This window comes from Schistocerca gregaria, chromosome 10 (genome assembly GCF_023897955.1).
Source record: "Schistocerca gregaria isolate iqSchGreg1 chromosome 10, iqSchGreg1.2, whole genome shotgun sequence".
Classification (NCBI taxonomy): Eukaryota; Metazoa; Arthropoda; class Insecta; order Orthoptera; family Acrididae; genus Schistocerca; species Schistocerca gregaria.
This window is the reverse complement of record NC_064929.1, coordinates 212907486-213029165: the sequence shown is the minus strand read 5'-3', so window position 1 is coordinate 213029165 and position 121680 is coordinate 212907486. Positions and strand designations below refer to the sequence as shown.

At 44.3% G+C, this 121680-nt stretch overlaps 1 protein-coding gene across 1 annotated transcript; it reads left to right on the top strand.

The window, feature by feature from the left end:
- Window positions 1–22519: 22519 nt before the first annotated feature.
- Window positions 22520–100784, top strand: LOC126293679 (juvenile hormone epoxide hydrolase 1-like). Its single transcript, XM_049986972.1, has 6 exons — window positions 22520–22578; window positions 58516–58730; window positions 63575–64119; window positions 79136–79338; window positions 92912–93146; window positions 100453–100784. Exons 2-6 carry the CDS (start codon window positions 58539–58541, stop codon window positions 100646–100648), a joined length of 1371 nt encoding a protein of 456 aa, XP_049842929.1. The 5' UTR covers window positions 22520–22578; window positions 58516–58538; the 3' UTR covers window positions 100649–100784.
- The last annotated feature ends 20896 nt before the right edge of the window (window positions 100785–121680 follow it).

Here is a 121680-nt window from a genome sequence, read left to right as displayed (position 1 = left end):
ATACAAAAATGGTTCAAATGGCTCTGAGCACAATGGGACTCAACTGATGAGGTCATAAGTCCCCTAGAACTTAGAACTACTTAAACCTAACTAACCTAAGGACATCACACACATCCATGCCCGAGGCAGGATTCGAACTTGCGACCGTAGCAGTCTCGCGGCTCCGGACTGAGCGCCTAGAACCGCTAGACCACCGCGGCTGGCCCCAAAGAATACCTGTAGTTCTGTAGAGTAAAGCTCAATCCAACGTCCAAAATATGAGTCCATGATTTTACTTCTCCTGTACGATTTTTGGTATGCACTACTATTTCACTCTGCATGTGATTCGTAATAAGAAGTCTGAGAGAATCCGTCCTTGTCTGTAACTGTGGTATAGGGTGACGCTGAATACATACAGTTTCACGTATTATACTACTGGAATCCTGCTTGCACACATCATTCGGTACTATGCCATGTGTTATCACTCCACTTCTATGTTACAGCGCAGGAGTAATAGAGTAAGGTGATGAAAGTCGTTGTACAGAGATATGCACATATACAGATTGCGGTGGTATAGAGATATGCACATATACAGATGGTGGTGGTATAGAGATATGCACATATACAGATGGTGGTGGTATAGAGATATGCACATATATAGATGGTGTGGTATAGAGATATGCACATATACAGATGGTGTGGTATAGAGATATGCACATGTACAGATGGTGTAGTATAGAGATATGCACGTATACAGATGGCAGTGGTATAGAGATATACACATATACAGATGGCAGTGGTATAGAGAGATGCTCTTATACAGATGGCGGTGGTATAGAGATATGCACATATACAGAAAGCATAGTACAGAGATATGCACATATACAGATGATGTGGCATAGAGAAGCACATATACAGATGGTGGTGGTATTGCATAACAAGGTGTAAAAGGGCAGTGTATTGGTGGGGCTGTCATAAGTACTCAGGTGATTCATGTGATTATGGCTCCTTGACTGAAATTAAAAGACTTTGAATGTGGAAAAGTAGTTGGAGCGGGAGCAGGTAACACCGGAAATCATTAGGGAATTTAGTATTCCGAGATCCACAATGTCAAGAATGTGCCGAGAATATCAAATTTCAGGCATTGTCTCTCACATGGACAATCCAGCGTCCAGCGGACTTCACTTAACGACACAGACTAGCGGCGTTCGCCTATAGTTGTCGGTGCTAATAGACAAGGAACATTGCGTGAAATGTGGGACGTGCAACGAACGTATCTGTTAGGATAGTGCGGCGAAATTTGGCAGTAATGGGCTACTACGGCAGCGACACGACATACAGCACCAATGACCATCTAGACGATTGGCAAACCATGGCCTACTCAACCGAGTCCCGATTTCAGTTGGTAAGAGCTGGTGGTAGGGTTCGAGTGTGGCGCAGACCACCACCAAGCGCTGGATCCTGGTTGTCGACAAGGCCCTATGCAGTCTGGTGGTGGCTCCACAATGGTGTGGGCTGTGTTTACATGGAACAGCTTGGGTCCTCTGGATGTTCGGCTAGTTCGATCCCATTAGCGTCCATTCGTGAACTTCATGTTCGCAAACAACGCAACTTTTATGGTTACAGTGCACCATGTCACCAAACCACAATTGGTTGGAAGAACATATGTGACAATTAGAACGAATGATTTGCCTACTCAGGTTGCATGAATCTCATCGAAGAGTTAAGGGACACAATTGAGAGTGCGCAAAATCCTGCACTATCAATACTTTCGCAATTATGGACTTCTACAGATGCAGAATGGCTCAATATTTCTGCAGGAGACTTTCAACGACTAGCTGAGTCCATGCCACGTTGGGTTGACTTGTCACCTCTCTGTAGCTTCCTGAATGCCATCATCATCTTATTCATATTCATTCATATCCACATCTCCGGCCTGTCTATCTTACTCTGTCACACGTCTCACCCCGTTTCCAAAAAATGATTCATTATAGCCCAAGCCTGTAACCCTATTCAAATGGTTCAAATGGCTTTGAGTACTATAGGACCTAACATCTGAGGTCATCAGTCGCCTAGAACTTAGAACTATTTAAACCCAACTAACCTAAGGACATCACACACATTCATGCCCGAGACAGGATTCGAACCTGCGACCGTAGCGGTTGCGTGGTCCCAGACTGTAGCGCCTACAACCGCTCGGCGACCCCGGCCGGCTAACCCCTTCCAAAGCATGTGCAGTATCATCATTAATTATGAATAAACTATAATACCACGCTTTGCTTCAGCGAAAAGGAATTCCTAACTTACTTTGTTGAAACGATGAACATGGATGTCTTTTCTACGAATTGATTACAACAGTGGACATATAAACGTTTTTGAGGAAGCGCATAGTTGTGAAGTTACTATTTTCGTAGTAAAGTCAAAATATAACATCGAAAGATACATGCTGTATACCTGAGGTGTTTTCTGACCCCATTGCAAAAATTCCAAATTATTAAACTACGAAATACGACACAGCCATAAATATTTTGCCCAGTTATGATGAAAAGTCCATAAAACGAATGAAAATACTATGTACAACTTACAACCGTTTTTTGTGTTTAAAGAACCTTGGGTCTAAAAAGCAAGACAGGAGCGCCACATACAGTGAGTGGGAAAAAGTTCTGGGAAAGTACTACGATACGGGTCAATCTTTGGGTGCTAAAGAGTATTGTCAAATAATTCCGTTCGACTAGCCTTGCTTTTCTAGCATCTGAGATCGACTGTGAACAATCGATCTGCCCCAGTTACACTACTGGCCGTTAAAATTGCTACACCACGAAGATGACGTGCTACAGACGCGAAATTTAACCGACAGGAAGAAGATGCTGTGATATGCAAATTAGCTTTTCAGAGCACTCACACAAGGTTGGCGCCGGTGGGACACCTACAACGTGCTGACATGACGAAAGTTTCCAACCGATTTCTCATACACAAACAGCAGTTGACCGGCGTTGCCTGGTGACATGTTGTTGTGATGCATCGTGTAAGGAGGAGAAATGCGTATCATCACGTTTACGACTTTGATGAAGGTCGGATTGTAGCCTATCGCGATTCCGGTATATCGTATCGCGACATTGCTGCTCGCGTTGGTCGAGATCCAATGACTATTGGCAGAACATGGAATCGGTGGATTCAGGAGCGTAATACGGAACGCCGTGCTGGATCCCAACGGCCTCGTATCACTAGCAGTCGAGATGACAGGTATCTTATCCACATGGTTGTAACGGATCGTGCAGCCACGTCTCGATCCCTGAGTCAACAAATGGGGACGTTTGCAAGACCACAACCATCTGCACGAACAGTTCGACGACGTTTGCAGCAGCGTGGACTATCAGCTCGGAGATCATGGCTGCGATTACGCTTGACGCTGCATCACAGACAGGAGCGCCTGCTATGGTGTCCTCAACGACGAATCTGGGTGCACGAATGGCAAAACGTCATTTTATCTAATCAATCCAGGTTCTGGCGACATCGGGCTGAACGTACATTGGAAGCGTGTATTCGTCATCGCCATACTGGCCTACCACCCGATGTGATGGTATGGGGTGCCATTTGTTACACGTTTCGATCATCTCTTGTTCGCATTGACAGCACTTTTAACAGTGGACGTTATATTTCAAATGTGTTACGACCCGTGGCTCTACCCTTCATTCGATCCCTGCAGAACCCTACATTTCAGCAGGATAATGCACGACCGCATGTTGCAGGTCCTGTACGGGACTTTCAGGAGACAGAAAATGTTCGACTGCTGCTCTGGCTAGCACATTCTCCAGATCTGACACGAATTGAAAACGTCTGGTCAATGGTGGTCGAGCAACTGGCTCGTCACAGTACGCCAGTCACTACTCTTGATGAACTGTGGTATCGTGTTGAAACTCCATGGGCAGCTGTACCTGTACCCGTTTATCATCTGCATTTCTTCTTGGGGTTGCAATTTTAATGGCCAGTAGTGTATATAACGGCCGTCAATGTACACCAACGTTCTTCTTAATTTGATTTATAAGACACACTGTAATTACTACATACGGATTTTTAGATGCCACAGGGAATCTCTATACGAACCACTAGTATGAAAGTAACTGCGTCAGCTTATGGGTTGCGGTAGCGCCTGTGCAGTTGTGTGGGGCAGTTTCTGTGGCTAGAATGTTGGCACGCTGTCGGCAGCTAGAGGTCTGCATGTACAGGGTGCAACGGGCATAAGGGCCGATAATTCTATTGGCGACTCAGGACACTGTACTGAACAATATTACATCACTATTTACGTCGTTTGAAGACTAATTACTATGGCTATTGCGAGTCATATGTTTTTAGGCTGAGTAGTACCTCGAAGTACATGTGGCAAGAGCAGGTCATTAATGTTTATTTTCCCCTGGGCAGCATATCAGGTGCTGAAGTGTGGACGTGTGGATGCTAAACCGTTAGTCTCTCTGGTGCTGTTACATCTGTGGAGAAAACCTCAGGCAGTAATGTTTTTGACGTGTTTGTTGAAAGACTGTTCGATGTAGAGAAAAAAACAACCGACACACATCTGCACTTGTACATGATAAACCTGTATTTCCAAGATGGCGCTGAACTGTTTTTGGCCAGTACGAAATTAGTAACAATGATGCATTGCGATAGTTGATACATTTGACTACTGTTGTTGTTATTATTTTAGGAGCCGAATAAACGAAGGTTTCAAATATGGTTCAAATGGCTCTGAGCAATATGGGACTTAACATCTGAGGTCATCAGTCCCCTAGACTTGGAACTACTTAAACCTAACTAACCTAAGGAGGCAGTATACGAACCTGCGATCGTAGCAGCAGCGCGCTTCCGGATGAAGCGCCTAGAAGCGCTCGGCCACAGCGGCCGGCCAAAAAAGGTTTAAAAAAGCTTTTGTTTCTCAAATATAAAAATGGTTGCCCGACCTTGCAACTGCTTACAACAACAAGAGTTGTGGATTTGGGAATCTGCATTATAAAAGAGGGCTTGAGTTAACAAACTATCCGTAGACCTCAGCATACGGTGCATCTGTCTCCGTGTGGTCGTGGCAGAGATGTGTTCCTGACGTCGCACATTCAAATGGGCGACTATCTGATCCACCAGTGGACTAACATACAATAGACAGCTAGTTAATGACCATGTAAATATTGTGAACCAGACACTACAAAACTGCTGAACGTATACTGAAAATATTCCTTCTCTGCCTCTGTATCTCGGATCCATTTCATCACTGCCTCTTTCTCTCTTCTTTACCTCCTTAGCTGACTCTCTTGTCTCACTTTGCATTAATTGTTTTCTACCTTTCCTCGTCTGTGCCCTTTCCCGTCATTCACTCTCGATTCACATCATCGACATGCAACTTCCCCCTACCCAATCGGCTTAAAGGATCGCGTATGCTTAATGAAATTTTACAGTGAGTAAGGCTATCCTTATACAAGGAGAATAACACCGGTTATTTGGAGTAAAGTGTACAACAGACCGTCCCGAAGGAACAATCTATTCTAAATACTGATGATAATTTTGAGGTGGGTGGAATATACTGCAACCTCTCACGAACCACACAGGGGGGAAAAAGTATACCACGTAATGTTTATTACCAAAATTACTGATTATACAGACGAAACACTGATTAGCTAAAAAGTGGATAATTAAACGGTTGCCAACCCGCTAGGTCAATGAACTTCAGAATCTTAAGAAAGGTAATGGCAAATAAATTTAGGCAACAATCACACGCTTTTTGACAGCACAGCAGTTCACGAGAAAATAATCATAAAGCACCGAGTTTGCCGTTACTAATTCTGAAATAATAAATTTTGGAAGTAAAATTGAATGGATTTACTGCCGCGCGGGGTAGCCTCGCGGCCAACAAACATACGAAACCAGTAGAAGTCACTCGCTAAGCTAAATAGAGAATAAATGAAATCTGCACACTTAATTTGTGCTGTTTCTGTGATTATTAATGTTGCCAGTGATATTTTACGTTACTTTAAGTGAATGAAATTAATACTCAAAAGTGCAAATTAGTTAAGCATCTGCTATACAATACAAGAATGAACACTTACTGGGGCAGAAAATTTAGACTGGTCATTAGGAAACACACAAAACTGGCAGTAAATAGCTAATCAGTTTTCATACTGTAAGACGTCGTGGTCTCCTGACCTTCATTGCTTACATATTCCGCCCTCACAATCATATTCCACACATCAAGACGCTTCATTCGAACCGAAACTCGATATGATAAAGTCATAAACGAAGTATGAATTTATGTAAACGATATGCAAATAACTAGTAAATCGCAAGTGTGCACCGAGATTGAAATACTCAAGGCTCGTGTACACACACACATTCAAGACACAGCGGTCATTAAAGCTTTTAGTTCGGGAGAGGCAAATCGCTCGCCAGGAGGCCGATCCCTTCAGAGGACGAGTCAACCTATCTACGTTGGCCAGCGACCGCTCGTAGAGCAGACAGCATTTGCCCTAGTGAAAGGGAGAACGACCCTGTGTTCAGCTTAAAATCAAATTGCGCTACATTGTGTGGGAGCGCCCAGCCCATGTATTCTTTACAAACGTAGCATGCAGTGTCAGAGTTTTCACAGGGAGACAGCAAACGCCAAACGTCGATGTTACAGATTTCCGGATTGGTCGCTAAAACGAAACGTCATTCTCCCGTTTCAGAAGAGCAGTGCTGATTGGCAGACGATATTCCTGATGCCTTGAGCTGAAGGAGTAATGGAAGAGATGGAAAGATATACCCATTCACGTCTGGTGTGGAGAGGGGCCGTTCCGTTGTCGCTCTTGGAGCGAGAACACGGAACGAGAGCGTGTGCACTTGTACGTGTACTCAAAGAGCGAGGAACAAGTCTCTCCTCAGTACTTCACTGGGAGAGCACGTCTGTCGGGAGTGAATAGAAGTGCGACTCTATAGTGAGTCCTTGTGATTAAGCGTTGTTCACTGTGTAGGCCGCCACACTTATTGTGTGGTGTGAACGGACAGAGTTATAGTTAAACGCTTGCGAGCGAATTTTTGAGTGGCGTCGCGGTGGACTGGTTATCTGACCGGTGTACCACGCCAGTAGTTAGACTAGGGGCGAATAGGAGTCCTTGACTTCATCAAGGCGTAGGGAGAGTTTGATTGGCGAAGGTCAATCCAGATAGAACGAGAGTTATCTTATTTGTCAGCAGCGAGCGGTGCAGACAACAGTCATCACAGCTTACGGTATTGTGTGCTACAGCTATTGCGAGCCCCTTATTTCTTCCCCAACAGTACACTTCACTGCATTTCACACGCGAAAACTCGACCGTACGTAGCAACATTCTAACGGATAATTATTCAAGTTGAGTAGGCGCGGCTCTCAGCCATTCTGTCAAGTCAACAACCATCTTAAACTTTGTATAGAAATTTCATTAGCGAATCCTATACTTGTGAGGTAACTTCACATTCCGAAAATAATCAGGATATAACTTGTTCAGTTCATAACTGAAAGTGCCATTGTGATTTTTCAGAATTTTTGAAAAAAATAATAATTTTCGTTACTTTCATGTTTTTCTTACACTAACTAGCACTACTCCAGTACCCAAGTATTTTGTGTCATTTCCTTACAGCGGACGACTCCAAGAGAAATTTATTGCTGAAAGTTTTCCACGCATTTCTCTTTAGAACGTTAGGAGCCTCTGTCTGACTGCTGTAGTAGTGTGGGGGTGCAAATTGCATCTTGCAGGAGCTACGGGGGTAAAGGGCACATCTCAGATTAATCCGATACGCAGAATGACAGAATAGCAGCCACACGTTCACAATATTCCTACGACACTCGGTGACTGCATGGAAAGGAAAGGAACCCTGGCTGGTAATAATGTCTGAGGACCGGCAACACAGGTGTCCTACAGGTTTTAACTATAGCGTGTTATTATTAAAGTTAGTGATGCTTTGTGAAAGAAATGTCAGTGAGTAATGCCTACGTGAGTTTACAATTTTTCTCTTAACAGTCTTCCAGTGCTGTAGCTGCGCGGACGACAGCGCTGAGCTGGTGGCCATGCTGCCAGGTGGGAACCCAGAGTCGTCTCCAGAGCCAGGGGTAACACTGGACAGGCAGAAGCTGCAGTCGCAGCTTCCTTCCCCTCTCCAATCCTACCGCGCTATCCATACTCGCGGGGCTGCGAAGTAGGCGCGTCTAGACTGTACACCGCACTTCCGCACTCTTTCACCACTCAAGTTGCTCTGCCTCGCAACGCGACAGAGACTCTCCATACGCAAAGATAAACAACGGCATACCTACTGTCATTTCGTCGTTGCTATCGATACATTTAAAGAGAGGTCCCTTGGCTATTACCCAAAAATTCACAACATTTTCATTATATTTGCAATCAATTACATGCAGTCAGAAATAAATACACTATTACAACGAGTATGTATTAAGTATAGTTTCTGTAATAAAGATTACTGATTCAGAGTGAGAAGTACCGTACAAGTTATCAAAGATATTAAACGAAGAAATATTCTGAATGGTACAGAATGTGTTTTACCTGCATTTTCAGTGTAATAAACTCCCTTGATATTCTTTCATTAGACTTACATATCTAAATAAACAGATGTTAAAAAAGTGAAACGGCATAACACGCCTGAAGTAACCAATAGAGGAAAAGAACTTGTTTTAGATGACTTGGCAACGCTACACACACACAAATCACGTGGACATACTTTTATACAGAAGAACGTAAATAAATTTTAGTGGTGCAATAACTTTTGTGTTTGAAGTAAAAATATGAACGGCTGCAAACGAACGTGAAATTAGTCCAAAAACATCAGTGGCAAACATACAATAAACCAAACAGTGTGCATTCATCCTACACGTCCCCAAATTATCGGAACCAAAAGCGCCCCAAGTGAAATCACTCTTCAATATCTTTCGTTATCACATCTTCGAAGCAAAGCAAAACTGAAAACATGTTTCATTCCAGAGCACTGACGATGTTTTAAACCAATAAAACAAAACGCAAGTGGTGAACGAATTACGAATTTTACAAGGACGGCTTTGAATACCTTAAATGTTTCGCATATACTTCTCTAAGTATGTGCAGTCATACATAATTTCATAGTTTAGTTTATTGCGCAACCGAGACGATACCTCAGCAAAAGTGGCCCCCAAAAAATCTCACTGCCCACTGGTTCTGGTAGAGACATCACTCGTCTTTTCTAACTGGGTATTTGACAGCTTAAATGGTTAATTATGTCATTTTATGCTCGTAACAAACTTTTTCCCCTCTCGAGTTTCAGTACACTTTTATGAAACCGGTAAAGAAATTCAAATACACTCCTGGAAATGGAAAAAAGAACACATTGACACCGGTGTGTCAGACCCACCATACTTGCTCCGGACACTGCGAGAGGGCTGTACAAGCAATGATCACACGCACGGCACAGCGGACACACCAGGAACCGCGGTGTTGGCCGTCGAATGGCGCTAGCTGCGCAGCATTTGTGCACCGCCGCCGTCAGTGTCAGCCAGTTTGCCGTGGCATACGGAGCTCCATCGCAGTCTTTAACACTGGTAGTATGCCGCGACAGCGTGGACGTGAACCGTATGTGCAGTTGACGGACTTTGAGCGAGGGCGTATAGTGGGCATGCGGGAGGCCTGGTGGACGTACCGCCGAATTGCTCAACACGTGGGGCGTGAGGTCTCCACAGTACATCGATGTTGTCGCCAGTGGTCGGCGGAAGGTGCACGTGCCCGTCGACCTGGGACCGGACCGCAGCGACGCACGGATGCACGCCAAGACCGTAGGATCCTACGCAGTGCCTAGGGGACCGCACCGCCACTTCCCAGCAAATTAGGGACACTGTTGCTCCTGGGGTATCGGCGAGGACCATTCGCAACCGTCTCCATGAAGCTGGGCTAAGGTCCCGCACACCGTTAGGCCGTCTTCCGCTCACGCCCCAACATCGTGCAGCCCGCCTCCAGTGGTGTCGCGACAGGCGTGAATGGAGGGACGAATGGAGACGTGTCGTCTTCAGCGATGAGAGTCGCTTCTGCCTTGGTGCCAATGATGGTCGTATGCGTGTTTGGCGCCGTGCAGGTGAGCGCCACAATCAGGACTGCATACGACCGAGGCACACAGGGCCAACACCCGGCATCATGGTGTGGGGAGCGATCTCCTACACTGGCCGTACACCTCTGGTGATCGTCGAGGGGACACTGAGTAGTGCACGGTACGTCCAAACCGTCATCGAACCCATCGTTCTACCATTCCTAGACCAACAAGGGAACTTGCTGTTCCAACAGGACAATGCACGTCCGCATGTATCCCGTGCCACCCAACGTGCTCTAGAAGGTGTAAGTCAACTACCCTGGCCACCAAGATCTCCGGATCAGTCCCCCATTGAGCATGTTTGGGACTGGATGAAGCGTCGTCTCACACGGTCTGCACGTCCAGCACGAAAGCTGATCCAACTGAGGCGCCAGGTGGAAATGGCATAGCAAGCCGTTCCACAGAACTACATCCAACATCTCAACGATCGTCTCCATGGGAGAATAGCAGCCTCCATTGCTGCGAAAGGTGGATATACACTGTACTAGTGCCGACATTGTGCATGCTCTGTTGCCTGTGTCTATGTGCCTGTGGGTCTGTCAGTGTGATCATGTGATGTATCTGACCCCAGGAATGTGTCAATAAAGTTTCCCCTTCCTGGGACAATGAATTCACGGTGTTCTTATTTCAATTTCCAGGAGTGTAATTTGGAAGCCCACCAAGACGCTCCTTTCGAGTCACGTGACAGATGTGACGTCAGCAGCTGGCTCGCAGCTTCTACTCATAAAGCTAATGCATAGAGTTGTCATGTTTTGGAATTTACGTTTCGCAAATTGGATTACAAATGGTGTGTAGTACCTACGCACTGTACAAATACATCCATGAAAACTCTTGAAAACTTGTTTTTGAACGTTCCAAAGGAGAAGCGTGAAGAGTGGTTTGGTTGCACGCTACCGGTAAAATGCCACCACATCGATGTCCAAGTACCCTTCCTTAATTAAAAATGTCTTGCATTCTGAACGTAACATTAATTTACCTCTGACGTCCTATTTCCCACTGTTACAAAGGAGGATAGAGCGATTCTAAGAAATTAAGCGTTTAGTAAAAATTGTGGCTATGCCGCTTCATCTCACATCTTTTCGTAGCTTGGTCGGCAGAGTGGTGGACCGTAGAATAAAGTAAGATGATATCCACAGGTCGTGCGTTCGAATCCAGCCTGCCACAATATTTTAACTTATTTGTAGAACGAACCGGCAGCTCTTTTATATGAACACAATATCACAACTAGAAACAATATTATTGTGTTTTCCTTGGCATTTACATGCCGTTACATTTTCAAAAGCGTTCACACACATTACGTTCAAAGAGATGTTTTGTGCACCCATGCTCATAAATTAAGGATAATGCTGATACATGGTGAAACAACGCTCTGGTGAGCGGTCTGCGGGTTTAAATCGCCTCGAGGTACCACCATGCGGTGCATCTGACCTGCGGACTTGGCACAGTGGCGCTGGCAGCAGTCCACATACGCAGAGGGGTGTTGGTGCACGTCAGAGTACTGAGCAGCGAGTAACTGTGCAGACGTGTTCAGACGTGCTGATGGTGGTTATGTGTTGCAAATGGCGCAAACAACACATGTTGATGGCGTTACGAGGGGTAGAATACTAGGGCGACTGGAGGCTGGTCAAACACAGGAGGTCGCAGCACGGACCCTCCGTGTGCCACAAAGTGTGATCTCAAGATCATGGCAACGATTCCAGCAGCCAGGAAACGTGTCCAGGCTCTTCAGTACGGGACGTCTATAGTGTAGAACACCACAAAATGACCGATATCTCAGCATCAGTGCCAGCAGACGGCCACGGAGTACTGCAGGCAGCCTCGCTCGGGACCTTACCGCAGCCACTGGAACAGTTGTCTCCAGACACACAGTCTACAGACGACGGAACAGACACGGCATATTCCCCAGAGACCTGCAAGGTGCATTCCACTGACCCCTGGTCAAAGGAGAGGCTGTAAAGCCTGGTGTCAAGGACACAGTACATGCTCATTGGAACAGTGGTCCCAGGTTATGTTCACAGACGAGTCCAGGTATAGTCCGAACAGTGATTCTCGCCGGGTTTTCTTCTGTCGTGAATCAGGATCCAGATACCGAACCCTTGATGTCCTTGAAAGGGACCTGTATGGAGGTGGTAGTTTGCTGTCTTCGTCAGAGGAACTGTAACAGATCAGGTGTTTCTGGACGTCATTTTGAACCGGTATGTCCGCCTTTTCAGGGGTGCAATGGGTCTCACCTTCCTCCTGATGGGCGACGATGCACGGCCCCACCGAGCTGCCATCGTGGAGGAGTACCTTGAAACAGAAAATCTCAGGCGATTGGAATGGCCTGCATGTTCACCAGACCTAAACCCCATCGAGCACGTCTGGGATGCTCTCAGTCGACGTATCTCTGCACGTCTTCGAACCCCTACGACACTTCAGGAGCTCCGACAGACACTGGTGCAAGAATGGGAGGCTATACGCAAGCAGCTGCTCGACCACCTGGTCCAGAGTATGCGAATCCGTTGTGCGGCCTGTGAACGTGTGCATGCTGATCATATTCCATACTGATGTCGGGGTACATGCGCAGGAAACAGTGGCATTTTGTAGAACATGTGTTTCGGGACGGTTTTGTCAACTTATCAGCAATACCGTGGACTTGCAGATCTGTGTCGTGTGTGTTCCCTATGTGCCTATGCTATTAGAGCAAGTTTTGTGTAGTGCTACGGTGTGTGGCACCACATTCTACAATTATCCTTAATTTATGAGCATGAATGCAGTCATGTGATCACACATTTTTCTTTATTACAAACAAGGCTTTTTTCTATCTTCGTATTGACCAGCTATCATCCTCATTGTTTAAGCTTTTAAAATTTTGTCACCTTACAGAAGGTGAAATTAAGTCTGCCTTAGATGCTGACGTTAGTTTACGCTCACAAACATCACAATCCTTATTTTTGTGTTACCTGCATGTTTACATGTGTTTTATCTCTCTACATATAAAAACGCCATCGTCCTACAGCTCGTTGTACTGACGGAGTTTGGCGACATTTTTGGTTCCAGCAATGATTTCCAAAACAAGTGAATTGTTTGTACGCAAGGGCATTTGTCCATTTCTCAGACTAAGATTAATGCAACCCAATATGTAATACAGGCACCGTCGAAACAACTGCTATAATAAATTCTTCTTCTATATAAGACAAGTGTCTGGCGCATTTGTTAGAGCGGTTACTGCTGCTACAATGGCAGGTTCTCAAGATCTAAGTGAATTTGAACGTGGTGTTACAGTCGGCGCACGAGCGATCGGACGCAGCATCTCCTAGGTAGTGATGAAGTGGGGATTTTCCCGTACGACCATTCCATGGGTGTACCGTTAATAACAGGAATCCGACATCGCTGCGGCAGGAAAAAGATCCTGCAAGAACGAGACCAACGACGACTGAAGGGAATTGTTCAACGTGACGGAAGTGCAACCCTTACGTAGGTAGCTGCAGATTTCAGTGTGGGACCATCAACAAGTGTCAGCGTGTGAACCATTCAACGAAACATCACTGATATAGGCATTTTGAGCCGAAGACCCACTCTTGTACCCTTGATGACTGCACGACACAAAGCTTTACATTCGTTTTAGCATTATTCTGGTCTCTTGCTGGTTAACTAACTCTTGGGACCCAAAATATACAACAGGTGTTTTGTACATTACATTATCTTACCAAAAATGTCTGGAGGACTATTAGTGGATATCAGTATGGAGTGTGTCTGTGCACCGCTCGCCTGTCTGAACGCTTGAAAGCTGCTGAGGAGATTTCTGATCTCTGTCGAGGAATGGTAGCCAGCTGTTGCCTGTGAACGTGTGCATGCTGATCATATTCCATACTGATGTCGGGGTACATGCGCAGGAAACAGTGGCATTTTGTAGAACATGTGTTTCGGGACGGTTTTGTCAACTTATCAGCAATACCGTGGACTTGCAGATCTGTGTCGTGTGTGTTCCCTATGTGCCTATGCTATTAGAGCAAGTTTTGTGTAGTGCTACGGTGTGTGGCACCACATTCTACAATTATCCTTAATTTATGAGCATGAATGCAGTCATGTGATCACACATTTTTCTTTATTACAAACAAGGCTTTTTTCTATCTTCGTATTGACCAGCTATCATCCTCATTGTTTAAGCTTTTAAAATTTTGTCATCTTACAGAAGGTGAAATTAAGTCTGCCTTAGATGCTGACGTTAGTTTACGCTCACAAACATCACAATCCTTATTTTTGTGTTACCTGCATGTTTACATGTGTTTTATCTCTCTACATATAAAAACGCCATCGTCCTACAGCTCGTTGTACTGACGGAGTTTGGCGACATTTTTGGTTTCAGCAATGATTTCCAAAACAAGTGAATTGTTTGTACGCAAGGGCATTTGTCCATTTCTCAGACTAAGATTAATGCAACCCAATATGTAATATAGGCACCGTCGAAACAACTGCTATAATAAATTCTTGCTAACGCAGTTGTCGCATTTCGTGTAAGACTTTTAAAGATATATGACCCTTTCAAGATTGGAGCTTGTGTTATGTTCATCGGTAGTCGCATTCGCTACCTGTTGCGCCGTAGAGCGCTTCGTATTGGTGATCTCTCTGCTAAGTATCTTATGAAGCAGAAATCAGCACTAAGAATTCCAAGAATTAATTTATTGTGCTATGGGTCGTAGTTCAAGACTGATAGTCGTCTATCTAGGTATAATATAGAAGGGACGGATTTGCGAAAGTTCTACAGTTCCTTAGTTTTGAGCAAGTTTAATGATGTACGGAGCAGAGAAATGAATGTCCATCGTAGCGCATATCACCGCTCTAAATGGGTGGGCATAAAGCATTAATTTTCGCAAGGCTCCCACTATCACGGTTCAAAAAAATTCCTTTCTTGTGTTACCTAACACTTGTAAATGCGTTTTCCATCACTAAATAGCCAAACTCTTTGAAGCAAAAGTACGCAGAAGCCCCGTAACTCCTGCTGGCACTCCTGCAACACGCGCACTGCTTCGTCTTACTCCTAGTCTGTGACGTCATCGAAGGTTCGGCCAGTAACAGAGCGTTTTCGACCACGTCACCAAATACTGATATCTGATGATTTTTAAGGCTTTAATTACACAAGAATAATGCACTTTGTGGCAATATTGACTGTCAATGCGATCTGAATGTTATAATCACTCAAAACAACAACAAGCCGAAACAAATTCTTAACACACGAAAGTAGCCTTTTGGCAGCATTCACATCGCACGGCCGAACACGTTCGCATTTGGGAAAATGTTTAAATGTGCTGAAGAAAGTAGAATGAGGCAGCTGGTATCCCACTTTTCAATCAGAGTCTTTTAACAAGAACCTATCCTCATTCTTGAGCTCTGGTATGAGCATTTTTCCGCTGCTTGACCGTTGCGTAAAAACTCTGACGGTGACGTAGTAATTGTTTCAGTTTATTCCTATTCCTTAGGACTGTTTTATCAGCACACTCACAGTTGTTTACACGACTTTTATAGCTGTAATGTGACGGCTAGCGCAAAGTGCTCCAGTTATACAAATGATAATGAATAAGGTATTGTCAGTTTAGTAATGTATATCTGTGGTTTGCAACACAACTTGCACATAAGGTAACGTACGTGGCGCACTGAACTGTAGCAATAACAAAATAAAGACACCAATCGTGGTACTGTACTGTATGTTTTCTATGGGCCCGAAGAGACTTGAAACAGCGCATTACAGAACTGCTTAGCCATGATTTACTTGTATCCCACAGACATTTGCTGAAGAACAAGAAATGGTAAACAGCTGAAGACATAATGAATTGCAGAAAGACGTCATACGTCTGCACAACATCATGAAATTTAGTTCATTACGCTTCGAAATAAACCAATTTATGAATGCGTAAATTAAAAAATGGAGTAGACCTACCTAATTATCTAACGTACTAAATAAGCCACCATAGCTATTGCTGAACAGAAAACGACCACACAGGGGTCACAAAAAAAAAAAAACGAGATAAAAAGGCTTGTTTCCCGAGTAAGATGGTTCAAATGGCTCTGAGCATTCTGGGACTTAACAGCTGTGGTCATCACTCCCCTAGATCTTAGAACTACTTAAACCTAACTAACCTAAGGACATCACACACATCCATGCCCGAGGCAGGATTCGAACCTGCGACCGACGCAGTCACGCGGTTCCGGACTGAGCGCCTTAACCGCGAGACCACCACGGCCGGCTCCCGAGTAAGAGGATTAGCGTTTCCACGTCTGCCACTACAGTACAACCACAAAACACAGTCGTGTTTTGAAGAAGAAGTAAATGTCTTAAACAAATATTTGTGAATTGAAAAGTCGAGTGAAGTGGAACAATGAGCTAATCTTTAGACTGCAAAATTGTAGGTGTCAAAGAACGTGCCAGTCAAAAGAAGTCAGCAAGAGAAATTTATATTTCTCATGGATCAAATACTACGTCCCTTGCTTTCAATGAAGTGAGTTGCAAGCACGATTTCGAGAGTATTTCTGTTTGAAGACATTGTAGTTTACGCCGTTTCTTTCATGAGTTTTTTGCGTCTGTTTACATTCATTTTAGCGTTATTCGCGTCACTTGATAATAACTCTTGGGACACAAAACATACAGGAGCTATTTTGTACACTGAAGCCCCAAAGATGCTTGTAGAGGCATGCGTATTCAAATACAGAGATATGTAAACAGCAGAAAACGGCGCTACGGTCTGCAACGCCTATATAAGGCAAGTGTGTGACGCATTTGTTAGAGCGGTTACTGCTGCTACAATGGCAGGTTCTCAAGATCTAAGTGAATTTGAACGTGGTGTTACAGTCGGCGCACGAGCGATCGGACGCAGCATCTCCTAGGTAGTGATGAAGTGGGGATTTTCCCGTACGACCATTCCATGGGTGTACCGTTAATAACAGGAATCCGACATCGCTGCGGCAGGAAAAAGATCCTGCAAGAACGAGACCAACGACGACTGAAGGGAATCAACAAGTGTCAGCGTGTGAACCATTCAACGAAACATCACTGATATAGGCATTTTGAGCCGAAGACCCACTCTTGTACCCTTGATGACTGCACGACACAAAGCTTTACATTCGTTTTAGCATTATTCTGGTCTCTTGCTGGTTAACTAACTCTTGGGACCCAAAATATACAACAGGTGTTTTGTACATTACATTATCTTACCAAAAATGTCTGGAGGACTATTAGTGGATATCAGTATGGAGTGTGTCTGTGCACCGCTCGCCTGCCTGTCGAGGAATGGTAGCCAGCTGTTGCTCTAGAGCCGGAATTAAAAAAGGTAGTGACGCCGGTCTCTGGGGTGTGGAGCGAAGTCAAAGCTGTAACACATCCCAAAGGCGTTCAATTGGCATCAGGTGGGGATTCTGAGCACGACAGTCCACTTCCTCACAAATGCGGCTTTAGACTGAGGTGACAAAAATCATGGGGCAGCTCCTGATACCGTGCCGGAGTTACTTTTGTCTAGCGCAGTGCAACAGCTACACGAGGCATGGACCCAGCAAGTCGTCAGAAGCCTTCTGCAGAAATACCGAGCCGTGTTGCCAAAATTGCGAAAATGGTGCCGGTGCAGTTTTTTTTTGTGCAGGAACTGACCACCCGATTGTGTCCCATAAAAGTTCGATCTGGGAGGCCAAATGATTTTATCGAATTGTGCAGAATGTTTTTCAAACCAATCTGGAACAAATGATTGCTTCAATCGTTTGTTAGATGACCGGTTTCAGCACTGTGAAGGTGCCATCATCTCATATGTGAAGGTATAACATGACAGGTTTGAGGGAGGGCCTACATGACTTAACTATATACATTAACGATGTACATCTAGCGGTTCACAAGCGGCCAGAATCACAGCAGGTAAGTCTACGCGGAATAGGGCAGTGGTGATGCCGACCGGTCTTAGGCGAGCAGTGGTAGTCTCGTCTGGTGACTGCAGTTTTATGTTTTGTGGAAACAACGACCATGGGAGCAGTTTTTTATTATTTTTTTATTGGCTGCGACAATGATTGTAACAGATGGTCTGCCTCATATGCCACGATGTCCATATGGTTTTATAAATGTTAATCCACGTTTCAGGTATGTGGTTCTGTAATAGTTGTAACGTATATAGTTATGTAAACCCTCCCTCAAACCTATTACGTTATACCTTCACAGATCTGATGATGACACCTTCAGAGTGCTGAAACCGCTCATTTAATAAACAATTGAAGCCACTGTGGCTTTTCAATTATTTTAAAAACAGAGTGATCGCCCCACGACACACCATATGCTCACTGCAATATGGAACAATTGTGGCCAGGTGAGAAGGCGTATTAAAAAATAAAATAAAAAAAAAAACTTAACTTCTCCCATGAAGACCCAACGGTACCGACCGGCTGCCGTGTCATCCTCAGCCCCACAGGCGTCACTGGATGCGGATATGGAGGGGTATGTGGATAGCACACCGTTTCCTAGACCGGAGAGATGGCGTATTGCCACCCATGAAAATTCCATCGTTGTTTGGGAACATGAAGTCCACAGACAGCTGAAAATGACCTACAAGTAGCCGGGCACAGGCATTTCGAGTCAATGATCTTTTCATTTTGATCAGAGGACCGACTCCATCCCATGTAAACACAAGCCAGAGCATTATGCTGCCACGACGATCTTGCACAGTGTCTTGTTGACAACTTGGGTCTATGGCTTCGTGGGGGTGAGTGACAGCCTCTAATCGTAACGTCAGCTCTTACCAGCTGAAATGGCGACTCACCTGACAAACCAGTGTGGTCACGGGCCCAGGTGAGGCGCTGCAGGCGATGTCGTGTTGTTAGCAAAGGCACTCGCGTCGATTGTCTGCCGCCACAGCCCATTAACGCCAAGTTTCGCCTCACTGTCCTATCTGATACGTCCTACGTCCCACATTGATTTCTGCTGATATTTCATGCACTGTTACTTGTCTGTTAGCACTGACAACTCTGAGCGCGGTGGGGCAGTGGTTAGCACAGTGGACTCGCATTCGGGAGGGCGACAGTTCAAACCCGCGTCCAGCCATCCTAATTTAGGTATTCCCTAAATCGCTTCAGGTACATGTCGGAATCGTTCCTTTGAAAGGGCAAGGCCAAGTTCTCTCCTCATCCTTTGCTAACCCTATGGGACCAAATGTTCAAATGTGTGTGAAATCTTATGGGACTTAACTGCTAAGGTCATCAGTCCCCAAGCTTACACACTACTTAACCTAAATTATCCTAAGGACAAACACACACACACACACCCATGCCCGTGGGAGGACTCGAACCTACGCCGGGACCAGCCGCACAGTCCATGACTGCAGTGCCTCAGGCCGCTCGGCTAATCCCGCGAGGTCCGATGGGACCGATGACGTTGCTGTCTGGTCCCCTCCCCCAGGTGAAGCAATCAACCAACTTCATAAACCAGGGGACCAGTTTCAGTCAAACTTGGTACACGTACCATTTACCGTCTGTAAAATAACGCTCTGGGGTGAGGGCCGCCCACCTACTAAACGAGTGGCGATGAGAGTCAAATACCATTGTAGCCCACGACATGAGTATACCCTTATTTCTAGTCATAGAGTGTTCGAGAGTGAGAACAGTTAGACACTTTCAAAAGGCCGTAGGCTACTGCGTTGTCCGTGGCGAGAGGTAATGCCTGAAATTTCGTACTCTCTCGTACTTTTGAGGCTCTGCATCTCGGAATAATAAATTCCCCAAACCATTTCCGAAATGGATGTCCCATGCGTCTAGCTCCAACTACACCCATGCTCATAAATGAGGGATAATTGCAGAATGTGGTGCCACACACCGTGGCCCTACACAAAACTTGCTCTAATAGCATAGGCACATAGGGAACACACACAACACAGATCTGTAGGTCCACGGTATTGCTGATAAGCTGAGAAAACCGTCCCGAAACACATGTGCTACAAAACGCCACTGTTTCCTGCGCATGTACCCCGACATAAGTATGGGATATGATCACCATGCACACGTACACAGGCCGCACAACGGGTTGGCATACTCTGGACCAGGTGGTCGACCAGCTGCTGCGGTATAGCCTCCCACTCTTGCACCAGTGCCTGTAAGAACTCCTGAAGTGTCGTAGTTTCTAAAGATGTGCAGATACGTCGACCGAGATCATCCCAGACGTGCTCGATGGTGTTTAGGTCTGGAGAACAGGCAGGCCACTCCATTCGCCTGATATCTTCTGTTTCAAGGTACTCCTTCGCGATGGCAGTTCGGTGGGGCCGTGCGTTATCATCCATCAGGAGGAAGGTGGGACCCACTGCATCCCTGAAAAGGCAAAATGACGTCCCGATACACCTGACCTGTTACAGTTCCTCTGTCAAAGACATGCAGGGGGTGTACATGCACCAATCATAATCCCACCCCACACCATCAAACCACGACATCCATACAGGTCCCTTTCAAGGACATTAAGGGGTTGGTATCAGGTTCCTGGTTCACGCCAGATGAAAGCCCGGCGAGAATCACCGTTCAGACTATACCTGGACTCGTCCTTGAACATAACCTGGCACCACTGTTCCAATGACCATGTACTGTGTTCTTAAAACCAGGCTAAGGCTCTCCTGTGACAAGGGGTTAGTGGAATGCACCTTGCCGGTCTCTGGGCGAATAAACTGCGTCTGTTCAGTCGTCTGTAGACTGTGTGTCTGGAGAAAACTGTTCCAGTGGCTGCGGTAAGGTCCCGAGCAAGGCTACCTGCAGTAGCCATCTGCGGGCACTGATGGTGACATATCGGTCTTCTTGTGGTATTGTACACTGTGGACGTCCTGTACTGTACACGTCCTGGACACGTTTCCTGTCTGCTGGAATCGTTGCCATAATATTGAGATCACACTTTGTGGCACACGGAGGGTCCCGTGCTACGACCTGCTGTGTTTGACCAGCCTCCAGTCGCCCTAATATTCTACACCTCATAACGGCATCAATGTGTGTTCTTTGAGCCATTTTCAACACACAGTCACCATTAGCACGTCTGAAAATGTCTGCACACTTACTCACTGCTCCGTACTCTGACATGCACCAACACACCTTTGCGTATGTGGACTGCTGCCAGCGCCACCGTGCGACGACCGCAAGTCGAATGCACCGCATCGTCATACCCCGAGGGGATTTAAACCCGCAAACCGCCCACCATAGCGTTGTTTCACCATGTATGAGCATTATTCTTAATTTATGAGCAGGAGTGTATCAAATCTTGTTGAAACGATGTTAATAACCGTCTTGCGGCCATAACCACACCAGGCAGACTCTCACAAGGATCACCTGACTACGAATGAGAGCTCCGCCGGTGCACTGCCCTTTTACACCCTGTGTATGACATACTACAGTCATCTGTATATGTGCGTATCGCTGTCGAGTCACGTCAGTGAATGGCAGGATGCGTACCCGTACTGGTACAAACACTCGTCATCTCTGGACTGTTCCTTTACTCTAGTTAGCACGCAATGCTGTAACATGTGTTCCTATTCTGCTGCAGTTAGCCTTCCCTAACTGCAAAGAGGGGACCACAATCTAACCACGAGGAACTTGTCCATACCGTAACACAGATTCCTCCGTGGGCTGGTGTGTTCAGAGTCCTGATCTTAACCCAACGGAGTATATTTGAGATGAGTTGCAGGCCCCAGCATCCATCACTACCTTTCCAGGTCCAGCCCCTTCGGGAAATACGGTCTGACATTCCTCCACGGGCATTCAACCGCCTCACTGAAGACGTCTCCAGCAGACTTGAGGTCATCGTGCAGGCGAAGGATGGACAGAACCCATATTAAAATCAAACTACGTGGTTCCAGAGACCTTTTCTTAAGTGTCACACGTTTATGATGTGTACGTGCAGACTGAAGAGACTGAGTGGGCCTCCGTGTGAATAGCAATTTGGACTGAGCACGCAGGTGAGCTAGGGTGGTCTGTGCAGTTCTACTGAGCCAGTGCGCCAGGATCGCATACTGCTTAGCGCACCTGTCCACTGAGCGGAAGACCCGGGTTCGAGTCCCAGTCTAGGTACAAATTTTTAATTCATCGCTTCCTTCTGCATATATAGAACGCACGTGAATGTGGACTAACAGGTGTCTGTGAACCTTTGATTGGACAGCGTATTTTGTGACTTTTGAAGGCGAGTACTTCGACAGTCATTACAACGAGCTGTTACATAAAAATGTCTTTTCTTTCATTTTCTACGTACGAGAGCTGGTCCTCGGATCACGAAGTATTACAGAAGCTTGTTTCTGACCCATGTGTCTTCCGGAATAAAGCAGCTCCCTGCTATGTGTGTGTTTGACTGCATTGTAGGCAAAGGCAGGAGGAACGGCAAAGAGCGGTCGGCCACTTTATCTGTCCCGTGTCGTATCTCAGCGTGCGATAACGGGCGAGCACTTAAAGAGCCGCTGCTTAGCACAGCCACAGGCGCAGTGCAAGGTCGGAGGGCGACGCCGCTACGTCTGCTGCTGACGGGTAAGTGCGCTGCTCACCTCCTCCTGGGCAATCTAGTGACTAGCCTCTAGGATTGTTAGTGAACCTGCTTGTCAACCAGTTCAACACATACATACTTCGGCTACACCAACACAGACATCTGCATCTATTGGCTTTGTGCATACGTTCGTAGCGTTTTTTCCATAAGTTTAATGAACACAACACATATACATAACCGAGACTTTTGTCATCAACAATATATTCTCCTTCACTATTTACAACAGTCTGCCACAGCACTGATTGCGCGACTGTAGAAACCACGTAGTTTTGAAACGAAGTACATGTCGAGCCACGTTCGGAGGGCACTTTCATTCGGAAAGGAAGGTTTCTGCTGGCTGTTCGATAGAGAGCGTAATAGGTGAATAGCTGATGACGCAAGATCAGGAGAATAAGATAGGTATGGAATCACATACCAGCCTAATCCTAATTTTTGTCCGTCTAGCAGAGAGCGGGAGGGCGCTATCGTGGAGTAGCACCGCTTCGCGCAGTCTTTCTGCTCGCTGTTCCTGCACTGCTTCTCTAAGACGTCTTACTTGTCGACAATAATTGTCAGCAGCGATGGTTACATCTCGCGGAAGTGATTCGTAGCACGCCGCATCGTCGCTCTCCCACCGATGCATATCATTATCTTTTGTGGATACGCGCAGGTTTTTGTACGGGAAGTTGCTGCTTTATTTGGGCTCAACTAATCGTTTTTTTTCCTTACGTTGGTATGAAGATACCATTTCTCGTCACCAGTAACTTTACAGGATAGAAACGGCCGGCGCTGTTCACGAGTCAATTGATGACGAGCAAGCAGACATGCCGACATGACCACCGACAGATTTTTGTGATTTTGGCTCAGAGCATGCGGTACCCATACAACCGATTTTTGAATCTTCCCCATTGCATGCAAATGTCGCATGACGGTGGAATGATCACACCACATCACAACTGTCAGTTATCCAGTGCATTTACGTGTCGCATAGTGAATTACTGCGTTCACACGAATTTCTTCACTAGTAGCAAAACTATCTTCCTTAAAACGAGAAAATTATGTTCCTGCCTGGCTCTATACGATGGCGTTGTGCTCAGACGCGGCACAAATATTTCTGCCTGCTTGCGCTACTGTCACCCCTCTGTTGAACTCAGAACAATATCTGATACTAAAATGTAGACTTTTATGGCTGGAAATGTCATGTCCATTAGAATTATCCGGGCTGTTACGCCGTGGTCGGTTGATGAATTTTGTGTCATTTTCCAACGTTTCGTCCCCTTCTGCGGGAGACATCTTCAAGGCGGTCTGTAGCTCGATGGAAGGTCCAACAGTAGCGAGCCAGTGGATGTGTTGGACCTTCCATCGAGCTGCAGACCCCATTGAAGATGTCGCCCGCAGACGAGGACGAAACGTTGGGAATTGACACAAAATTCATCAACCGACCACGGCATAACAGCCTGGATAATTATAATGGACAGAAGAATATCTACATCTACACCCATACTCCGCAAGCCACCTGCTGGTGCGTGGTGGAGGGTACCTTGAGTGCCTCTACCGGTTCTCCCTTCTATTCCAGTCTCGTATTGATCGTGTAAAGAAAAATTGTCGGTATGCCTCTGTGTGGGCTCTAATCACTCTGTTTTTTCCTCATGGTCTCTTCGCGAGATATACGTAGGAGGGAGCAATACACTGCTTGACTCTTAGGTGAAAGTATGTTCTCGAAACTTTAACAAAAGCCCGTACCGAGCTACTGAGTGTCTCTCCTGCAGAGTCTTCCACGGGAGTTTATCTATCATCTCCGTAACGCTTTCGCGATTACTAAATGATCCTGTAACGAAGCGCGCTGCTCTACGTTGGATCTTCTCTATCTCTTCTATCAACCCTATCTGGTACGGATCCCACACTGCTGAGCAGTATTCATGCAGTGGGCGAACAAGCGTACTGTAACCTACTTCTTTTGTTTTCGGATTGCATTTCCTTAGGATTCTTCCAATGAATCTCAGTCTGGCATCAGCTTTACCGACTATCAACTTTACATGATCATTCCATTTTAAATCATTCCTAATGCGCACTCCCAGATATTTTATGGAATTAACTGCTTCCAGTTGCTGACCTGCTATATTGTAGCTAAATTATATAGGATCCTTCCTTCTGTGTATTCGCAGGACATTACACTTATCTACATTGAGATTCAATTGCCATTCCCTACACCACGCGTCAATTCGCTGCAGATCCTCCTGCATTTCAGTACAATTTTCCAATGTTACAACCTCTCGATGTACCACAGCATCATCCGCAAAACGCCTCAGTGAACTTACGACGTCATCCACAAGGTCATTTATGTATATTGTGAATAGCAATGGCCCTACGACACTCCCCTGAGGCACACCTGAAATCACTCTTACTTCGGAAGACTTCTTTCCATTGAGAATGACATGCTGCGTTCTGTTATGTAGGAACTCCTCAATCCAATCACACAATTGGTCTGATAGTCGATATGCTCTTACTTTGTTCATTAAATGACTGTGGAGAACTGTATCGAACGCCTTGCGGAAGTCAAGAAACACGGCATCTACCTGAGAACCCGTGTATATGGCCATCTGAGTCTCGTGGACGAATAGCGCGAGCTGGGTTTCACACGATCGTCTTTTTCAAAACTCATGCTGATTCCTACAGAGTAGGTTTCTAGTCTCCCTACGCTGGTAGGTGCCAACAAAAGTTGGGAAATTGGTGACGGAAATTTTGTGGAAAGATCTCGCTGCTACGACAGACGTCATTGTTTCACTGATCGCCATCTCATCTCATGTATCATATCCCCATTTACCGAAAATACCAAACGAGCTGCCTTTCTTTGAACTCTTTCGATGTTCTCCGTCAAGCCTACCTGATGAGGATCTCACGTCGCACAGCAAGGACGAACCACTGCATCCTCCAAGTCTTCTGCCAATAAAACGGAGTGTTAGTTTCGCCTTCGGCAGAACATTTTCTATGTAAATGTTCTAATTTAAGTTGCTTGTTGTTAAAAGATGCTAAAGTCGTGGACTGATCGTGAGATTAAAATTCAGGGTAGGGATTATAAATTAATAATACTCGTCTTCAGTTACAAATTTTTATGAATCGAAGTAGAGACAACAGCTGGTAGTGGACATTGAAATAGATAAATGGAAAAAGTTGGAAACTTGTGCCGGATCTGAGTTCTAACCTCGATTTAGCGCTTCTGAGGAGCAATTGCTTTAACCGCTTCGGCCATCCCGACACAGCCGCGGCACATAAACTTCAGTAGTCGCAGCAGTTCCTTGATTCCCGAAGCGATTAAGAAAACCGCTCATCAGAAGCGCTAAATCCGGTTTCGAATCCACGTCCGGCACAGGTTTTCAACTTTTTTCCATTGGTTTATTTCAATTTCCACTAGCAGCCGTTCTCTCTCTATCCTTCGATTCTTATATAGCTGTAGCATTAGACAACCACATTTGTAAAGACAAACTTTTGTTTTGTAATTACTGTCCAACGCGTTTCTGAGCTACAAATCCATTATCAAGCACCGTATGGATGTCACGAGCGTTACAGTCGAATAGTTTTTCGACTAACAGTAACTGGAACGGGATTTTACTTAACACCAGTTTGTTTAACCTTTAAATCTAAAGGGGGTGGAAGGGCTGACCCAATGAAATGAACATTTCAATTCCAGTTGGTTTATTAGCTACCCAAAACAATCACATAAAGTTTGACAGGCGTCACTCGGGCAAGATTATTTGAGAGACTTAAATTACATGAAATCATAAGCAAGTTACACTACTCGCCATTAAAATTGCCACACCAAGAAGAAATGCAGATGATAAACGGGTATTCATTGGATAAATATATTATACTAGAACTGACATGTGATTACATTTTCACGCAATACTGTTGCATAGATTCTGAGAAATCAGTACTCAGAACAACCACCTCTGGCCGTAATAACGGCCTTGATACAAATGGGCATAGAGTCAAACAGAACTTGGATGGCGTGTACAAGTACACCTGCCCATGCAGCTTCAACACGATACCACAGTTCATCAAGAGTAGTGACTGGCGTATTGTGACGAGCCAGTAGCTCGGCCAGCATTGACCAGACGTTTTCAATTGGTGAGAGATCAGGAGAATGTGCTGGCCAGGTCAGCAGTCAAACATTTTCTGTCTCCATAAGGGACCGCACATGACCTGCAACATAGGGTCGTGCATTATCCTGCTGAAATGTAGGGTTTCGCAGGGATGGAATGAAGTGTTGAGCCACGGGTCGTAACACATCTGAAATGTAACGTCCACTGTTCAAAGTGCCGTCAGTGCGAAGAAGAGGTGACCGAGACGTGTAACCAATGGCATACCATCACACCGGGTGATACGCCAGTATGGCAATGACAAATACGTGCTTCCAATGTGCGTTCACCGCGATGTCGCCAAACACAGATGCGACCATCATGATGCTGTAAACAGAACCTGGATTCATACGAAAAAATGACGTTTTGCCATCCGTGCACCCAGGTCCGTCGTTGTGTACACCATCGCAGGGGCTCCTGTCTGTGATGCAGCGTCAAGGGTAACCGCAGCCATGGTCTCCGAGCTGATAGTCAGTGCTGCTGCAAACGTCGTCGAACTGTTCGTGCAGATGATTGTCTTGCAAACGTCCCCATCTGTTAACTCAGGGATCGAGACGTGGCTGCACGATCCGTTACAGCCATGCGGATAAGATACCTGTCATCTCGACTGCTAGTGATACGAGGCCGTTGGGATACAGCACGGTGTTTCGTATTACCCTCCTGAACCCAACGATTCCATATTCTGTTAACGGTCATCGGGTCTCGACCAACGCGAGCAGCAATGTCGCGATACGATAAACTGCAATCGCGATAGGCTACAATCCGACCTTTATCACGGTCGGAAACGTGATGGTACGCATTTCTGCTCCTTACACGAGGCATCACAACAACGTTTCACCAGATAACGCCGGTTAACTGCTGTTTGTGTATGAGAAATTGTTTGGAAACGTTCTTCATGTCAGCAAGTTGTAGGTGTCGCTACCGGCGCCAACCTTGTGTGAATTCTCTGAAAAGCTCACCATTTGCATATCACAGCATCTTTTTCCTTCGCCTGTAGCACGTCATCATTAGCCAAACATTAAGAATCGCCACTCAGGCAAAATATGACCGTAACTTAAACAAAGCAACTCTAGTTAAGACACAACAGAAAATGTGCACTAACCGAAGCAAGACACAAGGGCGAAGTTTAATTACGAACGGTGGAACTGACTAAGAGAAGTAACACTTAACTTCCAACCAAGACGTGGCTCCGTTTGCAACCCCACGCCGAGTAGGCCACCAAAATGTGAACCAAGCAAACGCTACCGGAGAGGAACACACGAGCTCAGTCTAAGTCCACCGCTCGTAAGCCAAACTGGGAAGCTCTACGCTTCGATTGGCCGCTGTGTCAGCTCACTGAAACGCAGACCACACCCGCCATCAGGAGGCAGGAAACTTTTCTTACTTTTAATACCTTAGATAGACCAGTAAATTAACTCCATAAAGTCAAGGCTGAACAACAACTAATTCCATTCGCAAGTCCTTCAAGTGAGTCAGTTCTTGATAAACACTAAGAGTGGGAAATGAACTGGCTCACGACAACCGATACTGACTAGACCTTAAAGACACACATCTGCAAGTACATAGACGTTATGCGCAAGCAGAACACTCGCTTACTAAGAGGCCTCAAAAGAAATCAAGCAAATGTAACATCACACGTCTTGCAACGTCTTACTGTACGAAGAGCGATCACAATGACAGTTCACTAAGCGCTCTTAGTAAATAGCGTACTTGGTGTCTTGATACTGGGGCGATTTTGCGAAGATGTCAAACCATCTCTTCGCAAGACCCTAACAGCGTGTCCCTCCAAGGAAGCGGGCACTTCCACAGATCACGAGGTTGCCGGAGGATGCACAGCGCCGGCCAACTCCCGCTGACTCCAGTACAACCACGTGACAACCGCCGCCCGGCCTCAGACACGCAGTCTTCACTTCTGTCGCCAGCCAATCGCCGACTCGCGCGCCGCGGCGTAACGTTCTCGAAGCTGTGTCCTCTCCTCTACTCGCGGTCGGCACTCCCTTACATCTCGAGCCGGCCCAAAGACAAACCTCTGCACTAGGAAGTCGATTGTACTCACGTCAGAGATACTACTGGCGACAGTGCCCCCACGGCTCAGTAACAGGATGACGCAGTTATTAAATGTAACGAATTTCTTTTCCTTGTCTAATACATACACAGAAAGAAGGATCCTTTATTGTATGATTGCAGAACAACCACTGGTAGCAGTTACTTCTGTAAAATATCTGGGAGTATGCGTACGGAACGATTTGAAGTGGAATGATCATATAAAATTAATTGTTGGTAAGGCGGGTACCAGGTTGAGATTCATTGGGAGAGTCCTTAGAAAACGTAGTCCATCAGCAAAGGAGGTGGCTTACAAAACACTCGTTGGAGCTATACTTGAGTATTATTCATCAGTGTGGGATCCATACCAGGTCTGGTTGACACTGAAGATAGAGAGGATCCAAAGAAGAGCGGCGCGTTTCGTCACACGGTTATTTGGTAAGCGTGATAGCGTTACGGATATGTTTAGCAAACTCGAGTAGCAGACTCTACAAGAGAGGCGCTCTCCATCGCGGTGTAGCTTGCTGTCCAGGTTTCGAGAGGGTGCGTTTCTGGATGAGGTATCGAATATATTGCTTTCCCCTACTTATACCTCCCGAGCAGATCACGAATGTAAAATTAGAGAGATTCGATCGCGCGCGGAGGCTTTCCGGCAGTCGTTCTTCCCGCGAACCATACGCGACTGGAACAGGAAAGGCAGCTAATGACAGTGGCACGTATTGTGCCCACCGCCACACACCGCTGGGTGGGTTGCGGAGTATAAATGTAGTTGTAGATGTAGGGATGGAGATGAGTCTTCCATGATGTCAATACTGATTATAGGCTTCATACGGCTAAGTTTGATCAGCATGTAGTTCACATTATTTTGTATCTTTTTTCTCTTAAAAACATTTTCTTTCCTGTCACAAATATAATAAGGCCGACACTGCCTTGACGAAACCAATACTCTACTTTAAGAGATGTTCAGCTAGAATGACTATAAACTGCTCAACCTATGCAGTTTCATACTGTAGGCGGCAAGAAACCAAAAACGCAGGTAGGAGGAGGACGAGCTGAACAGACACAGGAGAGGAAGAAATGGAGAGAGAGCGATGGAGGAGTAGATGGGCACAGAAAAGAAAGGGCAGGAGACGGGCAGCGAAGTGGATGGTGTAGATGAACAGAGAAGGGGAGCAGTGGAGATGATGGTCAGGGACACGGAGAATGGATAGACAGACAAAAAAAAAAAAAAAAAAAAACAGGGGGATGTGTAGAGAGAGGCAGGCGGAGGATGTGGATAGACAGAGGAGAAAGAAGGAGATGGCCAGAGAGGGAGGCAAGAGGAGCAAATGACTCGTTTGTCACTTACATAATACTTTTCATGTTAGCTGCTCTACTTCGTGCTATACAAGAAATCCGGCAATTCCCAGGTAAGTTTCGGTTAATTTACGTCTATGGTCACAAACGTTTGTTAACAGATTACCGGTTTTGGCCTATAATGACCATCATAAGATCTGTTTTATAAAAACAAAGTCCTAATGTACTGCAGCCATAGGACTTTATTTTTATAAAACAGAGCTCATGATGGTCATTATAGACCGAAACCGGTAATCTGTTAACAAAAATTTGTGACCATAGACGTAAATTAAAGGAAACTTAATGTATATACGGGTCACTGTTTTATTCGCAACAATGTTGCAGCTTGTGATTTCCCAGGTACTTATTAGTTCCAATTTTCTACTACCCCGTTTACTTCTTCCTCCTCTCTCCGTCGATCTCTTCCTTTTCCCTGTGTGTGTTCATCTCCTCTTTTGCCCTCTTTGGCGGTCTCTTCCTTCCTTCTCTCTCTACCCACATCTTTCTCCCACCTGATTCTACGCATCCCCTCTGTTTCTTTTCATTTCCTCCTCTCTCTATCCATTCCCCCTTCCCTGTCCAACTCCACCGCTCCCCTTCTCTGTTCATCTACACCATCCCCCTCTCAGTCCATCACCTCCCCCTCTTCTGTCTGTTCACCTCTTCCTTTCCTACGTCTGTTCAGCTGGTCCTCCTCCTACCTGTTCCCAACTCCTCCTTCCCCCTGCATAATGATATAATTTTGCAGGTACACCCAGTGGTAAGTCTGTCTTCTGTCCGTGAAATGTGTTGTCATTACAGTTGCTAGTAAACAAGCAATAAATTAAAACGTCATGTATGACGCTACGATTTCTCACCCATCTCAGTGTTTACATCTTATTTCCTGAACTGTGTGCCTTACAATGAGATATATTTTTCTAGCTACGTTCGGGGCACATTTGGATACTGTCTGCGAAAAGTGTTGCGAATACAGTTAGTAGTAAAGAAGTAACAAATTAAAGCGTCCTATTTCAAGTTTTTGTGTTTCTGTATCAAAGCGAAAATATGATAAGCAACAAACTTTTTTCCTTTCATCATTTTGTTGGGGTCGTCAACGAGAAAAAGTGTCCTAAATGTTGCAGTCTCTAAGTGCTGTTATTCTCATATCTGAAGTATGAGAAACCCAATGACTTGAAAATGGTATAAAAGGTGGAAACCTGGGTCGTAATTAAACAAACAACAACACAGTCAAATGGCGGTGTGTTCATTTAAAAATTGAAGTATGGGTATTCGACCCGTCGCTCGCTACACTAATTTTTTAGCCCCATCCCCACCCGTTTGATAGGTGGGTGGTTGTTACCCCTATAATATTTCTGTCCAGACATTAAATACGATAGAGTCCGCAGCTGCGATGCAGTTGTTGCAACTGCTCGAAAGTAACGTGCTCCTAAAATAACGTAAACATCTCGAACTAATTTATGAGCATAACATGATGTCATAGGAGCAACGACGTACATGACATAATCTGTTACTAAAAATCATCCATAAAATACTTGAAAATGGCCTAAGGCCGAAATTATACAATCGCACTAGGAATAAAGAGAATGTCAGATGAAGGCTCCAAGAAATCATTCAATAAATAAATAAATAAATAAATAAATAAATAAATAAATAAATAAATAAATAAATAAATAAATAAATAAATATGAACCAAGTATGGTTGAAATCGGTCCAGTGATTTATGAGGAGACATGGAACATAGATACATTCATTTACACACACATATATCAATTTTAACAATATATACAGATAACAAGAATTTCACACTTTTCCACTTTTAAGTTGTAACAAACAACCTTTTAAGTACTTAAGTATGGAGCACACTCACACACCCTTACAAAAGGTATTCTGAATATGCCCAACACCATGGATGTACAATTACATGTAATCCATAAGTTTTTCAGATGTTGTTGTTGTTGTTGTCGTCGTCGTCTTCAGTCCAGAGACTGGTGCAATGTAGCTCTCCTCTTCTCCCCAATTCTATTCAGTACCTCCTCATTAGTTACGTGATCTACCCATCTAAACTTCGGCATTCTTGTGTAACACCACATTTCGACAACTTCTATTCTCTTCTTGTGTAAACTATTTATCGTACATGTTTGACTTCCATACATGGCTACACTCCCTACAAATACTTTCAGAAACGACTTCCTGACACTTAAATCTGTACTCGATGTTAACAAATTTCTTCTCTTCAGAAACGCTTTCCTTGCCATTGCCAGTCTGCATTTTGTATTCTCTCTACTTCGACCATCATCAGTTATTTTGCTCCCCAAATAGCAAAACTCATCTGCTGCTTTAAGTGTCTCATTTGCTAATCTAATTCTCTCATCATCACCTGAGTTAACTCGCCTACATTCCATCATCCTCGTTTCGTTTTTGTTGGTGTTCATCTTATATCCTCCTTTCAAGACACTGTCCATTCCGTTCATCTGCTCTTCCAGGTCCTTTGCAGTCTGATAGAATTATAACGTCGTCGGCAAACCTCAAAGTTTTTATTTCTTCTGCATGGACTTCAATTCCTATTCCAAACTTTTGATAAATGTGTACAAATAATAAAATAATTTTATCAGAAGCTTACACATCGATTTAGAAACACCAATACAAATAAAATTGCTCTCTAACATTGTTAGTTTATGAGATTTGAGGACAAAAGGGGACATAAATCTGACGTCCCTTGACGATACATAATCTTGATTTCTGTAAATAACTCTTCATGATTGACGTTTCCGATAAAAATTAGTAGCCCAATGTATGATATATTTCTTCTTGCCCGATAACGACGTTTGTTTGTCAGACGGAGACTCTATTCCAGTCAACAGGACCTGGAAGTCTTCTTCAGTTTGGGTGAGGTTGGCAGTGTCATTGCGAAACTTATCAATCTTAGGCAGGTAATACTGTAGCTTAAAAGGACGATCATTCCTGATTGACAGCACTGGAAGTGAGTTATCGGATGTTTTGGAGAAGAGGGATAAGAAAACTTTACACGTCTCTTGGGCATCATGCTGAACGGAACGGGCCCGAAGTACTTCACGGGAACCGTCGTAGCACTCACCTATTTGCTGTAGGTAAACTGCTGTGAAGCTGGACCAGGGTAGTTGTACGGGGTCATCTGTGTCTGTCCTGCGCCGAGCAGGTTGTTTGGTTCGGAAGGTGGGAATTAACGGCGCGGAGCGGCTCACCGCTTGTCTGCGGGTGATTGCTGCCGCCTCGTTCTTCGCCGTGACTCGGCGAGTTCTGCAGTGACGTCATCGGCAGGCCATCTGCTCTTCTCCGTAGGTGACTCACGCCGGTAGAGCGATAACTGGAATGTCGCGCAGGTCCGCTGATAAATGGAGAGGCAGATCAGCGCCACCCTAAGATTCATCTCGCTAACTTCGATTCGTCCTTATTTTTTAGGAGAGAACGTCTAAAGTAGTGGAAATCAGTACAAACAGAAAGTTCCAAGAAAGCTATAGTGCAGTGTCCGAAGTATATGAGGTGTGACATGAAGTAATGAGACTGATTTTCTTTGCAAGATGTGACAACCCTGCAGGCTTGCATAGGCACAGTATCTTTGACCTTGGTCTATAAGCTGCTTCTAGTCCAAGGGGCACATCGATGCAACTGGTCATTCGCGAGTTGTGCTGCAATAAGTTAACACGTGTTTGTGTCTCTTTTCACGGAATTGGAACCGCTTAATATTGCGCAACGGTATGCGATTTCTTTTTGCGTTAAATTGGGTGAAAACGCGACGACATCTTACGGTAAGGTTCAGAAGGCTGTGGGGAAGAGGTTATGTCAAGAGGTCAAGTTTTTTGTTGGCATAAAATATTTAGTGAAGGCAGAACGAATGTTGAAGGTGAAGACCGCAGTGGATGACCATCAACCTCACGGACGGATGTGAACTTGGCATAATTTTTCATAAAGCGTGGGTGCCTCCTGGACGAACTGTTAACCAATATCACTAAATCACTACAAAGAAGTTTTAGAAAGACTTCGTAAAAGAGTTCTTCGTGTCCGTGCCAAAATTGTTGATAACTGGATTCTGCATCACGATAATGCGCCATCCCATATGCTCTGTCAGTACAGCAATTTTTAGCCTCAAAACAAATTTCAGTACTACCACAGCGACCTTATTCACCAGATGTCGCTCTGTGCGACTTTTTTCTATTTCCAAGAGTCAAAACGGCGGTCAAGTGACAGCATTTTCAAACGACACAAGTCGGCTAAGACGCTTTGGCGAAGGTCTTGGAGGATATTACAGAAGATGATTCCAGAAATGATAGCATCACTGGCAGCGGATAGGCACTTGGTGTAGAGAGTGGCAACTGACCCTTAACATAGACAAATGTAATGTATTGCGAATACATAGAAAAAAAGGATCCTTTATTGTATGATTATATGATAGCGGAAGAAACACTGGTAGCAGTTACTTCTGTAAAATATCTGGGAGTATGCGTGCGGAACGATGTGAAATGGAATGATCATATAAAATTAATTGTTGGTAAGGCGTGTACCAGGTTCAGATTCATTGGGAGAGTCCTTAGAAAATATAGTCCATCAACAAAGGAGGTGGCTTACAAAACACTCGTTCGACCTATACTTGAGTATTGCTCATCAGTGTGGGATCCGTACCAGATCGGGTTGACGGAGGAGATAGAGAAGATCCAAAGAAGAGCGGCGCTTTTCGTCACAGGGTTATTTGGTAACCGTGATAGCGTTACGGAGATGTTTAGCAAACTCAAGTGGCAGACTCTGCAAGAGAGCCGCTTTGCATCGCAGTGTAGCTTGCTGTCCAGGTTTCGAGAGGGTGCGTTTCTGGATGAGGTATCGAATATATTGCTTCCCCCTACTTATACCTGCCGAGGAGATCACGAATGTAAAATTAGAGAGATTAGAGCGCGCACGGAGGCTTTCAGACAGTCGTTCTTCCCGCGAACCATACGGGACTGGAACAGAAAAGAGAGGTAATGACAGTGGCACGTAAAGTGTCCTCCGCCACACACCGTTGGGTGGCTTGCGGAGTATGAATGTAGATGTAGATGTAGAAGCGCTGGAAAAAGTGTGTGCAATTATAAGGGAACTGTGTCGGGGAGACCACACTAAACTTGACTAAAACAGTAAGCAACGTTTTTTTCACATCAGTCTCATTACTTTATTGCTGCACCTCATACATGTATCGAATGCATTACGATACTAGCAGATACATGTAAGACATAAACGATCATGACGAAGTCACGTAGTTTCTTTCATAGCACCAGTAACAAAATAAGGCATTTGCATTTCCTGGCTGTAAACTGGTACAAAGCTACTCATTGTTCCGTTGCGTTACTGCATTGTTAGTACTTTGTCCAAGCTCTGTTCTTGCTAACTATCTCCAAAACTCTCTTCGGTGGTGATTTTGTTAGAGTTTGGACAGTAAAGAGCCAAAGAAACTGGCATACCTGCCTAGTACCGTGTATGGCCTCCATGAGCACGCAGAAGTACCTCAATACGACTTGCCATGGACTCGACTAATGTCTGAAGCAGGTCTGGAGGAAACTGACTCCATGCATCCTGCGATGCTGACATAAATCCGTTAGAGTACGATGGGATGGAGATCTCTTCTCAATAGCATGTTGCAAGACATCCCAGATATGCTCAACAATGTTCATGTCTGAGGTGTTTGGTGGCCAGCGGAAGAGTTTAAACTCAGAAGAGTGTTCCTGGGCCCACTCTGTAGCAATTCTGGACGTGTGGGGTGTCGCATTGCCCTGCTGGAATTGCCCAAGTCCGTCGGAATGCACAATGAACGTGAGAGGATGCAGGTGATCAGACAGGATGCTTACGTACGTGTCGCCTGTCAGAATGGTATCTAGACGTATCAGGGACCCCATAACTTTCCAATTGCACACACTCCGCACCATTACAGAGCCTCCACCAGCTTGAATAGTCCCCTTCCGACGTGCAGGGTCCATGGATTCAGGATGTTGTCTCCATACCCGTACACATCCATCTGCTCGACACAATTTGAAGGGAGCCTCGTACGGCCAGGCAACATGTTTCCAGTCATCAACAGTCCAATCTCGGTGTTGACGGGCCCAGGCGACGCGTAAAGCTTTGTGTCGTGCAGTCATCAAGGGCACAAGAGTGAGCCCTTGGCTCCGAAAGCCCATATCGACGATGTTTCGTTGAATGTTTAGCACGCATATACTTGTTGATGGCCCAGCACAGAAATATGCACCAATTTGCTGAAGTGTTGCACTTCTGTCACGATGAAGGATTCTCTTTAGTCGTCGTTGGTCCCGTTCTTGAAGGATCTTTTTGTGGCCGCACCGGTGTCGGAGATTTGATGTTTCGCCGTGTTCCTGATATTCACTGTGTACTTGTGAAATAGTTGTACGGGAAAAAGCCCACTTCATCGCTTCCTCGGAAATGCTGTGTCCAATCGCTCGTGCGCCGACTGTAAAATCATTTTCAGACACTCTTAGATCTTGATAACCTGCCATTGTAGCATCAGTAGCCAATGTATCTGCGCCAGACACTTGTCTTGTACAGGCATTGTCGACCTCTGCGTCGTATGCTGCCTGTTTACATATCTCTGTATTTGAATACTTTGGCGCTTGAGTGTAGCCTGTTTGTGTCTGGGTTTTAGTGAGGGTTTCTACCGTCATTTCCTGGATGTAAGACGTTTGTCGTGTGACGACATTTCTCATATAAGTCAGACAGTTATTGCCAACTGTAAATCAGGAAGATGTTGAGACGAATGACAGTCTGTTGCTTTGCGCACATCTGACCCGTTCTATGGCTCAGTCAACTTTGTAATTTGCCCATGTGTTCCGTTTTGCTTATATCGTGCGTCCAATCTTACGAAATTATCAATCACTCTACCTGAACCAACTTCTTGGCAATTTGACGGTTACAGAATCCCATTTCCTTGGAAGCACTGATTTTTGATTTTTCGTCACGTGACAAGTGTTTTCCGCGTGACATTGTCACAATCGTGGTTTATGCACACAACACTGACTGCCACTAAAGGTGTCTGCAGTAAAGGCACAAACACTAACACCGCACGGAGCCCACTGCACTGCCTTCATACGGAGGCCCACCCTCTACCACTTGACATGATGTCTTGTTGCGTACTGTGCTACTGATACCATTTGACTGCTTCTGTTAGTGTACACTATGGCATAGACAACATGCACAACAATTCCAGCCAACAATGTTAATTTTGCGGTAACTATCTACATCTACATCTACATGACTACTCTGCAATTCACATTTAAGTGCTTGGCAGAGTGTTCATCGAACCACAATCATACTATCTCTCTACTATTCCACTCCCGAACAGCGAGGGGGAAAAACGAACACCTAAACCTTTCTGTTCGAGCTCTGATTTCTCTTATTTTATTTTGATGATCATTCCTACCTATGTAGGTTGGGCTCAACAAAATATTTTCGCATTCGGAAGAGAAAGTTGGTGACTGAAATTTCGTAAAAAGCTCTCGCCGCGACGAAAAACGTCTATGCTGTAATGACTTCCATCCCAACTCGTGTATATCTGCCACACTCTCTCCTCTATAACGCGATAATACAAAACGAGCTGCCCTTCTTTGCACCCTCTCGATGTCCTCCGTCAATCCCACCTGGTAAGGATCCCACACCGCGCAGCAATATTCTAACAGAGGACGAACGAGTGTAGTGTAAGCTGTCTCTTTAGTGGACTTGTTGCATCTTCTAAGTGTCCTGCCAATGAAACGCAACCTTTGGCTCGCCTTCCCGACAATATTATCTATGTGGTCCTTCCAACTGAAGTTGTTCGTAATTTTAACACCCAGGTACTTAGTTGAACTGACAGCCTTGAGAATTGTACTATCCATGCCTTTATACTCATTTCCACCACTGAACTTGCTCGCTGGTTGAGCTTCTTTGTGTGACAAAATACCGCCACGTTTGAATCGATAAACTGCGAGACTAATCATGTGCAAACAAAGGCTGAGCACAAATAAGGGATACATCATGCCTGTGCGTATTCGTCGCGCAGTATCTGTTTTGTCTACACAGTCATCGTGAAGGTGTAGGCGCATGCACTGCTTTATGAGTCTTCTTTGGGACCAAAGCACGGAAACACGATTGTGTGGGCTACAGGTTCGGATGGCACTGTGAAGAGAAGACTGCTAGCACACCGTGTCAGACAGCAGAAATACATTCGGGAGGACGACGGTTCAACCCCGCGTCCGGCCATCCTGATTTAGGTTTCCCGTGATTTCCCTAAATCGCTCGAGGCAAATGCCGGGATGGTTCCTTAGAAAGGGCACGGCCGACTTTCTTCCCCGTCCTTCCTTAATCTGATGAGACCGATGACGTCGCAGTCGGTCTCCTTCCCCAAACACCCAAACCAACTAGCAAAAATATGCCCCGGCATGTAAGTGAAAATCGGTATTACATTGAAAATTACAAAATAATGGAAAGATATCATCTTATATGACTTGTAAATGTGTTCCGAATGATACAGACCACAAGTAAGCGCAGAACTCTCGTCGAAAGTAATCCAAAACGCCTAAAAAGTCCGGCCCCAAACCAATGCGCCAACTACAACAGCGCCGAAAAGAAGAAATGGAAAAACGGCGCAAAGCGATGACGTAGCTGGACCTTAGGAGATGCTCAATCCACAACTTCCACAATGAGATTTTTACTCTGCGCTGATATGGAACTTCCTGGCAGATTGAAACTGTGTGCCGGACCGAGACTCGAACTCGGGACCTTTGCCTTTCGCGGGCAAGTGCTCCACCATCTGAGCTACCCAAGCACGACTCCGACCCGCCTTCACAGTTTTAATTCTGCTAGTACCTCGTCTCCTACTTCCAAACTTCACAGAAGCTCTTCTGCGAACCGAGCAGAAGTAGCATTCCTGAAAGAAAGAATAATCTACAAATTGTCACCTGCAAAACAGCAAAACGTAGCAGATGACAAGTTGCAGATTGTATAGCAGACTCACAGCTACCAACATAAACATTCCAAAGCTTCATGTAAGGTGTGTAAATCAATGCATACATCCTGACTTCTTCAAAATAAGCACATACAGTGCATCAGCCCAGTAATACCTCTCTCATCTGTGAACTGTAATCCATGCGTTGTATTTGACAAGTCACTTCATTCACAAATGTAAATATTTTGTACGAAATGTTGTCTCTAAACGTTAATATGTAATAATAGTTTTACAGAAAGGAAACGAAGTAACCGACTGAAGACAGCAGAAAAGTGATGAACCATATCTGGTTAAAACAAATCTCCAAAGGTATCTTACATACGGCGGAATTCAATTGAGGGCTTCTCTCAGCACCACCCTCAACACAGCTGATGTTGAGCTCAACGTGAACGTTTAACAAGTTACCGTTAGGGAAATGAACATCTGAAAACTATGCTCGTCTGTAGGGTGAAACTAAAACACTGTCTGTTCAAAAGTATCGGGACACTCATATGTGAATCACAACTGGCCACTAGATTGTTGGCAGAGGCGGGCCCACCAGTATAAAAGCAAGCTTTGATTTATTTACTTATTTGTTTTCACTTTTGGTCTCAAGGTCATAAAGCCCGGTCCTCACAGCTTTAATTCAGCCAGTATGTCGGCTCCTACCTTCCAAACTTTACAGAAGCTCTTCTGCGAGAGCTTCTATAAAGTTTGGAAGGTAGCGAGAGCTTCCTGATACTTAAATCTATACTCGATGTTAACAAATTTCTCTTCTTCAGAAAGTGGGGGTACAGTGGGGGAAATAAAGTACGAGGAATCAGATCATTCCCACATGCGTTTCGAGATTGGAAGGGTCGGAAATAGTCAGAACCTGTTTGTATGAAAACTGTGCCAAGAACTTAAGTTACGGAGTAGCCGTGAAGATGTAACTGCACAACCACCGTCCGCGGGCGGCAGAGATTGCATCAGAAGATGTGCCAGCCCCGGCCGCTGTAGCGTGTACAGGCGAGGTATCGGCGGGCGCGGCAGCGCCTTATCTCGAGCCCGCATCTCAGCTCGGCTGATCACTCATCGGCGTAAGTCGTACGTCCCGTGACTTGCAAATCTGGTGCAACACGGGCACAAGAAAAAACACTTACCACTATCAGTACGGAGAAAGTACCTGTTATCTACAGATTCGTCCTCGGTTCCCGGAAGTACTGAAATGTCTCTTTCTTGTCATTCTGGCAAGTTTCGTCGCATCGTTGCACTAACAGAAAGGATCGGCTGACTAAAAACACTTGGATAGGCATCCAGGAATCGTGAATACGAAACTTCCTGGCAGATCGAATCTATCTGCTGGACTGAGTCTGGAACTCGGGACTTACCTTTCGCAGGCGAGTGCTCTGCTGACTCCGCTACCCAAGCACGACCTAGGATCGCTCCCACAGCCTTACTTCCACCAGTATCTTGTCTCCTATCTTCCAAACCTCACTTGCAAGGTTATCACTTTCGGTAGAAAGGATGCTGCGGAGATATGGCTTAGCCTGGGCTATGTTTCCAGAATGGAATTTTCACTCTGCACCGGAGTTTGCGCTGATACGGAACTTCGCAAGGTAAGCAGGAGAGCATCTGTGAAGTTTGGAAAGTAGGAAACGAGGTACTGACGAAAGTAAGACGTGAGGCCAGGTCGTGAGTCGTGCTTGGGTAGCTGAGTCGGTAGACAAAAGACAAAGGCCCCGAGTTCGAGTCTCGGTTCGGCACACAGGTTTAATCTGCCAGGAAGTTTCATATCAGCATACACTCCGCTGCAGAGTGAAAATTTCGTTCCGGGAGGAACTAAGAAAGGTTAACAGTTGTAAAGGGAAGCCAAGAGTTGAAAACAGTAAGCAGGTTCCGAAGGTTTTTCGTTTGGAGTCGTTATGCCGAGACTGAAGGGGCTGCACAGCTTAGAGAACTGCAGCAAACCAGTCTTCGGAATGAACGATGCTGGGGGTTGTGCCCTATCTTCCAGCACTCTATGACTACAACTTTAATCAAGATAACGAGAGACCACATGTTGTCCGTACTGCCCTGAACTCCCTCGATGCAGAAAAAAAATGTTCAAATGCCTGTGAAATCTTATGGGACTTAACTGCTAAGGTCATCAGTCCCTAAGCTTACACACTACTTAATGTAAATTATCCTAAGGACAAACACACACACTCATGCCCGAGGAGTGAGGCGTAGCGCCTTTGCATCGCTCCTGTCACTTGTTAGGACGATATCATTATAGGCATGAGTCATCGACAGATGTCACCAGCTGACATGGACCTGAGTTACAGAGCTGCACGTAGTTGTACAAGTAGGTGGCACAGGTCAGCAGTTGACGGACTGTGCTAGCAGTCGTAGTCAAAACAATGTTGTAAACTTATGTTTGACTAATATTTAATGTATTATAACTGTTTTATATGTGTAGTAATTAGCAGTGTGAGTGTTGTATGAGTGAAGAAGAACAGAAGTAAATGAAAATTGTTTTGTTTATTCACGAAGTACCAGTTAAACTACACAGGGTATTTACCATAATTAAATGTGCAGTCAGTTTATGGTACTAATAAATCGTGAGTAGAACACAAATTAATCGGTAATTTCGGAAGGAGTAATTTTATATTTGATACTTTTCTAAATTTATTTATTTGGCAATTGCCATAGAAAGAAATGTTTTACTATGATTGGTCATTGAAGTAAAGCGCGGGTTAGCGCGGGATAATACTGCAACCTGATTTGCTGTTTGTGATATCAGCCAATCAGAAAAATGCAGGCTCGCGCCAATCTATGCGGGGAACAAAGACTTTGGTGTGATCTAAGTCAGTAGGGGCTGAGGGTTCGAACTAGTAACATTTCAATGAAAGCATCTCCGACGAAAGTACCGCGGAAAAATGCTAATTACGAGTTCGCGAAGTAGTACAAAGCGTATATGAGTGAACGGTATAGTGGAAGTCTTGTGGAATTTCGGACGGAATATCAAAATTATTGCTTTTGACTGCTAGTGTTGTGCGATCTAAGACTGGAACAGGTATTACGTGTAGAGCAGAGTGCATAACATTTGAGCGAGCATTTTCATAACTAAACGATCCGGTGAACTCTATTCACTTGGGTAACGGGTGTAAATACCATAAACTGGCCACGTGTGTGATTGTGGTGTGCGGGGGAGCTTTACATTGTGTAGACGCTTAGTACGGACTTGGCAGTATTAACTGTGATCTTTATCGTAAAAATACACCTGACAATTTACATTGCCAAGTTAAAACTTTTATTTCAGTACTAGCCACATCCCGTTTACCGGACAATTCTGTGCATGTTGCGACCTGCAATAGACAGTAGTGGTCTAATATTTTCTGCTACAGCTTTTAGCTAGACAAATGAACATTGGTGGACACTGGCAGGGCGGTGAAAAAGAAACGTGCCGCGCCGCAGGAGGACTCGAACCTCGATACAGACATTATTGGACTGTTGGCCTGGCCAACTCTTCCCCCAGATCTGGGAACGTCTCGTCACGGCACGATACCATTCCCCAGGAACTACGACCGACGAACTACAGTAAAGAGCAACGTGGCGTCACCTGGTCCTATCTCCCATCTAAGCTCAGTTCTACTCGATGCTCAGCCTGGTGAGACACTGCTGTTACTGTCCATAAATGGGTGCTCTCCGTACTAAATTTCGCACCCTGTACACCCCCAAATCATCTACAAGTCTAATACTGTGTTTTCTGTGCAGTACAAGCATAAAACATTTTCTGTCTTTTCTGGAGTTGCAGTTTTAGTGGCCCCAGTGTACGTTGTGAATTGGTAACACTGTCAATGACACCAATCTTACAAGGGAAACTCCACATCTCATCCACCCCTGAGATCTAGTGGTAAAATGACCCCGCGGATAGCCAGTCAAAAACTAAAAGATCAAGCAAGAAAACAGGACGAAGGTGTACTGAAACGTGAAAATGGAAGCAAAGTAGAAATTGTGATCGATCCAAGCCGAAGATGTACAACACTGAACGAAGTTGAAGGATGACGGTGTCGCGGTTGTGTGGCCATGGTACGAATTGAAAGATCCGTGTTCAAACCTCTGTCATTTCCATTTTTTTTTCACAAAATTATGAACTTCCCATCCGGTCACTGACGTATCTGTTCACCTTCTGTACATTGGTTATAGAATACGAGTCATATGGTAATAATAATATAGTACAGTCGTAAATGTGATGAATAGTAAAAACAGGCGAGATGCCGCATACACGTTTCAAAGAAATGAAAACAACAAATAAACGGCTGTGAAGTATGTTACAACGAAGAATCGTAGTATGTCATACTTGAGTGGAACGAACAGGGTGTATATCCGTCTGGAGGCACCTCCCTGACACCCCACTGTTGCAACCGGGCTTTACACCAAGTCACAGAGACAAATTTGAACGCAGCGAACAGACACGCCAGTGATCGGTCGGACAGTTCATATTTTTGTGGTAAAAACTATGGGGAATGGCAGATCTGAACACGGTTCTCACTCTTTGGAGTCCAACAGCACGACCGCATAACCACGATGCCGCTACTGTTTGCATTTCTTCACAGTTCGGTACACCACGTTCAAGTATTCTTCCTTGATTTGCGTTCAGTTTTGGACGGACCATCCTAACACTAAATCTGGGAGGGCGAACTTCCCTCCCCTACTTAGTTGAGCCACCCAGCACTGTCACCGTCTCTAAAGCACAGTGCAGTATTGTCATCACGTTTCTTAATTGTTCGTGTTAAAGTATTCCTCATTCGGAATACTTCTACAAGACCACAAATGGAAGTAATTAAACTTTGTTTATTTGAGCAAGTAAACTTCAAACGCAGTCAGTCTGATGTTTCTGATACAATCCAATAAGAGAAAATATTCTCCAGAGTTGTTGCTCTACATCTACGTATATACTCCGCTAGCCACCAAGCGGTGTGTGGCGGAGGGCACTATTCACGCCAAAGTCATACTCCTCTCCCCCCCCCCCCCCCCCCCCCACCGCTGTTCCACTGGCGGATCGCGCGTGGGAAAAACGACTGTCTGAGCGCCTCAGTTGGAGCTCTAATTTCCCTTATCTTTGAATGGTGATCATTGCGCGATTTGGAAGTAGGTGGTAATCATATATATCCTCTACATCCTCGGCGAATATCGGATTTTGGAATTTAGTGAGCGGCCAGAGTTGTTACTCTACATCTACGTATATGCTCCGCTAGACACCAAGCGGTGTGTGGCGGAGGGCACTATTCACGGCAAAGTCATACTCCCCTCTCGCGATGGTTTAAATGTATCAGTCACGAATCTTGCCGCTCTTCTTTGGACCTTCTGAATCTCTTGAATCAGACCAATTGGTAAGGGTCCCATACAGACGAACAATACTCCAAGACTGGACGAACCAAAGCAATTTCCTTTGTTGAAGGACTGCATTGCTTCAGGACTCTACCAATAAACCGCAATCTAGAGTTCGCCTTACCCGTTACTTGTGTAATCTGATCGTTCCATTTGAGATCATTTCGAATAGTCACACCCAGATACTTGACGCATTACACTTATTAATACTGAGAGAACTGCCGGCCGGTCGGAGTGGCCGAGCGGTTCTAGGTGCTACAGTCTGGAACCGCGAGACCGCTACGGTCGCAGGTTCGAATCCTGCCTCGGGCATGGATGTGTGTGATATCCTTAGGTTAATTAGGTTTAAGTACTTCTAAGTTCTAGGGGTTGATGACCTCAGAAGTTAAGTCCCATAGTGCTCAGAGCCATTTTTTTTAAGAGATAACTACCAATCATTACACCGAGCATTTATTTTCTGCAAATCCTCATTGATTTGTTCACAACGTCCGTGTGAGACTACTTTCCTGTAGACTACAGCATCATCGACAAACAGTCTAATGCAACTGTCAATACCATCAACCAGATCGTTTATGTAAATCGTAAAAAGCATCGGACCCATAACGCTGCCGTGGGGCACAGCTGATGTTACGGCTCTTTCTGTTGAAGTCTCCCCATTCTAACTGTCTGTTAGAAAACTTTCTATCCAACCGAATATGAAGGGCTTATTTCAATAGTGGTACAAGTCCATTTTTGCTCCTAAAGTTAAATGAATGCTGAAAAATCTGCAGTTGAGATACCAGAAATATTCAAGCATATGGCTTCTTGCTAGACATGAACCTTTCTTTATGTTTGTTTCGATCATTAATTTCAGAATCATTATAATAAGTAAAGTGGAGGTAATAGACTTGTACCACTATTGAAATAAGCCCTTCTTATGTCATCGGATAGACCGTAATCGTGCACTTTTTGGAGCACGCGACAGGGCGGAACTGAGCCGAACGCTTTTCGAAAGTCGAGAAATATGGCATCAACCTGGGAGCCGGTATCTAGAGCCTGTTGCATATCATGTACAAAGAGGGCCAGCTGTGTCTCGCATGGCCGCTGTTTCCTAAAACCGTGCTGGTTTCTGCAGATGAGCTTCTCAGAGTCTAGAAAGGTCATTATGTCTGAACACAAAACATGTTCCATGATTCTACAACAAACCTATGTCAATGAAATTGGCCGGTAAGTATGTGCATCTGATTTACTACCCTTTTTATAGATTGCTATGACCTGGGCCTTCTTCCAATCCCGTGGAAGTTTCCGCTGTTCCAATGATCTCCGATAGATGATATATAAGAATGGTGCTATATTTGTAGCACAGTGAACATAAAATCTTACGGGGACACCGTCTGGGCTAGATGCCTTCCTGCCGTCTAAGGCGTTTGTTCGATAATTAAAGGCGGAATGGTGCTGCACTCCTCTATCATAAACGAGTTTTTTAAAACTAGGTTTAGAATTTTGCCCTACTGTTTGTCACAATCCGTTACATTACCCGTACTACCAGCAAGAGAAGGTATTGAATTATTTGTAGCGTTGATAGATTTTACTTACGACAAAATGTGGATGTGAAGGAAAAGTTCGTCACAAACAACTGTCCTTTAACGAAACGAAAATAGATTCTTGAGAGCGTAGATTACATTCTCTTGACTAATGCAAAGTCTATCTTCAAAACGAAGTACGTATTCAAACTACTATCTCAAGTGCCCGATTAACCATGGACCTTGCCTCTGGTGGGGAGGCTTGCGTGCCTCAGCGATACAGATAGGCGTACCGTACATGCAACCACAATTGGGGGGGGGGGGGGGGGTATCTGTTGGTTCCCGAACAGGGGCAGCAGCCTTTCCAGTGGATAACGAGAAACCACATGTTGTCCGTACTGCCCTGAACTCCCTCGATGCAGAAAAAAAAAATGTTCAAATGCCTGTGAAATCTTATGGGACTTAACTGCTAAGGTCATCAGTCCCTAAGCTTACACACTACTTAATGTAAATTATCCTAAGGACAAACACACACACTCATGCCCGAGGAGTGAGGCGTAGCGCCTTTGCATCGCTCCTGTCACTTGTTAGGACGATATCATTATAGGCATGAGTCATCGACAGATGTCACCAGCTGACATGGACCTGAGTTACAGAGCTGCACGTAGTTGTACTAGTAGGTGGCAGAGGTCAGCAGTTGACGGACTGTGCTAGCAGTCGTAGTCAAAACAATGTTGTAAACTTATGTTTGACTAATATTTAATGTATTATAATTGTTTTATATGTGTAGTAATTAGCAGTGTGAGTGTTGTATGAGCGAAGAAGAACAGAAGTAAATGAAAATTGTTTTGTTTATTCACGAAGTACCAGTTAAACTACACAGGGAATTTACTATAATTAAATGTGCAGTCAGTTTATGGTACTAATAAATCGTGAGTAGAACACAAATTAATCATTAATTTCGGAAGGAGTAATTTTATATTTGATACTTTCCTAAATTTCTTTATTTGGCAATTGCCATAGAAAGAAATGTTTTACTATGATTGGTCATTGAAGTAAAGCGCGGGTTAGCGCGGGATAATACTGTAACCTTATTTGCTGTTTGTGATATCAGCCAATCAGAAAAATGCATTCTCGCGCCAATCTATGCGGGGAACAAAGCCTTTGGTGTGATCTAAGTCAGTAGGGGCTGAGGGTTCGAACTAGTAACGTCTCACTGAAAGCGGGTCCGACGAAAGTACTGTAAAATCGCGGAAAAATGCTAATGACGAGTTCGCGAAGTAGTACAAAGTGTGTTTAAGTGAACGGTATAGTGGAAGTCGTGTGGAATTCCGGACGGAACATCAAAATTATTGCTTTTGACTGCAGCAGCCTTTCCAGTAGTTGCAGGGGCAACAGTATGGATAATTGACTGATCTGGCCTTGTATCATTAACCAAAACGGACTTGCTGTGCTGGTACTGCGAACGGCTGAAAGCAGGGGGGGGGGGGGGGGGGGGCGGCATGGGGCTCTACTCCATAGTTAAATAAAAGTCGAGAGGCACAAAAAGAAAGCAGTGGTTGAGAAGGAGTAGACAGGGTGGTAGCGTATGTTATTCAGTGTGCACACTGAGCAAGCTGTAAAGAAAATAAAAGAAAAATTTGGAGAATGAATTGAAGTCCATGGAGAAGAAACTAAAAGTTTGACGTTTGACGATGACATTGTAATTCTGTCGGATACCGCAAAGCACTTGCAAAAGCAGTGGGACGGAATGGGGAGTATCATGAAAGGAGGAAAGGAGGACACAAGATGAACATCAACAAAAGCAAAACAAAGATAACTGAATGTAGTCGCGTTAAATCAGAGGATGCTGAGGAAATTAGATTAGGACATGAGACAATTAAAGAGTTTCAGTATTTGGGCAGCAAAACAACTGATGATGGCCGAAGTAGAGAGCATATAGCAAGAAAAGCGTTTCTGAAGTAGAGAAATTTGTTAACATGGAGTATAGATTTAAGTGTCAGGAGGTCTTTTCTTAAAGTATTCGTAAGTAGTATAGCCATGTATGAAAGTGAAACGTGGACGATAAACAGTTTAGGCAAGAAGAGAATAGAAGCTTTCGAAATTTGGTGCTTCAGAAGAGTGCTGAAGATTAGGTGAGTAGATCATGTACCTAATGATTAGGTACTGAACAGAATTGCGTAGAAAAGAAATTTGTGGTACAAACGGACTAGAAAAAGGGATTGAGTGGTAGAACACATTGTGAGACATCAAGGAGCATGTGAAGTAAAAATTGTAGATGGTGACCAAGAGATGAATAGAGCAAGCAGATTCAGAAGGACGTAGGTTGCAGTAGTTACTCGGAGATGAAGAGGATTGCACAGGATGGAGCAGCATGGAGAGCGGCGTCAGACCAGCCTTTGAACTGAAGGCAACAATAACATCTCACAAGCAGTGCAACTTATCCACTAGGAGGACAGGTCGCCCAACATGAGTTGTCGAGGTGGCGAAGGCGACGTCCGATCCGAGGCGGTGCCCAAATGGTGACGGAACTGGCTTTTGCCGGCTCCGCGCAGGCAGAATAACTAGCGAGGCGGAAAATTAGAACTTTCCTATCGGCTACCGATGTTGCTGAGGATGCAGCGAGAGGCTCGTGTCTGGGGCGACCCCAGCTGCTACCTTCTGCGCCCTCTGAAGGCTTAGTCGGATGTTGCGGAAACTAACAACACAGGCCTTGCGCGGACGTCAACCCGCTAAGCATAAGTGCACTGCGGGTTGCCGTCGTCAAAGGCGAAGCCGAGACCCACACCGCATACAGGAAGACAATGAAATTTAGGGTGTTCAAGCTGCATGGTTAGCCGCGAGGCACGATGAGAATTGTATGGTTTAGCGACGAAGGCCACTTTCATTTTGATGGGTTCTTAAATAAGCGAAACTGTCGCACTTGGGGGACTGAGAATCCGCATTACGCGATGGAGGTGTCTTCACTCTCAACGGGTGACCGTGTGGTGTGCAATGTCCAGGCACGGAATAACGAGTGCGATATTTCTTGATGGCATGGTGACTATCGAACGGTACTTGAAGGTTTTGAAAGATGGTTTCATACCCATTATGCTCAGTGATCATGATTTAGACAAGATGTGGTTCGTGCAAGACGGAGCTTGGCCCCATCGGAGCAAGAGTGTGTTTGATATCCTGGAGGATTACTTTGTGGACTGCATTCTGGCTCTGGGGTATCCAGAGGCCACTGGCATGGGTTTCGACTGGCCGCCATATCCTCCGGATCTGAACACGTGCGACTCCTGCAAATACGCTTCTCGGGTTTGCCGCCGGATGGTTTTGTGTAACTCGCTCAATATTTCATCGCAGTCTTGCTGCAGTGTGAGCAGCAGTTACCACCACCTGATGATGTCGAGCAGTTGCGTCGATGAAATATTGTGCGAGTTACACAATACATTCCGTCGGCAAAACCGAGAAGCGTATTTGCAATAGATCCGTCGGGAAAGCATGAAACCTCACGTGCGGTTACTTTTTATAGAGGTATATTAAAGATAAGGTGCACAGGAATAACTCAAAACCATTGCTGAGCTGAAAACAACCATTCATGAGGTCATCAGCACCATCGATGTTCCGGCACTTTAGCGGGTCACGCACAATTTCGCTATTCGTCTGCGCCACATCATCGCCAATGAGGGAAGGGATACCGAACGTATCATAACCTAAATCCAGATATCTGCAGTGACGTTTACATGTTGAATGAAGTGTGTGCACTCCTAGTTTGTAGCTAATTTACGTTTGTTTTTCATGTAGTTCAGTAATTGTCACCCTGTATGAACTCAGCGAATCTGTTAACGCTATTAAAAATCTACAAATGAACAAAAAAATCAGACAAATATGAATCGCACGTATTTTTATCATATGGGAAGTGGTTGACGCGGATACATTTACTGGATATTTCGAAAGCAACACAAAAAATTTTAGTCAGAAATCTGTTTACAAGGCGTGTCGCTTCGAATAAAACTCAATCTTTCGATATCTGTTACCGACTGTCAGAGCTGGCCACATACTGAAAGCTCGAACGTTTCATGTGAAGTGACTCGACTTGTAAAGCTGGAAGATTTTATCTACGCTCGCCTCCGCGAATGACTCCGAGGACACGGTTACTGAGCTTTGATAACTCATTCGGCTTTTGCCGTTTCAAAGTTTATTCATTAAAAAACTTGTTTCGCCAGAGAAGATCAGATTGTGGTTTCTCCTTGCAGTCGTCGCATGAGCGCGAACATGACAGACATCGAAACAAGTTACAGCGGGGTACGAAATCAACTAAAATCGCTCAGCAGAGAAAAGGTGGCACAACGGGATACGAATAACACTCCTGATGGTCGGAGTTAAAGGTCGAACACCAATGCTGCTGTTTATTTGCTGGCTGACTGGTTTCGGGCTTTGCTGTTTTCACAAGTTGCAGTTCTACCTGTTTACCGATGAAACGGGTTTCACAAACCACGGGGCAATGAATCTACGGAACATGCATTACTGGTCCGTGGACAATCCTCGCTGGCTCAGACAGGTAGAGCGACAGCGACCGTGGACTGTAAATGTATGGTGCAAAATCATTGGCGACCAGCTCATTGGTCCTCACTTCATTGCAGGGGCCCAAACAGCTGCAACATACATCGCGTTTCTACAGAATGATCTGCCAACGTTGCTCGAACATGTCCCACTGGAAACGCGTCGACGTATGTGGTATCAGCATGATGGTGCACCTGCACATTCCGCAATTAACACTAGGCTGATCCTTGACAGGATGTTCGACGGGCGTTTCATAGGACGTGCAGGACGCATAAATTGGCCAGCCCGTTCTCCTGATCTTACACCTCTGGACTTCTATCTGTGGGGTACGTTAAAGGAGAATGTGTTCCGTGATGTGCCTACAACCACAAAGGATATGAAACAACGTATTGTGGCAGCCTGCGGCGACATTACACCAGATGTACTGCGGCGTGTACGACATTCATTACGCCAGAGATTGCAATTGTGTGCAGCAAATGATTGCCACCACATTGAACATCTATTGGCCTGACATGTCGGGACACATTTTATTCCAGTCCGTAACTGAAAACGGAAACCACGTGTGTACGTGTACCTCATCCCTCATGGTAATGTACATGTGCGTCAGTGAAAAAGACCAATAAAAAGGTGTTAGCATGTGGACGTAATGTGCTGTCCCAGTCTCTTCTGTACCTAAGGTCCATCACCGTTCCCTTTGGATCCCTACGTAATTCGGTGCTCTCCGATACACACGATCGAACAACGGAGCAGTGGTACTCAAGCGTCAACTTTAGGTTACAATATCTCCGGATGTAATTAACATTTTACAATGCAACAAACGGCACTGATTACGTATTTGTTTGTATCTTCAGATGTACTAACAAAATTAACGTCGTTCCATTTAAAAAATCGTAGGTTTGTGTTAAAAAACATACTTCCGTGCATTTTTGTATGGTTTGTATTAACCAATTACACTAGCCCCTCTCCTCACGTTCGGTATGTGGAATCGGTTCGTCAGTATTTGATGTGGTTTACGAAATATATCCAGCGGTAACGTTAGGTGACTCACCCTGTATTCTGCATACAATAAGCAAAATAACTTTCTGCTCTTCTAGCAGCATGGCTATCCGGAGTAGCGAAGCATTTCCAGTAGGTAGACAAATGCGAAGATCATACCTGTTGCACAGATGCACAACACTATAGGCCTGTGTCGCTCAACTCAGTCTGGTATACGATTTTAGAAAACGTTTAATGCTCGCGATTATGACATTTCTGGAGACCAAAAACACAGACAAGTCGCAACGCTGGGAAACTGTTGCGAAATGCAGAACAACCTGTGCAGGTTCGACGCTTGCTGCAAGGACTCACAGTTCAGTCTTAGCATCAACAATTGCAAACGTATGACGCGGAAATAGGCAGACACGCCCGTTACTTCAGGATTACGTGATTCCAGAACTTTGGAAACAGTGACGTCCGTAAAATATCTAGGAGTCCGCGTAAGGAGAAAACTGAACTGGAATGACCAGCTAAAACTAATCTCAGGTAAGGCAGGCGTCAAACTGAAATTCATTCGAAGAATCCTCAAAACGTGTGAGGCATCCACAAAGGAGGCAGCATACACAACCTTAGTTGGCTCCATGCTTGAATACTGATTCTCAGTCTGCCGTCAGTACCAGAGATGATCAGTATGTATTTACTTACTGCTTCCGTTAGACGTAAACAAACTTACTCACTCTCTCTCTCTCTCTCTCTCTCTCTCTCTCTCTCTCTCTCTCTCTCTCTGCCTCCCTCCCTCCCTCTCCTTCTCTGTGTAATAGGTATTGTTTTAACACTTTTTGAACCTGTTATGTGTTTTGATTAATTACAGACGTATTTCACAATATAAAAGTAGAAACAATAATACTAATAATAAGAATAGTGGTGGTATAATTCCATCAGAATTTCTAAAATTGTTAGGGGAAGTGGCAACAAAACGACTATTCCCGTCGGTGTGTAGAATATATGAGTTTCGCGACATACCATCTGACTTTCGGAAAAGTATCATCCACACAATTTCGAAGACGGCAAGAGCTGACAAGTGCGAGAATTACCGCACAATCAGCTTAACAGCTCATGCATCGAAGCTGCTTACAAGAATAATATACAGAGGAATGGAAAACAAAATTGAGAATGCGCTAGGTGACGACCAGTTTGGCTTTAGGAAAAGGCAATTCTGCCGTTACGGCAAATAATGGAAGCAAGGCTAAAGAAAAATCAAGACACGTTCATAGGATTTGTCGACCTGGAAAAAGCGTTCGACAATATAAAATGGTGCAAGTTGTTCGAGATTCTGAAAAAAGTAGGGGTAAGCTGTAGGGAGAGACGGGTCTTATACAATATGTACAACAACCAAGAAGGACTAATAAGAGTGTACGATCAAGAACGAAGTGCTCGTATTAAGAAGGGTGTAAGACAAGGCTGTAGCCTTTCGCCCCTACTCTTCAATCTGTACATCGAGGAAGCAATGATGGAAATAAAAGGAAGGTTCAGGAGTGGAATTAAAATACAAGGTGAAAGGATATCAATGATACGATTCGCTGATGACATTGCTATCCTGAGTGAAAGTGAAGAAGAATTAAATGATCTGCTGAACGGAATGAACAGTCTAATGAGTACACAGTATGGTTTGAGAGTAAATCGGAGAAATACGAAGGTAATGAGAAGTAGTAGAAATGAGAACAGCGAGAAACTTAACATCAGGATTGATGGTCACGAAGTCAATGAAGGTAAGGATTCTGCTACCTAGGCAGTAAAATAACCAATGACGGACGAAGCAAGGAGGACATCAAAAGCAGATTCGCTATGACAAAAAAGGCATTTCTGGCCAAGAGAAGTCTACTAATATCAAATACCGGCCTTAATCTGAGGAAGAAATTTCTGAGGATGTACTTCTGGAGTACAGCATTGTATGGTAGTGAAACATGGACTGTGGGAAAACCGGAACAGAAGAGAATCGAAGCATTTGAGATGTGGTGCTATAGACGAATGTTGAAAATTAGGTGGACTGATAAGGTAAGGGAGGAGGAGGTTCTACGCAGAATCGGAGAGGAAAGGAATATGTGGAAAACACTGATAAGGAGGACAGGATGATAGGACATCTGCTAAGACATGAGGGAATGACTTCCATGGTACTAGAGGGAGCTGTAGAGGGCAAAAACTGTAGAGGAAGACAGAGATTGGAATACGTCAAGCAAATAATTGAGGACGTAGGTTGCAAGTGCTACTCTGAGATGAAGAGGTTAGCACAGGAAAGGAATTCGTGGTGGGCCGCATCAAACCAGTCAGTAGACTGATGACAAAAAAAAAACAAAAATAATAATATTGTTAACAGTAATCAGCAAGTAATAGTTAAGGAGAAGAAGAAATATATAAATACGAGGGTGAGTCAAATGAAAACCTTAAATTTGTAATAACAAATCGAAATTTCGCGCCGTTATCCTATAACTTGGTAAGCGTGCTACAAACAGCGTCCATAATGGCCTGTAGGTGGCAGCGTAGTGCAGATGCACACATACCGTCGCAGTATCAGTGTAACGATGGCCGCCCCACTTCGGACTTGCACCAGGGAACGCTGGTTCTGTTATTCGGCTTTTGCTTAGTGGGGATGTGAAACCTATTGAAAATCATCGACGAATGAAGGTTCAGTACGGTGATCCATGTTTGTCACAGCAGCAAGTCTACGAATTGAGTACCAAGTTCGCCAATGGTGTGACTTCAGTGGAAGGTGCTCCTCGTCCAGGTCAGGCACAAGGAGTTGTGACTCCACAGAACATTGCAGCAGTTGAAGCCATAGTGAAGCAAAACCGCCGAGTGACACTGAATGACATTGCAGCATGTTTACGGGTTAGTCATGGGTCAGCACACCACATTATGCATGATGTGCTCCATTTCCACAAAGTGTCTCCAAGATGGCTTCCATGGCAGCTGTCTCCTGAAATGAGACAACGACGTGTTGATGCTCGTGAAGAACTTGTTCTGCGCTTTGAACGAGGTGATTGATTCCTTGCAAGAATCGTTACTGGGGACTAAACCTGGTTTCACTCCCAGCAACCGGAAACGAAGAGAGCGAGCAAGGAATGGGACCATTCCTCATCACCAAAACCAAATAGAACCATCAGCACGGAAGGTTACGCTGACCCCCTTTTGGGACGAAAATGCCATCATTTTGGAGCATTGCACGCCTAGAAGGACCACTGTTACCAGGGCATCATACACAGATCTCCTAAAAACTCATCTGCGGCCTGCAATCAAATCAAAGCGACGTGGATTGCTGTCAGCAGGTGTCCTTTTGCAACATGACAAATCAAGGCCCCACACTGCCCGCACAATCACAGACCTGCATTTTGAGTGTCTTCCTCATCCACCATACTCACCACACCTTGCCCCAAGTGATTTCCACATGTCTGGACCACTCAAAGACGCAATGGGGAGGGAAGAAGTTCCGTTCTGATGAACAGGTACGCCACGCAGTGCATGAGTGTTTGCGCAGACTACCAAAAGAATTTCTTTCTAAAGGAATTTATGCACTTAGTAAGCGCTGGAGGAGATTATGTTGAAAAATCATACAGCTTTGTACTACTTCTGCACAATAAATATTTAAAACAATATCTCAGGTTTTCATTTGACTTACCCTCGTATATAGGGTGACCCAAAAAAACAACGATGAACTTTAGGGGTTAGATAGAAATAAGTTTAAAAAAGGTCTAGTAAAATGGGCTAGAAGAAACCTTGTTCATCTTCGATACTATGAAAGAGATCTCTTTTACTGCTAGGTCTTTCCTTATCATAGTCTCCTATTCGATATGTCACAGGAATACAACGTTGCGAATGAGGTTTTAAATTAGATGTCATGAAACACAGGCCTGTCCTACCCTCGCAGCACGTATGTTGTAAATAACGATTGTGTAGGCGTTTCTGTTCCTCCTATTACAGTGCCATTTGTGGTGAAACGAAGAAAATGACTCAAACAAAAATATGTAGAACGGTGTTCTACAATAAAGAACGAGAGTTCCCACTGAAGATTTCAAAGTTGCCCGCCACACATGCACAGGGCGGAAGGCGGGGGCCTCGAGACTAACAAATTTGAATTATATTTCGTAGACTTTCCCGACGTAATAACTTCTGATATTCTTTACGGGTTTGCAGGCGGACCACGTCGTTTGGACGACGACATGATCCACCTGCAAACCCGCGAAGAATATCAAATTGGAATTATAACTTTTTGTGATTCAATGTGTAGTTTTCGAGATATATCAATGTATTCAGTTAAAAGGAACACCCTTTATATCCAATTATATATACTGAACCGCCAAAGAAACTGGTATAGGCACGTGTATTCAAACACAGTGATAAGTAAATAGGCAGAATACGGCGCTGCGGTCGGCAACGCCTATATAAGACAATTGTCTGGCGCAGTTGGTAGATCGATTACTGCTGCTACAGGTTATTAAGGTTTGAGTGAGTTTGCACGTGGTATTATAGTCGCCGCAAGAGCGATAGGATACAGCATCTCTGAGCTAGCGATGAAGTGGGGATTTTCCTGTACGACCATTTCACGCGTGTACCGTAAATATCAGGAATCCAGTAAAACATCAAATCTCCGACATAGCTGCGGCCGGAGAAAAAACCCTGCAAGAGTGGGACGAACAAGGACTGAAGAGAATCGTTCATCGGGACAGAAGTGCAACCGCTCCGCAGATTGCTGCAGATTTTAGTGTTGGGCCATCAACAACTGTCAGAATGCGAAACATTCAACTAAACATAATCGATATGGGCTTTCTGAGGAGAATGCCTACTCGTCTACCCTTGATGACTGCACGAAACACACCTTTACGCCTCGCCTGGGCCCGTCAACAATGACACTGGACTGTTGATGACTGGAAACATGTTGCCTGGTCGGTCGTATCTCCTTTCAAACTGTATCGAGTGTATGGACGTGTACGAGTATGGAGACTCTGACAAGTGACACGTACGTAAGCATCCTGTCTGATCACCTGCATCCATTCATGTCCATTGTGCTCTCCGACAGGATCGGGCAATTCCAGCAGGAGAACGCACACCCCACACGTCCAGAACTGCTACAGAGTGGCTCCAGGAAACACTTCCGCTTGCCACCAAACTCTCCAGACATGAACATTATTGAGCACATCTGGGATGCCTTGCAACGTGCTGTTCAGAAGAGATCTCCACCCACCTAGTACTCTTAGGGAGTTATGGACAGCTCTGCAGGATTCATGTCGTCAGATTCCTGCAGCACTACTTCACACATTAGTCGAGTCCACGCCGCGCCGTGTTGCGGCACTTCTGCGTGTTCACGCGGGACCTACACGATATTAGGCAGGTGTACCAGTTTCTTTGGCTCTTTAGTATTAGTGCATTTATACATAAATCTGAATATGCTCGGGAATGGCATTAGAACACATTACCATTTTGTTTCTGCCGCAAGAGCAGCACGTTTCGTTACAGGGTGATTTACTAAGCGCGAAAAGCGTCACGGAGGTGCTCTGCCAAGTCCGGTGGCAGATGCTGCAAGAGAGGCGTTCTGCATCATGGTGTGGTTTAGTGTTAAAGTTCTGAGAGCATACGTTCCTAGGAGAGTCAAACAGTACATAGCTTCCAATACCTTTTATCTCGCGTAAAGAGCATGAAGGTAACATCGGGATTAGTTTTTCGTTCCATATATCCGTGCTGAGGAGATCCTCGTGGATGTGGAACATGTCAATTTTTTTTTCCAAGTTGAAGTAACAATGCTAATAGTATGAGTATATACACTACATCATGCGTTTCTATTAAAAAATTCGTCAATGGAATAGGAGGAGTTGGTCACTAGTAGTTCTTTCAGGCTCCTTTTAAACTGATCTTTATAAAATTATTGAAGATGAGTGTTCCTGAGTAGTGGACCCCTTTTTGAACTAAAGTAAGTGCTTTTAAGTCCTTGTGCAGATCATTTTTGTTCCTGGTATTGTATGTATGAACTGAGCTGTTTGTTGGAAAAAGAGATATATTATTTAGGACAAATTTCATTAAGGAGTAAATATACTGAGAGGCAGTAGTTAGTATACCCAGTTCTTGGAAGAGGTTTCTACAGGATGTACGTGAATTTACTCCACATATAATACGTATTACACGCTTTTGGACTCTGAAAACTTTTGTTTGACTTGAAGAGTTACCCCAAAATATTATACCATATAACATTATGGAATGAAAGTAGGCAAGCATTTTCATGTTTATGTCGCCTATGTCTGCTAACACTCGATTTGCAAATACAGATTTGTTAAGGCGTTTCTGCAGTTCTGTGGTGTGCTCCTCCCAACAGAATTCATTATCAAGTTGTAATCCCAGGAATTTAAGACTGTCAACCTCTTCTATTTGCTCTTCTTCGTACTTTATACATATGCTGGTTGGAAACCTCTTACAGGTTCTGAATTGCATATAGTGAGTCTTTTCACAGTTTAATTTCAATGAGTTGGTTTTAAACCATTTATTAATATCCATGAAAATATCATTAGCAGACCTTTCTGGAGCTACACTCTGCATATTATTTATTTATTTTAATACTTGTGTCATCTGCAATCAAAACGAACTCTGCTTCTGGCAGTGTAAATGATGAGAGATCATTAATGTACACAAGGAAAAGCAATGGCCCTAAGGTGGATCCTTGTGGGACACCACACGTAATTTCTTCCCATTCTGATGATGACTGATGACTTAATTCACTAGTCCCTTGTACTGACACCCTTTGTTTCCTGTTAGCGAGGTATGACTTGAACCATTTTGCAGCACTGCCCGTGACACCATAGAATTCTAATTATTTAAAAGGATGTTGTGGTTCACACAATCGAATGCCTTTGACAAATTCTCCAGACCCTTAGCAGCCATCATTCTTTTAGCGTGCCTTTCGTGTCTGGAACATGATAGGGTGGAGTGGCACTGAGACACAAAGTACCCTCCACGGCACACCGGAAGTTGGCTTGCAGTGCAGGAATGTAGATGTAATGCCTGTCTCTCATGTGTGGATTGCCTCCTTAATCGTTGCAGCTGAGCGACTGCTGCCCGCTCTCATGTGCTGCTGCGAGATGGTGCTGGTGCTGGTGTTGGCCGCCATTCTGGCGGTGTTCGTCTGGAAGAGGCTGACGGCTCCAGAAGAGGAGCCGTTCAGCCAACGGAAGCTGGAGGACGCGTGGTGGGGGCCCGGAGAGCCCAGGGAGGTGGACGAGGCCGTCCGGCCCTTCTCCATCGACGTCCCGGACAGCGTAAGTGGCCGCACCGGCTCGTCGAGCAGCGGGTGGTCAGCAGCGAGGGGCGAAGTTTCAGTAAAGTTCTGGAAGTAACTGCCACGTACTTCAACAGGAACAGCACTCAAGGCATACTCTTTGCCCAGTCACACACCCAGTTAAAAGGGGGTAGCCATGAACTTTTACTTATGACTCGAAAAGAGTAAAGTTGCGTAATTAATTCGAGGTGGATGTTTTGCCAGACAGCGAAAAGTGTAGACTTGTACGAACAACGTCACCGGTTAGTAATGTATTGTTCGGAAAAATGTATCGCGTCGCACTGACAGATGAATATGGAGAGAAGGACCAATATCGCCATCAATACTGGTGGTTCCATCTTGTTTTTTTTATTTTTTCCGAATTGAGCACTAAAATTTCGCGATTACCGCTGGTACTGGCGACAAGGTGATATTCAGGAGGGATTACGGGAGTGTCTGATTCCACCCGTCTGCTTTGATCCATGACATCGTCAGTATGGCGGAAATAGCTATTCTAAGCGTCTCCAACATGGCGCCTATGATGTCACTATATACACATGGCAAGAAACACGAAAATACGAATAAGACAATAACATCTCCCTCCAAAAATACAAACTAACGCGGCAGCCGCGGTAAATTGGGGGTTTTAGGGAGGCGACAAGCTAGATATAACAGTAAAAAAAAGACACCACCATGCTAAAACACAAAATTATGAACAGAAGACAATTACAAAATCTATGGGAATCTGACACTTCCCTTGACCTATATAGGTCAACCGCTGCTGATGATACAAAACCACCAACGCCAACAGCAAAAACTACTAAAATTGGTTGTTCAAATGGCTCTGAGCACTATGAGACTTAACATGTGAGGTCATCAGTCCCCTAGAACTTAGAACTACTTAAACCTAACTAACTTAAGGACATCACACACATCCATGCCCGAGGCAGGATTCGAACCTGCGATCGTAGTGGTCGCACGGTTCCAGACTATAGCGCGTAGAACCGCTCGGCCACACCAGCCGGCCGGCTACTAAAATTGGAATCAGACATTTCTCTTGACCAGAGCTCACGATACTAATCCACCAATACCTACATATAAAACTACGAAAATTGGAATCGGTCATTTCCCCTGACCTATGTAGGTCAACCGTAATTATTGATGCGAAAAAAACACCAAGTACAACTAAGAAAAACAAAACCAAAACACCTCAAAAATTCAAAAGTTAAACATCCATAGGTAAATTAAAACACATTCAATACGGAAAAAATTACAACTCGAGAAAAATAGACCCAAAAAAACAATTACTTACCACCAACAAATGTCGGGGCTGAAAGGCGGTCGCCCACCTCACACACACACACACACACACACACACACACACACACACACACACACACACAAAATGGTTCAAATGGCTCTGAGCACTATGGGACTTTGAGGTCATCAGTCTCCTAGAACTTAGAACTACGTAAACCTAACTAACCTAAGAACATCACACAACACCCAGTCACCAGTCATCACGAGGCCACACACACACACACACACACACACACACACACACACACACACACACACACACACACACAGAGAGAGAGAGAGAGAGAGAGAGAGAGAGAGAGAGAGAGAGAGAGAGAGAGAGAGAGAGAGAGAGAGAGAGAAGGGGGAGCCATCAAACTCAACAAGCGAACTTCTACAAACACAACCAACTCGAATTCCGCTCTGTTGTGACGGCACACACCACAACACCCTTACGTCGTGGGTCAAAGCAGACGGTTGGAATTGGACGCTTCCGTTGAGCCATTCAGTAAGAAAATATACTTGGTTGGTTGGTTGGTTGGGTGGTTGGCCGGAGGGGATCAAACCATCGGATTAGGAAAGGATGGGGAAGGAAGTCGGCCGTGCCCTTGCACGGAACCAACCCGGGCACTTGCGTGAAGCGATTTAGGGAAACCACGGGAAACCTAAATCCAGATGGCCGGATGCGGATTTGAACCGTCGTCCTCCCGAACGTGAGCCGTGTACTAACCACTGCGCTGCCTCGCTTGGTGGAAATATTGTATCAACAACACGAAAAGTAACTTATCTTCATTTTAATCCATGGATGCAACTATTTATTTTACGATACGAATTTGAGTATAATACTTTAGAACGTAGTTGTATGAAACCGTAGACACACTGCCTGGCAAACACTAGTGAAGCACAGGGAGAGTGAGATGGAAAAGAAATGAAACTCACAGGTTGAGATGGCGTGTCGTGCCACTTCAGTGGTTACAAACTCGAGTCAAATTTAGAACGAGTTGGCAATATGAGCCGACTTATCAACATGATATCTCACCCCTGTGATCCAGAAGCACCCACCAATTCAGTTGGAGGGGAGGGGGAAGGGCAGAGGGAGAGGGAGGGAGGGAGGGAGGGAGGGAGGGAGGGAGAGAGAGAGAGAGAAGCTGTTTTATATGTAGTAGAATCGGTTAGGAAAATGTATGGCAACTATGGACACCTTTCCCATGAAAATTTAGAAATTAAAAAAATTCTTTGTCGCTAGATGCTGATTATTTTCAAGCTTTTTACTGACTATTTTTATTCAACAATGACTTATCAAGAAATAGCTTAGTTTCTCAAAGAGTGCATACATAACAGGTATATTTTGTGTAGGATCTGCTGAACAGCTTTGATGAAGCGGTTGTTTGTACACATTGTCTTTTTGTTATTTTTACTACATTTGTATGTGTTATTATTATAGTATGAATTTAATTTTTAAGGTTTAATTGTTTTAATGAATATATTACAATGATCCCACTTTGTAACTAACGCTAAATAACGAAATAATAATCAATGGAATGTGTGGTTCAAGTAATTAATAGCTCTAATTTTAGAGCGTTATGAAATATTTGATATGGCAGTAGGCTGAATACATCCATAGCCATAAATCTTTACAACGTCTTGAGCCTGTATCAGAAGAACTTTGGGGAACACAGTTCAGAGTCGAGCGTAAGGCAGACACAGTCGTGTTTGTAAGGTATCACTGTTACAGATAGGCAGCTGGTGTAGGAATGATACATTTTGAGACATTCATTATTTACTGCAATTTTACAATGCAAAGCTAAATGCCTTTTCATAAATATAATCTTGTATGAACATGTGGCTCTTTGCATGTAATATTTGTACACATGATGACCAATGGTTCACAGGCGCTTTGTATAATAATTGTATGTACCTGTTTCATGGTTATTGTCTTTTAGTATAGATGACCCTAAGATAGATTCGCTGCCAAGGTCGATTCTCTTTAATAGAAGTAAAGTAATACAGCTGTTTATGATACAATGGGATTTTTAACCTCTGTAGGTTGGTTTCTCATTTCTTTCTGCGGCAAAGTTTCACTAGAGGACTGTAAAGATCGTTTTTCCTTCTAACATTATATTATTGGCTGTCTGCTGCAATCAAAATGCGATGGATTGTTGACAAGTAATTTCATGAGTGAATAAATGTACTCTGAGATTGTGGTTTAATGGTTTAAACTGATGCCTGCAAGATGTACAAATGTGGAGCCCATACGTAGTTTCTTTTTGACAATGAATAATTTTTATCAACATAAGGATTTAACCTGCAATAATGTTCCAGAATGCTGAAGTCCAGTGGGGATCCCTGGTTGGAAGACAAAGTTTGTTTTGGGAAACCACTGAGAAACGAAATACCCTGGAGACTAGGACATACGAAAGTTAGCGTCTGGCCGTAGTGTGTGACGGGGGTGGTTCGAGCTAGGGGTGATTCTGTGATGTTTTGTGTTTATCAGAAGATGACCAGGAAACACACAAGTCACCATTAATTCGCACCAAGATGTTTCTTTCGACATTCTTCGGTGCCAAATGTTGTCTATTCGTATGCATGCATGTCAGTTCAAACGAACATTGCATCACATTTCTTAATAACACAGGTACTGCCTTTTCGTATTTATTCACTGATAACAGGTGATGGTGGTGGTGGTGGTGGTTAGTGTTTCACGTCCCGTCGACAACGAGGCCATTAGAGACGGAGCGCAAGCTCGGGTTAGGGAAGGATTGGGAAGGAAATCGGCCGTGCCCTGCCAAAGGAACCATTCCGGCATTTGCCTGAAACGATTTAGGGAAATCACGGAAAACCTAAATCAGGATGGCCGGAGACGGGATTGAACCGTCGTACTCCCGAATTGATAACAACTCCTTGACTCAAAAGTACCGATGTCCTTCCTAGACAGGTATATACGTAATGTATGAGTGCAGGTTGTGATATATGGCAGTTAGTCTCTGGCCATGTTTCGTGCACGGATAGCCGAAATGGTAGAACTGGAAATCCGGGTTCGAGTCTCTGTGTAGCACAACTTTTCGTACATTACTAGTAATTCGCAAACTGGGTACGATTTTTCAAAATCTATTGAGAAAGTTTAGGGATCCAGCTACTGCAAAAATCTCCAGAAGGATTCTTATGCTGTCTATATACATGTACAAGGACTGCAAAAAGAAGACAAGAGAAACTTGGGCTCGTATAGAAGCATTTCTGAGTGGAACACGAAAGGCAACAGGTAACAGTGACACAATGTACCCTCTGCCATGCACTGCGTGGTTGCTCTGGAGTATACGATTCTGGAACACGTGTACTGTATGCAAACCTTGGGTCCTTGGGTCTCAACTTCGAGTCTCGGTCCGCCACACAGTTTCAATCTGCCAGTAACTTTCATATCAATGCACACTCCGCTGCTGAGTGAAAATTTCATTCTGGAAACCTTGGGTTTTTCACATGCACATTCTAACAGTGATACGCGTGTACAGATTGCTGCATTACTGTAATAATATAACTTCCTGCATGTAGGTGATTCAAGACTTGCACGAGAAACTAAAATCCACGCCGAAGTTGACGCCGCCATTGGAAGGGGTCGGCTTCGAATACGGCTTCAACTCTGAGTACCTGCATGAGGTGGTGGAGTTCTGGCGGACTCAGTACGACTGGAGGGAGCGCGAGAAGTTCCTGAACCAGTTTCCGCAGTTCAAGACGACCGTGAGCGGCCTCGAGCTGCACTTCATCCACGTGAAGCCGGCCGACGTCCCTCAGGGCACAGTGGTGGTGCCGCTGCTACTGCTGCACGGCTGGCCGGGCTCCGTCAGGGAGTTCTACTCGCTGCTGCCGCTGCTCACCACACCCAGGAAGGGCGAGGGATTCGTCTTCGAGGTGGTGGCCCCTTCCCTGCCTGGGTACGGCTTCTCGCAGGGCGCGGCCAAACCCGGGCTCGGGCCCGTGCAGATGGCGGCCATCATGAAGAAGCTCATGGAGCGACTGGGTCACAGCAAGTTCTACGTCCAGGGTGGAGACTGGGGATCTGCCATCGGGAACGCTCTGGCGAAATACTTCCCTAGCTAGTGAGTATCGCCACAAATATTTTACCAATGCATAGAAGTGTGCAACTCCATCCTTCTCTCGTACGAGGTATTAGGTTGGAGCATAAGTTCAGTGTTTAAATTATGTATGTTGGTCTAACAGTTGCTATGGGTTTATTTATCGATTGCCATTTTTTATTTTTTGTCAACTGTTGGTGTCTGAGTTTAAATATTGTCATTTTGTCATCTGGAGATAGTGAGTGGAACTGTGGTCGCTAAAAAATGGAGCACCAAGTAGAGAAATTGGAACACTGCTGACATATTCTCCTGCGTGAGTTCAGACAGAAACGGATAATGCCTTTAGACAGGCCATGTCAATAAAATTCTTTCCTTCTTTTAAGTAGGCTCATTTTGACATTAGCGACCCTGAATGTGGTAGGAGACGATTAGTGTATAATATCCCATTGACGAAGAGATCATTAGAGAGGGAGCACCAGCTCGGGTTTGGGAAGGATGGAGAAGGAAATTGGCCATGTCCATTCAAAGGAACCATTCCAGAATTAGCCGTAAGTGATTTAGGGAAATCATGGAAAACTTAAATAAGGATGGCTGGACTCAGGTTTGAACCATCGTCCTCCCGAATGCGAGCTTAGTATGCTAACCACTGTCCCACCTCGCTCGTTATCACTCTAAACGTTCAGGATTAACCTATAATGATCCACGTCAGTGTACTTGACAACTGGAAGATTTTATACCGAGCGAGATGGTGCAGTGTTTAGCACACTGGACTCACATTCGGGAGGACAACAGTTCAAACCCACTTCCGCCCACCCTAATTTAGGTTTTCCATGCTTTCCATAAATCGCTTCAGGCACATGCTGGGATAGTTCATTTGAAAGGGTACGGCTGACTTCATTCCCCATCCTTCCGTAATCCGATGGGACTGATGACCTCTCTGTTTAGTTCCTTCCTCCAAATCAACCAACCAACCAGATGAACTGTGATAATTCCTCCATGGAACAACATTTGCACGCATTGGGACTGTTCAAAAGTCGGGTGTGCAGGTAGCACATGCTCTAAGCCAAAATCACAATAATCAGTGGGTTGGCCAGGAGTGTATCTTTGCTTGCTCCTTCTCAATTTGATCGTAAACAACACCGACCATTCCTATTTCTCATCGTTACTGGTGACCAGAAATGGTGTCTTTACACTAAGATAATGAAAAAGAAGCAGTGACTGAGGTCAAAGCAGCAACTCATACAAAAACCTGCACCCATCCACAAAAGATAATGTCATGCATGTGGTGGAACAGCGATGATATGGTGTATGACTAATTTCTTCCCCAAGATGCGACCATCACTGCTGACATTTATTGTCACCAACTCAGACGTCCAGCAGAAATGCAATGCAAGAAGAACGACCGGGAAGACTACTACACTGTATTCTGCCAGGCTATACAGGACTTGAGCAGGGGTGTCTATTCCACACCAGTTTTATTCACCTGATCTTGCGATGTCAGAGTTTCACCTTTCTGCTCTCTGTTGAACAACATTCGTGGCCCTTCCTTTCCATGAATCATTGCGCCCTGAACTTGGCTTGACGTGTTCTTTGTCTCAAAACCACACGATTTCACAAGTCACGGGAACGAAAAGTTACTCCAGCGGTAGAAGAATGTTATAAATAGTAAAGAAGAATATATTGTTGATGACTGAAGTTTCTTCAATGTGTGTCGTGGTTATTGAACTTGTGGAAAATCTCTACGATCTTATGCACCAATATAGTATAATGAAAACTTACGCCCCAAGTGTTACATATATAAGGAAAAAAAAGCACATAGGAGAAGAAATCAGTCCTCACAGAAGACATTGCTCGAACACTATTTAACATCGCCTCTAGCGCTGATAATAGTTTACTGGGGTCAGGAACGCCCCAAGTGTTACTGACCTTGAAAAAGGCCACACTGTAAATGCAGGTTAATAGACAGGGCAGCAGGTAGGAAGAACCAGTTCCTTTGACGTCACGGGACCATAAGTCAGTGAAAATAACGTTTCATTTAGCAGTAAGAGTCAGTGGCACAGCAGAGTGGGCACTGTGTGTGGGTGGCAGTGCTTGCTCGGCTCAGCATCCACAGGCAGAGTCAGTGACTCAGCGGTGGCAGGCTGTGTCAGCACTGCTGACGCCGAGCGTGAAGTGGTGGGAACCTCCTTCCTTTGAAGGACGGTCGCTCCTTTAGGTGCAAATACAGGCAACAGACAGTGGCTTGCAGTGCACATGGTGTGAGAAGTACCCCAATGCGGACTGCAAACCTAGGTCCCATCCTAAGTCAGTTGACGTCAGCTAGCAATAGGCTCAGACGGGACACACCAGCTGTCTTGCAGAGGTATCATGACTGGATGAAGTCCACAGAGCTGCAGGTAATGTAGGCAGCATCTGGTTGTCATTGAGTCAGGATGACCGCAATTTCCAACGATTGCCTGTCGAATGTGCTGTTCACTATGCATATACAAGAAGAATCACTTAAAAGGCCTCTGCAGGTATTGCAGAATGGAAAGTGCTACAAGTATATTCTTCACAGAACTGATTGGTAGTCAGGGGCTCGTATTGTTAGATAAACAATAGATTGTAGTAATAGCTAGAAAGCGTATTTTTATAAGCTGACATACACTTTTTTAAATGAAACAATGGCTATTGACATTAACAGACTAAAAGTAGGGTAAATTACACAAAAAGTGGTGTTCATAGTAGGATTCTACTCAGTCGTTTACGAGATATCGTATTTTGAAAAGTTTCCATACCCAGAGCTGTAAATAACTGTGCTAGCACACACTAAAGAACAACACATGTGTTTACGGCATTTATGTGAATTCTGACTAAGAACCAGACAAGTGAAAAACACAGGTTACTTTCAAAATGACCACCGGCAGCAGTCCGAGCAGGCTGCAGTAATGCGTCGTTGCATATCGCCGGGTGCAGCTGATATATCCTTTTAGACAGCACCTTTCAGCTTTCACTGAAAAAAAAAGAAAGTTTAGAAGCATCACATCTGGGAAACAGGCCTGCCAAGGTACAGGTTCCCTGCTCCCAAACCAACGATTTGGAAACAATTCGTGAGGACATGCAGTTGTACTGCGTGAACTAAGGACTGGACAGACATCATGCTAGTACCACATGTCCCTTGTTAACTGCAGAGGGTCATCATCTAGCATCCATGGGAAATGGTTTGTTAGGAGCCTGTTTGTTCAGCATGCCATTTATGAAACACGGGCATATGAGTTGATTATTCAGTAGCCCACACCACATGTTTACGCTCTGTGGATGCTGATGTTCAACCAGATGCAGCCACGGGGATTTCTGGAAAACCAATAGTGCATGTTTCAGCTGTTTACGTGGGCATTGCTGGTAAATGTGTTTTCATCATTAAACAAGATACATGATATATTTGAAGTATGTTGTCTTCATGGCCATGGAAGTTAACACAATTTCATATTTTCATGTAGCAATGTCATAGGGATGGGACCTATGTCAATCGAGAACGCATGTGACACTTGCCCGACTCTTACCACTTCCTCGTGTGGTTGTGTGGCGGTTAACGTGTGGGTCAACTGCAACAGCAGCAAGAACGGCAATTTCCCCCTCTTCTCTTGTCACTTTTTTTCTCCTGTTATGGTGTCTATGTGTTACACATTCACTTTCAGGTAATTGGTTGAAGAGGTTGAAAAATAACTGCCTAGGTGGCTGATGTCTATTGGGATAGCTTGCCGTATACATCGTACAAGAACGAATTGCATTCTTCCTGCACTCTCCATAGACCATAAGCATGTTGGCTTTTTCATCATTGGTAAACCCCATCGTCCACTCACGACCTAATGTTAAGGACCGTCGTACCCTAACTCACAAGTAAGGTGCAGAGCACGCAAGTAACTCATAAACACCCTTTAAGCAAACGCAACAACATCGTAAAAGGAACTATACAGATTTAAGGGGACATTGTACGTGAAAATCGTTGAAATTTGACATTTTCTGTTTTCTACTCCATAACGTACATTGGACTTTCCTGAAAATTTTGATATATAGTACATTAAAATAAGACAATTCAGAGACGCTGAAATAATATTTTGAATGTTGACATGAGACTGTCAAAATTCGTGGCTACACATATACTGCCACAGTAGAGCAGTCATATCTTGGGAACTACACAGTCTAGAAGGCTGTGAATTGCTTTGTTTTGTGCCTACTGCTACGTCACAGAAGTTGGCATTACGAATAAGCAAATCAGTCCTTTGTTTCTGATACTAGTTTTCGCTGAAAGTAGTGTGATTATCGGCTTTTTTGTAGTAAGTTCTATTGTTTTTTATACGTAAATAAAATGACTAAGCATATAAGCAACTACAACAAACGCAAAGTTGCGGGTAACATATATGTGAGACCTGCATTTTCTTCTGAAGTACTTGAAAACATGTGTGCTAGCAGTGAAGGAAACCACGATAATGTTTCTGAAGTGACCACGCCCCCTAGTGCATCGAAAAGAAAAGTAACTTAAGAAACGCATGACAGTGGTAAAAGTAATTATATTATGGACAACGTCATTAATGATCTGCAAATCCTTGCACAAGTTCTTTCTGAAGCTGTCTCTTACTGTCTTTTTGGTGGTGAAGTAAAATTTATGAGCCGGCCGGAGTGGTCGGTTCTAGTCTACAGCCTAGAGCCGCGACCGATACAGTCGCAGGTTCGAATCCTGCCTCGGGCATGGATGTGTGTGATGTCCTTAGGTTAGTTGGGTTTAAGTAGTTCTACGTTCTAGGGGACTAATGACCTCAGAAGTTAAGTCCCATAGGGGTCAGAGCCATTTGAACCAAAATTTATGAGGATGTTGGAGGTAGAATAGCTGTTGTGTCTAAATTAATTATTAAATGTCAGAAGTGCAAAAACGAAAAAGCGTTTCATGCTTCATCACGGTGTTCAGGTAATGAATTGTACGAAACTAATGTGAGACTGTTCTATGGCCTTAGTTGCATTGGTAAAGGTGCAAGGGCTGGTAATGTTCTCTGCATTTGTGCAAACCACCTTCTAGGTATACGAAATATGTAACAGCAACCGGGACCTCTGTAAATGCTGTGGCTGAAGATTTAATGGTTGCTGCTACATCAGAAGCTGTTGAAAAAATGAGGGCGACATAGATATGAGCATTGCTGTGGATGGATCCTGGCAAAGCCGTGGGTTTGGTTGGCTCTGAGCACTATGAGACTCAACGTCTGAGGTCATAAGTCGCCTAGAGCTTAGAACTAATTAAACCTGACTAACCTAAGGGCATCACACACATCCATGCCCGAGGCAGGATTCGAACCCGCGACCGGAGCGGTCGCTCGGTTCCAGACTGTAGCGCCCAGAACCGCACGGGCACTCCGGTAGGCGGCGTGGGTTTGGTTCTAAGAATGGTATTACATCTGCAATAAATATTGACACTGGAAAAGTTTTGGATTTTTAAGTTCTCAGTAAGTACTGCCAAGGTTGTACAGTGAAACAGAAGAACGGATTATTTCATAAGCAGCCGTGTATAAAAAGTTATGATGGCTCAAGTGGAGCAATGAAGGTAAAAGGAGTAGTTAATATTTTCCAGCGTTTGCACAAGGAGAGAGGTGTCAGATATGTGAATTATTTGGTGATGAAGACGGCAGGGTTTTCATTTCAGTACAAAACAGTAAGCCATACAATGTACCTATACAAAAACTTGAGTGTGTAGCACATGTCAAGAAAATGTTGGGAATGCGTCTGCGTAACCAAAAAAGCAAACTGAGTAACAAAACTGTCTGATGACAATAAAATACGCTGGAATACTAACGGCAAAATAATTGATGAATTAGAGGAAGGGCATCAGAGATAACCGTGACAATTTAGAGAAGATGAAAAAAGATGTGTGGAGCACTTCCTTTCATCGAATATCAACTGATGAAAAGCCATGTCATACTTTGTGTCCACTTTCACCAAACACTGCAGCGGCCGCTAGACGCGTGACCGTATCGGTTGAGGAACCGTGGGCTGGTCACATGAGTCCTGATTTCAGTTGGTAGGAGCTGATGGAAGGTTTCGAGTGTGGCACAGATCCCACGAAACCATCGACCCAGGTTGCCAACGAGGCACTGTGCAAGCTGGTGGTTGCTCCACAATGGCGTAGGCTCTGTTTACAATGAAGCGAGTTGGTCCTCTCGTCCAAATGAACCGATCATTTACGGTAAATATTTGTGTCGGGCTACTTGGAGACTATTTGCAGCCATTCTTGGACTTAATTTTAATGGCGCCATGTCACCGAGCCGCAGTTGTTACCTATTGGTTTGAAGTAAATTCTGGACAGTGAATGGAAATACAACGAAATCCAGACCTTTAGCTGCTTACAGGCGTCGATAATTATCAGCGGTGACAGGTGAAAATGTGTGCCCCGACCGTGACTCAAACCCGGGGCCTCCTGCTTACGTGTCAGACGCTCTGTCCGACTGAGGCACTGAGGACACGGAGAATAGTGCCACTGCACGGAGTTATCTCTGGCACACTCGCCGTGGGACCCTCATTCGCAACTTACTGTCCACACAATACATAGGTAGTGACCCGGCCCACGAAACTCATTACTCGCGGCAGTCAGTCTACCGGTTCCCGTACGGGTTTTTAGCAATGTGAGTGCATCCGCACTGGCCGGTACGCCTTATCTATATGAAGATGCTATCTGTTCTTTTGGACATGTCCGAAAGTAGATGGACAGTAAATCGGAAATGTGGGTCTTACGGAGAGCGTGCCATAGAAAAGTCCCTGCTCTCGCACTATCCTCTGTGTCCTCGGTATATCAGTCGGACAGAGCGTCTGCCATGTAAGCATGAGATCCCGGGTTCGAGTCCCGGTCGGGACACACACTTTCAACTGTCTCCGTTGATATTTATCATTGTTTGTAAGCAGCTAAAAGTCTGGATTGCATTGCAATTTCATTCTTCGAGAGCTGCAAGATCACTAATGTCCGAAAGAACAGATACCATTATTCTTGACAGCTCGAGCTAATGATTCGGCCACCCTGATCGCCCGTCATGAATGCCACTGAATATTTATGGGTCGTAATCGACGGGTCAGTTAGTACACACAAGCCTGCCCCGGCCGCACTTTCGCCGTTATGGATGGATAAAGAGCCAGCACGGTTCAATATTTTTGGAGGGGACTTCCATCGACTTGTTGAGTCCACGGCACGTCACTATGCCGAGCAAAATTTTTTTTACTGCAGTGTATATTGGGATGAAGGCAGTGAAAATTTTTGCCAGACCGGGATTCCAACCTGGATTTCCCGCTTTACGTGAGAGGACCGCTTAACCACACTGGCTATCCATGCACGAATCACGGCCGGACTTCGAACTTCCATATGTCGCCATCAATTTGCCACAACCTGGTACATCTACATCTACATCTACATCCATACTCCGCAAGCCATCTGACGATGTGTGGCGGAGGGTACCCTGAGTACCTCTATCGGTTCTCCCTTCTATTCCAGTCTCGTATTGTACTTGGAAAGAAGGATTGTCGGTATGCTTCTGTGTGGGCTCTAATCTCTCTGATTTTATCCTCATGGTCTCTTCGCGAGACATACGTAGGAGGGAGCAATATACTGCTTGACTCTTCGGTGAAGGTATGTTCTCGAGACTTTAACAAAAGCCCGTACCGAGGTACTGAGCGTCTCTCCTGCAGAGTCTTCCACTGGAGTTTATCTATCATCTCCGTAACGCTTTCGCAATTACTAAATGATCCTGTAACGAAGCGCGCTGCTCTCCGTTGGATCTTCTCTATCTCTTCTATCAACCCTACCTGGTGCGGATCCCACACTGCTGAGCAGTATTCAAGCATTGGGCGAACAAGAGTACTGTAACCTACTTCCTTTGTTGTCGGATTGCATTTCCTTAGGATTCTTCCAATGAATCTCAGTCTGGAATCTGCTTTACTGACGATCAACTTTATATGATCATTCCATTTTAAATCACTCCTAATGCGTACTCCCAGATAATTTATGGAATTAACTGCTTCCAGTTGCTGACCTGCTATTTTGTAGCTAAATGATAAGGGACCTATCTTTCTATGTATTCGCATCACATTACACTTGTCTACATTGAGATTCAATTGCCATTCCGTGCACCATGCGTCAATTCGCTGCAGATCCTCCTGCATTTCAGTACAATTTTCCATTGTTGCAACCTCTCGATACACCACAGCATCATCTGCAAAAAGCCTCAGTGAACTTCCGATGTCATCCACCAGGTCATTTATGTATATTGTGAATAGCAACGGTCCTGCGACACTCTCCTGCGGCACACCTGAAATCACTCTTACTTCGGAAGACTTCTCTCCATTGAGAATGACATGCTGCGTTCTGTTATCTAGGAACTCCTCAATCCAATCACACAATTGATCTGATAGTCCGTATGCTCTTACTTTGTTCATTAAACGACTGTGGGTAACTGTGTCAAACGCCTTACGGAAGTCAAGAAACACGGCATCTACCTGTGAACCCGTGTCTAAGGCCCTCTGAGTCTCGTGGACGAATAGCGCGAGCTGGGTTTCACACGACCGTCTTTTTCGAAACACATGCTGATTCCTACAGAGTAGATTTCTAGTCTCCAGAAAAGACATTATACTCGAACATAATACGTGTTCCAAAATTCTACAACTAATCGACGTTAGAGATATAGGTCTATAGTTCTGCACATCTGTTAGACGTCCCTTCTTGAAAACGGGGATGACCTGTGCTCTTTTCCAATCCTTTGGAACGCTTCGCTCTTCTAGAGACCTACGGTACACCGCTGCAAGAAGGGGGGCAAGTTCCTTCGCGTACTCTGCGGCCTTTCCTCTTTTGAGCGATTTTAATTGTTTCTCTATCCCTCTGTCGTCTACTTCGATATCTACCATTTTGTCAACTGTGCGACAATCTAGAGAAGGAAGCACAGTGCAGTCTTCCTTACATTTAGTATTTCGGCCTTTAGTCTGTCATCCTCTGTTTCAGTACCATTTTGGTCACAGAGTGTCTGGACATTTTGTTTTGATCCACCTACCGCTTTGACATAGGACCAAAATTTCTTAGGATTTTCTGCCAAGTCAGTACATAGAACTTTACTTTCGAATTCATTGAAAGCCTCTCGCATAACCCTCCTCACACTACATTTCGCTTCGCGTAATTTATGTTTGTCTGCAAGGCTTTGGCTATGTTTATGTTTGCTGTCAAGTTCCCTTTGCTTCCGCAGCAGTTTTCTAACTCGGTTGTACCACGGTGGCTCTTTCCCATCTCTTACGATCTTGCTTGGCACATACTCATCTAACGCGTATTGTACCATGGTTTTGAACTTTGTCCACTGATCCCCAAGACTATCTGCACTTGAGACAAAACTTTTGTGTTGAGCCGTCAGGTACTCTGTAATCTGCTTTTTGTCACTTTTGCTAAACAGAAAAATCTTCCTACCATTTTTAATATTTCTATTTACGGCTGAAATCATCGATGCAGTAACCGCTTTATGATCGCTGATTCCCTGTACTGCATTAACTGATTCAAATAGTTCGGGTCTGTTTGTCACCAGAAGGTCTAATATGTTATCGCCACGAGTCTATTCTCTGTTTAACTGCTCAAGGTAGTTTTCAGATAAAGCACTTAAAAATATTTCACTGGATTCTTTGTCCCTGCCACCCGTTATGACCGTTTGAGTCTCCCAGTCTATATCCGGCAAATTAAAATCTCCACCCAGAACTATAACATGGTGGAGAAATCTACTCGAAATATTTTCCAAATTATTCTTCAGGTGCTGAGCCACAACAGCTGCTGAGCCCGGGGGCCTATAGAGACCATGTCTGAGCCTGCTTTAACCGTGACCTTCACCCAAATCATTTCACAATTCGAATCTCCGTCAATTTCCTTCGATACTATTGCACTTCTTATCGCTATAAACACGCCTCCCCCTTCACTGTCCAGCCTATCTCTGCGGTATACATTCCAATCTGAGTTTAGGATTTCATTACTGTTTACGCCTGGTTTCAGCCAACTTTCTGTTCCTAGTACTATATGGGCGTTGTGACCGTTTATTAATGAGAGCAGTTCTGGGACCTTTCTATAGACGCTCTTGCAGTTTACTATTAGCACATTAATATTGTTATTCCTTGCATTTTGCCTACTCCTGCCTTGCCGCGTCTCAGGAGGCGTCTTGTCGGGCCTAGGGAGGGAATTCTCTAACCTAAAAAAGCCCCATGTGCACTCCACACGTACTTCGCTACCCTTTTAGCTGCTTCCGGCGTGTGGTGCACGCCTGACCTATTCAGGGGGACCCTACATTTCTCCACCCAATAGCGGAGGTCGAGAAATTTGCACCCCATCTCTCCGCAGAATCGTCTGAGCCTCTGGTTTAAGCCTTCCACTCGGCTCCAAACCAGAGGACCGCGATCGGTTCTGGGAACGATACTACAAATAGTTAGCTCTGATTCCACCCCGCGAGCGAGGCTTTCCGCCTTCACCAACTCCCCCAACCGCCTGTACGAACTGAGGATGACCTCTGAACCCAGACGGCAGGTGTCTTTGGTGCCGACATGAGCAACAATTTGCAGTCGCGTGCACCCAGTGCTCTCTATCGCCGCCGGTAGGGCCTCCTCCACATCTCGGATGAGACCCCCCGGCAAGCAGACAGAGTGAACACTGGCCTTCTTCCCCGACCTTTCCGCTATTTCCCTAAGGGGCTCCATCACCCGCCTAACGTTGGAGCTCCCAATAACTAATAAACCCCTCCCCCCGTGTGCCTGCTCGGACCTTGCTGAAGGAGCAGCCACATGTCCACTCACAGGCAGAGCGGGCGATGCCACACGGCCAGCCTCCACATCGACCCTCCGCCTCGTGCGCCGCGAACGCCGCTGAACCCGCCACTCCCCTTGGGGAGAGGGTGGCCCAACCGCGCCCGGTACCCGCGAAGATGTCTCGACAGCAGGGACAGTGGGTGAAGCGTGTAACACCTGGGATGTAACTTGCGACGCACCAGACTCCCCACTGCCACTACACTCAGAGGCAGCAGCCTGAAGACGGCTGACCGCGGCCATCAACACGCTCAGCTGTTCGCGAAGAGTGGCCAGCTCCTCCTGCGTCCGTACACAGCAGCCACACATCCTATCCATCCTAAGAAATCAATTTGCTATAGAGTGTTAATCAACTTTTAACTAGACTGCTAATTCACTAAAGGCGGCTGATTATTGACTAAACTGTGATTGCTAACCACTTCTTGTAGAAAACACGGACAATAGCAGTACCTGTCTCTGGAATGTATTGAAAACAAACACTAGCACTACTGGCATTATGGCTGCCTAAAGGGACTCTCTCTGACTGTATTCAAAACAAACACGAGATCTATGGAACACTTAATAGCACTCGACTATTAAAGCTTCCTAAAAGCAAAAACACAGAGAAGAAGAAGAGACAAGTAAGAAAAATACAGATAATACTTAAATTAAGGTAGCTCGCTGCACAGCAGACGTGAAGCAGACGGCGGTTAGGGCAAATAAATACGAAATAGCAGTACCAGTGTTATTAAGAAGTACGGTGCAATGCTCCTTCGGGCACGCTAGCGTGTCCACGAAAGGACAACAGTAGATACCCAAGAACCTTCTAATAAACATCGTGGTGTGCGTTCACTGTAACCTGTGTGAGTGTTTCCTGGTGACGACGCTCCCGAAACAACACAAACCCGGCCCTCGCTTGAACTACCCCTCCACACGGTTCATTGGGATGCTCATGAACTTTGCGGCCATCTTTGGTCCATTCGAGGCGTACAGTTTTACGTGCCGCAATATGAGCAATGGCCTTTTCTAGGTATCCGACCATAGTGTTCATTGCATGTAGTTCCCTTCACAATATTCGCTGCGAAACTGTTCGAGATTGACCAGTGTTAAGCTACGGCAGAAATTTCTGTTAAGTTTGCATCCGATAGTCATTGACAAAGCGTCACACACGTTTCCAATCCGTCCAGTGTAGGATCTTTTTTGCGGGCACTGTTCTTACATGGGATGCGGTTGGAACACCATTTCTTGTAGACATGTTGGACAGCCCGCATCAGTTCACCAGTAAACTGAGGCCACAGTGTGGTCTCAGGCACTCCTCAACGCCTTGTTTCCTTTGTGCCATTCTGCCATGTCGATCCATTTTACTTCGCTGCTTCGATACAATTGTTGGATAACAGCCATGACCTACCAGTTATACAACGCCTAGACGACTCAACAGCGACCACTGTACTCTTGTAAGGATACGAATAACACTTTCTATATGAGATTACTGTTGTTATTGCTGTGGTCTTCAGTCTGATTAGATTAGATTAGTACTTGTTCCATACATCATGAATACGACACTTCGTAATGATGTGGAATGTGTCAGGTTAATAAAAGGTGTCTATACAAGATATTACATGACACAAAATATTACATGACAATATTTTGTGGAGGTTGGGAAATTACCCACTTACTACATCCAAAAATTCATCTAATAAGTAGAAGGACTTGCCATTAAGAAATTCTTTTAATTTCCTTTTAAATGCTATATGGCTATCTCTCAGACTTTTGATGCTATTAGGTAAGTGACCAAAGAGTTTCGTGGCAGCATAATTTACCCCCTTCTGAGCCAAAGTTAGATTTAATCTTGAGTACTGGAGATCATCCTTTCTCCTAGTGCTGTAGCCATGTACACTGTTATTACTTTTGAATACTTTCGGATTGTTAATAACAAATTTCATTAGTGAATATACATATTGTGAGGCTACAGTGAAGGTCCCTAGCTCTGTAAATAAGTGTCTGCAGGATGATCTTGGATGAGCTCCAGCAATTATTCTGATTACACGCTTTTGTGCAATCAACACTCTTGTACTCAATGATGAGTTACCCCAGAATATGATGCCATACGAAAGAAGAGAATGAAAATAGGCGTGATAAGCTTATTTACTGAGATGTATATCTGCAAAATTTGCAATTACCCTAATAGCATCAGTAGCTGAACTCAAACGTTTCAGAAGATCCTCAGTGTGTTTTTTTCCAGTTCAACTCCTCATCAATGTATGCACCTACAAATTTTGAATATTCTACCTTAGCTACCGATTTCTGATCGAAGTCTATATTTATTAATGGTGTCATTCCATTTACTGTGTAGAACTGTATATACCTGTGTTTTGCCAAAGTTTAATGAGAGCCCATTTTCAGAGAACCTCTTAATGATTTTATGAAAAATATCGTTTACAATTTCACCAGTTAATTCTTGTCTGTTGGGTTTGATTGCTGTACTTGTACCATCGGCAAAAAATACCAGCTTTGCATCTTTGTGAATATAGAATGGCTAGTCACTAATATACATTAAAACAGAAGAGGGCCCCAGACCGAACCTTACGGCACCCCATTCTTGATTGTTCCCCAGTTGACAAATCACCAGTTTTCTGCACCGATTTGATGCGGATCTCCATGCTACTTATTCTACGCAAGTCTCTTTGTCTTCGAATAACTATGGCGACACACACACTTTTGAATCTTCTTACTGTATTCATTTCTTCGTCTCCTTCTACAAGTTTTACCTTCATCTCCCCCCCCCCCCCTCCCCTCCCTCGCACACTCACACACACTTCCCTCCAAAAGTACATGTGTGATCCCTTGTCTCAGAATGTGACCTACCAATCGATCCTGTTTTCTACTCAGATAGCTCTACAAACTTCTTTTCTCGTATATTCTATTCTGTACCTGCCCATTGATTGCATGATCTACCCACGTAATCTTCGGCAGTCTTCTGTAGCACCACATTTCAAAACCGTCTATTCTCATCTTGTCTAAACTGTGTAAAGTCCATGTTTCACGTCCCTACATGACTAAGCTCCAAACAAATACTTTAAGAGAAGACTTTCTAAGACTTAAATCGGCATTTTATGTTAACAAATTTCTTTTCTTCAGGATCGCTTTTCTTACCATCGCCAGCCTACGTTTTATATCCTCCCTACCTCAGCCACCATGAGTCATTTTGCTGGCCAAATAGCAAACCTCATCTACTATCTTAAATCTCTTTTTCCTAATACCATTCCCTCAGCATCGCCTAATTTAATTCGACTACGTTCGATTATCCCTACCGCGCGACTGCTACGGTCGCAGGTTCGAATCCTGCCTCGGGCATGGATGTGTGTAATGTTCTTAGGTTAGTTAGGTTTAAGTAGTTCTAAGTTCTAGGGGACTGATGACCACAGATGTTAAGTCCCATAGTGCTCAGAGCCATTTTTGATTATCCCTATTTCGCTTTTTTTATTTTTATCTCATAACTTCCTTTCAAGGCACTGTCCATTCCGTTGAACTTCTCTTTCAGATCCTTTGCTCTCTCTGACAGAATTACCATGTTATTGGCAAACCTCGAAGTTTTTATTTCTTATCCCTGAACTTTAATTCCTACTCCAAAGGTTTATTTGGTTTCCTTTACTGCTTGATCAATACTGATCGAATAACATCGGGGATAAGTCGCAACCCTGTCTCACTCCCTTCTTCACCCACTGCTTCCGTTTCATGCCCTTCGACTCTTAGAAATATAGTGTGGTTTCTGCACAAGTTGTAAATAGTCTTTCGCTCCAGGGATTTTACTCCTGCTGCTTTCAGAATTTCGAAGAGTGTGCTCCAGGCAACATTGAATAAGGCTTTATCTAAGTCTATGGATGTTATAAAAGCAGGTTCATCTTTGCTTAACCTGTCTTGCAAGGTAAGCCGTAGATTTAGTACTGCCTGGCGTGTTGTTACGTACATGCGGAATCGCAACGGATCTTCCACCAGGTCGACTTCTACCAGCTTTTCCTTTCTCCTGTGAAGAATTTGTCTTAGTATTTTGCAAACTATTATTTATTGAACATATTAGGTTATATTCACAACTGTCAACACCAGCTTTCTTTCGAAATTGCAGTACCTGTTATTATTAGAATTAGTCCTAAAACGTGGTGTGTATTTATAGCTTGTAACGTTCGTATTGGCCAGTATTTGGTGGCACTGACTGACTCTCGTGTGCGCGTTGCAGTATACTGGGACTGCACGTCAACATGTGCTCTGCAGACAGCCTGAAGGCCAGGCTCAAAGCCACGATCGGCGGCTTCTGGCCGACTCTGTTCGTCGACCGGCGATACGCGCGCAGGGCCTTCCCCTACTGGAAGAACCTCATCAGCATGGTGCTGGAGGAGATGGGCTACATGCACCTGCAAGCTTCCAAACCGGACACCATAGGTAAGGAAACTTTTCGTTTCTTTGTCTACACAAATAGACAGGGTGTTCCGAAATTCCTATTACAAACTTCTAGGACTTGTAGAGGGGAGTGGATAGATAATAATTTGGACAGGAAACTACGACGCTTTGAATCAGATGTGTAATGACTGCAGGTCTGCTTCCACTCAAGCTAACGGGTCCTGTATACGTGATCTTCCTAGAAAACGTACTGACTCCGTTCCTGGAAACCGGGCCTCTGACTGTCCACCAGGAAGTGTGCTTTCAGCATCTTGGTGCATCATCTCACTTCTACTGTGCAGTTTGGAGGCGTCTCAGCAGATATTTCAGGCCGAGGGGATCCAATCGCGTGGCCGCAGCTGTCGCCGATTTTAATTTGTATGGACTGCTACTTGTGCGGTCGCATGCAAATTTTACTTTACAAGACTCTCTAGTATGACAAAAGAGAAAAAAATATTTCAGGTTTTCCAGTTTTAATGTGATTATATATATATATATATAGTGTTTCATACTAGAATGTCATGTTCCCAGCATGGCACAGCTTTGCCACAGGAAACACGAAAGCAGTCGAAGACGTCCGTCTTCTGGTCGGCTCCTGATCGTTGTCAGAAGGGAGGAGGTTAGTTTTTGAATACGTAAAGACTTCTATTATTTGGAAAAGAACAACCCGGATTTCTTTACGTAATCAATATGAAATTTATAATCACCTAAAGGACCTTTAACAATGAACAATAAAAAAATTGCATTTACTAATGAAATCATTAATAAATGGGGCAGCTATTAGTTGTATAGAAGACAAGAAGCGGCCTTGTGTCTACGACCAGGATACCGCAGTATTCTCTGTTGTAGTAATGGCTATTTAAGATTTATAAAAATAATATGGCATGGAGGTAAAAAAAATAAAGGAAAAGAATAGAATCAGAAATCTGGGCCGGCCGGAGTGGCCGTACGGTTCTAGGCGCTACAGTCTGGAACCGAGCGACCGGTACTGTCGCGGGTTCGAATCCTGCCTTGGGCATGGATGTGTGTGATGTCCTTAGGTTAGTAAGGTTTAATTAGTTCTAAGTTCTAGGTGACTGATGACCTCAGACGTTACGTCGCATAGCGCTCAGAGCCATTTTAAGAAATCTGGTAAACACTAAATATATTCAAATAATTCTCACAAGCAATTAGGGCTTATTTATAAACATTGTACTTTTCTAACTGTATGGTGCGATCAGATTTCAGCCTGTCCTGTGCTATCTTCTTGGTTCACGTTTTTGTCGCAAATTACAGTCATTACTTTTCTCCTTCCTTCGAGACAATTCTTGCACCGTTCAACACCTGCGTAACAATAACTTGCCGGTTTACAATATGGAATATAAATTACTTGAAGTTTATTAATTAATAATGGTGTCTGCACGGTGGCAAGACCGCTCACTTTTATGGCTTAAAGACGACCTCCTTTACGCTTTCACATTACAAGCAAAAGCTGAAGACCTAAAACGGTTTTTACTGTCATCTTTTATTTAGATCGAAGCGGAACGATCAGTTCAGCTTCCGTTAAAACGCTTCTTTGACGGCGCAATCGATGTATTAGCGTCCGCGCTAGATGCACATCTTCACACTTACGTAAATTATATAAAACAAATGTCTTTCAAAGAATAGGTCTCATCTCATAAGTTGATCATTTCATATACAGACAGGTGAATGCCTTTCCAAGGGCATTCACAGCTTTCATACGACGGAAATCCCAATAATCAGCATGGGTTTCGAAAAAGACGGTCGTGTGAAACCCAGCTCGTGCTATTCGTCCACTAGACTCAGAGGGCCATAGGCACGGGTTCCCAGGTAGATGCTGTGTTTCTTGACTTCCGCAAGGTGTTCGATACAGTTCCCCACAGTCGTTTAATGAACAAAGTAAGAACATATGCACTATCAGACCAATTGTGTGATTGGATTGAAGAGTTCCTACATAACAGAACGCAGCATGTCATTCTCAATGGAGAGAAGTCTTCCGAAGTAAGAGTGATTTCAGGTGTGCCGCAGGGGAGTGTCATAGGACCGTTGCTATTCACGATATACATAAATGACCTGGTGGATGACATCAGAAGTTAACTGAGGCTTTTTGCGGATGATGCTGTGGTATATCCAGAGGTTGTAGCAATGGAAAATTGTACTGAAATGCAGGAGGATCTGCAGCGAATTGATGCATGGTGCAGGGAACGGCAATCGAATCTCAATGTAGACCAGTGTAATGTGCGGCGAATACACAGAAAGAAAGATCCCATATAATTTAGCTACAATATAGGAGGTCAGCAACTGGAAGCAGTTAATTCCATAAATTATCTGGGAGTACGCATTAGGAGTGATTTAAAATGGAATGACCATATAAAATTAGTCGTCGGTAAAGCAGATACCAGACTGAGATTCATTGGATGAATCCTAAGGAAATGCAGTCCGAAAACAAAGGAAGTAGGTTACGGCACACTTGTTCGTCCACTGCTTGAATACTGCTCACCGGTGTGGGATCCGTACCAGATAGGTTTGATAGAAGAGATAGAGAAAATTCAACGTAGAGCAGCGCGCTTCGTTACAGGATCATTTAGTAATTGCGAAAGCGTTACGGAGATGATAGATAAACTCCAGTGGAGGACTGTGCAGGAGAGACACTCAGTAGCTCGGTACGGGCTTTTGTTGAAGTTTCAAGGACATACCTTCACCGAGGAGTCAAGCAGTATTTTGCTCCCTCCTACGTATATCACGCGAAGAGACCATGAGGATAAAATCAGAGAGATTAGAGCCCACACAGAAGCATACCGACAATCCTTCTTTCCACGAACAACACGAGACTGGAATAGAAGGGAGAACCGATAGAGGTACTCAAGGTACCCTGCACACACCGTCAGGTGGCTTGCGGAGTATGGATGTAGATATAGAATATTACAACTCCTGCAGAAACACAGAAAGACCTGTTCGCACGAGTTTCGGCCACTGCATTGGAAACTGAAGAGACGCCAGGTGCGATGGAGAGAGTGTGCCCCAGAACATCGTCGTAGGTACAGAGTCTGCAACAACGTGGGTGTTCGCCACATCGAGCCCCTGCTGTAACGCATCAGATCTGTCCTGTACGTACAGCGTGCTGGGCTGTATTTTATTTTGGAATAATGTTCATACGTAATGTTTCAGTGTTAATACACACAAATCTGCTTAAGTGATAAATGGATGTTTCCTTTCGAATTGTTACGTAATAACTGCACTGCGTCTCGCCTAATTCAATTCCTCAAACAGAAGTGGATGAGTTAAACATCTGAACTGAAACCTTCGCTGAATAGAAGCGGTTAAAAATATCATGTACTCGCTCCCCTCTACAAATCCGACGAATTTGGAGCGGAAATTTCTGAACACCTTGCGAGTGAGTGACTCTCCATCGCCCAGCCCAAACCGCTACCGATAGAACCCAGAAATGTGGAGAGGGTGTTGATCTTATAACGCAGGCGTCGTTTAAAAAGAGATTTTTCAAAATTGAACATATGTTGCTATTAAGGCAGATTTGGTTTCTCCGTCAGAAATAAACAAATATATGTTCCAGCATTTTTGAAAGTTTTACCCCTGTGGCGGTGAAACAGCGGATTTTCTTTGGAAAATAAATTATTTTTAAAGAAAAACTAAAGTATTTTTAAAGCTACGTCAATAACGCTTGGTTTTTCACTTCTCGGTTACAAATAAAATATTACTTCTTTCAGCGTTTTTGGAAATCCAATTCCTAAGGAGGTGAAACAAGGTCTGACTACATTGATTCATCATCGTCTAACCACTGAGGACTGAAACTTGAAATTTCGAGAGGATGTGGAAATGATGCTTTACACATAGTTTAGGAAGTTATTGTTCGAAATTCCTCTCCTAAGGGCGTCTAGGGGTAGCGACTTTGATTCATAATCAAAACGTCTTCGGTCCCGGGTACGATCCCGTCACTGCCTAAATTTTGATAAATAATCAGCATTGGCGGCCGAAAGACTTCCGACATAAGAAGTCAGCCTCATTCTGCTAATGGCCTTGTCAAAGAGGGCGGAGGAGCGGATAGAGGTTCAGGGCAATCTCTTGTTCTAGGGGTGGGAAATTGCCCCTAAAGGCGGAAGAATCAGCAATTATCAACGACATGAAGATGCAGAAGGCAATGAAAACCACTGCATTAAAGACGCGCAACCAACGTGTATCCACAGGACATGTGACCTGTAGTTGAAGAAGTGTCATGATGATCTCTCCATTGGCAAAAGATTCCGGAATAGTCCCCCATTCGGATCTCCGGGAGGAGACTGCTAAGGGGGAGGTTACCATGAGAAAAAGTTTGAATAATCAACGAAAGGATAATAGTCTACGAGTCGGGGCGTGGAATGTCAGAAGCTTAAACGTGGTAGGGAAACTAGAAAATCTGAAAAGGGAAATGGAAAGGCTCAATCTAGATACAGTAGGGGTCAGTGAAGTGAAGTGGAAGGAAGACAAGGATTTCTGGTCAGATGAGTATCGGGTAATATCAACAGCAGCAGAAAATGGTATAACAGGTGAAGGATTCGTTATGAATAGGAAGGTAGGGCAGAGGGTGTGTTACTGTGAACAGTTGCGTGACCGGGTTGTTCTAATCAGAATCGACAGCAGAACAACACCGACAACGATAGTTCAGGTATACATGCCGACGTCGCAAGCTGAAGATGAACAGATAGAGAAAGTGTATGAAGATATTGAAAGGGTAGTGCAGTATGTAAAGGGGGACGAAAATCTAATAGTCATGGGCGACTGGAATGCAGTTGTAGGGGATGGAGTAGAAGAAAATGTTACAGGAGAATATGGGCTTGGGACAAGGCATGAAAGAGGACAAAGATTAATTGAGTTCTGTAACAAGTTTCAGCTAGTAATAGCGAATACCCTGTTCAAGAATCACAAGAGGAGGAGGTATATTTGGAAAAGGCCGGGAGATACAGGAAGATTTCAATTAGATTACATCATGGTTAGACAGAGGTTCCGAAATCAGATACTGGATTGTAAGGCGTACCCAGAAGCAGATATAGACTCAGATCACAATATAGTAGTGATGAAGAGTAGGCTGAAGTTCAAGACATTAGTCAGGAAGAGTCAATACGCTAAGAAGTGGGATACGGAAGTTCTAAGGAATGACGAGATACGTTTGAAGTTCTCCAACGCTATAGATACAGCAATAAGCAATAGCGCAGTAGGCAGCACAGTTGGAGAGGAATGGACATCTCTAAAAAGGGCCATCACAGAAGTTGGGAAGGAAAACATAAGTACAAAGAAGTTAGCTGCGAAGAAACCATGGGTAACAGAAGAAATACTTCAGTTGATTGATGAAAGGAGGAAGTACAAACATGTTGCGGGAAAATCAGGCACACAGAAATACAAGTCGCTGAGGAATGAAATAAATAGGAAGTGCAGAGAAGCTAAGACGAAATGGCTGCAGGAAAAATGTGAAGACATCCAAAAAGATCTGATTGTCGGAAGGACAGATTCAGCATACAGGAAAGTCAAAACAACCTTTGGTGACATTAAAAGCAACGGTGGTAACATTAGGAGTGCAACGGGAATTCCACTGTTAAATGCAGAGGGGAGAGCAGATAGGTGGAAAGAATACATTGAAAGCCTCTACGAGGGGGAAGATTTGTCTGATGTGATAGAAGAAGAAACAGGAATCGATTTAGAAGACCTAGAGTATCCAGTATTAGAATCGGAATTTAAAAGAGCTTTGGAGGACTTACGGTCAAATAAGGCAGAAGGGATAGATGACATTCCAGCAGAATTTCTAAAATCATTAGGGGAAGTGGCAACAAAACGACTATTCACGTTGGTGTGTAGAATATATGAGTCTGGCGACATACCATCTGACTTTCGGAAAAGCATCATCCACACAATTCCGAAGGCGGCAAGAGCTGACAAGTGCGAGAATTATCGCACAATCAACTTAACAGCTCATGCATCGAAGCTGCTTACAAGAATAATATACAGAAGAATGGAAAAGAAAATTGAGAATGTGCTAGGTGACGATCATTTTGGCTTTAGGAAAATTAAAGGCACGAGACAGGCAATTCTGACGTTACGGCTAATAATGGAAGCAAGGCTAAAGAAAAATCAAGACACGTTCATAGGATTTGTCGACCTGGAAAAAGCGTTCGACAATATAAAATGGTGCAAGTTGTTCGAGATTCTGAAAAAAGTATGGGTAAGCTATAGGGAGAGACGGGTCTTATACAATATGTACAACAACCAAGAAGGAATAATAAGAGTGGACGATCAAGAACGAAGTGCTCGTATTAAGAAGGGTGTAAGGCAAGGCTGTAGCCTTTCGCCCCTACTCTTCAATCTGTACATCGAGGAAGCAATGATGGAAATAAAAGAAAGGTTCAGGAGTGGAATTAAAATACAAGGTGAAAGGATATCAATGATACGATTCGCTGATGACATTGCTATCCTGAGTGAAAGTGAAGAAGAATTAAATGATCTGCTGAACGGAATGAACAGTCTAATGAGTACACAGTATGGTTTGAGAGTAAATCGGAGAAAGACAAAGGTAATGAGAAGTAGTAGAAATGAGAACAGCGAGAACCTTAACATCAGGATTGATGGTCATGAAGTCAATGAAGGTAAGGAATTCTGCTACCTAGGCAGTAAAATAACCAATGACGGACGGAGCAAGGAGGACATCAAAAGCACACTCGCTATGGCAAAAAAGGCATTTCTGGCCAAGAGAAGTCTACTAGTATCAAATACCGGCCTTAATTTGAGGAAGAAATTTCTGAGGATGTACGTCTGGAGTACAGCGTTGTATGGTAGTGAAACATGGACTGTGGGAAAACCGGAACAGAAGAGAATCGAAGCATTTGAGATGGGGTGCTGTAGACGAATGTTGAAAATTAGGTGGACTGATAAGGTAAGGAATGAGGAGGTTCTACGCAGAATCGGAGAGGAAAGGAATATGTGGAAAACACTGATAAGGAGAAGGGACAGGATGATAGGACATCTGCTAAGACATGAGGGAATGACTTCCATGGTACTAGAGGGAGATGTAGAGGGCAAAAACTGTAGAGGAAGACAGAGATTGGAATACATCCATCAAATAATTGAGGACGTAGGTTGCAAGTGCTACTCTGAGATGAAGAGGTTAGCACAGGAAATGAATTCGTGGCGGGCCGCATCAAACCAGTCAGTAGACTGATGACTAAAAAAAAAATATGGCGTGAAATGAGGGATGAAAAGCCTTTTGAAAATATGTCCTTATCAGGACAATTTTTTAGCTAGAGGTACTAGAACTGTTGTCTTGTTTCTCAATCAGAAATAATAAAAAAATGTATTAACTGTTTTTGGAAATTGAGCCCCTAAGGAAGTGAAAGAGTGGATGAACATTTTTTAGTAAAGTATTTTGTTACGTTAAAAAATCCGTTAAAGTTAAAGCTATAAAAATTAGTATTTCGCCTCTCGGTTATTTGTAAATGTGAATGTGTGACTAGGGCCTCCCGTCGGGTAGACCGCTCGCCGGGTGCAAGTCTTTCGATATGACGCCACTTCGGCGACTTGCACGTCGATGGGGATGAAATGATGATGATTAGGACAACACAACACCCAGTCCCTGAGCGGAGAAAATCTCCGACCCAGTCGGCAATCGAACCAGAGCCCTTAGCATTGACGTTCTTTTGCGCTGATCAGTCAGATACCGGAGGCGGACGGTTATATGTAAAGAAATATGTACTAGTGGTTGAAAGTTTCTATTGAAATATCACCACAAGAACGTAGGTACCAGAACAGCTTCTTGGTCACGAAACATTCGGAAAAGACATTGTTTCTTTGGCCTTAATTAGTGTGTAATAGTTTAGAAGGTGCTACGATTTGTGAACAACATGAAAATTAGATTGAAGGAGAAAAAAAAAAAGAGTCTGTGCAGATCATACAACCTAAGCGGGCGAAGCTAGTTTACATATGAATTGCTAACTGCACAACGGAAACATATCCAAAACTTTCAAAATTCGTTTTATTGCACCAGAGAATTCCAACTGGCTAGGCGTATAGTTTATTGCAGATTCGTCTTCTGTCAATAACGCTCCTTTAGCAACAAGTACAATTTACCGCTCACTACACGAAAGGTAACGTGTCCTGGATGCGTTCCCTTTCCGCTGTAAACCATAATGGGATTTTGGCATCTGCACGAGAAAACTGAGAAAACAGAAGTGATATCACACTGATAGTGGGATGATGCACCCTGTATGAATCCTTCGCAAAAGAACGAGAAAATTAGCTTCCATACTTTCAGATTCCAGTAGATAGTATTCAAAATTCTGCACGAGAAAAAAAAAGAGAGAAAAAAGCACCTTGACTCAGAAATAGTTCTTATGCAAAAGATGTAAGGGATAGAGACATTGATTTTGCCATATAAACGTATCGTGAATTTAGTTTCAACAAACATATTATTACAGGTAGCTCAACCTGATACGTTGCTGCGGTAATGGACTCTCGAGTCCGGTATGACCAGTGAGTGAGTAAGTAAGTAAGTAAGTAAGTAAGTAAGTAAGTAGCTCACTCTAAGATAAACATCAATGGTCTCCCTTTATTTAAGGAATACTAAGGTGAATGTAGAACTTCGCCAGTAATCTGCCTACAGAACCAGACTATCTATAAACATCTTAAAAATGCGTTACATTAAAAAACGTTTAGTTCATATTCCGGAAGGAAGGATGCAATTTTGGAATGTAATTTTGACATATTCAACAACATAGGGATATGAGGCTAAAGAGAGTGTTTACGTCCACGAAGTTATTTTGATGTATTTAGTTTGAAAAAAAAAATTGTAAAACGAACTAGTATCGTCATAATGTAAGGCTTCAGATGTATTAGGCTGGTGCATAAATTCGTAGCATTTTTCTATACGCTTAATAAACACAACAGATACACATAACAGAGACTTCAGGGATCAATAAAATATTCTCCGTCAGTGTTTTGTCAGCCAACGCTGGGGTGACTTTTCGATTCCACGACTGTAGAGATCAGGTCGTTCCGGGGCAAAGGACTCGGCGATCCATGTTCGGAGCGCGTTTTCATCCGTAAAGGAAGTTCCTTGAAGATGGTTCGGTAGAGACGGAGGAAGGTGAAAATCTGAGGGCGCACGATGAGGTTAATAAGGTAGGTACATTGTTGACTTCCCAACCCAACTCATCATGTATAGTGTTATTCGCCAGTCTAGCAGGATGTTGGTGGGCGTTATCATGGACTAGCATCACTTCACGCAGTCTTCCTGGTCGTTGGTCTTGGACTGCGTCTGCAGGACGTCTAAATTTTTGACTGTAAATGTCGGCAGTGATGGTTACTCTCGGAGAAGCAGTTAGTAGTACACCACACCGCCGCTGTTCTACCATATACATAACGTTATCTTTTGTGGATGTATTTGTACGGAGAATTGCTGCTTTGTCTGCGCTCAATCATTCTATTATTTTTCTTATGTTAGCATAGAGACATCATTACTCATCGCTAGTAGCGATAGAGGATAAGAATGGTCAGTGTTGTTTACGAGCCAATTGACGCCGAGCAAGCAGAGATGCACATATTGCCATCCACTGATTTTTTGTTATTTTGGCTTAGGGCATGCGGTACCCATACACCGATTGCTGAACTTTCCCCACTGCATGCAAATGTCGCAAGATGGTGGAATGGTCACAGCACATCACTTTCGTCACTTCTCGAGTACACCTACGTGGATGGTTGTGGATTAATGCATTTATGCGAACTTCAACAAATCCTGAAGGTCTTCCTGTACGTGGAGATGCCAAAGCTATCCTCTTGAAAGGAGAAAACCATCTTCTTGCCATGCCGTGTCCAATGGTGTTATGCCCGTACACGGCGCAAATGTTTCTGGCTGCCCCCCGCTGCTGTCACCCCTTAAGTGAACACCAACAGAAGATGATGTCGGAAATATTCAGGTTTCTGCACTTGGCGCTCCATTTTCTAGCGTCCGCGCCTCTACTAACTATCTCCAAACGGAAAAATGACCAGCTGTGCATCGTAATATCGAACTGTCCGACTAGCTCCAATTTTCCTTCCTTATCCTGTATGTGCACAGTGGAGGAGGTCTTTTACAGTTACCAACGAAGAGATGTCATTTTCATGGGTGTGCGTGGGTGCGGCCGACTTTTCGAAGTTATTAACTCCAAAATCTTGTCCGTGTTCCTTGTACCTCAATTTGCCCGACCTGACAGTCTGAGTGGTGTAGTTCACATTACAGCTGTTGCACCGAACTTTATAGATACCAGATTTATGATATTTGTCTTCCTCCAGTTTTAAACTGTTTCTTATTTCTCATAGTAGAGTGTTCTTGCTTCTAAATGCGGCTTCAGTTTTTTGAACAGCCTAAGTATATCAGCTCCTTCCAGAGATAACCCACCGAAATGCGGCAGTTATTAAATTGTTACTTATTAGAAGGCACGGTGCTACTTTTAGATGCTCAAAACTTCGAGTGCCTTCATAGTTTCCGTTTGCTACCTCATCTCAACTGTTTGACAGTATTTCTGCTACAAAATTTATAATAAAGTATTATTAAACATAAGATGTGAATTATGGGACTTAACATCTGAGGTCATCAGTCCTCTATAACTTAGAACTACTTAAACCTAACTAACCTAAGGAAATCACACACATCCATGCCCGAGGCAGGATTCGAACCTGCGACTGTAGCGATCGCTCGGCTCCAGACTGGAGCGCCTACAACCGCTCGGCCACAACAGCCGGTCAAATTCGTTGCTGTACTATGTTAAGCACTGCTGGGGTTTCCTACCCCTCATGTCATTCTGTTCTAAATTAATTACATCGTATGAGGGTCGTTCAGTAAGTAACGCAATACATTTTTTTCTGAAAACAGGTTGGTTTTATACAGGATACCGTTACACTATATTATTTCTCACTCTTTTGGTTACGAAACCCTGTTTTCCAACATAATCTCCATTCAGTGCGATGACCTTACGCCACCTTACTGGCAGGGCATGTATGTCCAGATGGTACTGCTCTACTGATCGACCTCAGAGCCGAAGTCTTACTACATGAATGACCTCCCAATCATCCACATATTTCTTCCCGTGGAGCGCATCATTCACTGGGCCAAACTGATGGAAGTAGGAAGGTGCGAGATCCGGGTTGGAGGGTATATGAGGGAGAACAGTCCAACCAAGCTTTTTTTAGCTCCTCAAGACTGCGCAGACTTGAGTGAGGACGACAGGAATTTCCAGTTGTGCAGCGGGGTGTTTCATTACGATCCGTGGATCACCTGGAATGAAAGTGTCTAGACGTTCCAACATTGCAGGAGTCACAGCTGTGTTCGGGCGGCCGACACGCTTAAGATCGTAGAACTCTGCCCGACTTGATTGCGGTGATGACAGACGCCTCGGCCAACAACTCTCTCTGCTTTTGTTCACTGACAGACCTCCGTAGACATTCTGGAAGCGATTATGAATATCTGCGATGCTCTGGCTTTTCACAGAAGGAAACTCAAATCACTTAACAAAGGCAACTCTTCCGGTCCAGATGGTATACCAATCAGGTTCCTTTCAGAGTATGCAGATACAATGGCGCCTTTCTTAGCAATCATGTACAACCGCTCACCTGATGAAAGGTCTGTTCCTAAAGACTAGAAAGTAGCACAGGTCACACCAATATTCAAGAAAGGAAACATAAGTAACCCATTGAATTAAAGACCCATATCACTGACCTCATTTTTGCAGTAGGATTTTAAAGCGTATACTGTGCGTTTACATAATGAATCACCTTGAAAAAAAATGACTTAATGATACATAACCAACACGGATTCAGAAAGCATCGTTCTTGTGCGTCACATCTGGCTCTTTATTCCCATGAAGTAATGCGTGCTGTCGACAAGGGATCTCAGATCGATTCCATATTCCTAGATTTCCAGAAGGCTTTTGATACCGTTCCACACAAGCGACTATTAATCAAATTGCGTGCATATGGAGTATCGTTTCAGTTGTGTGACTGGATTCGTGATTTCCTCTCAGAGAGGTCACAGTTCGCAGTGATAGATGGTAAATCATCGAGTAGAACAGAAGTGATATCTAGCGTTCCGCAAGGTAGTGTCATAGGCCTTCTGCTGTTTCTGATTTACATAAATGATCTAGGTTATAATCTGAACAGCCCCCTTAGGTTGTTTTCAGATGACGCTGTAATTTACCGTCTAGTAAAATCATCAGACGATCAATTGCAATTACAAAATTATCTAGAGAGAATTTCAGTATGGTGTAAGAAGTGGCAATTGGCACTAAACAAAGAAAAGTGCCAGGTGAACCACATGCGTACTAAAATAAAAGCGATAAATTTTGGGTATACGATAAATCGCACAAATGTAAGGGCTGGCAATTCGACTAAATACCTAGGAATTACAATTACAAGCAACTTAAATTGGAAAGACGACATGATAATATTGTGGGGCAGGCGAAACAAAGACTGCGCTTTGTTGGCAGGACACTTAGAAGATGCGACAGTCTAAATTACATTTTTCCGTCGTCTGCTTGAATATCGCTGCGCGGTATGGGATCCTTACCTGGTAGGATAGACGGAGGACATCAAAAAAGTGCAAAGAACGGCAGCCCGTTTCGTGTTGTAGCGTAATAGGGGTGTGAGTGTCACTGATATGATACGCGAGTCGGGGTGGCAGTCACTGAAACAAAGGCGGTTTGCCGGCCGCTGGTGGCCGAGCGGTTCTAGGTGCTTCAGTCTGGAACCGCTCGACCGCTACGGTCGGAGGTTCGAATCCTGCCTCGTGCATGGATGTGTTTGATGTCCTTAGGGTAGTTAGGATTAAATAGTTCTAAGTTCTAGGTGACTGATGACCTGAGACGTTAAGTCCCATAGTTCTCAGTGCCATTTGAACCATTTGAAAGGCGGTTTTCTTTGCGGCGAGATCTATTTACAAAATTTTAATCATCAACTTTCTCTACCGAATGCGAAAATATTTTGTTGAGACCCACCTACGTAGGGACGAATGGTCATTATAATAAAATAAGAGAAATTAGAGTTCGAAGCGAAAGATGTAGGTGTTACTTTTTCCCACGCGCCATTCGAAAGTGGAATTGTAGAGAAGTAGTATGAAAATGGTTCGATGAACCCTCTGCCAGGCTGTGAGTGTGAATTGCAGAGCAACCATGTAGATGCAGATGCAGATGTAACAGCCGATTTGGTGGTTACGTATAGAGCCACCACTAACTGGGATTTTATGAAACTGTAGGAGATCCACATTTTTTGAACCGAAACTAGCCGAGAAAGAAATTTGCTGCGTTTCTCATTGTACGCCCCTAGTTCACTGACGTGCGACCATATCTTCCTGGTGCTTCACATTCTTTGTCAGGCAGTGTACTTATTATTAATTTTTTCGCGGTCTTTCTTCATGTGTTGACTTTCCGTTGCTCACCTTTTCTTTCCTTCCGTTCCTCTCTTCAAACTCAATAGCGTATCATTGTTTAGTCTTCCTTAAGGATAGTTTATTCTTTTCGTAAATCTTTATGTGTGTTTTGCTGTGTGCACTCAATAATCGTGGTTTCTCCAGGGATTGCACTGCAGACTACACCTGTTGGCTTGGCCGCCTACATCCTGGAGAAGTTCTCCACCTGGACCGACCCGTCTTGGAAGACTCTGCCCGACGGAGGTCTGACGAAGAAGTACGAACTGGCGGACCTCCTGGACAACGTCATGATCTACTGGGTGACCGGCTCCATCACCACCTCCGTCAGGCTCTACTCTGAAGCTTTCAGCAAGGCAGCAAGAGTCGGCCGCAAGAGAGTGTGAGTACTGACGTTATCTACCGGTACAGTACCCTACCCTACAGTAGAAAATCATTTGTCTTGGTTGAGCACGTAAACATTCAGTCTCTCGATTGGGATTTCCCAAGTATTAACTAGCGATAACAACACCTTATCTGATAGTGGACATACTGCACTCCATCTCGTTTCCTAACGGTGTCTGAAAGTATAGTTTCAGTTCGTAGCAACCCATTACTGACGACAATTTCACTTCAGTAAATGAGATTCCAGGCAGAAGACGTTCCTGGAGACGGCTCAGACAGCGGTGCTGACGGTCGCCAGCCGCATGGCCCAACAGCCGCCAGTGACGGTCCGGCGTGCCATTCCATTTGATAGCAGGATCCCTGTGGTTATGATCCGCGACGACCTAGCAGCACAGTGGTACGTGCACGATGTTCTACACCTGGTTTTGTTGCCCTTCACGGCAAGCCATCCTGGGATTACATTTCAGCAAGATAGTGGCCGTCCGCACACGACGAGACATCCTACCGCTTGTCTCCGTGCTTGCTAGACCCTACCTTGGCCAGCAAGGTCACCGGACCGCTCTCTAACTGGACCGTTATGGGCAGGGGCCTCCAACCAGTTGGGGATTTTGAGGATCTGACGCGCCGAGCCGGCCGCTGTGGCCGAGCGGTTCTGAGCGCTTCAATCCAGAACCGCGACTGCTACGGTTGCAGGTTCGAATCCTGCGTCTGGCATGGAGGAGTTTGGTTTAAGTAGTTCTAAGTCTAGTGGACTGAAGACCTCAGATGTTAAGTCCCATACTGCTCAGAGCCATTTGAACCCTTTTTTAACGCGCCAATTGGACCCTTCAGCAGGCCATACAACAACTCTATCAGGCAATACCAAGCCGAATATTTGCTTTCGTAAGAGCCAGAGGTGGACCAACACAATATTGACTTTCTCATTTTGTGAAGCTCCTCCTCTTGAATAATTAATCCAATTCTTTCGAAATTGGAATCATTTGTCAGTGTGCACAATGTACGTCACATACAACAATTTCCGTACCATTCAGATAACTGCTTCGTCGTGCGCCTTGTCTTTGTTTTCTTTTCACATGGAGTCTGCTTTGAGTAGCTACCCACGTAACGGAATCTACGTTTGATTCCATTCAGCCTTCCCTACAGATTTTAATTATTCCTATAGTGTTCCCTTAGATAAAAGAGATATGTATTATGGTTACCTGAGGCCTTTGATTGTACAGGTCATGTTGTTCCTGTTGTTGTTCTTGTTGTTGTGGTTTTCTGTCCTGACACTGGTTTGATGCAGCTCTCCATGCTACTCTATCTTGTGCAAGCTTCTTCATCTCTCGGTCTCCCTCTACGATTTTTACCCACCACGCTGCCCTCCAATACTAAACTGGTGATCCCTTGATGCCTCTGAACATGTCCTACCAATCGATCCCTTCTTCTAGTAAAGTTGTGAAACAAACTTCTCTTCTCCGCAATCCTATTCAATACCTCCTCATTAGTTATGTGATCTACCCACCTGATCTTCAGCATTCTTCTGTAGCACCACATTTCTAAAGCTTCTATTCTCTTCTTGTCCAAAGTATTTATCGTCCATGTTTCACTTCCATACATGGCTGCATTCCATACAAATACTTTCAGAAACTACTTCCTGATACATAAATCTATACTCGATATTAACAAATTTCTCTTCTTCAGTAACGCTTTCCTTGCTATTGCAAGTCTACATTATATGTCCTCTGTACTGGGACCATCATCAGTTATTTTGCTCCCCAAATAGCAAAACTCATTTACTACTTTGTCTCATTTCCTAATCTAATTCCCTCAGCATCACCCGAATTAATTCGACTACATTCCATTATCTTCCTTTTCCTTTTGTTGATGTTCACCTTATACCCTTCTTTCAAGAAGTGTCCATTCCGTTCAACTGCTCTTCCAAGTCCTTTGCTGTCTCTGACACAATTACAATGTCATCGGTGAACCTCAAAGTTTCTCTTTCTTCTCCATGGATTTTAATATCTACTTCGAATTTTTCTTTTGTTTCCTTTAGTGCTTGCTCAATATACAGATTGAATAGCATCGGGGAGAGGCTACAACCCTCTGTCACTCCCTTCCCAACCACTGCTTCCCTTTCCGACTCTTGTAACTGCCATCTGGTTTCTGTACAAATTGTAAATAGCCTTTCGCTTCCTGTATTTTACCCCTGCCAACTTCAGAATTTGAAAAAGTATTCCGGTCAACATTGTCAAAAGCTTTCTCTAAGTCTACAAATGCTAGAAACGTTGGTTTGCCTTTCTTTTATTTTCTAAGATAAGTCGTAGGGTCAGTATTGCCTCACGTGTTTCAATATTTCTACGGAATCCAAAATGATCAACCCTGACGTCGGCTTTTACCAGTTGTTCCATTCGTCTGTAAAGAATTCGCGTTAGTATTTTGCAGGCGTCACTTGACAGGTCATAAAATAATTTTAACAAACGCACAGTTTTGTAACACAGATTATCTGCCTCATGCCTGGCTCGAATCCTGCTTGCGTAACAGGAAAGGAGGCTCTTATTAACGGGAAGCGTCGCAGGAAGAATACTGAGGGACGTCAGACACGGCTTTCTTGAAGTTTCAGTACTTGATGCATCCCTGTTCTCGCCGATGTAGAGAACCGATGGAAAACATGCTGAGGCTTTTTTCAATTTCGGATCATGTTAACATAACAGTTCAGGAGTTATTTCGATCCCACGTGCTTCAGGCGCACCAAAAGTACACTCACTAAACTAAACTCCGTCCGAATAGGCCTCGAAAGACTCTAAAGATATTAACCGACCGCCGTGTCATCCTGAGGCTACAGGCGTTACTGGATGCGTGTACCGAGGAGCATGTGCTTAGCAGACCGCTCTCCCGGCCGTATGTCAGTTCGGAGCCACTAATCCTCATTCAAGTAGCCCCTCAATTCGCCTCACAAGTGCTGAGTGCGCCCCGCTTGCCAACAGCGCTTGGCAGACCGAACGGTCACCCATCCGAGTGCTAGCCCACCCCGACAGCGCTTAACTTCGGTGATCTGACGGGAACCTGTGTTACCACTGCGGCGAGGCCGTTGGCAACAAAAGTTCACGGGTGGGCAAAGCTTAAGGACGAGATTACCTCCCGCATGATGTGTCACTGCCAAGTGAAGTATCTCGATGAAACTTGGATCATACGTCGAAAGAACTTCTGTAATGTAGTACAGAACTGGAAGCAATGCGCAACGAGAGGAACAGCGGTGGCACTTTTATTCAGACAGTAATTAAAATCAAGATACCACGATTTACGATGGTCACGTGATATTACAAAAGGCTGTGGGCTCTCCACGCACAGCAGTGGACGCCCCTCAGCGTGCTCCCATGCTGGCTGCAAGGCTGGAGCAGTTGTGGCAGGCCAGGCGCTTCCCTCCTCCACCAGTGAGGCTTTCAACTGCTGCATGATCACTGGTGTACAACAGTACGTCCCCCCAATGGATCCCAAACGTAAGCCGATAGAACAGGTAAGCCAGGCGTCTCGCCCGACAGCTGCTCCGTGTGCACTGTTCCATGCGGTGGTTCAAAAAAATGGCTCTGAGCACTATGGGACTCAACTGCTGTGGTCATTAGTCCCCTAGAACTTAGAACTACTTAAACCTAACTAACCTAAGGACATCACAAACATCCATGCCCGAGGCAGGATTCGAACTCCATGCGGTGGGTCAGTAGATCTGTAGGTCAGTTCCACATGTTCCACAATTTTCCTAGCAGCACTGCACGTTCCCAATGTGACGGTACGTCACACAATTGACATTTTAGTACAAGAAAAAAGGTTTTTGTTTGTGTCAATTGTGAATTATAAATTATTTCAAGACTGCGTACGTGTGCGCGATGTATAAGAAAGATTAAAAAGAAGTTAAATAATAACACCGAAAATCACAAACAGCGATGTGGTATAAAAAAACATTCTTTTGATCTGTGTAACGAAAATGAACGTGACCAGAGACTATTGCTTTATTGAAAGCTATCCTCTTTTGTTTCGTCTAAACATAGGCCGCCACAGAACTGAATGAGTTCAGTACGTTTCATTTTGGCCGCCTAACGGCAGATGAGATTCTCTCCAGTTTTGCCTTACAAATAATGAACAAGAAATACTGAAAATCATTGCATTCCGCACTATCTCAGTTAATCTTTGTGACATTTGGTACATAAATAACCAGTTGCCCCTGAGACCCATATTAATGATTAAAGTTTACGTAAGAATACGCATATTTTCTTTTCTAAATAGCAGCGCTCACGCAAACTACTTATTAGAAGTCAGTGAGTCGCGTTTAAAAAATACACTCCTGGAATTGGGAAAAAGAACACATTGACACCGGTGTGACAGACCCACCATACTTGCTCCGGACACTGCGAGAGGGCTGTACAAGCAATGATCACACGCACGGCACAGCGGACACACCAGGAACGGCGGTGTTGGCCGTCGAATGGCGCTAGCTGCGCAGCATTTGTGCACCGCCGCCGTCAGTGTCAGCCAGTTTGCCGTGGCATACGGAGCTCCATCGCAGTCTTTAACACTGGTAGCATGCCGCGACAGCGTGGACGTGAACCGTATGTGCAGTTGACGGACTTTGAGCGAGAGCGTATAGTGGGCATGCGGGAGGCCGGGTGGACGTACCGCCGAATTGCTCAACACGTGGGGCGTGAGGTCTCCACAGTACATCGATGTTGTCGCCAGTGGTCGGCGGAAGGTGCACGTGCCCGTCGACCTGGGACCGGACCGCAGCGACGCACGGATGCACGCCAAGACCGTAGGATCCTACGCAGTGCCATAGGGGACCGCACCGCCACTTCCCAGCAAATTAGGGACACTGTTGCTCCTGGGGTATCGGCGAGGACCATTCGCAACCGTCTCCATGAAGCTGGGCTACGGTCACGCACACCGTTAGGCCGTCTTCCGCTCACGCCCCAACATCGTGCAGCCTGCCTCCAGTGGTGTCGCGACAGGCGTGAATGGAGGGACGAATGGAGACGTGTCGTCTTCAGCGATGAGAGTCGCTTCTGCCTTGGTGTCAATGATGGTCGTATGCGTGTTTGGCGCCCTGCAGGTGAGCGCCACAATCAGGACTGCATACGACCGAGGCACACAGGGCCAACACCCGGCATCATGGTGTGGGGAGCGATTTCCTACACTGGCCGTACACCTATGGTGATCGTCGAGGGGACACTGAATAGTGCACAGTACATCCAAACCGTCATCGAACCCATCGTTCTACCATTCCTAGACCGGCAAGGGAACTTGCTGTTCCAACAGGACAATGCACGTCCGCACTTATCCCGTGCCACCCAACGTGCTCTAGAAGGTGTAAGTCAACTACCCTGGCCATCAAGATCTCCGGATCTGTCCCCCATTGAGCATGTTTGGGACTGGATGAAGCGTCGTCTCACGCGGTCTGCACGTCCAGCACGAACGCTGGTCCAACTGAGGCGCCAGGTGGAAATGGCATGGCAAGCCGTTCCACAGGACTACATCCAGCATCTCTACGATCGTCTCCATGGGAGAATAGCAGCCTGCATTGCTGCGAAAGGTGGATATACACTGTACTAGTGCCGACCTTGTGCATGCTCTGTTGCCTGCGTCTATGTGCCTGTGGTTCTGTCAGTGTGATCATGTGATGTATCTGACCCCAGGAATGTGTCAATAAAGTTTCACCTTCCTGGGACAATGAATTCACGGTGTTCTTATTTCAATTTTCAGGAGTGTATTATACTAGAACTGACATGTGATTACATTTTCACGCTATTTGGGTGCATAGATCCTGAGAAATCAGTACCCAGACCAACCACCTCTGGCCGTAATAACGGCCTTGATACACCTGGGCATTGAGTCAAAAAGAGCTTGGATGGCGTGTACAGGTACAGCTGCCCATGCAGCTTCAACACGATACCACAGTTCATCGAGAGTAGTGACTGCCGTCTTGTGATGAGCCAGTTGCTCGGCCACCATTGACCAGACGTTTTCAATTGGTGAGAGATCTGGAGGATGTGCTGGCCAGGGCAGCAGTCGAACATTTTCTTTATCCAGAAAGGCCCGTACAGGACCTGAAACATGCGGTCGTGCATTATCCTGCTGATACGTAGGGTTTCCCAGGGATGGAATGAAGGGTAGAGCCACGGGTCGTAACACATCTGAAATGTAACGTCCAGTGTTCAACGTGCAGTCAATGCGAACAAGAGGTGATCGAGACGTGTAACCAATGGCACCCCATACCATCACGGCCGGTGATACGACAGTATGGCGATGACGAATACACGCTTCCAATGTGCGTTCACCGCGATGTCGCGAATCACGGATGAGACCATCATGATGCTGTAAACAGAACATGGTTTCATCCGAAAAAGTGACGTTTTGTCATTCGTGCACCCAGGTTCGTCGTTGAGTACACCATCGCAGGCGTTCCTGTCTGTGATGCAGCATCAAGGTTAACCACAGCCATGGTGTCAGAGCTGATAGTCCATGCTGCTGCAAATGTCGTCGAATTGTTCGTGCAGATGGTTGTTGTATTGCAGACGTCCCCATCTGTTGACTCAGGGATCGAGACGTGGCTGCACGATCCGTTACAGCCACGCGGATAAGATGCCTGTCATCTCGACTCCTGGTGATACGAGGCCGTTGGGATCCAGCAAGGCGTTCCGTATTACCCTGCTGAACCCACCGATTCCATATTCTGCTAACAGTCATTGGATCTCGACCAACACGAGCGGCAATGTCGCGATACGATAAACCGCAATCGTGATAGGCTACAGTCCGACCTTTACCAAAGTCGGAAACGTGATGGTACGCATTTCTCCTCCTTACACGAGGCATCAAAACAACGCTTCACCAGGCAACGCCGGTCTACTGCTGTTTGTGTATGCGAAATGGGTTGGAAACTTTCTTCATGTCAGCACGTTGTAGATGTCGCCACCGGCGCCAACATTGTGTTAATGCTCTGGAAAGCTAATCATTCGCATATCACAGCATCTTCTTCCTGTTGGTTAAATTTCGCTTCTATAGCACATGTTCGTGGTGTAGCAATTTTAATGGCCAGTAATGTATATAATGCGGAAGTAATGAAAATTAACTTTATATATAATTTTTGAAAATATTTCGTGTTTGCAAACATGATTTTCATTTACCTCCCCTTGCAATACGATACGTTTTTTGTCTATGTTGAAGTTGGCAACCCCGTCATGACTAATCTATAACCGGAAAATCTTCGTAAGCAACTCAGAACTCGGCTCGTGACCGGTGCTGAGGGAATGTACGCCATGCTTACCGCTTTGTTGCAGCATCGAGAAGTACCCGCCGACAGCCGTGGCGCAGTTCGAGAACGACCTGGTGTTCACCCCTGAGTCCATGGCCCGCGACGCGCACCCGGGGCTTGTGAGGTACAACGTGTACAGGGGGGGACACTTCGCGGCCTTCGAGGAGCCCAGAGTGCTGGCCGACGACGTCTGGGACTTCATCAAGTCTATACGAGCGTGAATGTGTGTGCCAGAGAGAGAGAGGTGTACTCACCGCAAATTAAATGTTAGCTTGTGTGTGTTGCACCAAGGACAAATTTAAACTGTAAAGTTAATTGTAATCATTGTAGTAAAAATAGTTTCTTTTTTAAACCGCATTGCGTTCGTTGCTTATTATATCCCTTTTACCCTCATACAAGGTGCCCCAAGAGGATTGGTCAGCATTCAGGGGCTTGCCAGCAACGGTCATTCGAAGCAGAAGAATCTAATAAATATGGGGTTCAAAATGCACACGTTAGGAGAGCTCGTTCATTTTCGCTACTATGAAAACACATCGCTTCTACTAAACAAGTGCTTTCTGCTTCTAATGATCGTTGGTGCATGATATTCGACGCTCTGAGATAAAAATAGGGGTAAGCTATAGGGAAAGCTGGGTAATGTACAATTTGTACAAGAACCGAGACGGAGGTTCTCGGATTAAAAAGGTGGAAGACGGGGAAGTAGTCTTTCACGGCTACTGTTCAGTCTACATATCGGAGAAACAATGGTGGAAATACAAGATATGTTCAACGGAGGAATTAAAAATTAAGTTGAAAGGATAGCAACGGTAAGATTCGCTAACGACATTACTTTCCTCAGTGAAAGTGAAGAAGAATTACAGGGCCCGCTGAATTAAATGAACATTCAATCGAAGAGAGAGGAAAGTAGTGAGCAGTAGCAGAAATGAGAACAAAGAGAAGCTTAGCGTCAGGGTAATTAGCCCAAGTTGAGGACTTCTGCTACCTAGGCACCAAAATGACTTATGACGGACAGAGCAAGTAGGACATAAAAAGCAGACCACCACTCCCAAAAAGTGCATTCCTGGCCAAGCACAGCATTGTATGGTAGCGAAACGCGTACTCTGGGAAAACCGGAACAGAAGAGAATCGAAGCATTTGAGATGTGGCGCTACAGACGAATGTGAAAATTAAGTCGACTGCTAAGGTGAGAAATAAGGTTCTCCGTACAATCGACAAGGAAAGGAACATGTGGAAAATATTGACAAGAAGAAGGGACAGGATGGAGGGACGTCAGGGAATACCTTCAGTGGTAGACAGAGTTGTAGAAGGAGACGGATTAGAATAGATCCGGAAATAAGTGATGACGTACGTTGTAACTGATATCCAGATGAAGAGAGGAGCAGAGAAAGCAATTTGTGACAGGCCGCATCAAACCAGACAGAAAAATGTTGACTGGGGGACGTCGATGAAATTGACCAAAAATGTCAATTTTCGATTTATTTTTTTATTTGTTAGTACACCTCATGCACAATAAGATTGTAGAGTTTGAATGTTGAAATCGCATCCGAAGTGCCTGAACATTGAAAGTGTAACGCGGCCTCCCTGCCACGACCACGTTCTGAAGCAGCAATACCAGCACAGGGAACGACAATTCTGTGTATTGCTTTCAAGCCGGCCGCGGTGGTCTTGTGGTTCTAGACGCTCAGTCAGGAACCGCGCGACTGCTACGGTCGCAGGTTCGAATCCTGCCTCGGGCATGGATGTGTGTGATGTCTTTAGGTTAGTTAGGTTTAAGTAGTTCTAAGTTCTAGGGGACTGATGACCTCTGATGTTAAGTCCCATAGTGCTTAGAGCCATTAGAACATTATTGCTTTCAACCAGACGTGTGCGGGATGCATCTAAAAGGCCGTGATACATACTCTTTGGTTTTGTAGATCATCTTTGGCCGATCCTGCACTTCTCAAAAACTGTGTTCATGGCAAAAACCTAAAATCCAAATAAGTAAATTTACACATATGGAAACGATGTCTTAAAAACACATTTGCATCTGCTACAATTGTCAGATTTGCACCTTATGATGCAGTTATTGTATTTAATGATGGGAACGTCGGGAGGATGAAGGTATTAAAAGGAATAGGCTTCAAGGTAGGAAATTTTACTCAAGAAATCCTGAGAAAAATAGATTTACAGCGCGTCTCCCCAGCTGAAAAGTCAGTTGAAGGCCTGGTAAAGGAAAGAAACAGACAAGAAACCAGAAGAGATGCCTTGAAGGGAAAGACAGCCCAGAATACAAATGTAGTGCCTTCTGAAGAAGTGGTTAGGTTGAACATTAAATTGCGTTTCCTGATTTTTTTTTACGTTTATGCACCATTTCCTCAGATTCCATGAATGCTATAATTATGAAATTTTGTACACATGTTTCTGGAAACCTAATAAACGTTGCCTCAAGAGCAAATTTTGAAATTCTGATTGTAAGCTGAGATATGGGGCAAAGTGCTTGGAATTCTGCATGAATTTAAAATTATGCTTGTGGAATTATAATTAAAAAATTATGAAAATTATCCTATTTCACCTATTCGAAAAACCTCATGAGAGAAGCTCACAACACATAAAGAGATGAAACAGAGAAATTTCTACAATACTTTCTGAGAGAAAGCAACATACATTATTTTTTGAAAATGAAACTTCAAATTTCATTCCAAAAAAGTTGAAAATATATAATCAAATTATTTTATATGTAAATGTGTTACAAAATTTCATTGTCATGTCACCAAAACTGTGGGTAAGGTGCATTTTTGAAATAGTATGTGTTTTTCGTCAACGTTCGCTGTTTCGTCAGACAAGCCATACCTCACAATTACGACTTGTCTTACGGCTCTAATTAAGTACTGTGTAAATTTCAGACATGTTGATGGATAAGTGTACAGATAATAACTAGCGACTTATCACGAATTCCGTATGTCAACAGATCTGGGTGAAAAGTAACAAAGGATGGTCAAAAATAATACCCTAAGCTGGGGTTACTTTGGCTCTTCGTGGTTAACTTCGACACACTCGTCGGTAAAATATTTAATTTTTTCCCGCTAAAATTTCATCATTAGCATGGAAAACATGAGAAAGTACATTTACAGTGTGTGAAGAATGATCTAGAAGATGTGAGATATATGACGTACTATTGTGTTGGCAACACTGGATTCAATGTGGATCATAAATATTGAACAGCTATTACGCCCAATACTGCCTGGAGGCTTCACACTAGTTAAGTGAAAAATATGGTGAGTGTAATTTTGCATACTATCAGGATTAGGTAACAGGGCGAGATACTGTCATTTTTGTGACATTTAATTTAGGTAATACGTTTAACACTTGTGTAAGATAGTGCACATTTTGTGCAAAATATGGGACTACTTTAACCCTGGCAACTGTAATCCCAAAAGGAGGATTTAGTGGCGCTAGAATCTCATGGTGGTTCTGAAAGTTTCTCTGTTGTGTAAGATGATGTCCAGCTGTACGAAGTGCTGAAAGCTAATTTAAGAGCAGTCCGCAATTTCGACGGAGGTGAGTGACGATAGAGGCGAAGTGAACTGTCGAGACAGACCAACGGTCTGCGAATGGTCAGAAAAAAATGAACTGTCTTATCGTTGGGAGTATTTCATTAGAATTATGAGTCCGACACGACTAACAAAATGTAGCTGTTTTAAAATACCAGAGCTTCAGTAATATGCGTACTAAACCTCCCACCCATAGTGTACAGTATCCTTAACATGTGATGTATGCTCTTTGCAAATAGCTACCATAGTGTAACACGTAACTTGAAAATTTGTCAGATGATGAATTATACAACACCTATATGTTTACTGTATCACTTTCAGAATAAAGCTCAATATGCCCTTTTCATATCTTCAAAAACTAGTGTTTTATTTATCCCTCGCGCTCATGCATGTCTACTCTAGAGGTATTCACAGAGTTTACTTTATCCCTGTATCATATTACGACTGTTCCATGAAGAAATGACTGAGTCGCTGAAAGTAGCGCAGGTAAAATTTATTTTATGGTGCCGCAGCAACAGAAGTTAAATTTCTCGTTTAACAGCATGCTTAATTGATCGTACAAATCTTTGACAACACTAGAAAAAAAGTATTCGGAAATTTCTTTCTGCCACTATCCTTTGTTCTCTTGTGACATACAAAAACACAGGCAAAAATTGGCAGAAAGAACACCCAGTTTATGGTAATCGGGTGGTTTTATAGACTGCCTGTGTCAGTGGCTGTAGTGTAGAGAGCTACAGAGACAACTTGGATACTATCGTTAGTACGTTTCCTGATGATGCAGTTGTAAAAGACTTCTACTTCCCACGTATAGATTAGGGGAATCATACCATCAAAACTGATGCCAGAAATAAGGATTCGTGTCACATTATTCTGTGCAGAGTATCTGAATAATCAGCACCAAATATTCAGTTCTGAGGACTAACATATGCAGCACAAATGGAAAAAGTTCAAAAGTATGGTTCACTGTGTCTTAGATAATTATGTTCCCAGCGAGATCTTAAGCGATGTGTTAGAGCACTGCTCCGTAAACAAAGAGAGCATCACAGATTCAAGAGAAGTAAAAACCTACCAGACAGAAGCTGAATAAAATTAGAATTATATATTAATACCTTCAGCAGCTGACGGGCGTTGATAAATGTCACCGGGGACAGGTGAAAATGTGTTCTCCGACTGAGACTCGAAACTGGGATTTCCTGGTTATATGGCAGATGCGCTATCCACCTGAGCCACCGAGGCCACAGAGGATAGTGTGACTGCAGGGACGATCTCGCGTACGCCTCCCGCGAGACCCACATTCTCACCTTGTATGTCCACACACTGCATTCGTAGTATCCCTACCCAACATACGGACATACCAGAAAGAACAGAGACCATATCCAAATAAGTATATGGTTCTGGCAATACCGGCAATGACGTTCCTCTTCTGTGCGGATGCACACATATTACCCGAAATCTTACGGGGCTTGGTAAGAATGTCATCCACGAGTAATGAGTGTGTTGAGTAGGGACACTACGAATGTAGTGTGTGGACATACAAGGTGAGAATGTGGGTCTCGCTGGAGGCGTGCGTGAGATCGTCCCTACAGTCGCACTATCCTCTGTGTCCCCGGTGGCTCATATGGATAGAGCGTCTCCCATGTAAGCAGGAGATCCCGGGTTCGAGTCCCGGTCGGGGCACACATTTTCACCTGTTCCCGTTGATACATATCAATGCCCGTCAGCAGCTGAAGGTACTAATATAATTCTAATTACGTTTTAGACGGCTGCAGGTCATCAATGGTGTCTGATCTTCCGGACATGTCAGAAAGGACACCATATCGTTGTAAGCATAAAGCTGAACAAAGTGAAAATGAGTAGAACAATGAGAGGAGCGTCCACAGATTTTGAAGGTAAAAATGTTGTCAACCTATCTGAGTTAAAACTCGAAGAGGATTTGCTCTTAGATAACATCAATAAGTGGCTCGATATCATTTATTCGTTCACCCTGTGTTCAGACTGACACGGAAACGGAAAATTACAAGGAAATGGCCGAAAAATGGTTCAATTGGCTCTGAGCACTTTCGGACGCAATATCTGAGGTCATCAGCCCTCTAGAACTTGCAACTACTTAAATCTAACTAACCCAAGGACATCACACACATCCATGCCCGAGGCAGGATTCGAACCTGCGACCGTATCGGTCGCGTGGTTCCAGACTGAAGCGCCTAGAACCGCTCTGCCAAACCGGCGGCCCCAAAAAATTGAATTAGATCTTCCGAAATTCTTTCACCGCCTCAGACCGTAACACGGTCACTCCTTTCAGTTATCGTGCGATCTTCGGAATGGCAGCTATTTAGATAACCGGTCACGGAATAGAAATACAAGTACAATAGATTAGTGGGAGAAAGGCATCAGGAACATATGAGATACCTATAAAATTCTGCAAAGATTACGCGAAAGAACTTGCTCGCCTTCTAGGAGCAGTTTATAGTAAATTACTGGAGCAACGGAGGATACTTAGCAACTGGAAAAATGCGCAGGTCATTCTCGTTTCCAAGAAGAGCCGCACCACAGATGCTCAGAGTTATAGATCTATATCGTTGACGTCATAGAATTATGGAATATCTTTTATACTCACGAATAGTGACTTCTTTTGGAGAACCAAAATCTCCTCTGTGAATGTCAGCATGGATTCCGCAGAAACGTTGCGAAACTCAGCTCTACCATCACTGGCACCGAGAAAGAACCAGCGTTCATCGGAAAAGACAACAGACCCCTTCCCCCCCCCCCCCCCCCCCTTCCCGCCTCTGAGCTACCGAGCGAGGTGGCGCACTGGTTAGACACTGGACTCGCATTCGGGAGGCGACGGTTGAATCCCGCGTCCGGCCATCCTGATATAGGTTTTCCGTGATTTCCCTAAATCGCTCCACGCAAATGCCGGGATGGTTCCTTTGAAAGGGCACGGCCGACTTGCTTCCCTAATCCGATGAGACCGATGACCTCGCTGTCTGGTCTTCTTCTCCAAAACAACCCAACCCAATCCTCTGAGCTCTCGCTCGATACTACTGCAGTCACACATGGCGGTGGTTTGGAGTCAATGGAATGCACGCTCCGGAGCATCTGGACCGCAGCTGTCCTTGAAGTAATTAATTTTTAACAGTTTGTTGCGCCACTGTGCTGCCAACTGTTGCCAAAATTGCCGCAGCGCCGCACGTGAACACGATGGTCTTCTCTCTCGGTAGAGCGGCGTGGTCGTCCAGAGGCCGGTTTTACTCGCGACTGTACGTTCTCGTGACCACCGCTGCCAGCAATCACGTACAGTGGCTGCGTTCCTGCTAAGTCTTTCTGCAGTACTGGAGAAGGACCAGTGAGCTTCACGTAGCTCTATTCCACGACCCAGTTCATGCGGCTGATGCGAAATTTGACGACATCATCTTTCAGGTGTAATAACACGCCTACCAACTTTCGTTTACGTCGCACAGTTCTTGGCGCCGCGATTTCTTTCCGTCAGTGTAGTTGGGTTCAAGTGCACCGTCAGATTCATGTAGGCCCAATGAGAGCAGATACATTTTATGTAGCTGTGATTCGGAGTTTGGTTGGTTATCTTGCAAACTATGGACACGATTGTGGCTAACTTAGGAACCGCCACTGCATTGAATATTTATGTGTATTTTTCTGCAATGAGTCAGGTTTATTTATAAAACTTTGAACATAGTTGCTAAGGTTCAGTGACCGTGTCAGATTTATATTAGAACAAATAAGCCCTCGGTCACAAATATTAAATCAAAATTGACCAGGTTTCGACGCTACTATGAGCGTCGTCTTCAGAATTAAACTAACTGTTCTGAAACATATTAGGTATATAATACATTAGTAAAATTAAAGTTTGTATTGACTGGAAAGAGATGCAGTAGTTACTAGTCAAATTTTAAAAAATCTGAGCCGGAAAGGCGACCTCATGAATAGTTGTAAATTAGATGGCGAGCTTTTACGGGCTGGTCGTACTTGGGTGAACAAGGGTTGCAACAAGCGGCTCGCCATCTTATTTACATCTATTCATGACGTCCCCTATCCGGCTTAGATTTTTTAAAATGTGACTTGTAAGTACTACATCTCTTTCCAGTCAGTGCAAACTTTAATTTTATTAATGTATTATATACCTAATACGTTTTAGAACAGTTAGTTTAATACTGAAGACGACGATCATAGTTGCGTCGAAACCGGGTCAATTTGGATTTAATATTTGTGACCGAGGGCTTATTTGTTCTAATACGTTTATTTATCTTGAGTTTAACATACTGGAAGGCGTTTCAGACACAATTTACTCATCAGACGTTTAGGCAAACAGAAAATTGTTACACAAATGTAAGCTACCTTGCAAGTCCACTTCTTGTATTACGAGTGTATCTTTACAACTGAGTTGAAACGTTTGTGCAGTGGATTACGTCCAGATCAGTGTTAGAGTAAGCATTGAAGTAACGTAATATTACACAACAGTTCCGGCAGTGTACCAACGTACAAATGAAGCATTAGGACGCGAAAATCGTAAACGGACAAGTGCCATATAAAATGTGTATCACACGGTTATCGCACGCTAACGACTGACTCAGCAAGTGCGTCCCACACACTCTGAGGTGTGAGTCACCACAAACAACGAGGCGTGTCTCCCCGCTAGCAGCAGACATCACTGGACGTCGATTCCTGGCCACCTCCCGCCTCCCCTCACCCTCCCCCCATATACCCAAACACTCGCTCCAGCAGCGAACACTGGACACAACAATTCTGCGATAGTTTAGATTAAGACTATTTATCTTTAACTAACATTTTTCTGTGTGCAGAAAATGAGCAAAATTAGCTCGAAGAGCGATGCAGTGTGTTATATGTACAGCAAATAAGTATGACTAGTGGCAGAAAATGTAAATAATTAAGAAATTGGTTGTAAGGACTTTGCTCGAAACATGAGCCGGTTTGATGGTTACATCCTTAGTGCATACAGCCTGGAGACCTGTCCACCCGACAATCTCAACTGCAGTGTGGGCTGCGGCTTAAGGAACAATGCTTTCTGCATTAACCTTGGGAAGCAGCTCTTAAGTGGAAGACGCCCTTTTTATTGCTGTTGTACACTGCACTGGTTCCTAACTTGTGCAAACTTTCTTCACTTTCTCACGCAGCTGCTAATTTTCCTAAGAAGCGATTTCTCCTAACCGTGTGGCCATACGACCTCAGCCATAACAACTTGATACCTGTCACATGTGCATGGGAATGGTCACACCGAAGTAAGTACATTGCATGTAGACCAAATAGTGGTTGAATGTGCCGAATGTGTGCCGTTAATGTGGTGAATCTGAACTCATACAATATTATTATTAATATAATTATTATTATCATCATCACTACTACTAGCTGCACCCGGCCGCGCATTTTGTGGCTCAGTTGCTTAAACTGAAAAGAAAGAAAATGGAAATCACACTTGTCTTATATGTATGGAAACTGGATATGCGTCCTAATCTCCATTTCTCCTCTGCCTCTGTCCATTATCCCTTCCCCCTTTCTTTGTCCATCTCCTCCTCCTCCTCCTCCTCCTCCCCCTCCTCCTCCTCGGTCTCTCTGCCCCTCACCACCTGTCCCCCTCTCTCCATCACCTTCTCTCTTTCTCTGGCCATCTTCTCTCACACCTCCCCCCTCCCCCCTCTCTCTGCCCATATCGTTTTCTATGTCCATTTCCTCTGACCCCTCTTTCCATCTCCATTTACCCCTCTCTCTGACCTTGAGTCTTGCTTATTATTATTACAAATTCAGTTTCTGTAGTAGTAGTAGTAGTAGTAGTAGTATTCTAATCATAAACCAAGGCGCCTTAAAGACAACTCTCCTACAAACAATTTTTCACTATTGTATATTTTATATGTAAGTTTATATATCAAAAAGTGTGTTGTCTGTACGGGTCAAAAAGTTTATTATAGTAACGCGTAAATTCTGAATCGGAAAGGTGCATTTTGCAATTTTTGGTGACAATGCTTTCTCTTGAGATATTACGTATATATATTTTCATATTATAGAGGTAGGGATGTAAATGTGGAAGCGTGTGGGTAATGAGGAAACGTCTTGTATCTGGCCTGAACTGTAGTGAGGCAGCCAGAAATTGTTGCAATAGTTCCTATTTGTCACGGTAGAGGGTTAGAAGTCAGTTGAGCAACAGACGCCGTGACAGTGATGCAATTTACGCCCGCGAATTTTCTAAACATTTTTCGAGGTAAGTTGTGCTATATTTATCTATACACTTTGTAGTTATCTTTCTTTACGTCTGATAGTTTATAAAGGGAGGTGCATAGAAGGTTTTAGCAGTCCTTTACCAACCTTAAATGGATAGTTTCTTAATGTAATCTACCGAAATGTAAAATGGCCATTGTGTAGGTAATGTGGAAGCATACATACGATGGCATGGTGGAAACGTTTCCACAATACCAACATCAAATACATTACTTCGAATACGTTTTGCGTCTGTTTCCAGATGCCACGAAAGCTAACTGATCGGAAACCAAGGGCTATTGTGAAGAAGTGTGATGCTGAAAACATGATTAAGGCTATAATAGTCACAAGGGAAGGCAGGTGGGATTAAGAAGAGCAGTAAAAGCTTTCAGTGTACCTCAGACGACACTTCAAACGTTTGTGCATAGCGATATGTCACCTGAAGAATGTGTTTCTTTGAGACTTGGACGCAAGCTTGTACTACCTGATGCTATTGAGAAACAGTTCGTGCAGTATCTTATTGAAATTGATAAAACAAAAGGTCAACATCGTTGTCAAATACCTCATCAAATACGTGTGTGTCTCCACAAGATATCATGCCAGTCTCTCCTCTAAAGAGGACGGTTTGCATCAGAGGTCGTAAGCCAGGTTCATCAGCTAATTTGACATATTCGCCTTATAAAACACGCCTTGAAGACTACTTACTGAAGGGTAAACAGAAGCTTCCTAAGGCACCTGGCAAAAGCAAGAAAAAACTTGAAGCTCCTCCTAGAAAACCGTGCAAAAAACGGCTTAAGTTATCTCAGGATTCAGATGAAGAGCAAAATGCACCAACTGTCTCTTCAGGCGAGTAACATTTGGATCTCGCAGTTGGGGAAGAAAAACCTACTGAAGAAGATGAAATTTGTATTTTATGTGAAGGCGCATTTTCCAAAGACATTCGGGGAGAATTGTGTATTAAGTGTGTAGTGTGTGAGGAGTGGAGACACTCTTTGTGTGCAGGAAATGAAGGAGATATTTACATACGCGATTTTTGCAAGTGAACTTTGCTTATGAAGCATTTTTCTAATACAGTTGCGTTTAAAAATATTTTTGTATAATTTAAATTTGATATAAAATTAAATAGTTTCTAACATTGTCAATAGTTTTCGTTTGAAGTAGTCAGTTTCCCAAAATTTTGAGGCGTTTCCACATTACCTGCAGTTCTTGAAAAATTAGTGAGTTGTTTTGCAAGCAGAAAATGTTTTTTAATTTTTAACATATTTAGTTTTTGTGTTTCACAATATTGGATTCATTGCTAAAAAGTTATGAATTAGCTTTGGCTAGTTTTTGAAGCTGAAAGAGACATAAACATTTCTTTTATACAGCAAAAACAAACTGGGTTTCCACATATACACTCCTACCTCTACGTATAAAATATACATATATTAAAGAATTAGCTACCTAAAATACTCCAGTATTAGAATACAAAACTACGTCAAAATTTCAAAGCAATCGGCCAATAACTTTCGGAGATGAACGATTTCAATAAACGAACATTTATGTCTTGACAATATTTCTCTTTTGTTAAATGTGGAGGGTGGGGCAAATGTAAGTGGCGGATGAAGTGTCGCAGCTCGCGGTACCTCCACATTTAGTCAGTGATTACATTCAGAAATCAGTTTATTGACCAAATCCGGTTACGTTCACAAATTTAAGTTTTATGCTCATGTTAGTGGTTCAAAAGAAATAAGAAAAACTCCTTCTCGAAGAATAAAGGACTGACAAAAAGTTGTACATGGCTGGACGTTCAGAGACCATGAATAGTTACAATTGAAAGAAAACAGCCCTCGGTCACTGTTTTTAACGAATTAACTGGGTTTCAACACTGCTAGAAGTGTCTTCCTCAGAATTTAAATCAAAGAATGGTCTCTAACATGGTCACAGAATTATGACTAAAAACGTATGATACAGAGTATAAGTACAGAATCATCTAGAAAGATTGGCAGTACTTATGTCATTTATATCATTTATAAATGTGCCAAAAGGGCATTAGTCACGAAGATATTTAAGATAAAACGCGGACACCTCAGTCGGTTTGCAACCTGTAACAGCGCAAGTAACGAGCAGCCCTTAGTGGCTCGCCATCACAATTTTTTATCTTAAATATCTTTGTGACTAATGCCCTTTTTGCATATTTATTATTTTATAAATGACACATAAGTACTGCCAGTCTTTCACGATGATTCTGTACTTATACTCTGTATCACACGTTTTTAGTCATAATTCTGTGACAATGTTATAGACCATTCTTTGATTTAAATTCTGAGGAAGACACTCCTAGCAGTGTTGAAACCCAGTTAATTCGTTAAAAATAGTGACCGAGGGCTGTTTTCTTTCAATTATAAAGGAATGGCTTCTTCGAGAGCTAAAAGTTCTTGGGAAACGACAAAAATAAAACTCTGCACGAGACTGTCCTCTTGTGAACGAAAGCGGCTATCTTCTTAGACATGCACAGTAGACAGAGTATTTAAGTCTCATATCAGGAGGAATACGAGAAACTCCAGCTTCAGTCCACAGCCACGCGCTACGGAACTGCCTGGGCGAGGGCATTTATGCCAACGTGGCTGATGACTACTACACGGCTATGGGTCTGGCTGTGTGGGTTCGCACTGGCTGAGGAAAATGGCGCGGCGGATGCACCTATAGGTGGTGGCCGTCTCCTCTGCTCTTGGGGGCGCCCTCTGAACTAGCCTGCTTCCTGCAGGTCAGGCGAAGCTGTGTTGACTTCGGCCGTGCGCCTGCCGAGCTGGAGGAAAGACCCGCACAGCGGTGCCACGTTGCGGGTTGCCGGCATTGAAGGGGACACCGGAAACACGCCAGCCCAGACGGGTGAATGTACGCACACAACACCCCAACAGGATGGAGCAGCAGCCCATACAGCGGGCCGAACCTTGGAGGACATTTACACAGTTTTGACAGAGTTGTTAAGAGAGATGGTCGCCGCCCTAGCTGCCCACCCAGGTCACCTGATCTGTCGGTGTATGGTTACTTTTTGTGGGGAGCCCTCAAGTCTAAAGGGTATCGCAACAACCCTCATAGTTTTCGAGACTTGCAGCAGAACATTTCGGATGATAAAACTCAAAGCAGTGGGCCTCCGATCCGCCTTCAGCAACTTGCACACCGGGGCCTAAAAGCGTCAAGAGATGATGACGGCCACTTTCGACACCTGCTATAGTCGGGTTAGTTCTGTATTTCCTTTCTCCTGCTGTGTTTCTTATACCATGGAACTCTGTTCTCCGAGCCACTTTATTTGCCCCACCCTGTATACTACGCGTATACCAGATCGCGTTGTAATAGAGCTATAAAAACACTTGAGTATTCGAATGCAACGCCGTGTCAGAATTGCAAAGCAATCCGTAAAGAACTTTCGGAGATACACGAGTTTGAACGAACTAACATTTACATTTTATTTACCTTTATTATTATTATTATTATTATTATTATTATTATTATTATTATTACTATGACAGTAAACAAATTAAATAAACTTCCTATGGTGTATTTCGTACTTTACCACTGGTCAGAGACTTCCCAAGCTCTACGGTTGCGTGATGTATCGGCGTACAATTCTTGCACCTCCGAGTAAAGTGGCGTTTTGTAGACGGATGACATAATTATTTTATCACTTCCAGTGGTCTTCAAGTGTTCACCAAGACATCGTGGCACTGAGAAACACTGGGATCACACTCACTGGTTTACGCCAGCGTCACTGTAGTTCGATTTTTAAGTCCTCGTATCTGGTATGTTATTCAAGTTGTTTCTCGTCGGTTATGCTATCACCGCGGAGGGCGCTGTTCACACTCTTCCTTCTCTTGATGTCTGGTGTACTGTGTTCCAGCATTCGATCAGTCTGAAGTCGGTTGTTGTTGTTGTGGTCTTCAGTCCTGAGACTGGTTTGATGTAGCTCTCCATGCTACCCTATCCTGTGCAAGCTTCTTCATCTCCCAGTACCTACTGCAACCTACATCCTTCTGAATCTGCTTAGTGTAGTCATCTCTTGGTCTCCCACTACGATTTTTACCCTCCACGCTGCCCTCTAATACTAAATTGGTGATCCCTTGGTGCCTCATAACATGTCCTACCAACCGATCCCGTCTTCTTGTCAAGTTGTGCCACAAACTTCTCTTTTGTCCAACCCTATTCAATACTTCCTCATTAGTTATGTGATCTACCCATTTAATCTTCAGCATTCTTCTGTAGCACCACATTTCGAAAGCTTCTATTCTCTTCTTGTCCAAACTAGTTATCGTCCATGTTTCACTTCCATACATGGCTATACTCCATACAAATACTTTTAGAAATGACTTCCTGACACTTAAATCTATACTCGATGTTAACAAATTTCTCTTCTTCAGAAACGCTTTCCTTGTCATTGCCAGTCTACATTTTATATCCTCTCTACTTCGACCATCATCAGTTATTTTGCTCCCCAAATAGCAAAATTTCTTTACTACTTTAATTGTCTCATTTCCTAATCTAATTCCCTCAGCCTCACCCGACTTAATTCGACTACATTCCATTATCCTCGTTTTGCTTTTGTTGATGTTCATCTTATATCCTCCTTTCAAGACACTATCCATTACATTCAACTGCTCTTCCAAGTCCTTTGCTGTCTCTGACAGAATTACGATGTCATCGGCGAACCTCAAAGTTTTTATTTCTTCTCCATGGATTTTAATAGCTACCCCGAATTTTTCTTTTGTTTCCTTTACTGCTTGCTCAATATACAGATTGAATAACATCAGGGAGAGGCTACAACCCTGTCTTACTCCCTTCCCAACAACTGCTTCCCATTCATGCCCCTCGACTCTTGTAAATGCCATCTGGTTTCTGTACAAATTGTAAATAGCCTTTCGCTCCCTGTATTTTACCCCTGCCACCTTTAGAATTTGAAAGAGAGTATTCCAGTCAACATTGTCAAAAGCTTTCTCTAAGTCTACGAATGCTAGAAATGTAGGTTTGCCTTTCCTTAATCTTTCTTCTAAGATAAGTCGTAAGGTCAGTATTGCTTCACGTGTTCCAGTGTTTCTACGGAATCCAAACTGATCTTCCCCGAGGTCGGTTTCTACTAGTTTTTCCATTCGTATGTAAAGAATTCGTGTTAGTATTTTGCAGCTGTGGCTTATTAAACTGACTGTTCGGTAATTTTCACATCTGTCAACACCTGCTTTCTTTGGGATTGGAATTATTATATTCTTCTTGAAGTCTGCTGGTATTTCGCCTGTGTCATACATCTTGCTCACTAGATGGTAGAGTTTTGTCAGGACTGTCTCTCCCAAGACCGTCAGTATTTCCAATGGAATGTTGTCTACTCCGGGGGCCTTGTTTCGACTTAGGTCTTTCAGTGCTCTGTCAAACTCTTCACACAGTATCGTATCTCCCATTTCATCTTCATATACATCCTCTTCCATTTCCATAATATTGTCTACATCTACATCTACATCCGTACTCCGCAAGCCACCTGACGGTGTGTGGCGGAGGGTACCCTGAGTACCTCTATCGGTTCTCCCTTCTATTCCAGTCTCGTATTGTACTTGGAAAGAAGGATTGTCGGTATGCTTCTGTGTGGTCTCTAATCTCTCTGATTTTATCCTCATGATCTCTTCGCGAGATATACGTAGGAGGGAGCAATATACTGCTTGACTCCTCGGTGAAGGTATGTTCTCTAAACTTTAACAAAAGCCCGTACCGGGCTACTGAGATTCTCTCCTGAAGAGTCTTCCACTGGAGTTTCTCTATCATCTCCGTAACGCTTTCGCGATTACTAAATGATCCTGTAACGAAGCGCGCTGCTCTCCGTTGGATCTTCTCTATCTCTTCTATCAACCCTACCTGGTGCGGATCCCACACTGCTGAGCAGTATTCAAGCATTGGGCGAAAGAGCGTACTGTAACCTACTTCCTTTGTTGTCGGATTTCATTTCCTTAGGATTCTTCCAATGAATCTCAGTCTGGCATCTGCTTTACCGACGATCAACTTTATATGATCATTCCATTTTAAATCACTCCTAATGCGTACTCCCAGGTAATTTATGGAATTAACTGCTTCCAGTTGCTGACCTGCTATTTTGTAGCTAAATGATAAGGGACCTATCTTTCTATGTATTCGCATCACATTACACTTCGCTACATTGAGATTCAATTGCCATTCCGTGCACCAGGCGTCAGTTCGCTGCAGATCCTCCTGCATTTCAGTACAATTTTCCATTGTTGCAACCTCTCGATACACCACAGCATCATCTGCAAAAAGCCTCAGTGAACTTCCGATGTCATCCACCAGGTCATTTATGTATATTGTCAATAGCAACGGTCCTGCGACACTCTCCTGCGGCACACCTGAAATCACTCTTACTTCGGAAGACTTCTCTCCATTGAGAATGACGTGCTGCGTTCTGTTATCTAGGAACTCCTCAATCCAATTACACAATTGATCTGATAGTCCGTATGCTCTTACTTTGTTCATTAAACGACTGTGGGGAACTGTGTCAAACGCCTTGCGGAAGTCAAGAAACACGGCATCTACCTGTGAACCCGTGTCTAAGGCCCTCTGAGTCTCGTGGACGAATAGCGCGAGCTGGGTTTCACACGATCGTCTTTGTCGAAACCCATGCTGATTCCTACAGAGTAGATTTCTAGTCTCCAGAAAAGACATTATACTCGAACATAATACGTGTTCCAAAATTCTACAACTGATCGACGTTAGAGATATAGGTCTATAGTTCTGCACATCTGTTCGACGTCCCTTCTTGAAAAAGGGGATGACCTGTTCCCTTTTCCAATCCTTTGGAACGCTTCGCTCTTCTAGAGACCTACGGTACACCGCTGCAAGAAGGGGGGCAAGTTCCTTCGCGTACTCTGTGTAAAATCGAACTGGTATCCCATCAGAACCAGCGGCCTTACCTCTTTTGAGCGATTTTAATTGTTTCTCTATCCCTCTGTCGTCTACTTCGATATCTACCATTTTGTCAACTGTGCGACAATCTAGAGAAGGAAGCACAGTGCAGTCTTCCTCTGTGAAACAGCTTTGGAAGAAGACATTTAGTATTTCGGCCTTTAGTCTGTCATCCTCTGTTTCAGTACCATTTTGGTCACAGAGTGTCTGGACATTTTGTTTTGATCCACCTACCGCTTTGACATAGGACCAAAATTTCTTAGGATTTTCTGCCAAGTCAGTACATAGAACTTTACTTTCGAATTCATTGAAAGCCTCTCACATAGCCCTCCTCACACTACATTTCGCTTTGCGTAATTTTTGTTTGTCTGCAAGGCTTTGGCTATGTTTATGTTTGCTGTGAAGTTCCCTTTGCTTCCGCAGCAGTTTTCTAACTCGGTTGTTGTACCACGGTGGCTCTTTCCCATCTCTTACGATCTTGCTTGGCACATACTCATCTAACGCGTATTGTACCATGGTTTTGAACTTTGTCCACTGATCCCCAAGACTATCTGCACTTGAGACAAAACTTTTGTGTTGAGCCGTCAGGTACTCTGTAATCTGCTTTTTGTCACTTTTGCTAAACAGAAAAATCTTCCTACCTTTTTTAATATTTCTATTTACGGCTGAAATCATCGATGCAGTAACCGCTTTATGATCGCTGATTCCCTGTACTGCATTAACTGATTCAAATAGTTCGGGTCTGTTTGTCACCAGAAGGTCTAATATGTTATCGCCACGAGTCGGTTCTCTGTTTAACTGCTCAAGTTAGTTTTCAGATAAAGCACTTAAAAATATTTCACTGGATTCTTTGTCCCTGCCACCCTTTATGAACGTTTGAGTCTCCCAGTCTATATCCGGCAAATTAAAATCTCCACCCAGAACTATAACATGGTGGGGAAATCTACTCGAAATATTTTCCAAATTATTCTTCAGGTGCTTAGCCACAACAGCTGCTGAGCCCGGGGGCCTATAGAGACATCCAATTACCATGTCTGAGCCTGCTTTAACCGTGACCTTCACCCAAATCATTTCACAATTCGAATCTCCGTCAATTTCCTTCGATACTATTGCACTTCTTATCGCTATAAACACGCCTCCCCCTTCACTGTCCAGCCTATCTCTGCGGTATACATTCCAATCAGAGTTTAGGATTTCATTACTGTTTACGTCTGGTTTCAGCCAACTTTCTGTTCCTAGTACTATATGGGCGTTGTGACCGTTTATTAATGAGAGCAGTTCTGGGACCTTTCTATAGACGCTCCTGCAGTTTACTATTAGCACATTAATATTGTTATTCCTTGTTGCATTTTGCCTACTCCTGCCTTGCCGCGTCTCAGGAGGCGTCTTGTCGGGCCTAGGGAGGGAATTCTCTAACCTAAAAACCCCCATGTGCACTCCACACGTACTCCGCTACCCTCGTAGCCGCTTCCGGCGTGTAGTCCACGCCTGACCTATTCAGGGGGATCCTACATTTCTCCACCCGATAACGGAGGTCGAGAAATTTGCACCCCATCTCTCCGCAGAATCGTCTGAGCCTCTGGTTTAAGCCTTCCACTCGGCTCCAAACCAGAGGACCGCGATCGGTTCTGGGAACGATACTACAAATAGTTAGCTCTGATTCCACCCCGCGAGCGAGGCTTTCCGCCTTCACCAACTCCGCCAACCGCCTGTACGAACTGAGGTTGACCTCTGAACCCAGACGGCAGGAGTCATTGGTGCCGACATGAGCAACAGTTTGCAGTCGGGTGCACCCAGTGCTCTCTATTGCCGCCGGTAGGGCCTCCTCCACATCTCGGATGAGACCCCCCGGCAAGCAGACAGAGTGAACACTGGCCTTCTTCCCCGACCTTTCCGCTATTTCCCTAAGGAAACGTTGGAGCTCCCAATAACTAATAAACCCCTCCCTCCGTGTGCCTGCTCGGACCTTGCTGAAGGAGCGGCCACATGTCCACTCACAGGCAGAGCGGGCGATGCCACACGGCCAGCCTCCACATTGACCCTCCGCCTCGTGCGCCGCGAACGCCGCTGAACCCGCCACTCCCCTTGGGGAGAGGGTGGCCCAACCGCGCCCGGTACCCGCGAAGATGTCTCGACAGCAGGGACAGTGGGTGAAGCGTGTAACACCTGGGATGTAACTTGCGACGCACCAGACTCCCCACTGCCGCTACACTCAGAGGCAGCAGCCTGAAGACGGCTGACCGCTGCCATCAACACGCTCAGCTGTTCGCGAAGAGTGGCCAGCTCCTCCTGCGTCCGTACACAGCAGCCACACATCCTATCCATCCTAAGAAATCAATTTACTATAGAGTGTTAATCAACTTTTAACTAGACTGCTAATTCACTAAGGGCGGTTGATTATTGACTAAACTGTGATTGCTAACCACTTCTTGTAGAAAACAAGGAAAATAGCACTACCTGTCTCTGGACTGTATTGAAAACAAACACTAGCACTACTGGCACTATGGCTGCCTAAAGGGACTCTCTCTGACTGTATTCAAAACAAACACGAGATCTATGGAACACTTAACAGCACTCGACTATTAAAGCTTCCTAAAAGCAAAAACACGCAGAAGAAGAAGTGACAAGTAAGAAAAATACAGATAATACTTAAATTAAGGTAGCTCGCTGCACAGCAGACGTGAAGCAGACGGCGGTTAGTACATCGCCCTTGTATAGACCCTCTATATACTCCTTCCACCTTTCTGCCTTCCCTTCTTTGCTTAGAACTGGGTTTCCATCTGAGCTCTTGATGTTCATACAAGTGGTTCTCTTATCTCCAAAGGTCTCTTTAATTTTCCTGTAGGCAGTATCTATCTTACCCCTAGTGAGATAAGCTTCTACATCCTTACATTTGTCCTCTATCCACCCTGCTCAGCCATTTTGCACTTCCTGTCGATCTCATCGACCACTTTTCTGGAGACGTTTGTATTCCTTTTTGCCTGCTTCATTTACTGCGTTTTTTACATTTTCGCGTTTCATCAATTAAATTCAATATTTCTTCTGTTACCCAAGGATTTCTACTAGTTCTCGTCTTTTTACCTACTTTATCCTCTGCTGCCTTCACTACTTCATTCCTCAAAGCTATCCATTCTTCTGCTACTGTATTTCTCTCCCCTATTCCTGTCAATTTTTCCCTTATGCTCTCCCTGAAACTCTGTACAACCTCTGGTTCTTTCAGTTTATCCAGATGCCATCTCCTTAAATTTTCACCTTTTTGCAGTTTCTTTAGTTTTAATCTACAGCTCATAACCAATAGATTGTGATCAGAGTCCACATCTGCCCCTGGGAATGTCTTACAATTTAAAACCTGGTTCCTAAATCTCTGTCTTACCATTACATAATCTATCTGATACCTTTTAGTATCTCCAGGGTTCTTCCATGTATACAACCTTCTTTCATGATTCTTAAACCAAGTATTAGCCATGATTAAGTTGTGCTCTGTGCAAAATTCTACCAGGCGGCCTCCTCTTTCATTTCTTTGCCCCAATCCATATTCACCTAGCCGGCCGAGGTGGTCGTGCGGTTCTAGGCGCTCCAGTCCGGAGCCGCGCTGCTGCTACGGTCGCAGGTTCGAATCCTGCCTCGGGCATGGATGTGTGTGATGTCCTTAGGTTAGTTAGGTTTAATTAGTTCTAAGTTCTAGGGGACTGATAACCACAGCAGTTGAGTCCCATAGTGCTCAGAGCCATTTTGAAATATTCACCTACTACGTTTCCTTCTCTCCCTTTTCCTACTGCCAAATTCCAGTCACCCATGACTATTAAATTTTCATCACCTTCACTATCTGAATAATTTCTTTTATTTCATCGTACATTTCTTCAATTTCTTCGTCATCTGCAGAGCTAGTTGGCATATAAACTTGTACTACTGTAGTAGGTGTGGGCTTCGTATCTATCTTGGCCACAATAATGCGTTCACTATGCTGTTTGTAGTAGCTTACCCGCACTCCTATTTTCCTATTCATTATTATACCTACTCCTGCATTACCCCTATTTGATTTTGTATTTATAACCCTGTAGTCACCTGACCAGAAGTCTTGTTCCTCCTGCCACCGAACTTCACTAATTCCCACTATATCTAACTTTAACCTATCCATTTCTCTTTTTAAATTTTCTAACCTACCTGCCCGATTAAGGGATCTGACATTCCACGCTCCGATCTGTAGAACGTCAGTTTTCTTTCTGCTGATAACGACATCCTCTTGAGTAGTCCCCGCCCGGAGATCTGAATGGGGGACTATTTTACCTCCGGAATATTTTACCCAAGAAGACGCCATCATCATTTAATCATACAGTAAAGCTGCATGCCCTCGGGAAAAATTACGGCCGTAGTTTCCCCTTGCTTTCAGCCGTTCGCAGTACCAGCACAGCAAGGCCATTTTGGTTATTGCTACAAGGCCAGATCAGTCAATCATCCAGACTGTTGCCCTTGCAACTACTGAAAAGGCTGCTGCCCCTCTTCAGGAACCACATGTTTGTCTGGCCTCTCAACAGATACCTCTCCGTTGTGGTTGCACCTACGGT

Excerpts from the sequence above, each read along its gene's own strand:
- LOC126293679 (XM_049986972.1), top strand. The coding sequence starts at position 58,539 with ATGTGCTGCTGCGAGATGGTGCTGGTGCTGGTGTTGGCCGCCATTCTG. Across the intron at positions 79,339-92,911 it reads TTCCAAACCGGACACCATAG|GGATTGCACTGCAGACTACA; the intron begins GTAAGGAAACTT and ends TGGTTTCTCCAG. Across the intron at positions 93,147-100,452 it reads AGAGTCGGCCGCAAGAGAGT|CATCGAGAAGTACCCGCCGA; the intron begins GTGAGTACTGAC and ends GCTTTGTTGCAG.